Source organism: Anser anser, assembly GCF_964211835.1.
Source record: "Anser anser genome assembly, chromosome: 14".
Taxonomy (NCBI): domain Eukaryota; kingdom Metazoa; phylum Chordata; class Aves; order Anseriformes; family Anatidae; genus Anser; species Anser anser.
Window position 1 is genome coordinate 18596880 of NC_139735.1, and position 144179 is coordinate 18741058.

General features: G+C 38.1%; 2 protein-coding genes and 1 long non-coding RNA gene across 17 annotated transcripts in view; 2 read left to right on the forward strand and 1 right to left on the reverse strand.

The window, feature by feature from the left end:
• Positions 1-33561: 33561 nt before the first annotated feature.
• Positions 33562-66645, reverse strand: GABRA6 (gamma-aminobutyric acid type A receptor subunit alpha6). Of its 3 annotated transcripts, XM_083798059.1 has the most exons (10): positions 65111-66645; positions 64680-64798; positions 64402-64469; positions 62914-63134; positions 62731-62813; positions 62002-62145; positions 61455-61607; positions 56833-57092; positions 45645-45905; positions 33562-40764 (listed from the first exon to the last, which is right to left on the reverse strand). In XM_083798059.1, exons 1-10 carry the CDS (start codon positions 65146-65148, stop codon positions 40714-40716), a joined length of 1398 nt encoding a protein of 465 aa, XP_083654185.1. In that variant the 5' UTR covers positions 65149-66645; the 3' UTR covers positions 33562-40713. The 3 variants fall into 3 exon arrangements, with proteins under 3 accessions (XP_083654185.1, XP_083654184.1, XP_083654186.1); XM_083798058.1 differs by lacking the exons at positions 33562-40764; positions 61455-61607 and adding an exon at positions 61222-61374 and having other exon boundaries at positions 44994-45905; XM_083798060.1 differs by lacking the exons at positions 33562-40764; positions 61455-61607 and adding an exon at positions 61222-61374 and having other exon boundaries at positions 44994-45905; positions 65038-66645.
• Positions 66646-71881: 5236 nt separating this feature from the next.
• On the forward strand, positions 71882-106587 carry LOC310881226. Its single transcript, XR_014572240.1, has 4 exons — positions 71882-72031; positions 80251-80330; positions 104061-104113; positions 104875-106587. It is a non-coding gene; the product is annotated as an uncharacterized lncRNA (long non-coding RNA).
• Positions 106588-108810: 2223 nt separating this feature from the next.
• The window catches only part of GABRB2 (gamma-aminobutyric acid type A receptor subunit beta2), a 163571-nt gene continuing 128202 nt past the window's right edge, over positions 108811-144179 (forward strand). For 2 of the 13 annotated variants that reach the window (XM_083798081.1, XM_083798079.1), the window contains exons 1-3: positions 111598-111670; positions 112583-112650; positions 113212-130592. Coding sequence is in view for 11 of the 13 variants with exons in the window: in XM_083798079.1 (XP_083654205.1) it covers positions 130518-130592 (75 nt within the window). In the remaining 2 variants the exon portion in view is untranslated. The other 11 variants (XM_083798089.1, XM_083798084.1, XM_083798086.1 and 8 more) reach the window with 11 other exon arrangements.

A 144179-nucleotide genomic window follows, 5' to 3' on the forward strand; every position in this document is an offset into this window, starting at 1 on the left:
TTTATTTAAAGAATGCAAGTGATTCCAGTGAATTGAGAGCAGCTGACACTGAAGTATTTTGTTGAGCTGAGGCATTAGTAACGATCAACCTGGATGGTCTCTCTCAATGCTTGGGCCAACTGTACCCTGGAGTGCATCAGGCACAGCATTGCTAGTTGGTCAAGGGAAGGGATTGTCCTGCTCTATTCTGCGCTGGTGCAGCCTCATCTCAAGTCCTGTGGGCAGTTTTGGGTGCCACAATATCAGGACATAAAATTGTAAGTGATCCTCCAAAGGAGGTCAACAAAGATTGGTCAAAGTTCTGGAGGGCAAGACATATGAGGAGCAGCTGAGGTCTCTTGGTTTGTTCAATCCAGAGCAGAGCAGGCTGAGGGGAGGCCTCATGGCGGACTGCAGCTTCCTCACAAGGGGAGCGGAGGGGTAGGCGCTGAGCTCTGCTCTCTGGGGCCCGCGACAGGACCTGAGTGAATGGCATGGAGCTGGGACAGGGGAGGGTCAGGCTGGGGGTTAGGGAAAGGTTCTGCACCCAGAGGTGCTGGGCACTGGGACAGGCTTCCCAGGGGCAGTGGTCAAGGCCCTGAGCCTGCTGGAGTTGAAGAAGCATTTGGACAACCCTCTCAGATGCGTGGTCTGTTTTTTGAGTGGTCCTGTGCAGGGCCAGGAGTAGGACTCAGTGATCCTTGTGGGTCTCTTCCAACCCAAGATATTCTACAGTTGTATGAATCTCCTGTTTATGTAATGTGTGTGTGTGCATATATAATTATTTAGATCTTCCATACAATGTGAAAGAAAAATGACAAATATAAAATTAATAGGAATTGTGTAAAGGTTTTTAAATATTTCAAATAGTATTTAAGATCTAACAAAGTATATAATCCATACTGTATGACAAAGTGAGAAATGGTTATTTCTGCTGGGATGAAATTTAAGTACCTCAAATGCAATTGTATCATCAAATGAAATCGGATTCTGTTGTACCACTGCACATAAAGAAAATGATATTCAGAATAGGTCACTGTTCTGTGAAGCAAATGTGGACTAGCGTCAGGTAAGGATGTGTGTGTGTGTATATATTGCAATGCATATATGTATGTTGGTGTCCCATTTTTATATCTGATTAATTCAGAGGAAACTAATATAAATATCTGACTTGTAGCCATGAATACTAAATAAAACTTAGATCATCAGAAACTTGTATTATTCTATATTTATACATATAAGTCATTTTTTCTTCCTTTAAACGCAAGGCATGTCCTGGCTGCAGAGCCTTTGGGTCTACTTGTAAAAGTCACTTCTCAGGGCTGTAAAAGGGAACTACTACAATAATCTTTGACACGTTAGTAGAATCAGCTGTGTTCTTGTGAACTTCCTCAAACTGTAGTTTGTGAAGAGAAATCTGGAAATACCTGGCTGTTTGGTATTTTAATATTCCTAATTTGCAAGCAAAACCTGAGAAGAGCCTGCAGACTTCTTCCCACTACTTCTTCCCAGTAAAATGTAGCTTCCACAGGAGTACTGAAGCCTAATTTCCCATATCATGTGTAACCTTCAGGTCACTGATATCTTCTGTAGTGATTTTGAGATAATGTAATATATCTGCTCCCAGGCCTTACCTTTGCCTATAGTGTACAGAGCCCATTTGAAGTGGAGGGTGATGGTTCTCCAGCAATGTGCTGCTAGTGCTTCAGTCAAGTGCAGTCGCAGGGCAGTCAGCTTTTAACAAGATCTTTACTCTAAAAGGTTGGAGGGGCTGTATGCAAACTCACAGGAATTAAGGGAGAGGGTCTAAGAATGTCCTGGCTCTGGACTCTGTTTACAGGGCAGGAATGACAGGGATTCTATTTTGCTGAGAACTGTTTTATTTTAATGTTAGGAGAAGGCAAAGCCACTTAGCAGACAAACTTGCACGGGGTGCCCTTGCTGAAAATGTTTATGCTTTCTCATAAAGGGATGCTGTGCATGCTAATATACCAGTGCAGTGCTCAGATGGCGGAGCTGGGAAAGCAAAATAGTAAAGACCTTGTAGGGAGGTTTTCCTCCTTTGGGAACATCTCCTTTGAAAATACCTGCCACTTTGGGCAGCCTGATACATTCTGAAAGCAAAAGTATTTCCCTTTAGAAGTCTTTCCATAAGCCCCAGGGAAAAGTTATCTCTAGTAGAGATGATTAAGCAGTATTCAGAGAGGGGTGAACTCCATCAGAGATGGGGAAATCAATCCTACCTTCAATTCGGTGGTGGTATTTTAACAAAGGGCTTCTGAGAGCCCCAGAGAGAGCCCTCTGGCAGAGACAGTGTTCATGTGCAGCGTCTGGAAGAGCTGGACAGGAGGATACTTACATAGCAAATGCCTGCTCATGCCAGTACAGGGAATTTCTGTTCCTCCCCACTGTTAGTGAGGTGTTTAAATTCACTCGGTAGTCTGAGCACGAGTTCTTTTTCAAAGAGGTTTACTGCTGAAGGTTATGCTATGCTTTGCAGTCACTCATGGTTTTTTAAGTGTTAGAGTTCTGGATGGTGAAACTACAAGTAATTTCTACTGACCGTGATCCACGAGAAAATGTGAACTGGATTCATCTTTTTAGAGGGATAGGAAAAATGACTAAAGATTATAGCAAATCTGTTAATTGATTCTGCAGAAAAAAAATACTGCAGCTCCTTCTGCTATATACTCTATGCCAATTATTTCCTACCTTTACTACATTTCTTTAATTTTGGAATGTGAGAAAAGCCTCTGGTCTCCAATTTCAAAATATTTCTGCGTGGAAGGTGAGAGAATAGAGGAAATTATCAATGAGATTTGACACATTTTGTTATGGATTTTGTTTTAAGATGGAAGCTATTTTGACAAACAAGAATATATCATGCTTGTACAGTGTTTCAGATTCATCCATTTCTGATCAGTATTCATTCTGTACAGTATCCACTTAATCTTCCTTGAATTAAATGAAACAAGGGAAACAACACAAGTTCCACATTACCCACTGGAAAGCAAGTATTGATGTTAAATATTTGAGAGTTATGAATTTTTGGGAAGAGCTCTTCTGCTTGCTCTGGAAGGATATTACAGATAGTATCTAGATGGAGTCTTGAACTGGCAAATTAGTCACCTCTGAGAATAAAATTTCCTTTTGAAAATTGGAATGTTAATTATTAATCATCTCCAGACTGTCTCCTGGAGTTTCTGTGAGTTTTTCTTTATTTGATTATATACATTTTTGACTGATTAACCAATATTTTTATTCTTCTCAGTCATAGAGAGAGACACCTGCTGATTAAAATGGAATCTATTAAGTGTAGGACAGACTCATTTGACAAAGCAGTTTAAATAGCACAGAAATAACAGGAAATGCTACAGTTAGAGATGTTTGAAACATAATTTAGAGGAACTTTGTCCTCAGTCTGGTGCACACTTACTGAAGACAGAATTTCCAGGCCAAGACAGATTCCTTTTTTTAACCTCCTTTTCTTTTTTTGTGTCTAAAGAAATGGAAGTTAAATCGAAGGGAAAAAATTCTTATACAACATCCAGTTTTCAGGGTCTCTTGTTTTTCCGTATAACATTGTCCTCCCAAGCAAACTATCCCTTCCTTCCAACCAAAAATGACATCTCAGGTTTGCTCCATAGCTACAATAACTACCATGATGGGCTATGTGTGACCACACGAGCTCTCTCCGGGTAACTAAATCTAGTGCTGGAGGAATGCTGATGAAAACAGACTTGTTCATCTCCTTCCTTCATGTGTAAGTGTTATGGTATACACTGAAAACATTAGACCTTCTGAGTTGTGGGCTGGTGCTTGAATTGTCTTTGTGCCTTTTCAGTGGGAACGTAACAGAGTCCCTATGGAAGAAGAAACAAATGTGTAGGTCTGTCTCTTTAATTTTTCCCCATATAACATGATTTAGTCATGGTCTGAGAGGGGAGACTTCTTCAGGTCTGATGCTAATTCAGTAGCTAAGGTTGGTGTGCACGTGTACTTGTGCAAATCCAAAGGTTTGGAAGCAATTTTGCCAGAGACTGGCAAGTGATTGGTTACCTTGAAAACCTTGTGGAAGGTGAAATAATGTCTGATACTAAACTGTAATTCCTTATGAATTTCAAAACTGTAAGGAAAGGACTGTCATAGGGAGACAAACTCATAAAAAAGAATAGCTTTTAATGGCGATATGCGTTTACCTTCTTAACTGGATGTAGAATTTTAGCTTTTTATTGTGTTATGAGACTAAGGACAGATAGGATGATTTGACTTTTTTGAAAGAGCTAAGAAAGACGTTAAAATCACACTGACATATCAGCATAAGAAGCAATACTGGTCAGTACTAAACATATTAGAAAAGTGGCTACTGTTCAAATCACTTCTGCTGTAATTCTGTTAAACTGTCTGCTCTGTTTATTACATGCAGTGGCACAGCAAGAAGTAGTCTTTTTACTGCAGCATACCATCATTTGCTTTGAATGTTAAATCCTTTCAGAATAAACAGGAACTGAAATTACTGAAGTGACTGTAGTCTGTGAAAGAGTTTTGCACTAATGATTTCTACAAAGGGAATTCAGCCTTGTTAAAAACTATGTAAACAGTAAGAAGCAATTCTTAAGCCCTCTGATGTCAACTGAAGCCTTTCTATCTCAGAAATTCATATATGTTTGCTTCAGAAAAACAGCTTCTCGACAGTGGAATGCTCACAGCAATTTCAAAAACAGCAAAGCAATTAGTTTTCTTAGTCTGAGGTTGCTGAGGCTATATAAAATGGGAAAAAAAAAAAGTTCTTACCCAACGGGTTGGGAAGGGGAAGGATTAAGGGTGTCTTCCCCTTCAAAAAAAAAATCAACTTCAGCTTTCAAATCTCTCAATGAATCTCACTATCCTATAGCCTTATAACAAAGTCATAAAAAGAATACTAAATTTGTCATATCATAATGATCTATATTGTCTTTTATCTAACTCATGGTAATGTTTCACTTAAACATTTATTCATTTCTCAATTAAAATAAATATGGGTTGTCATGCTGAGCCCTTCAAACAGAAGAGGTGGTGTTTCCTCTCTCTTGCAAGGGCTCATCCTATGACTTCATGCCTAGAACTGTGGGATTTTTCTAATTTTTGTATTGCATTTCTAGCAATGAAAATGAAGACAGAATTGTCTACCCATAGCATATAAAAGATCTGAGAATGGTACTTTGAAAATTTAATGACAAGATGTTTTACCTTTTTTCTAACTGCCCTAGATGAGCACAGTACACAGCTCAGGCAAGGAACAGGCACTCTTGGAACAGGCACTCTTCAGAAAGGAACATGAGACAATTTTATCATTAATCTTCAATCAGAGAATACTATTAATCTTCCAAGTGGAAGGGCTGTATTTGGTTAAAAGAGCCATACAACAGCATATTTCTCCCCTTCCTTTTTTGTTTGGTGACTCACCCTACAGACCTATTACTGCAAAGCTTTATTTTGTGACACTCTGGAGCATGTCATACCTAGAAAGCACAGTAAGGCTTCAGAGGACTGTGCTTATTCTTGGGAGAAACAAATTACTCTAAATATGCTAATGGCTGCTACTGACATAAAAGAATTCTTGAGGCAGGAGGAAGCCTTCTTCACCAATATTAGGAATATGCAGAGGGAAGAATGAACGAAGCCATCCGGTGGTCCTCACTGGTTAAAAATGGTTATTAAAATAGTTATTCTGGATCTGTTCTGTAACTTCCTGCATATGCCGTGGCTCCTGACTTGCAGCGGACTGACTGCAGACTGAATGGTTAGGATGTGTTGTTTAAGCGTTTGCCCCAAGTGCAGTACTGCAGCTCTTCTGCCATGGGAACAAATATTCTGGTGAATCAAGTCAGATGATGGGGGAGAGGGTGGTTCTTAATGCCATGAGTTGATGGAAACAGAAAGAAATAGTTTAAAAAAGAAAACACTGTTGCCCAAGGCAAGCTTTTATTAGCATTTCATGTCTTAGTTCAGTTCAGTGAGTAAATTCATTGCTAATGGTTCACAAAGAAGTGACTGCAATACTTCCCTTCCGCCCACCTTCTTTTACAGGAGCAAGCTGCCTGCACAAAAGGTTCTGTTGTGGTTCATAGTCATGCCTTTCAAAATGCCCGCTTCCCATAGCTGACACAGAAGGTTAGGTTAGCACACAGTCCATTTGCTGAGCTATAGTGACTTAGAGCATTTGAGGATGGGAGCATGTAAGTTGTGAATTTGTTTCCATTGTACATTATTTAACATAATAATTGAAATCTAGATTATCCTCTTCACAGCAACAAATGTTTTTTGCTGATCTGCCATTTTTAGCTGGAGAGTCTAGAAGGTCCTGAATGTTCTGCTTGCCACTTCTTTAATGTAAGATATTACATAATGTATTTGTCTGTTATGTCCTTGGAAGAGGACTTCTTGTTCATTGTTTACACGAAACAGAAATGCACAATTCTCTGACAGTGAGAATCTAGCTAATCAGTATGACATTTGCAAATGCAATCACTGATTACAGAAGGGCATGTAGAGATTGAGCTCAAACTCTAGAGTCATTATACAATATCACCACAGCCAGAACTATAGAACTATAATACCTGAGGATTTTTTCCAAGTAGTCTGGCTTCTCTTCCAGTTTTTATCAAGATCTGCACAGTCTTTTGACTCTTTTTACCCCACAGTTATCTCTGACAAGTTACTTGCTTTTTTGCTTAGTGTTTCTAACCCATGGTTGTTATGTGGAGATTGAGGCTGGTGATTTGGTGACCACTGAGTCTGGATGGAAACTGAAGTTTTCCCCTAAGCTGATCAATTCTGTAGTAATATGCAAAATGTATAAACAGACCTGCCGTTCTCCCATCTGCTCATATTTGCAGAAGTTCAGGAGCTATCAACCAAATGCCTCTTGTCCACTGATTAGTAGTCGTGTCCCCCCCCCATTGGTAAAGTTATTCTTTTGCTAATTTTTCTCATGTTTGTCATACAGGGAGCTGAAAGTTTGGCTTTGAATCTTCTTTTTCCTTGGTTAAGGAAAGGATGTGCAGATTTGCAGCTCCAGAAATATACGTCTGGTTTTCAAACTATTAGTGGCCTATCTTTTCATTCCAGATGGAATAAAAAATTCTCTTTGCAGAGCAATTCATTTTTTTTTTCACTTGTATTAACCTCATTAGATTTTTTTATTAGCAGAAAGAAAATGCCTGAGTAGTACAGCTATAGTTCTGACTTAGTGAGAAGCCCAAATACTGTATTCTTGCTTACACTAAACAGGAAATATGATCAGAACTCAGCCCTTATCTAATACCTACATCTAAAAGGCAGGAATAGAGTTAGGGCTAGTTCTCCAGCTGAGATTCTTGGTAGAATAGGTGAAGTTGTTTGAGATACTTTTGCATAAATGTATAATAGCAGCAAACTCAATACCTTCAAAAGGTGACCTGGGAAAGATGAGCAGTATGAAGTATTTCATTATTACAGACTTGCAGCAAGCATTGGAAATCTCGGAGTTCAGGATTCTTCTATTCCTAGCTCTACTATGCAATTCCAACACAATTTAAGCAACCTATCATGGCTTGATTTACCTGTCTGTAGGATGGATGAAAAATTGAGCCAAACTTCAAAAATATATTAACAGATTTAATACTAGATAAGTTCTGCTTTTCTTCCCATTTTTCTCCTAAGGAGTCTGGGACTGCCACTAGAGGAACAGTGTTTCGCTGCCACAAAGGACTGAGCATTGTGTGGTAATGACAGTAGAGAGAAGGACAAGTTCATCTGCTCTGGTGCTTTTTTGTATAATACTGAGGATATTAAAAATCCATTTTTTTTCTTTGCCTAGAAAGTATTAACACTGCACTGCTGAAGAATAGTAAGGAAGGGCAAGCAATTGTATTGATTCAGCACATCAAAATGTTAAGAATGGGAGGTGCTTTACAGCAAAGAGTTTTAAGAATCTGATATTCCAGATCTCCATCCAGTATCAGTTGCAGCAAAAACTCTCTGAATAATTTGCATAGCAACTGTTGCTAAGAAAAAAACTGCAGCCTAAACCAAAATTCTGATAAATTCAAATCCTATCAGCATTTCCAGCAGCTGGAGAAGACTAAATATACATAGTTCAAATGGCTGGCTTCCTCCAGCAGTGGTATTTTTAGATGCTTCAAAGAAAAATAATGATTCAGAGCACACAAATAATTCTTGCTATATATAAGCTTGGGGGGTGGGATGATGGGGGGAATGGCCAGATCAAGTCAACAGAGCACCTAGGTTTCAGGTATGTTATCTGACCATGGGCATAATTCAAGTCTGAGATTACATGCACCTGCTCTAAGTAACCCATGCTTCTGCCTTTCCAGTAATTATCTGCCCTTCTTACCTAAAATCCAAATGGTGAAATGGGTGCTCCCAAAGGCTTCTGCATCAAAGCGTAAACTTTCCCATATTTATGAAACTTACCATGGTAAAGGTGATCCCCAAGTTGCAACAGGAGGCTGTAGAGAGTCTGTTTCCTCCGTTCACACCACTTCTAGCTGAGTTTGTTTCACAAGTACTTCAACTAGCGTATCTCCCTAGAGATTTCCTCTGGTGGAATGCTTTTGGGGAAGGGCCTCATAATACTATCTAGAATTAAATATTGAAAGGTTAAAGAAACACAGGGACTATTCCCTTAAGGAAAATAAAAAAATAGGGTGCAATGCTTTGCTAAAACCACATGTGCTGAGTCAAAGGAAAGGCTAGATTTGTGTAACCTGTGAACAACACTACTCAGTGAGTCCAGACCAAACAGATCTGAAATTGGCATGCTTCAGTAAAGACTTTCCTGAGCTCTGGTCCTTTGGTGTGACAAACCTATTCTATCATAGGCAAGGTCTTGGGTTAGCTTGTAGTCTGCACTGGGTAAGGTGATGACCAGATTGTCTAGCAGCGGGAACTAAGTATATTCACACTAAACCACTCCTGTCAAGCAGGCTATCTACTGCTAGTAGCACCGCTAAAGAAAAGACATTATTTCTTTAGGTCTGACTGTATCCGGTCCCAATTGTTTCTGCACCCCGGACTCCTTCCTGGGTAAGAAAACGAGAAGCCTTGACTCAGTCTAAGTAGTGCTCAGTGACAACTAGAACAAGTGCTTTGTCAACGCTGTTTTCATCACAAGTCCAAAGCATAGCACCATAAGAGTTGTTATGAAGAAAATTAATTATCCCAGCCCAAACCAGCGTAGTGTGTAATAAAGTATTATCACTCCATTAAAGCTGTAAATGCTGAAGATTGTGTTGTTAAATGAAGACAAACTAAGTGGATTCCTCACTTGTTTCATGATATTCATTCATTAAGGAATATAATAACAATGTTCAGTGTTTTATGAAACTGAAAATACAAGTAATTTTATTCTAAGCAAGATATTTTCTCACACACCCGCTATCATTTTCTATTACTATAAACTGTGGTGTAATATTAACAGGAAGGACTGGCAGTAACTTAATGTTTTAATACATGTTAACATGTGCTCCTGGATATTTAAGAAAAAAAAAAAAAACAACACTCCTTCTAGTATAATAGTTTCTTTTATGTTACACCCATCTGCAAAAATTGGGGGAAGCTGAAATATAACTAATAACCAATTAAGTAAAATCTTCGTGCTGCAGTTCCTGGGTATTCAGTATGCTAGTGTTTTCTAAAAGGAACATTTTAATATTCTGCAATGCAAACAAGGTCATAATGTCATGCAAATTAACTTCCAGATTGGAGAGGTCTCCCATTCACGCATTCGTTATGCTCCATTTTCATGGTTGCTGATGACTTGAAAGCATTTAGTTAGAACCAATGTCTTATTGCAATAGCAATGCAGTGAAACGATAGATGTGTAATATATTCCATAATCGTATTCCTTACTGGCACATCAGCGAGACATGTTCCTTAACATAAGTCTGACAGCTCATGCTTATCAAAATCAGTGGCAAAACTTCTGGTTTGGTAGCCCACAAGAAGTTGTGTGAGCAGATGCTACAATAAAATACTTTTTTTTTTTTTTGACATGAAACAATGCAACGTTGTTGTGATATTGAGCAATAAAGCAGAAAATGGTCTTTAGTGTTGCATAGATACTACTTTTCTAATTAAAGGTGTAGGAGAAAAAAATATCAAGCAAATTCAGGGCTTTTTTTTTTCCTCCTTATCCCTAACGTTGTATTTACCAGTGACTTTAAGAGTAGAACAATAACTGTTGCTGAGACTTCTTCAGAGGCTTTGGTAAACAGTTTTGTGATTTCTCTAAGTCACCTGTTTACCAGAAGCCATATAAATCACACTGTCACCATGAAGAATAACAGAACGGTAAATGAAATTTCATAAATATATGATGTGCTAGTGAAGTTTTGTGAATTGGTGTAGATCTGCTATAAATACAAGCAGAAAATCACCATTTTATATTTGTTTCTGTAGAAATTTCTGCTTTGTAAAGTTTCAATTTTGAATATATTTACTCCTTCACTACCTGAGCCTCATTGATGTATGTAGGGAAGTAATTTAAAAATCAGCACATTATATGAATAGGCCATATAAGTGTAGTGTGCTTCTCTGTTCCCTGATTTCCACACTGTCTCTTCCTGCCTAAACAACACATCTCAAAACAGAAGAGGTATTCTTAATTGCAGAAATAAATATCATCAGAACCCTTTTCAGTCAGAGTTTATGATAGGTCGATTCTGGTTTTAATGTTTGAAGGGTATCTGCACAAATTAATGTCTCATAATTTAGGGTTCTGTCCAGATTAATTATTTCTGTTCCGCTTTCCCAAAACGTGTAGCAACCCCATTCATTTCAAGAAAACATAATTGCTTTGGAAAAAGAATATTTTTTATCGGAAAGAATCCCACAGTGTTCCAACAGTGAATAAAAAAAAAAAAAAAACATTTATGTGCTACACAGGAGCTGCTATGTAAATCTTTCTTGAAGAGACATTTTAAACTAATCAAGAGCTTGTAATATCAGGATACAATTCCTAAATATTAGTGACCTAACACAAATAGTGAACAACTGCACAGATGAACGCTTCCTGCTTACTCTATTAAAAGTTTGGAAAATCACTTTTTTTTCACTTAGAGGTGCTTGGAAGTATTTGCATAGAACTTGGCATCAATTCTGCTTATTTCATTAAGGAAAAGGTTTCAGATTGGTGGGTTTCTGTTCCAAGTTTTAGTCTTGTGTTGAAGTTCTGATGAGGACTAGACAACAGCAGCTTTGGAAGGGGAAAAAAAAAAAAAAAAAGGTAGTATGAAGGCCATACTGTACAGAACAGGATAATCACCTAATTTCATTACAGATAGCAAGAACCGCATTGTTCTGTTTAAAGAAATGGAATTTCTCAACAAATTCTTTCCACTAACTTGATCATACAGTGTCACTCAAGACACCCAAACAGCACCAAGACAAATACATTTTCTAGCTCTCTTTCTGTTAGTATGTACAAACTCCTAGCTTTTTCCTGGCCTTTATGTTAACAAATAAAATCTTCATAGAGTTAATAATCTTTGTATTAGACAAATAATTTATTTCCTGTGTACTAGATGCGTGATGACAATAAAAGTTTAAAGCAGTTTACTTTAGAGAAGTTATAACAAATGTTTCTGTCATCAAGGGAATCATTAACTGCTGTCCGAGTGGCAGGTTATGGCTTCTTTCAAGCTTCAGTTAGAAATGTCTATTAAAATAAAAATTTGGAGGCTAGCAAAATGGGTTCCTACTTTGTATAAGACAAGGCTACAAAAGCAGCAAATTTCATAACATCAGGAGATGAAAATACTAAGAATGCTTACAATTTGCCAAAAGTGAAAAGTTTGAAAAGCAGAAAAATAAGAGAAGAGGGGAATGAACAAGTAAGACAGGTTCAATAGTATTACTTTCTTCCTTCTGTTTGGTCCTAATATGAAATTATTGTAGGGCTTCTCTTTCTCTGCCAGTCTTTTTCCAGTTGTTTTCTTGATGTGGGGACAGAGTATACAAATACACTTATTCTGACTGAAACTGGAGTGTAGTCATGGCAGTCCCACCTCAGAGTGGTCTGAGTGATGAGCTTGTGGAAAAGAGCCTATAAATTGGCTGTTGAAGAAGCTTTGAATTACTTTTTTTTTTTTTGAATACAAATGAAATAGTCTTAGAATATAAATGAAATATGGTTGAATATAGGCAAAGTCTTGAAATAGATAGAAACTGGCAGTTTTGAATGCAGAGGTGCTGCAGGGTACAGCAGGGTCCCTCAGCTCACGGGCTGCACGCCTGGGGGCCGCGTGTCTGTGCTGCATGGGGAGGCTGTGGCATCCGCAGGGGGCAAGCGCCCGCAGGAGGCTTGCCTAGGGGGCAAGTTACAGCCCTCCTGTCAGTGGTGACACTCTGGGAACCCCTCCAGAGGTGCCAAACATCCTTAATCTATTTGGAGAGTGCTCCAGCACCTCCCTCAGGTGCTTCATCTGGTCTGTGAAATAAGTGCTGGATGCTGTACTCTCCGTAGAAAAAAATGCATTTTGGTAGATGTCAGAGGTGAGAAGGTGCAAAGCAATGCATGCTCCACTCTTTCATTTCCAGCTCCAGCAGGTCACCAAAACCACTTCAGGTTTTTGCAAGGTACTGATTTCTGGATGCTTCTCCCAAGGAGGCTGAGCGATGGCTTAGGCTCCAGGAGAGTCAGCCACAGACGCTGGGAAGGGAAGGAAACTAAAACTTCTCCAGCGTGAGAAAGAGTACATTGCACTCTGTACAGTCTTTGCTTCCTGAAGTTCCTCTGCCACCCTTAGCGTGCTCTTTTAGTTTTCAAATCCTGTCTCTTTCTGCTATCCTTGTTCCTTCCAAAACTTAATTCAGGATCTAAATGAGGCAGGTGACTCATGTTATCCTTCAAGGCAAGAAGTTCCTGACATTGAACCTGAATAGTGAGTGCTGTGAATAGATCCCCAGCATGTGTGCAGTCATGGGAATTGTATTTAGTCAGCAGTTTTCAGGGAAGGTTTCTATTGTACTGAGCACCAAAAAAAAAGCCTACAAAAAAACCAACCAAACAAAAAAACAATCATCAGACCCTGAAACCTGCTGATGGTGCATTATATCAGAAAGAGCAGGGCTGGATGTGAGATGAGGTTAAATGAAGGTGGATAGGTCAGGCAGGGAATAGCACTACAACCTGGTGCTCAGACTGGAGCCAACTTAACGCAAGCCAGCATGGGTGGAGGTGTTTAATGGAGGTTTGATAATAGTGTGAATAGTGTGTTGTCTTTGGGTCTGTCTTTTTGTCCTTATGGACAATGCAGCTCAATTCCCTTTCCCCAAGTCTTTTTCATTGTCTGAATTGAATCCTAAGTGTTACATTCAGAGGCTTATTGCTTTTACTTAGAATTCCTGAGAGGGAAGCATCTCTTGCCAGGCAATTTTCAACTCCTGCCTAGAGTAGGCTGAGTTGTTTATCTGGTTTTTACTTTTCAAATGGTTAATGATAATGAACTGTAATTGAGAATTGCTTTGGGCTTATTAATATGTATGTTGTCATCCATTTATCTCACAGTTTCCTTTGAAATCACCTTCTCAAAGCTTTGGAATGATGTTTGATATTCATTTTTTTTTCTGCCTTTCTGTTAATGTTTGTGGAGATTTTTTTTCGTCCTTTTTAAGAACTATATTCTTTTAATGTTTTTTTCTCTGAATAAATTTCAGTCTCAAATATTTTCTGTAACTGTGTGCTTCTTGATTTTTAACCACCCTAAATATTCTAGGATTTTAAATTTATTTCCAGTGTACAAATAGCTAAGAAGTTTTTCTACTAAAATTTTCAGTTATAGCTTGCTTGGGCTCTTGTTAACACATCTACTCTTGCTGGCTTAAGACACTACTGAAAACAAGACATTATATTTCTAACTTTTATTTTGCCTTGACAAAAACCCTATTATGCAATAATAAATTATCTGTCAGATTTTGCTTTTTTTGGAGAGTTTTCTTATTGTTACATGCTATTTTGGGGGGTATGATCTCATGTTTCCAATTCACCTGCTTTAAAACATAAATTCACCAGTTTTAACAACCATCCGAGTGCTAAGCTTCTGAAGGTCGAGGAGCAAGTATAAGATTGGAACAAGTACAAGGAGTTGATAATCTGACTGTGTAGAAGATTTAAATGCAAGAACCATCTCTTCCTCCCTTGCCTCTTCCCCAACTCCAGGAATATTTTCATACTTATTATGTAGCATGAAAACTGTGTTTGGAGTGCGTGTGGTAACAGCAGAGGTGTCATATGTATGAACAACCTGCATGAGTTGCTGCTTGCTCACAGATGTGATAGTATTTGATTTTTTTTTACCTGTTGGGGAAAGTGAACCTCTGTACAAATGAGCTCCTGTAGCTTGTTTGTTTGTTTGTTTGTTTCAGCCATCAATAGTGAATCTCTGTTTCTTGGCCTGTCAGAAGCACTGGGTTCAGAGCTGGTTTATTTAGATGTAGCGTGGACCTGTACTGCTCATTGCCTGCCTCATTCTGTACAAACTGAGGAGTGCTGTATATGTTTTAGAAACAACTCGTTAGGTACTGCTGGAATGATGTTGGATGCAGGTAGCTCAAACTCCTTCCTCCATCACCCACCCCCGCCTGCTCCTTTCACGAGGCAGTAGTGCATCCTGAGCATCATCCCTTGGACCCGCCCTGGGTTCATTCCTAAAGCTTCTTCCTCTCCCCTGCTTCCATGAATAGCAAATCTGTGCTTTCTGAGGGGATGCTCAAAGTAGGAAGTAGGAGCTCAGCTCTGAAAGCCTCATTAGTGTGTTTCAATCTGAGTGATCCCACATGAAAGAGTAACGGGACTGTATCATTAGTAAGAGAAACAAATTTTGTTCGTGATCATTCACAGTTAAATGAAGAGATGAAAATAATAACCGATGAAAACTAATATGAAATTGTGTTTATTCTAGTTCTATTCATTCTAATTTTAGTCAGCCTTGTGAGGACACTTTTCAAACACCAGTTTTGGAAGAGATATTCTCATCTTTAAGAAAGCCAACAAAATAAACATAAAGCAACAGCAAAACAATCCTGAATATTTGTAACTATTTTTATGTAGCACTGCTTGTTTTTCCTGAAAGAAAAGTTTAGTATTTTGGTTTTAATGATAGCACTTTATTCTCAGCTCTTCTTTGGAAATACAGCTCCAAACACCAACACTGAAAGCCTGAAAATGTGTCTGAGAGCTTTTGACAAGCTTGGGTCCAAAGCTACTTTGGTCTGCAAATTTCCCCTGATTCACAGGGGGCTTATTCAGAAATATTCAGTTGTTATCTAATGATTTACACCTTACTTTTAAAAACACAAATCCTTTCACTTTCTGTAGATGATCACATTGTTGAGGCTTTTGACCTACTATTTATCACCAAGATGCTGGTAAAAGTAGCTTTGTGCTTTCCTTTTGCATTTTATTTGCCTGGGTTTCTAGTGTTCCTTTTCTGAAAACATCTTCTGTTTACAATCTTTTTGGGTTTTGTTTTTGATAATAGTAGGATAAGGAAGGTAATATATTATTAGATAGCTCTTTTTAAAGTGGAATTTTGTTTCATACGAAGGTTTTCAGGCATGACCAACAGCTTTATATACTATTCAGCCAGTGAGCCTGAATGCAATGTTACAAGCAAGAAGGCTTGCTCAAGTTACTCAGTCTTTGTTGTTTCACACCTTCCTATTTTCTATTTGGTATAGAAAGGTATTTCAGGCTCTGAAACTACAATGAAAGGGTTATTAATGCCCTGTATTTTGGTGGAGAATACCTATGCTTCAAGTATCAAAACCAACTACTGTATGTGCTACCTTAAGTGCCTATTTGCGTACCTTGCCAGCATCAACACAGAAGTCACGCTGTCAAGCGTTTAAGAGTAGGAGTGTGCAGCGCACCATAAAAATTGTGTCCAGGTTTGTTTCTGGCAACAAAGTGAACAAATGGGTGTACATCCTGGGGCTGCTCTGGCATCGTGCTAAGAGATAAAACTACTGTAGGTTCCCAATTTCATGAGCAATGTCTTCTGTGAAGTGTCTCAAAGAAAAACATCATGTTGCTTCTGACTGTTGTGATTTATAGAGAGCAAAAATCTGTATGTAGCATGGAATGTAGCCTTTGGCTTTAAATATTTCCTCATGTCATTTCTTCTGCGTAACAATTTGACTATTAAGTTCTGGACTTCAAGTTATTGGATATAGTAACTCCTGTCATTACAGTGTGTAGAGAATTGTTTTGACTACTGTTTCTCTTCTGTAATGGAGGCTGCAGTTTGATCCATGTATTTGTTAGTTAAGCCCAACTTCTAGTTGTGCCAGTTTGCTCAGTTTTCTCAAATGGAAAATAGGCAGAAGAGTGCAATTGCATAATTAGAAAATATACATTTGTATATTCCCCCACTGTTCTGACAGCAGCTTGCCACCATGACTCTTGCAGGTGGAAGAGCAGATGTTTCCCAGCTGACATCCATGCTGCCCTTCGGCCAGCTGGCAGGAGAGCTGTGTCCCTGCCTCCCACTTGAATTCACAGATGTCCCTTCTGAGACATGTCTTTACACAGAGCGTGATCAAACTGTGCCAGACTTGGCACTGCTGTTCATCACAAAAGGGGGAGTTATATGTCTGTGAGCTTATGTAGATATGTTTATTTAAAAAAAACCAACCAAACAAACAAAAAACCACAAAGCCACAGAACCATATCTGGGGAGTGATATATAATGTGGCAGACTCAAACAGGCAGTTACATGGATTGTGATTTATGGTCTAATTCCTATGGGGACTGTTCTTCTCTTATAAAATGCAGAGAAAACAGTGATTATGTCAGCTCTGATGTTCCTGCTGCCGGAGCACACCTCCTCATGCAGGCCAATCGCCCAGAGGGATCGGCTCCTTCTGCCTTGACCAACTTGGTTATGTACCTTGTCCGGCTTTGGATGGGGGTGGGAGAGAGGAGCAAACAGTTTGTGAGGAAAAGAACTGCTCATGGGGAAAAAAAAGACCAATTGTTATCACTTGTGATTCAAGGAAGCTTTGTATCCTTGTTCATATATTTTCAGAAAGAATCAGTTTTCAAAAGGGTGATCAGGAGGTGCAAAATAGCTGTTCTTGGGCACTTATTGCATCACTGTGTGTGATCTGGAGATCAGCAATTTTGTCAGCAACACCAGTTTCATTTCTCCCAGCACAAATGCTTGTAATGCTACTTTTCCTAGATGCCCAATATAATGCTTGTTTTTCTACAATTACCCAATCTTCTACTTTTACAAAAATCACATTGAATTGAGTCTGTAAATTGGTCATACATCAGCCTCCTGTGAAATGTGAAATACCTGTAAGCCAAGGATATTTTCTGTGAAAAATGTTCTATATCCTTTCATTGCCTATGGACGTATAGAACAGGAAATGCCAGATAACATTTCTCTTTTGCAGTCCTTGACTGCAAAGCAGTGTGAAATCAGGCTAATTTATCAAGTAATTATCATAGTGTGATGTCATTGCCAGAAATATTGGAAGTATTTTAAGAACAGAACTTAAGACCTTCTTTTACGAACAGAGGTTTATATATAATCCTGCACTACTCCAACCGAAAAGCAAAGCAATGCTGGGTAGACCTTGATCACCAAAGACACCCTCCTGACTGAACATCCTACTACAGCCCCTCTGTGCCTGTCAGGAAAGCCAATACCCAGACTTCCCAGCCCTCATCTTTCTGCTTTGCCTTCCTTTTTCCCCTTGTTGTACAGGCAATGAAGAAGACTCTTCTTGTTTATAGCAAACAGGTTAATTTCAAATAGCACAAAGGGATGAGTCTAAAACAATTGCAGGTCTTTTTTTTAAAGACAGCTACAGAAAATATTGTTTTATTTTAGTTACAGAAAGGGGGGAAGGATCCATAATAAAGGCAGAAATATTGAATGTAGAAAAAGAAATATTGCTGTGATCTCTTCCTTATTACTTTCTGTAAAAGGGTTTTAAAACAAGCAAATTTTTTTTATAGTTTGGACAATAGGGACATTCATTTAAAAACCTTTTGGTGTGTCAGGTTAATAATCTATTCTTTGTTAGTCCTGAGATGCTTCAGGGTGTGTGTTAGTAAGATATTGATTTATTTTTCAGGTTGTCAAAAGCATTGCCATTCTGACCTCTCATCTCACATCTTAGGTGTGCTCCAAGTGTACTAGAGCAGCCAGCTACTTAAGGGCTGAAAGTGGGCTGACTTGATGTGACTTTGCTCCATCAGGCTTAAAAGGTAATCCTTCCCTGAGCACTGTTCAAGGAAACCAGCTACCAAATGTTTAGAGGAACTGTGGGACAGTCAAAAGTTATGTCACGAAACCAGGCACATCAGGTGTTTCAACATTCGCATTTTTATTTTTAAGGTGAAAGGATCACAGAATCACAGAATTGTAGGGTTTGGAAGGGACCTCGAAAGATCATCGGTCCAACCCCCCTGCCAAAGCAGGTTCTTAAGAGCAGGCTGCCCAGGTAGGCATCCAGACAGGCCTTGAATATCTCTAGAGAAGTAGACTCCACAACCTCCCTGGGCAGCCTGTTCCAGTGCTCTGTCACCCTCACTGTGAGTGAAGAAGTTCTTTCTCGTGTTGGTACGGAACTTCCTGTGCTCCATTTTGTTGCCATTACCCCTTGTCCTGTCCCCACAAACCACTGAAAAGAGGTTGGCCAAATCCCTCTGTCTCCCACATGTCAGGTATTTATACACATTGATGAGATCCCCTCTCAGTCTTCTTTTCTCCAGGCTGAACAGACCCAGGTCTCTCAGCCTTTCCTCATAGGGAAGATGCGCCAGGCCCCGTATCATCTTTGTGGCCCTCCGCTGGACTCTTTCCAGGAGATCCCTGTCCTTTTTTGTACCGGGGAGCCCAGAACTGGACACAGTACTCCAGGTGAGGCCTGACCAGGGCGGAGTAGAGGGGGAGGATCATCTCCCTTGACCTGCTGGCCACGCTCCTTTTAATGCACGCCAGGATCCCACTGGCCCTCTTGGCCACCAGGGCACACTGCTGGCTCATGGTCAACCTGTCGTCTACCAGGACCCCCAGGTCCTTCTCCTCAGAGCTCCTCTCCAGCAGGTCGTCCCCGAGCCTGTATTGATATGTGTGGTTGTTCTTTCCCAGGTGTAGGACTCTACACTTGCTCTTGTTAAACCTCATTTAGTTTCTTCCTGCTCATCTCTCCAGCCAGTCCAGGTCTCGCTGAATGGCAGCACAGCCTTCTGGCATGTCAGCCACTCCTCCCAGCTTTGTGTCATTGGCGTACTTGCTGAGGGCAGACACTATTCCCTCGTCAAGGTTGTCAATGAAGACATTGAACAAGACCGGACCTAGCACCGACCCCTGGGGAACACCGCTAGTCACAGGTCTCCAGCCGGACACTGTGCCGCCGATAACCACCCTCTGAGCTTGGCCAGTCAGCCAGTTCTCAACCCACCTTACTATCCACTCATCTATCCCACACTTTCTCAGCTTTGCTAGCAGGATGTCGTGCAAGACAGTATCAAAAGCCTTGCTAAAGTCAAGGTAGATGACATCCCTGCTCTCCCCCCATCTACCCAGCTGGTGATGCCACCATAGAAGGCAACGAGGTTGGTCGAGCATGACTTCCCCTTGGTGAATCCGTGCTGACTACTCCTCATAACATTCTTCTCTTCCAATTGCTTGGAGATGGCATCCAGAACAAGCTGTTCCAACACCTTTCCAGGGACAGAGGTGAGATTGACTGGCCTGTAGTTTCCTGGATCCTCTTTCTTGCCCTTCTTGAAGACCCAAGTGACATTGGCTATCCTCCAGTCTTCAGGAACCTCTCCTGTTCTCCAGGACCTTTCAAAGATGATAGAGAGCGGTTCAGCGACCACCACTGCCAACTCCCTTAGCACACATGGATGCATCCCATCGGGGCCCAGGGATTTGTGTGCATTGATCCCACTCAGATGCTCCTGAACTACTCCCTCGTCAACCAGGGGGGAACCCTCCATTTCCCAGACCCTTTCTCCTCTGTCCAGGTCCAGGAGTCCCAGGGGGGAGTCCTTGAAGCAAAGGAAGGCAGGAAGGCTCTGCAGGAGGATCTGGATAGGCTGGAGCGATGGGCTGAGGTCAACTGTATGAAGTTCAACAAGGCCAAGTGCCGGGTCCTGCACCTGGGCTGCAACAACCCCAAGCAGAGCTACAGGCTGGGAGATGAGTGGCTGGAAAGCTGCCTGGCCGAGAAGGACCTGGGAGTATTGGTGGATAGTCGGCTGAATATGAGCCAGCAGTGTGCTCAGGTGGCCAAGAAGGCCAACGGCATCCTGGCCTGTATAAGAAGCAGTGTGGCCAGCAGGTCGAGGGAAGTGATTGTGCCCCTGTACTCGGCTCTGGTGAGGCCGCACCTCGAGTACTGTGTTCAGTTTTGGGCCCCTCGCTACAGGAAGGACATGGACGTGCTCGAGCGAGTCCAGAGAAGGGCGACCAAGCTGGTGAGGGGTCTGGAGAACAAGTCTTACGAGGAGCGGCTGAGGGAGCTGGGCTTGTTCAGCCTGGAGAAGAGGAGGCTCAGGGGCGACCTCATCGCTCTCTACAGTTACCTGAAAGGAGGCTGTAGAGAGGTGGGGGTTGGTCTATTCTCCCACGTGCCTAGTGACAGGACGAGGGGGAATGGGCTAAAGTTGCGACAGGGGAGTTTTAGGTTGGATGTTAGGAAGTACTTCTTTACCGAAAGGGTTATTAAGCATTGGAACAGGCTGCCCAGGGAGGTGGTGGAGTCACCATCCCTGGAGGTCTTTAAAAGACGTTTAGATGTAGAGCTTAGGGATATGGTTTAGTGGAGTACTTAGTGTTAGGTCGGAGGTTGGACTCGATGATCTTGACGTCTCTTCCAACCTAGAGAAATCTGTGAATCTGTAAAGACTGAAGCAAAGAAAGCATTCAGAATCTCCGCCTTCTCGGTGTCTCCCGTTACCAGGACACCCCCCTCATTTAGCAAGGGACCCACATTATCCCTCGTCTTCCTTTCACTGTTTACATACTTAAAAAAACCCTTCTTATTATCCTTTATCTCTTTTGCAAGCCTCATCTCTAGGTGGGCTTTAGCCTTCCTCGTTGGGTCCCTGCGGGCCCTGACAACACTTCTATACTCCTCCCAAGAGGACAGGCCCTTTTTCCACATTTCATAGACCTTCCTCTTCCTTTTGATCTTGTCAATGAGCTCCTTGCTCATCCACGCAGGTCTCCTGCCCCCCTTCCCCAATTTCCTACTCTTAGGGATGCACCAATCCTGAGCTTGGAAGAAGTGCTGTTTCAGTGTTGCCCAGCTCTCACAAGCACCCTTGCCTTCTAGCAACTTAGCCCATGAGATACCCCCAAGGAGGTCCTGGAAGAGATCGAAGTTGGCTCTCCGAAAGTCCAGGGTAGCAATCCTGCTTTTTGCCTTACTTCTTCCACCAAGTTCCATCTTGAACTCCACCATCTCATGGTCGCTGCATCCCAAGCTGCCCCCAACCTTCACGTCCCTAACATGCCCATCCCTGTTGGTAAGGACAAGGTCCAGAAGCACCCCCCGCCTCGTCGGCTCCTCCACCGCCTGCGTCAGAAAATTATCTTCAACGCCTTGTAGGAAGCGTTTGGACTGCGCATGCCTGGCTGAGTTGCTTACCCAACAGATATCTGGATAATTGAAGTCCCCCATGAGAACCAGTGCCCAGGATTGTGAGGCTACTACCAGCTGCTTGTAGAAGGCCTCATCGACCTCCTCCTCCTGATCTGGTGACCTGTAGTACACCCCCACAACAGTGTCCTCCCTACCAGCCCACCCCTTAATTCTCACCCACAAGCTCTCCACTTGTCCTTCACCCTCCCCCAGGTGGAGCTGGGTACACTCTAATTGCTCCCCCACATAAAGGGCAACCCACCCCCTTGCTTCCCCAGCCTGTCTTTCCTAAAAAGGACGTAGCCCTCCATGACAGCATTCCAGTCATGCGAGCTGTCCCACCATGTCTCTGTGATCGCAATGAGATCGTGGCCCTGCGACCAAACACAGATCTTGAGCTCATTCTGTTTATTTCCCATGCTCCGCGCATTGGTATACAGGCACTTTAGGGAAGCAGCAGGCGCAGTTACCCCTGGAGGGATGGAAGAAGATTCCAGACGGGGTATCGGGATCATTACCTTCTCTGAGGAGCCCTTGGACAATCCTATGGGACAGCTCAGAGGTTTTTTCCTGCTATCTTCAACAGTGACAGCAGTGACAACTTCCCCCAGCCCTTCTCTGTCACTTTTAGCTCCCTTCCCTTCCCCCATCAAACCTAGTTTAAAGCCCTGGTAATCAGCCCAGAGAGCTTGCTCCTCAACACACTTGTGCCCCACTTGCTGAGTTGGAGTCGGTCAGCAGCCCACATACCTGGCTTCTCAAAGGACTGCCTAAGATCAAAATACCCAAAGCCTTGGTCCAGACACCACCCCCTCAGCCAGTCGTTCGCCTGTCCCATTCTCCTCCTTCTTTCTGGGTTCCGGTCACCCAGCGGGAGGACAGAGGAGAACACTACCTGCATCCCCGATCCCTTCAACAACCTTCCCAGGGATGCAAAGTCCTTTTTAATATTCCTCATTTTTCTTCATTTTTCTTGTCACAGCTTCCCGGGACCCAGCCTGAATGACTATAAGAGGATAGTAGTCCTCCAGTTTAATGAGCTGTGGCAGAGCCTTCCTAACGTCTCTGACACGCACTCCAGGAAGACAGCACACCTCTCTGGATAGGTTATCCGGGTGACAAATGGGATATTTCTCAATTAATTTTTTTAATACTATAAGAAAGGGAAAACATCTACCATCAGGTAGAACGCCAGCCAATTGCCCAACAGAAATAGGGCTGAGACGAAGGAGGGCAGGCTTGGAGAGGTTTCTTCCTGTACAGTGCATAAAACTTAACACAGCAAGCAAATTATATCAGTTCTCTGCAAACAGAAGTCTAAAGCAACCAGTTCGTGTACACACAAACTTGCTTGTGATAACTAATTCCTACTTTCAATAGTAACCCGACAAGGAGGTTCAACCAAGGTCAGTTAGTTGAGGCAGAAAGGTGTGCAGGTGTAAGAGTGAGCCTTGCTTTGGCTGAGGAGCTATTATATCTCCTGCAACAACACCAAGTGTCTCATTGTTTTGCAGTGGCACCATCCTATAGTTTCTCATGTCTTTTCTAAAATGACATCTTCATTTATGATATACCGTGGCTAAGAACAGGCAGGATGCAAAAAAAAAAAAAGAAATTCCTTCACCAGCTACTTCAGGGTGGAGGAATCCCAAAGTAACTCCTCCTTTCTTCTATCTACTCCTGAACTGCTAAGCACTGCAATGATGTTTATCTAATAACTCCATTCCCCTTGAGGCAAATTTTCTATTAATAGTAATTATCTATGACTTATAATTTATCTTGAATTCTCTTTACTAGCACAGCACTTGAACTGATTATGTACTCCCACTATTAGAATAAAAAATGATGTGACTGCATTCTTAATAACAGCTGCATATAAGTGTGTGCATAAAAATATCATATCTTCTGAAAGTGAGAGGTGTTTCTACCCACAGTGAGGTGGAAGAATGTTCACCAATTGCAGAGTAAGTGGGATGAAGAGGCTCCTGACATTCTCTTTAACTAGAGAGAATGTCTGCTGACATTGACTTGCAAGATTTGGAAGACTCAGGTTATTCTTAGTGTGTTTATATATTGTGGAAATTCAGAGAGCGATGATAATTTTGGTACTTAATTGGGGATTTTCACTGCAATAAGAACGTAATAAGGCAGACCCTGATTTGGGGAGTTTAGTGTTTATAATCTGCGTAGAAAGGACAGAAATCATTACCATATGTAATCCCAAAATGTAAATTCCAGATAGATCACGAACTTCCCAAGGTCATCTGTAAGAGTTCTGACAACACCAGGAAATAAATGTAAATACCTGAAATTGTGGTTTAGTGCATGTTTTATAATGTCCCACATCCTACTGGTTTCCTTTGGTAAAGAAGAATAGGGTCTGGATTGATATACTTCTATCTGGTTTGTGGTTGAAAACTGTGTATTGGCCTTTAAACTGCTTTGAATGTTTGAGCAAATCCACCTAGGTAGTGAGTACTATCCTATTTCTCTTTAAAACAGGAATTTAGGTTTTGCTGAATGTGCAAAAGTAGGTTGGAAAATTCCAGCAAAGAAAAGAGCAGGTGGATTTTATCCCTTTGCAAAACGTATTATTTTGCAACTGTACAGCACTTAGAGCTCCTTGTACAGATATTGTTGCTTAGATATTGTTGCTTTATTGGTAATTATGAAACATGCCACAGAGGAGGAAAACTTATAAGTGCTGACTTTTGTTCTGTCTTGATTCATCTGACCTTGGAAAGTTGCATTGAGATCTTTAAAGCAGCCTCTAATTTTGAATGTTTGATGTACAGCTCAGCTGACGTATACAACCTTAAATAAAATAAATGAGATTTAGAATTTTTCAGTGCATCTTGTGCTGAATGTCATATTGAACAGCTAATCCTGCTGTACTTATTTTCTTACCTGATCAAAAAAGAAAAAAAAAACCACCCCTGTGTTCACCTCATAGGAATGATGTAAAATGTAGTAGTTTATCTTTGAAAAGTCTTCTGAAAAATCTTCTGCTAAAAAGAGTTACTGTTGTAACAAAGGACAAAAAGATAGAAATATAATACTTTAAAATGATTGTTCCAATTTTAAGCATTTTTTAATATATATGCTAGGAAAAAAGCGTAAGGCACTTTGGAACTAAATCTTTCAAATTTTATATATAATAAAACCTCTTGTTTCTAAACTGGATACCAATTTTCATCCCTACATATGATTTATATACATAATCAATGTCATTTTTACAAAGGGCATTGTCTGTTCTCATTCCTAGCAGTTACAGGTGTGCTAATGGCTGGAAAGAAACCTCAAACTTTCAGTATGCTGAACTGAGTGTGAACAATGAAAATCTTTTTGAACATCAGTAGTTACAGTATTCCTGTAGGGAGAGAAATCAGTGATGTTGAGCCCACCCAGCAAATTAAACAAGAAACATGAATTTCCTTACAACTGTTTTGAACAGATGTTCATCAACAGAAGGAAGGCATAGCTATCTTTCTTTTTGTCTTTAATTGATAGGTCTTGTACAAATATTAGGTTTTTGGGCTGGGAGTTGAAAGAGGGGACAGTGAGGAGGGTGGAAATCTCCATTCCAAGACTAAGAAAAGATTTAGACCAAATCAGATTTTCCCTTTTCTTTTAAAACAAGTGACCAACATAATCTGGAATGCAAAAAATGCTTGTAAACAGATTATTCACAACTGAAAATGAACTAGTAATACTACATTTAACTGCATCATCCAGTGATACCTATCAGTATAATATATGCAAATTACTATTATGTTTAATGCCTCACTAATCTTGCATAGAACATCATATTCTGTTCTGAAAACCTCATCTTAAGAAAGATGTAACAAAAGTTGTGTTGGGTGGAGGAAGACACTGAAAGATTAGAGCTGATTACAACAGATTATAGTTACTTAAAAGTAAATGAATGGCACAGAACTTACATTAGAAAACTTTCACAATTGTCTCCTGTGCCATTGAAGACATGGTGAACTGTATGGCCAGCTTGCTCAGAGTCACTAAAGAGTTCTCATGCTCTGGAAATGGGAAAATCTCCTGTTTTAAGGATGCGGTGGAAGTTGTCTATGTTACTTAAAAAATTATTGATGAATATACAAAATAAATTTGCTGCTTCTGATCCTTGAAAAATGTGGCTGTTAAATCACAGAACTGCTTAATGGAATTAACAGATGCTCACCTACCCCTCAGTCTTTGCACCTCTTCTCTAGTAAGAGCAGTACCTAAAATCATTTTAGTAAGGTCACAAAGTGAGAATTTGTCTGAAAGGTATGTTTATGTATGAGTTTCCATAATTATCTGCTCATGTTAACAAGCACCTCTGACAATTTTTAAATTTAGCAAAATGAGTGAACCCCCCTGAGCTCTGTGAACATTGTTTTCTCTTAATTAAAGGAGAACTTTAGTACCAGCTTTTAGCTTCTAGCAGTCAACTGCAAATTTTGCAGATCTGGCTAGGAAGTAATGAGAAGCCTAAAGCAGGAACACTTTTCTCTTCACAAAATTCAGTGAAAAGTTTAGTAACCTGAATTGCTTAGTTTGCTTAAGAACTTCTTGAGAATTATTTTCCATATAAGTCTTTGTTCAGGTTGGAAAATTTGAATCCAATCTGTTTTGCTTAGAAAGTGTGTTTTGTACCAAACTTTCGTTCTCTCATTCAAAATGGCAAAGCAGTTTGAGTGATACTGCCAAGGGAGTCTCCACTGTTAGTTTATGATTATCATAGCTCATTGCCTGCTCCATTCCTACAATGGAAAGGAAAGTTACTCTTCAGAAACGTTACGTGAGACAGTAAAATAAGAATCCATTCTGCAGTGCTAGTGATCCTCAGGGCTTTGACAGTTGTTTTTTGTACTTGGCCTCTTCTTTTTTTCCTCGTTGTGTATGATGACACCTGCTTCCTGTGTCCCCCTGTTCCCCATGGTTATACAGAAGTAAGATGCCAGGAAACAAGATGGAAATGCTGTATTTTCATTCCCCTTATGTCCCATTTTGAATAAAATGTGCCATGTTTAATTTCTGCTTGAAAATGTGGAAGCAGAAGATGGTGGTAGCAGAAGTTAATTTTCTAATTTGCCAGCATTGTGGGGCCATTTTAGGTGTACCCAAACAGAAGCAGGAAAAACACGTGTCCAACAAGTTTTCCAGTCCAAGAGAATTGACTACAAATATGCTTATATCGAGAAAGCATCCCATCACCAGAAAGCTTATATCAATTTAATTCAGTTTAGGAAGTAAAAACAACACCTGATATTTTTATTAAATTAGAAAGTCAGGGTTATTTGCTATAACTGTTTTTGGATAGTAATGAAGTGCAGAGTTGAGACGGAATGGTGCTAATAACTACAATAACAAGTTCAACTCAAAAAGCACTGATAAAGTGTAGATATAAGTGCTTTCTATAGAATGATTAGATCTTGAAGTATCAAGCAGTTTGGTTAAGAAATGTGCTAAATGAATGCCAAATAGACCAAAATAGGTTATTGAAGATGTGTTTAATATAAAGTTTCCTCAGATCTTCCACTAAGTGACACTTGCAAATGCTAAGTCTTCCAACTCTTTTCTGAAGTAAACAATTTTGTTTTTAGAAAGAGAAAATGCTAATTCCATCTTGAAATTCCCCTAAATATTTCTAGTAAGGAAATGTTGGTCATGAATAGACCGAGTAAACTAATGGATTTTTTTTTTGGATCCAAGTTATCTCAGTCTAATCTGATGGCTGACTGGGACCTCAGGAAAACTGAAAATGGGAGGGCAGCCCTAGTGCTGAGCTTCAGACTCATCAGTGCTTTATGGCACGCTCAAATGCACTTCTGAATCCTGCATTACATAACGTGTAATCACAGTAGTAAAACCTAGTAAGGCTTGGTGTATTTAAAATTTACAAATGTTTCTGGTTGTTCTATAACCAGTTTTTTACAGTAAACTATAATTTACATCTTTGCTCTTTGTACATAGATATTCTTTTTCTCTTGGCTCTCTTCTCCTTAATCTGTTCAGATCAGATTAGTCAACACTTTTTATATGTCATTACATGAACACTGTACAGAAAGCTTAATTACAACTGTTAATCCAGCTGTAGCACGATGAGGTGTTTTAGAGGCTTCTCAACATACTTGCTTGTGTAACTGTTTTGACTGGAAACATCTCCTTTACATACTACATTTTCTGCATAATTACTCTGTCATGAGGTTAATTAATCTGTGTATTCAGCTGGCACACGCAGTACGGAAAACAACTCTAGCGTCATTTTATTACTTAAGTGCGCCAGCTCTTACTGATCTGAAAGACTGCCTGGTCCCAGCAAGCCACTGGCATTTTAGTCAATAAACCATGCATTATGGGTGCTTAACTGGCATACGCTGAAACAACAGATTAACCCAAGTGTGTCTCTAAGGTAAATAAGAGATCTATATATTACAGGAACATCAACAGTATTTTAATCAAAACATTTAGAAATGAAAAGGTAGAAACAAGCCCTTGAAGGAAACTATTGTGGAAAAGTACCTCTGAGGATTTGTACTGTGCCATAGAACAAAGTGACAACTGCCATGTCATCTGAGGCATGTATGTGATTATGTAACAGGAAATCAATATGGATTTACTGGGAATGTCTGCATTTGGAGCCGATTACAAAATGACTTTCAGAGACGCTTCTTTTCTGTGAATGTGTTAAATTGACACTGATTTAGAATCTTGGGTTTCATGAGTGGTATCTTCCTATTTCATGGAAACTTGACATGTCTTTACCTCTTATCCTCTTGAGTTGCTTGTCTCCCTTTTAGAGCTTCCTATGAGATCATAGAATCATAGAATATCCCGAGTTGGAAGGGACCCATAAGGATAATCAAGTCCAACTCCTGGCACCGCACAGGTCTGCCCAAAAGTTTAGACCATGTGACTAAATGCACAGTCCAATTGCTTCTTAAATTCAGACAGGCTTGGTGCAGTGACTACTTCACTGGGGAGCCTGTTCCAGTGTGCAACCACCCTCTTGGTGAAGAACCTCTTCCTGATGTCTAGCCTAAACTTCCCCTGCCTCAGCTTAACACCATTCCCGTGGGTCCTGTCACTGGTGATAACAGAGAATAGGTCACCTGCCTCTCCACTCCCCCTCGTGAAATGGTTAAATTAGTAGTAAGGACTGATACAGATTGAAAACTGAGGATGTATGGTGCTAATGGAGAAAAGTTCTTCCATGGTACCTAGGTTCCATAAAATAGCTTCTAGTATCAGATCATGTGTGTTTTAACATCTGTAAGATAATGATAGAACTCAAATAAATGATGGTAATTTTTTTCCCACAGAGTATGTGCCATAAAAAGTTAAGAACTCATCCCTCCTCAAGGAAAACAGTCCTATACTTTAATACTGCAGTGGTAAATAGTCCTCTCCAAAACTGCGCATTCTAAGCTGGACATAAAACTCTATTCATATGATGAATATGTACTAGTAAACCAAATTAATAGTCTTGGATGCAAGTGGATATTATAGTAAGATAGGAGCTGTTTAAGATCTAAAAATAATTGTTGACTTAGCTTATTTTGGTACCGTTGTGCTTTTACAAAGCACATGTCTGTAAATCTTACAGCAAAATAATGGTTTGACTGTGTGCCCCAAAAGGACTGTGGATTTTAGGCATAGGGTGATCATTTGCCTGCCCTTAACTATGTGGATGGAATCGTACTCTGGAATACTTTCGACTTTTAGAATAGCCATCAGGAGATGTATGCTGGTCTTAAAGCCTCCTCATGGTAATGCATTTATGAAAGTGCTTCATAATAAGAATATGCTGGCCCTGAAATGAGCACAGTCTATTGTATGGGGGGAAAAAAAAAAAAAAAAAAGCATTCTCAAATTATTTCATTTTATAAAACTAAAAGGTATGATAAAACTACTTGGTGCACGTTATTTCACTATTTCTAGAGCTGGTTCAGCAGTAACAAAAGCCTGTTCCTGAGTAATATATTCAGCAGTTGACAAAAATGTTATAAAGTAATCATTTGTATTATACAGCCATGTGTAGAAAGATTTCTTTAATGTGGAAAAGAAAAAAGATGAAGTAATTGTATAGAGCAAGTTCAGGTTTTTGGAGTTATGAAAGAAAATAGCCTTGATATTTTGGAAGAAAATTCTGTGAGTGCAGTTTGAAATGATGAGAATGAGATTCTGGAAACCACATTTTATAGAGATGAGAAATGCTCGGAGATTGACTGCCACGGGCTTGAGTGGATGATGGCAGGCGATGGCTACAGTCTTATCATAAACCCACAGGAATACGTATGTGACATAACTCAACACATTAAAAGCTATCTGCTGCTCTTATGTTTTTAATGTAATGAACAAGAAAAAAAAAATCTGTTGTGATACTGAGCAACCAAAGAACTTTTGAAACAGTTGTTTTCACAGGACTGTGTGTCCCTGGACACCTTCTAAGCAAGAGGAAGCTTTTTGGCAAACTTGGAGCAAGATAATTTGATGACTGAAGTAGTCAGGGTTGCTTTCTGTCACAGTTGTGACAGAGCCACAGCTGCACGTCCCTCTTGTCCTCACCAGCAGCAGCTTGTCACCTGTAACAGTATTCGCCCTGCTCCAGGCAATGTCTGAATCAGATCTTTAGCTGTGTAAGTCAGGCTGTAAGCATTCTCTGGAAATCTGTCATAATTCTTACGTGAATTCATTGTATGTGAATATCCGCACCTCTTGCTTTTATCCTTAGATCGACCAGATTACATTGCTGACAGGTTCATGCTACTTTGTTCACTCAGTTTGTGCCCTTTCTCAAAAGTCTCTTGGTAAGTCTCTGGTTGTATTTTGTATCCGTATCTCGGGCAGTATCTGGGACAGCTGCCACCATGTACCTGTGTACTCTACTTCTGGAGCTATGTGCATTTTTGTATTGCAGTTGGTGCACGGTTCTGCTACACGGGGCTCTTGAGGTGGTCTAAGAGCCGATGGGCAGTGAAGCACCACCACACTGCTCTCTCTCTGCCCCTCCTCAGCAGGGGACGGGGCAGAAATTACCAGGGGGTTGTGGGGGAGAACAAAAGGTCATGGGTTGAGGTAAGCAGTTTAATCAAAGAGAAAAAAAAAAAAAGAAAGAAAAAAAAAAAGCTATGCAGAAGCAAGTTGAAAAAAAAATATTCTCTACTTCTCAGCAAGTGATGTTCAGCTGTTTCCTGTAGGTATCAACGTGCACAGCAGTTTCTCAAGAAAACCCACGCTTTCCTAATGAGAGCCTCACGCCCACTCCCCTGCCTTGTTTTTGCCAGGGCTTTTATTGCTGCGCATGATGTCCCACGGTATGGGACATCCCTTTGGTTGGCTCAGGTCAGCCATCCTGGCTGTGTCCCCTCTGCATCTCTTGCTCACCCCCAGCTTCCTGGCCACTGGGTGGGCGGGTTGGACCAGTGGACCGGCAGCCTTGATTCTAGGGCAGCCTTGGTGCCGTGCCAGCACTGGTCAGCCACAGCCAAAACACAGGCAGGGTGTCAGGGAGGTTCTGGCCGCACGTGCAGAGTATGGCACTGTGTGGGCGGCTGTGGGGACAGTGACCTCCCTCCAAGTGCTAAGGGCACACTCGGTTTTCTTCGTTTCATCTTCTTCACACTTAGAGCAGGAACGATTGCGTTCTCAAAAGTGAGAGTGAAAATGTCTGCTCTCAAAGTAAGAGTTCCTACCCTCTAAAATTCTTAATACTAAATGCTGTCCCCTCCCAGGGATAGTGTTCTGGACAGGTGTACATCTTAACTAAATGATCTGTGTGTGATTTTTATGAAAGAAGCAACTTCCTTGAGCGTCATGTCTTTTACTTCCCACCTCTCTTCCATCTGGACTACGTTATAGTTAAAATTCTGATTAATTTCTGTTGATACTGTTTTTCAGTGGAAAATTGGTGTCTTCACCAAACAAAACGTTTGTCCACTGGAGATTTTTTTATGGAAGACCATCTGCTTTCTTTAGGGAAGGTGTGGTGGGAGTGGGGGTGCATTTAGACCCAAACCTAAACCACTTTAGTCAAAAGGATTAAAATTAAGGAGATTTCAAAGACTAATTTTTTGGTTTTAATAAAATCACCAAATAACTTACATGAATGTTGTGGTTTAATCTATATTGATCAAAATCTCCCAGGAAAGGAAGGCAGGATGATTTTTGCTGCCCAGTTCTAGGTTTAAACTTTCTAGTGCAAGAACCACTTTTGCTCTGAGTCTAATCAGAGCAAAATTTCCTGCCTCCTCACCCTTCTACTGGAGAATGTATCCAGGAGCCTTTGTGGGGTCCCTTCATCCAGGTGTCAACTGAGCCTCGCTTGGCATGGGACATGCTGCACTTTGCAGAAATAACAACCATACTTGGCATTCCTCTGAGATAGAAGAATTCACGTTTCATGCATAGAAAGCCTTTGTATTAATAAATTTGTAATAATTTGTATTATTATATTTTATATTATGTATATATACATAAATATATATGTAATATTTGTATTATTAAGCAGGGATGATGAAGTTTGGTTTCACTACTGATTACTATGTGTTGACCTTAACCTATCAGATTTTTATTTAAGTATCTAGAAACATAAGCAGAAAAATATGAAAACTGAGGAAAACAGTTCCCTAACAATTTCTGAAGCTTCACAAGTGTATGTGTTTATTTATTAAACTATGTAAAGCAGAGTTGTGCTGACTTGAATACTCTCTGTTTAACTGGTTTTGTGGGTCTTGTCAATATATGACATCAAGTTGGAAAGGACCAGAGAGACTCCTAAATCTCAGGGACTCTCCATATTAAAATGTAATCAACGCTATTTTCATGTGATGTTTTTGTTGTCATGAAACATTCTATGCCAACTAAAGTACGTTTAGTAGCAAGTATTCATATTGTACTCAAGTCCAATTTTTTGCAGTTCAAGTGATGCGGAGGACCTAGAACACCCACCGTCCTTCAGTGCCACAGCAAAATCACTAGGTCCAGACTTTCCCTGTTACCACGCCATCACCTTTACCATCTCTTCAGCTTTCAAAGCAACGTGAGTAGTATGGCCAAAAAGGAGATGGGCTCAGTTATTTAATTTGTCTTAATTTGTCTGTTACTAGCAGATTGCTTTCTCAGAGACCATTACAAACTACATGATTTTGAATAATCTTGATGGCCAAACTCTCTCCTGTAGAAATATGTAAGTAACAAAATCCTGTTTTGCCTTCTCCTCTTAGTACTAAAATCAGAACAGCTTTCCATTACAATTTGATGTGTCAGTTGTTGGTTTTTTTTTTTCATGTTAGGGTGTCATGGGAGATGTTTTGAGATTGCTGCATCTTTAAATGGAACTCCTAGAGAGAAAAAGTGTTACATTTGCACATCACTGACCTGAATATTTTCTTGGTGATTTCAGAACATTGAGGTGCTCATCTATAAAAGTCATGACTCCTTGATCGGCCCCTAATGTAGTGATACCTTGTAAGCAAACAAATTACTTTCCAGTCTTATGATAGACATAGAATGTTGGTGTCTTGTGAATCTTAACTTCTAGTACAACTGGAATTAAGAGTTTTAAACTGACTTAGCTTTTAAACTCACTTTGGTGCTTACTGGTCCTGAATAGAGGACAATTATCCAGTGGTTTTAATTTATTTCAAGCACACAGTAATACTCCTGTGACTGCTCCATAAAGAGCTGTTAATGAAGAGATCTCAGACGTAGAAAGTCATTTTTTGCTACAGAATACTTGTATGCTTGCAGAATAGAAGTATATTAATAGTATATTAATAGGTACATTGTATACAGAGCTTCCTAAACACATCTGTGCTCTTTCTGGTTTCTAAGTTCTCCTACCAGGAAGGGTTTTGTCCTTTATTCACTGTTAAAATTTTGTTGTGTTGCTTTCATAGGGTACATGGAGGGAGGGAGGTTTGTTTGTTTTTTTCTTTCAATTCTTAAAAAAATATGTACTATAATAGCAGGCATTTCTGAATATAGCTTTTAAGAATGCATTTGCCTTAATTCATGTAATTACTGGAAGTTGTGGACGCTGCTTTTCTTTAGCTGGTCTTTTTAGGCATCTCTATCTATGGTAAATGGATTTAGGTAATTTTTTGTAATAGGTTGTTCCATATTAGAGTTAAGCAGTATAGTGCTATTACAACTGAGCTATTACATAGGCTTAAAAAAATGGCATTTAAAGCAGCTTCTTAAATATGGCACCTCTTAGTCTCAGTTAATTCCTTTCTCTCTGGTCTTGTTCGGTTTGCTTCAGCAGAGTTACTTCGCTTTCATGGTGCTAGAAGATCAGAATAAAGTCCTTAGAGTAGCAAGGGCAAAACTTCCTACATTTTCATACTGATGTAAATAATATGAAAATAATGATGAAAATAATCTAGTTAGTACTAAAAGCATCAAGCCTGACTCCAGCTGTCAGACACATGCACGCTGACTATCAGCAAGGCTCTGTCCACCTAATTGGACACAGATTTTTTTGAGAGAGAGATACAGTAACTATACTTGAAATATAAACGTCAAGTGATTTCAAATACAAGGCTAGACAGATGATGTGCTTCTAGATTTCTTATACTGGGAAGTAATCATTTGAAAAGAGGAATTCTGTGCTTTCTGCACTATTAAATGTTTTGAACTATTTTATGGAGATCATATTTAGTGTTGTTATGGTCTTGCTCCACCTGTGAATTTTATTCAGTACTTTACTCCTTAAAGCAAAGCCTGCATAAAAATATAAGAAAATGAAGAAAGGTTCAGAAATCATTCAGGTAAATGTTCAGATAATGTTAAATTCTCCATGCTAGATTTGCAGTTTAAAGATAAAAAAAGATAACGTCATTTCTTGCCATCAGTCCACGTTTTAAGCTTTGGCTTCCATTAGTAGAATTTTTCATTCGTGGAAGGAACCATGTGCCCATCACAGACAACTCTGCTCACAAGCTTCCACTTGTATTGAGAGAGATTTAACGGTTAGATTGATTGTTTGTTTTAATATTTAGTGTGTGTTTTTCTTTCTTTAATGTTGTAATAATGCTTTATTTTAAATGTTTTGAATTAAATTATTTGACAAAAGAAAAATCCTGCACCTGGTTCCCCTACTACATGCTGCCATCACAGTACATCTGTAGGTTATTCAGAGTCTGCACTCTGGGTTTCGCGTGTGTTCACAATACTAAAACTACTCCTTATTAATACTTATCCAGCTACTCCTTTAGCGCTGTGAAGCTGATTTGGAGTAACTTAGTAACACCTTAGAAACTTTTGTTTTTCCAATAATTGTTTAAAAGGCCTCTGTTCAAGTAGATTAATTTAGTTCATGTAGGAAAACATGCTAAAAGGGTAAAGAGTGTTTCAAAGTAAAATGTATTTGGATAAAATTTAAAACTGATAAAGCTTACAAATAAAATTTAATTTTCCCTTTGAATAGAGTTCCATGCAGATTTCCATAGCAAACAATTAATGATGTTTTTTATGTGAAGACTGGATAAGAAAGGAAATGGAAGTTTTTACTCATATAAAACATGGTTAGGGGGGAGGGGAATATGTCAACTTTTAACCCATAAAGAATGTACGAATTCTTAGAAGTTGAGAATATACAATATTTACATTTACTGACCACAAAGGATCTTTTCCTTCATACATATTTCTGCCTATTAAAAAAAAAAAAAAAAAAGTTTGCAGTAAAATTCACCTCTTTGGATAAAGGACTATTCTATTTCTGGTTATTTCCAGTCTGTCACATCATCACAATCAAATCCTTCCTACAGACTAGTATAAGGAACTTAAAGACTCTAATATAATTTCCCCAATGAGATCATAAATGTTCTCCATTGACTTAAATAGTAGTCAAGTCAGATCACTTCATAGTCAGGAAGAGCAGAAAGTAAATAGCATAGTATTAGTTTTAGCATTGTCTCTTATTATATTTTGTTTTACATGGAGGTATGTAGTGGGTTTACGTGGCAAGGTTTTGGTAGCAGGGGGCTTCTGTGAGAAGGATCTAGAAGCTGCCCCATGTTTGGTAAGGGCCCCACTGCTGACCAGAGCTGAGCCAATAAGTGATGTTGTTTTGCGCCTCTGTGAGAGCATATTTAAGACAAGGAAAAAAAAACGCTGCACCACACAGCAGCTGGGAGAGTGAGAGGAGTGAGAAACAGCCTTGCAGGCGCCAAGGTCAGTGAAGAAGGAGGGGGAGAGGTGCTCCAGGCGCCGGAGCAGAAGTCCCCTGCGGCCTGTGGTGAGGACCATGGTGAAGCAGGCTGTCCCCCTGCAGCCCATGGAGTACCGCGGTGGAGCAGGGTTCCACACTGCAGCCCGTGGAGGAGACCACGGTGGAGCAGGTGGACCTGCACTGATGGAGACTGCGGCCTTTGGAAGACCCCTGAAGAAGCGCTATAGACTGACCATAACCCCCATTCCCCCGTTCCCCTGCGCCGCTCAGGGGGAGGAGGTGGAAGAGAGTGGTTGGGGGGAAGGTGCTTTTGGTTTCTTTCCTTTGTTTCTCACTTCTCTAGCTTGTTAGTAATAGGCAATAAATCTTACTATCTCCCTACGCCGAGTCTGTTTTGCCCGTCACGATAATTACTGTGCGATCTCCTCGTCCTTATCTCAACCCTTGAGCCCTTTTCATCGTATTTTCTCCCTGTTCCTCTTTGAGGAGGGGGAGTGAGAGAGCGGTTGTGGTGGAGCTCGGCCTCCCAACCGAGTAAAACCACCACAAGGTAGAACTTCTGACTTCTTAGCAGAGAACCAAATTTTTAATCTTCTAATCATCCCCCACATCTCTATTGGGAACACCTTGTTTCCAGGTAGGTTAAATAAACACACAGAGTTCACAGCCCTTAGAAAGGTCAACTTCTAACAGTAGCTATTTCCTTATTTTCACCAAAGCAAAGCTGTCATTCAGTTATAGTAATGCAGCTTTTTTAAATGTACATGAAGAGTAGACATAAATATTCCAGTAAAGAGTTTCAGATTGCTAATTTTATTTAATTTTAAATTAGAAAATATTACATTTCTATCTGCTATATGAAAAAAATATTTTAAATGAAGCAGGTATTATTGGGAGAAAAAAAAAAGAAACACAAAACAACCTTTGCAATAATGCTTGAACAGGTAATTACATATGGCCCAAAGAAGACTTATTTGCTCCTTAAGGCATGTAAAGGATTTAGTACCTTAAAACCATTAAAGATCACTTTTATAAAGTTAAAAATAGTCCAGTCATAACTGATGTCAGACCATGTTTTCATGAGCTATTGACATCTTTGACCTGATAAAAATCCAAGTGCATTGCAAAGGGATTTAGCTGAAATGCCCATTTCTATGTTTTAAGAAGTTCTGCAATGTTGGCCTACTTTCATAAAACTACAGTAAATACATGGGATTCATTTATTTTTTTTCCTCATCTGTGTTTGATTTTGTTTGTTCCCTTAAAATTGTATGGGTGGTTTTGGTTTCTTTGGATTCCTTCATTTGTCTTGGTCAAACTGTTTTAAGACTTGTATACCAGAAAGCATGTCTGAGTCTCATTCATGGTTTGTCAGTAACTTTTACTTCCAACAAACTTGGCTGATATGCAATTGATTTGTGTCAAACTGCTATCTGGAAAAAAAACTGCGGATCTATAATCTTTGTACGCAAGCACCACTCCAGGCATGGGTGAGTCCTGATTTTTGTTGACGAAGTGATGAAGAATGGAATAGTTTCTGCCCAAGTCTCTACTCATTCTCCTTCTGGATAAAGGACCTTTTCCTTTTCAGGGTTCTCCGTAAAGCCAGGTGATGGACAGCATTTACCTGGAGATTTGAAATACTTTGATTGCTTTCTGATTAAAGGTGAATCCTGTAAGAATAACTTATAAAGAAAAGTGGATAAGTAGATGAGGAGTGCTCTTCCTGTCATGAACAGGAAGAGAAACAAGAATGTAATAATCTAAGCAATGACAAAGTCACTTCTGAATTTTGTTTGCGTAGGTACAAGAGAGACACTGAGTTGGTAATGTGATACATCAAAATATCAAAACACTGGACAGTACTTGATACCAAACCATAGCGAGGACTTTCATCTTTATATGTACATTTCATGGATTTATTCAATTCTTGCTGTCACAATAGTGGATGATCTAGTGTCCCATTGCATAGATTATGTATCTGAAAACTCTGATGCCACATTCTGTCCATTTGAGGGTTTGTGGGGTAAACTCAATCCATTCTGTTTACTTGGATACGTAGAAAGTTAGGTCAATTTTGAATAATGTATTACAAGTGTGTGACAGCTCAAGGTAACTGCCTACCTAACCCTCCCCCCCCCCGTCCATTTTTGCACATAAAAAAAAAATTCATTTTACAGAAACTTTAAAACTTAGCTCCTGATCTTCTAATTGCAATGCAGTCAAAAATACTGGGGGAAAAAAAAATTAAAAAATCCCGCCATCTCCCTTAATCTCCTTTAAATTAATATATATTTCTCTATTTAATACTATTTTTATTATCTACAGAAATACATATCCATATGCTTATATATATATGAATCTTTTTTTTTTGTATTTATCTTTTCTTTTTGCTCCATATCTTGTTTGGTTACTGTTGGACCATAACTAGTATTTTTATGAACTGACATTAATTGTAAGTAATTACATTTATTCTAAGATATAACTTAGCATTATGATTATTGATGTTGAATATGATTGAATATGAACTGTTTCTCTACAAAGCATTTAATTGGGTAAATACATAGTCCCTTCCTACTATTCAAACAAATGTGGAGGACAAACCTTTCCCTATCTTGTCCACATGGAAATCTCCTTTGAAGCAAAATCAGCAGTCTTTGCAATGATGTTGAAATGTGGTATCAAACACCAAGAGCTGTTAGTATATTTTTAATGTGCTGATAGAACCTTACAGTTAGGAATTTACCATTATTTTATACATTGAAATACTACATTCCAAGGAAATAATGACTATTTAGTAACTCTCTGGATTTTCTGTAAATTCATATTCAAATATTTTTTAAACAAAGAAGACTGGGTACAAAATTTAGCTTCATTGTAACTTTTTTTCCTATAACTTCTAAAGATTATCGTTTTGTGCATAAACCAGTTCTAAAGTCTTTAGAAAACTCTTACAGACATTAGTGTATTCAAAATAGAAAATTAGTCTGTGGAGCAACAACGAGTAAAGTTAGACTAAAAGATAACCTCTGGGTCTCTACAACACTTTTTTTTTTTTCCAAAATAAAATGTATTTACAAAATGTAAAATGCTAACTTGCATAGTGTCCATATTTTAACTTTTAAAAATGTAAAAGATCAATTTCACAATTTTCATTTCACAATTTTGATTTCAAAGCAAAGTGAAGAAAAAATTCAGTGCACTTGCAAATATATCCAAGTGTGCCGGCCTGCTGCCAGTCAGGAAAAAAAAAAAAAAACTGCAAACACGACATCTCTGTGCAGCAATAGTTAATATTGACTCAAGTCTACTTAAATTGTCTGCAATTATGTTCTACAGAATTAAGAACAAGAAGTTTGAAAAGTGATCTCACATTTTCAGTCCAGGAACCACACCAGTAAAAGCTATATGCTTCTCTTGAAATAGGAGAAAAAACAGTGAAGCTGTAAAAAAAACAGCTGGAGCTGAAAAAACAACTGGAGCTAGCTCAACAGATAGTTAAGTTAGTTATAGTGCCAATGAAGCCAATAGAGCACTTGCTAACTTACTGGAATTAGCCAGCCCCTATTTATTTTTTCACAGTGACTAAGATGTTTGTTTAGACAAAACAAAAGACCCTGAATTTTCCATCTCACTTTAAAATGAATATAATTTTGTTGCACTACAGTTAAATTCAGGATAGGGGTCCTCAATTTATATTTGGCTGCATGTAAGACTTGTGTGCTTTTGACTCCCACCAGTGTCCACTACACCTGCAATAGACGTGGCTTGATTTGATTATCTTTCCTAATTACATACTTGAGAAGGTCTACAGAGATAAAGGGTGTGAATGTACAATAAAATAATAGATGACTATGAACTATGAAAAATAAATCCTGTGACTGTTTTTGTTGAGAGTGAGAAATAAAATACTAGCATCTTTAAACTCTGAATTTGCTGACAGTAACTTCCCTGTGGAAAAAGTTCTAAGGAGTTTGCTATGTGCAGTTCAGTAGAAACAGCTGATAAGTTTGTTTCCTAACTAGCTGTCAAGACTCGCTTCTGGGAAATTTCCTAGAGCTGGAGACTTGAATTTCACTTGACGGGTAGCTGCATCTTTCTAGCCAGTCAACTTGGAAATCTCCCTGGCATCAGTCCCTGAAATCTCCCTGGCATCAGTCCTGTGTTTCTAGATACTGCCCATAAATTGCTTGTAATTAAACTGGTTTCACTTTCACGGTCGCTGTCAACAAAAAAGCATTATAATGTAACCAGCTAAAGTACATAACCAATCCTTTCTGTTTTGTTCCTTAATACGAATTTTTTCTTTACAAATATTACCTCAGATTAAAGGATATGAAGTTGAAATTACAGAAAATCAGTATTCATCATTCATCTTATCTATGAAAAGGTTATGAAAAGGTGATGAGAGTGCAGCTCCCTCTCATAGCTTTTATTCTTAACGTTATTTTGGGCCAATTTCACCTGATGCAAATCAGTGCAGCTCCTAGCACTTCAGTGAAACAGTGCTAATTTATACCAGTTCAGAATCTGGCTTCCTTTAGTAATGCCCATTGCATCTAAGAGAAATAATCCCATTACTGATGTTTTATACCAATGTAAACATTCAATTATTTGTTACAGAACTAGAACAAATACACATTCTTTTCTTTGACTGTTGGACAAAATAATTTAACAAGAACTTTTATAGCAGAATTACAGTAAGAAATTGTAAGAAAGTATTTTTAGAACTCTGTGCAGTTTCTGTTTTTTTTGATTTGTCCAGAGTTTGTTTCCAGATGATGTCCAATGGAAATATTCTGTGTTTGAACATTGAGAGCACCTGTGGATAGACAATTCCTTTGAAGTCACTTCAACCCTACGAGACCTTCCGTGATTTTTTTGAAACCTTGTTCTGTTCTTTAGTTGGACTGATGGTCATTTCGAAGATGCATTGCAGTAGGTTCAAAAAACTGGAAGAAAAGTTAGGAGAGAAGTTTAAGCTATGGATTGTCAACAGTGTAGTTAACCAACACAATCACCTGATTTCTAGCTGTCTCAACAGGCTTGGAATAGAACTGCAGTCCAAAGGAGAACCTTCTCAGAATTTGATATTCGTTACCTGACCTCCAAAGCTCAACTGTAAGTACATGCAGCAATGACTATTTTCTCCTGAACATCATTTTTCCAGTGTTAAACTGAAGCACAATGCACAATACGCACTGTAAGCTTTATGAATATCAACAATCTTAATAATAACAATCTTAACAATCTTAACAATAAATACTTTTCCAGTTTTTGTTTCTCTGTTCTTAGTTGACCCCATGCATCACTGGCTTCTCATTTTCTCCTTCAGCCTGCTATGTAACTCCTTTTCTGCCATCGTGCTATGTGTTCCAATAATATCTAGGAGTCAGCACATTTAGCACATTCAATTACATTTTACCTTCCGCCCCCAAACGTAAAATCTGCCCCCTCTGCTTGTTTTTCTGCAGTTCATCATCACAAATTTACCATAGTCTTCATGAGCTTAAGTCACTCCACAGACCTCATTCTGTGTTTTATTATGTTAAAAACTGTAATATAGTATGATACATATAAAATATTGGGACAGGTTACTTTAGAAAGGATATGTGTAAGAAGATGTGAGAACAGCATATGCATTATGAATGACATGGCAAACATAGACTAAGTTCTTATACCCTTCTTGTTAAAAGGGCATTTCTTACATTCTAAATCAAGCAAATTTTAAATTTATTAAAATAAACCAAGCATGCAATTCACTTATCAAAGTCACTATTATAAATTAGTGTTCAGCTTGAGGACTTAGCAAGATTTAAGAAATTAGGAAAAAAAAAAAAAAGCATGTATGACAAAAAAAGATAAACTTTTTTTTTTTTTCCTCAATTGTCAGATTGCTTTTTTCTCCCTTCAAGAACTTCTATGTTTAGCTAATCTGGACATGTGTGTATAGTTTTTCTGTGCAGAGCTTTCTGTGGATAGCAGATATTACTGTGCTTTACAGAAGAACATACAACATTGAAACATGCCTATTCTGTTCTCCATGTATAAATCATGGGGATGTCACATCCTCACACATTCCATCTAAATTAATTACAAACAGACCTTACATAGGTAGATTGTAAGTCCTCTTAGAGTAATTTAAATGCTTTAATTTTTCATATTATAAATGGCACAGTCGTGCTGCCATAGCTAAACATCTGTTAACATTTCAGTTATAAAACCCTTTGAGAGAGGGGGGTTTATCATATTTGGTCTAAAACATGGCATCTGTTATTTCAGCTAGGGATTCTTTCATATAAATACTTGCAAGTACTTTCCTTCCTCCACTTTTATGTTGTCTTTTGGTTATATGAGGTTCTAACAACATGCTGTCTAGCAAAATGCAGACAGAGAACTGTTGGCTTCATTCCAATAGTTTTACCAATATAACTGTTTTGCTGCAATGTTACTGCTTCTCCACAGTGCAAAACAGTTTTTGTGTTGAAACATCATTTATGGATCAAGTTGCACAGTGGATGACTTACAAAGTAAGAATGCTTACCCACTCATTCCATTGGACAACAGAACTGTTTAATTAGATATCAAGGCCAGAAGAGGACTTCATCTCCTTCCATGTCAAAAAGCATTCAGTTAAAGCACTTAGATTCAATATAGATTTTTTTTCCATCCATTCTAGAGAATGCTGCTATTTTGTTTAAAAAATATAATAAAGGATTAATTGTATAATGGAAATTTGGTGCTAAGCTTCCTGGCTGAGCTACATTTGGTTCAGTGTATGTGTGGAAAAACAAACAGAGTTCAGCGTAAGTTATCTTGCTATCTGCCCAATCCTGTCTGCTTTTATTAGAAACACCTTCTTTAGTATACAAACTTCCAAATCCTAAATGTGCTGTGTAATTAATATACTTTTAGCTTACATGTACAGTATGAGAAAGGGTAACTGATCTGAAGTCATCCAGTGAGGAAAGGACTAAGAGGGAGGGTGGGTGGGAGGTACTGCAGGGAGTACTTTAAAAAATACTCAAACCCCACAGTGTCTTAGAAATATTAGGTAAACACACAAGAATGACTTCATTTCTGTAACGTGGACTATTACTTGAGCCATAAGAAAATTCATTAGCAGTGCACAGAAATATTACCAAAAAGCTTAGAGGAGAGCTCTTCGTCTCATGCAACTGTCTTTACATTAGTAAAGCTGATGATCTGAATTCTGAACAAGTAGTTAAAAAAAAAATTAAAAAAAAAAAGAGATTTTTGAACTTCTTTGAAGTCTAAGAAAGAGTCTGGCCAGAAGATAGTGATAGGAGTTAGAAATGAACATACACTCCAGTACTAACAGCCTGCTTTCACAGACAGCACAAAGCAGATTAATGTAAAGCTCCTTGATTTGTTCTATATGCATTGCCCAAAGACAGTAGAGAGTTATTCAGCTTAGGAATCTCCACAGTGACAGGCTGGAAGGAAGTGACATTCTGCAAGGAACTCAGTATTCCACATAACATTAATCAAAATCTTAGCTGCACTACAAAAATTTCTGCACAGGAAATTTGGTTATTTCAGTGAGCTGATTATATATTTTTTCCACTTTTTTAAACATAAACCAAATAAACTTGAAAACAGCTAATATATTTGAAATACCACACAAAATGTACTCTTTTCAAAGAGTCAGATTCCATAACTGGATAATACTGAATCAATATATAATCTATTGGGCTTGAGGCTGACTTGAATTGAAGTGGCCTTTAAGAATGCCATGCTTTGCTCACCTAACTTTTGTATCACTTCTGCTCAAATGGAAAAGCTTACATATTTTTAATACATTTTATTAAAGCAAAAACAATCCTGATTTTCCTTGAAAGTAACAACTTTCAAGGATAAAACATTGAATTAGAAATCTACCAATGTATATCACAATCATTAGTTACAACTGAGCACATGAACAGGAGAATGTAATTTATGAAGAAAAGGTTGAGCAACACTTTACATAACTGTTTATATTCTTTGTCATTTGAAACATCCCAGCTGTTAAAACTGTTCTGTTCCATAAATCTTGATAGTGGATTTTTTGCATTCTATAATAATTGCTGCATTTGTGAACAGGTTTGTGAACTTGCAAAAAGGGAATTTTAAAAGTATTTACAGTCAGCACTATGTCCTAGTTCTTAGAAATATTTTAAAAATCTAGTTCTAATATAACTATTAATATACAAGGTTTAGTGTAAATATTTCATCACTATGAAGGTAAAATGTTCCAAATATTTCTCTATCCAAAATGTGAATGGTTGAAGGAAATAACTGGAATTATGGCAAGCTACGCAGGCTGAGAAACTGGCCTCTAAACAGAAACTGTAATGATAATACATGAGTTTTTTTGATACTTCCCTTCTCTGATTGAGATAAGTAATGTGCACACATAGTCAATATTTTAATAGAGGGATCAGTATCTCTGGCACAAATGCTAAATTTAGCATTGGGCAGATTTTGAGTGGCCAGGAGTTAGCAGCTGTGACCTCTTGAGAGAGGCATCTGCAGAACATTTACAAGAGGTAGTGCCTCCTATCTTCCTGCCCTTCTGATTTCATATAAGCTGCTTGGCAGCACACTCTCTCTTTGAAAGACAGTATTTTCCAGATAATACTAGTAGCAAAAAATCAGCAAAATTAGAGGCTACTAGCCTCTGCTTCAAGTAGAGGCAAGATGCCACCAGTCAGCTGATCAGCACTGTCTTGTTAGTTTGAACTGCAATATCTCCTGACTCTCCAAGAGATTTCCCTTGGCCTTCTTTACCTCTAACCTGGGAAATAAAGGCGGAATTAGCACACCACTCATATCAGATTTCCAGCCTCTATTGTTATTGATAGAGGGACTTCGTGCATTCAGTACAGTCTAAATAACATCATTATATCTGTAGCTGTCCTAAATAAAGCTAAATTTACCAATCATATTGACTGCAATGTCCAGTGAGATTCAAAAACTCTATGGCAACAAGGCAAATGAATATATTTTTTTACCAAGGAGAAAGGACACCATTAACTGTATTTAGACAAAAAGGAAAATCAGAGAATTAAAGCATTAAAGACTAAATTTTAATAACTGTTTGAAAGTGATAAGCTAATCACTGACTGATTGTTCTAGGCACACTCAATTTGCAGGGTACACATCTCTTCTGCACTTCATGGACATCTAAAGGCACAGTAACTCTTAGCCTGATTCAAACAAGCAAAGAATTTAGCAACTTTATCAGCATAAAACGGTTCCATTTTATGAAGAAACATGGAAAATCAGCATTAAAATGTAAAAAAACAAGGACTCTCAATTCACGGTGTATGCTGTAATATTCAATAGTTCTTCACACTGTAGATAAATGTTTAGAATAAATAAAAGACTTATTTTAGGAGACTGTTATTGTGTCACTGAAAAAATCTTAGCAGATATTCATGTTCTTATCTCCTTTATTGTATTGCTGCAACAGATAACTTTACCATTCCTTGCTGCAGACAGGAAGATGAAGAATTGGAAGATTTAAGATCGGTATGTTTGCTGAGAATGGTGTCATATGTTGTCTTACACAATTTCCTATGTTCTGCTCAGTGTAACATAGTAAAGAAGTGTTTACATTTCTCACCTTCAAATAGTCTTTCTACAGTTTACCGAGTGCCACTGTTATTGGAAGTGACAGCTGATTTTTAGAGAAAGGTAGTATCAGTAAACTTTCCTCAGACATAACTGATTAACTGCAGTTGCCAAAGCAAATGAACAGTTCAAATAGTATTGGCTAACTAAACATGGTACATATTATAAGCAAGTATTCTGAAATTCTACTACTCACTTCCATAGTGTCTTTTGAGAGGTAAACAACCCAGTATACCAGGTTGAATCCTGCAAATGCCACCGGAAAGAGGATCCTAGAATACTGGTCTATTTTACTTGTGCCTCCAATAGGTGGTGGTGCTGGGGTGGCTGGTGGAAGAACAGACACTGGTTGATATTGGGATGCACTATTTGATATTATGCTGGCTTCAGGAGATTGATCTGCCTGAGACGTTACAGAGTTTACTCTCTTCTTCAGGTTACAGTTGGAGTCAGAACGCTGTGGAGGAAAAAAAAAAATTGATTTATGGCTACAAGATTCTTAGGTCTTGTGATCATTACATTTCTCTCCATCATTTTACTCAACTTTCTGATTTGTTTATTTGCTTATTGCTGTGCTCTAGGACAACCTAAGGAAACCACAAAACAAAACTAATCTACAGAGGTACATTTGTGGTCTAAAGCTTTACTGTAAAAAGATAAAAGACCATATGCTCTCTGTATCATTAACACGTTAATTAACAGGAACGACAAGAGAAGGAAATAAAAGAGAAGGAGCTGTAAGGAAAAGATGATAATGGTGTACCTAAATTTCAGTATATTTGTGTGACTGAAGCTTTTGTAGATATGAATCAGCTTCAGACAAAACATGTATGGGCTGGCTTCAGTACAGTCTTTATTGTGTAAGCCCATTGACAAGTTTTGCTAAACACTCACTTGAGCTGACTGTCACACTGCTATTGGTCCCCAAACTAGTTGCTGATAAACTCACTTTTCACATCAAATGGGAGGAAATAGAAGTTCAGAGACCTTGCTAGCAATTCCTGCTGCTGCTGCCACCACCCAGCATAACTATTAGTAATGTGAATGTGTGACAGCAGCCGTAAGACTTTACTGATAGCTAAGAAAATAGAGAAGAATGCCTAGAGTGTCATGGTGCTGTTTATTGTTTTGATATGAAGTACTCAAGTTTTCTAACAATAGGGAGCAGTATAAATACCTTTAGATGCCACCAGGCAATGGAACATCCAACATTTTGGCTGAGTTTGTGTCTAAAGCTTCATCAATAAAAAATTACAAGGATTATTCCCAGGTTACTGATGTAACCATTGTACAACATAAACAGCTATTCCTGGATTTGAATAAGTGGGTTTTTTGGTCAGCAGAAGTAGATGACTGAATGAATGAAGTTGATGAGGGAAATGATAGGTGAGGTAAACAATTTACAATACACAGTATATTTATATACATTTTTTAAAGTGGAATAGTAACATTCAAATGGTTTTAAGGCAGCAAAATTCTGCTAGACTTGTGATTTCTAAAGTCATTCTTTGGGAGTGATTTAGTGGCAATCATTCACCTATATGGAGCCCTCTGTCAGCATTTTTGGGATTTATCCTGCAGGATTTCTATGCATGGAAACAGACTTTAGTCAGATAAATGATTGGGTCATTACACGGAAAAGAAACATTTCGTGCAGTACATTGCCTATACGTGTATGTGGGCCAAAATTTCTAAATAAAAGACCAGCCTAGCACAGCTGGTATCTTATGTATGATTTCAAATATAATTCTAACAGGAATTATCCTTTTAGCAGTATTACTGCCAAAGTATGAAAAGAGGTTACATTGCTACGCTAAAACGCTAAGTTCTGCTCATGGATGAAAGGACTGGTATCCAGAAGAAATTAGGGAGAATGGATTCCTCACAGCTGAATTTAGTCTACATAAAAAGGTTCTTTTTGTATATCTGTTTTTCAACTATTATCCTTTTTTTTTTTCTCTTCCATATCCTATCATACCTACCACTTGCTATAACCCCCCATCTTCCACTCTGATAGCAATTAAATGATCACTGTCATGTTTTGAATGGGTATCAAAGGGCATTCATGTTCTGGGGCTGTACCTATCTAGAATGCAGTTATTTGTTTTTGTATTTTCCAGTTACACAGCAAGCAACAGACAGATTTAAATGGGGGATGATCTACAGATGTGTCAGAAACAGAAAGAGGGTTATCCATGTCCACTTGCACTAATCATAATAGTAATCCCACTTTATGAACAGACTTACTGTCAGAGCCTGGGCCACTGTTTTTCTGTCAAGTCGCTATTCTATTTTGCTTGTATGCCCTGCTTTGAACTCAATTGTCAGAGTTGTAAGGTAGCTTGTTTTTTGCTTTACTGCAAGATAGCTTGACCTTTTATGGAGAATGAGTGGTTTCTAAAAACATAGTTGCTGAGGGACGACTTAGACCTTCTTATCTGCAATATTGTGATATAAGGAGAGTCAAATTCTGCTCTGGATCACTCAAGCATGAATTAGAAGTTATTGTTCTGAGGTAGAGTTAAAAAAATAGTAGGCATAGCAGATGTAGCATAGGGTCAGTGGATTATGTTGAATACTGAACATATTTTAGAATGCAGAGGTACTAAAATCATTGTGATCATCCAGATAGGCACCTGGAAAAGGGTAATCCTGGTTTAAATTTTATTCATAGCACTTATTAAATCTTATGTGTTGCTATAGGAGGAGGATGATCTTGATGTGACTTCAGGAAATGAGATAGAGTTTTCAGGAAAAGAGTCAGAGACAGGAAAATCTGGAGTCAGTGTGTATCCTCAGATTTGGGGAAGACACTGACTAAGTTGATTACATGCATGCTTTGGGGCCAGTTTGGATCCGTTTCTGTCAATGGAGTGATATTAATGATTTCTCATTACCTAAAATAGCCTGTTTCAATATTTGGGAAGGATCGGTGCATTTTGCTCTTTCAGGAATGCCACAGTTTTTGTGCTATGCTATTCAGATGCTTATATAAATCATTAAGGAAGTCCCTAAATAACATCTTACACTAAAACACTCGAGGGCCAATCCAGAAAGTCAGGGTCAAGAATATATTTTTGTCTACCACTATATTACCCAAGATACAGAAGCCTAAAATTTATTTCAGATGTGTAATGAAGTTGTTTCTCAATTTGGCAGCTGACAGTAAACCAGACTTGCTGCTGCAGGACAACAACCCGTACTTTTCATTAGAATTTACTGTTAAACCAAGAGGAAGAAACAGCAGGAAGAGATCATTCTTTTGAAACTATTCTTAAAACATCTGAGTTCTGAACAGCAGCTACAGCAATTTTTTTTATCATATTTAGATTTAACTCCTCCTTTTGACAAAGATTTCTACCTACAATGACATGAAATTTTGGCAAAACACAAAACTGATAAAACAGGAATGGGTGGCCTATTCCAGTTCCGATTTTGCACCGTTCACATAGCCAAGCAGTCAAATAGTGAAGACTCTTTTACAAATAGCAAGAGCAACAGAAAGAATCATGAGACATAGCACACTGGGTCATAATGAAATAATGCATTATGATAAGTTACTGAATCCTGATTCAAAAGAGTATTTTTGCACTGCCAGAGACTGCTGGTCCCATTAGGCCATTTAACTTGTCACAATGTATGGCTGCCTAGTGACACAGAACAGCTTGCAAGATCACTGCTTAATGTGAGGTACCATAAAACTGGACTAGACAAGAGATTGGTATGTATATGGGCTAGGAAGGTATAGTCTGGATTCTGTTAAGGTTTTGCAGCTCAGCTATCTGATCCCCTAGGAAGCTCACAAAGTAGTCTTGTCTGTAAAGGTGCTGATGATCTCTCAAAAGTCTCATCAATATCACTAGAATTTGCTTATGCTCGGAACATCTCAGGAGGCTCTCAGCAAATCACTCTGCTTCCAGATATACAAAATATAGCATATATAATCTTGGAGTAAATGGAATTCTTTGTCTGCTTTCTCTGTTTTCTATAGATGCTAATTGTGATGAATGCACTCAAGAGATTTCTGAAATATATATTAAATTCTCTACAGTTCTGCTTTCCTTTATACTGCAGATGTGTATTCTTGCTATCAGTTTAGCTTATGACCTAGCAGTAAAATGAGTATCTTATGTATGCTTTCAGATACTGGCTAATTTTAAACAAATGCATGCCCTTACTTCTCTCTCTTAGTCATTTATGTCCCTTATTGCTGTGAGGGCCATGCAGTACAGAGAGGTTTTTGAGAATAAATTTTAAAAGTTTAGACAAAAAAATATTATCCCTCCTTTAAAAAAAAATAAAATTGGATTGAGACTATTAAATTTTGATGATATCACAAAAGAAAACAAAAGCAAACAAAAAACTAGGACCAAAACTCCATCTCTGTACAAAGCAGAATACTAAATTGAATATATAACATTCTTTTTCCCTGCCCATCTAATTTGTAGATACAGTAGTAGATTATTCGATAAAACCATTCATATTATCTACATGAAATCACACACTGGTAACCTAGCTCCCAAAAAGGGAGCTAAGCTTAGTTTAGCTACTTAAATCCTTCTCAGACTTTGCTCTGCATATATCAGTGTGATTCGTAAGACCTCTGCTTAGCTATTGAATGATCTATATACAGCACCTTGCAGCAGGGAAGTTCACCACATTGTGTAAGATCTTGGGCATGTACTAAGATACCTCAATCTTTACTGTCTTGTGCAGTTTAAATCTCCATCTAATGCCAGAAATTCATTATAACCTGAGATTCCTTTGCATATCTCACCTGTGGGGTCTGATTTAAAAAAAAAAAAAAAAAAAGTGCATTATAAACATTTGTAAACAGTGTTCTGCATAACTAACAGCTGAATTTAGTTTAGATGTCATTAATAGTTCCTAGCTTTGGGCATTTCTTTAGGCATTCTAAATTTCCTTTCCTAGGCATATTATTAGTAATTGCTACAAAATTATTTTCTTTCTGCTTTACCCTAGTAGAAGGGTTAAATCAATCAACTGGAGCATAGGAAAGCCATATTCAAAATTTTTCTTAACCTTCACAGACTGAAACTCATCTCTCTGAAATTATAGCCTAACCTTCAGGTGAACATGGGTAGGGAAGACTGATAATTTGTTATTATTTTCAATATGAATATACCGTACCAGAGTTTCTCCCCTCCCCTCCCCTCCCCTCCCCTCCCCTCCCCTCCCCTCCCCTCCCCTCCCCTCCCCCCTCTCTCTTTTCTTTTCTTTCTAAACCTTCCTTGCTTCCCTGCATTTGCTTTGTCAAACAGATAAATATTTAACTCTGGCAGAGCCTAATAATGAGCACCTACTTTCCTTGTTGCAATGACAAAAAGTCAATATAATTGAAAGTTGTTGTTTGTTTTTAATAGTCTACTTGATATCATGCAATTGTGGAGGAGCAGGAAGGTCTCTCTAATTTGATGGAAAGTGCTGCGTTCTCAGTCAAGGCTTTATTGCACATAGCTTTTCTAGCATGACCTCATAAAGGGTTGTTGATAATCCAAATAGAAGTGCTCTCCTTTCAGCTATACTATGATACTCATTAAACATCCTCAATATATTCTGACGTAATTATAGAAAACTAAATCCACTATTCAGAAGTGACATATGGCTGCTCTGCAGTTGGGCAGAGTTGTTAAAGAGAATGAGAATCCTCTTCTGCTCAAGCCATGTTATTTTGAATACAGGTACTGAGCACTTTGTGGGACAGGGAAGCTCCCCCAGCAGTACTTCACTGTTCTGTGTTGTTTTCTGTTAAAATAACAGGTCTTTTAGAAAACAAATGTAATCAACCAACCACACTATAATGATCTTTTGTCTGTTACATGTAGTCTCCCACATGTAAAGGGTTTCTTTTCTTTCATAGTGTGTACTCCCTGTCCTCTGCTGGGTACTCCCTGACCATCTTGCAAAGCATTATTTAAAATGATGCACTCCAAACAGTATCACCAATGCCTCTTCCCCCACAACTTCCAGAAATGGGGTAAAGAAAGCCATAATGATGAAACAATATGATTGATATAAGAACAATATATTTGAAAGAGATTAAAAAGCTAACTGCCACAATGCACTATATATTTACATATATATATACATATACAAACATACACAAAATGTTTGTTTCTGACATGCTATAACAAGCTTGGTCACCATATGAATAAAAACAGGCTTCTGTCAGGGTCCAGATGACTGCCCAGCTTGTTGCCATCGTGTTTTGGAGTGGAACACCCATAGTTTTGTATTTCACACAGGGATTGCCTACAGCTGACAGAGACAGCAAGCCAAATTCTGCCCTCAGTTAACTGAGGTAAATAGAGTAGCTTGCCTGGAACCAAAACAGGCATGCTGGGCTGTCATCAGTAGACCGAGCACATACTTAGACCATTGCATCTCTTACTGAAACTAGCGTATTCCAGTAACTTCAACAGAGTTTCTCGTACTTTCATTAATATAATAGAGAAGAATGTGGTCTTATGGCATCTTTCTTTTCCGAATGTACTGTTTTGGGGGGGATATAATAAAAACCTGAGAGAAAAAGTGTTGTTCATTTGAATAAAGCACGATTTTGAACAAAGTTAACTAGACTCAATTGGGAAGGAGTCTTTTTAAAAGTATTTTGAAATACTATTTTGCAGGAAACATAGTTAATTTAGAATGGAGAGGAGAGGAGAGGAGAGGAGAACATATTCCATAAATACTTTTGTCTTCCTGAGTTCAGGTCCTCAGTGAAAGCAGCAAAAGCTTCTATCTGACTTTTATAGCTCCTTATTTTCATTTGTATTGAAGCTATCTCCTGGGGCTTGTCTTACCTAACGCAGCAGAATGGGTCTCCTGTCATACAAAAAGTACTAGTTCAGACAGGGTAAGGATATTCTCACAACAATGTTCTTTCAGGCAAAATTCATCAGACAATTTAAGATAATACAATGTAAAAAATATACAGTCTATTTGTTAATTCTACTGCTGCTATGGGTTAAAGAGCTGCATAGGCAGTTGTACAGCTATGACAGTTTTGCAGTAAGAACATCTCACTTTTTCACTTTTATGTTTACATTTGGACTCCCCAAAGCTAATTAAATCTTTAAATTCTCTGAAAATTTCTCAGTTTAAAAATACCGACTTCTATAAACACAGAAGACAGTAAACATTTTCACACATTGTTCATTATTCTTCATCCTGTATCTACCCCTCCATGTAACTAAAATTCTGACAACTTCCACACCTTTAAAAATTACAGGCAAATAAAAATACTAGCATTACAAGGGGATGAAAAACTTTACTACCCTATCTAACAGGGCAAATAAATAAGTACACCACAGATTAGAAAAAATAAAGAACCAAAGTCCAGGGCAGGAGAGAATTAAAATATTTTAACACATACATGTATATCACATGGAACAGACAATTAGTTAAAATCATTTTAAATATATATGACAGATTCTAATAGATTTTTTTTTCTAGTGAATTAGAAGAAGAGAGAAAGATAAGAGACAAAAAGAGGAGCAGGAGAGGTAAGACAAATTATCTAAAGAGTAAAGAATAAGAATTAGACCTTGTAGAAGGAAAAGTGGTAAAAGAATTTAGAGGTGAACATTTGGGGGAGTAGTCGGAAGGGAACAATAAGGACCTCAGAAACAGCTCCTAAACCTACAGTAAGAAAAAAACCTGAAAATTATGTTGTGTGCCATACTTAAACAAACTTCTCTAAGACCAGTAATGTAACTATAGAAGCACAGAGTTCAGTAGAAGATGGTAATCCTGAGACAATAGTCATATACTCATGCAAGCAGCCTGTACTAACTACATTGTTAGCACTCAAATGATGTAGTTCAAATTTGTTTCAGCTGAAATTATATCACTGACTGCATCATATATCCATCTATATGACAACATGAAGTTCTTTCCCCCCATGCTTCTGCCACAAGAAAAAAATAAAAAGAAGGAAAGAAAATGCTCGAGGGAAGGAAGGCTCTGCAGGAGGATCTGGATAGGCTGGACCGATGGGCTGAGGTCAACTGCATGAAGTTCAACAAGGCCAAGTGCCAGGTCCTGCATCTGGGGCGTAACAACCCCAAGCAGCACTACAGGCTGGGAGATGAGTGGCTGGAAAGCTGCCTGGCCGAGAAGGACCTGGGAGTACTGGTTGATAGTTGGCTGAATATGAGCCAGCAGTGTGCTCAGGTGGCCAAGAAGGCCAACAGCATCCTGGCTTGCATAAGGCGCAGTGTGGCCAGCAGGTCTAAGGAGGTGATTGTCCCCCTGTACTCTGCTCTGGTGAGGCCGCACCTTGAGTACTGTGTTCAGTTTTGGGCCCCTCGCTACAAGAAGGACATGGAGGTGCTCAAGAGAGTCCAGAGAAGGGCAACAAAGCTGGTGAGGGGTCTGGAGAACAAGTCTTACGAGGAGCGGCTGAGGGAGCTGGGGTTGTTTAGCCTGGAGAAGAGGAGGCTCAGGGGAGACCTCATCGCTCTCTATAGGCACCTTAAAGGAGGCTGTAGAGAGGTGGGGGTTGGTCTATTCTCCCACGTGCCTGGTGACAGGACGAGGGGGAATGGGCTAAAGTTGCGCCAGGGGAGGTTTAGGTTGGATGTTAGGAAGAACTTCTTTACTGAAAGGGTTGTTAGGCATTGGAATGGGCTGCCCAGGGAGGTGGCTGAGTCGCCATCCCTGGAGGTCTTTAAAGGACGTTTAGATGTAGCCCTTAGTGATATGGTTTAGTGGAGGACTTGTTAGTGTTAGGGCAGAGGTTGGACTAGATGATCTTGGAGGTCCCTTCCAACCTAGACGATTCTGTGATTCTGTGATTCTGTGAAAAGGAAACAAACAAACAAAAAAGCCTTTTGAAGCTTGTTACCGCATAATTAGTCCTTTTTCCCAGGATGCCTTTGTGGAATAGGACCTTTGAGATCCAGTAGGGTTAGCTAACTACATTCCTCCAGAAGCCATTTTGACTGCATCTTCTTTCCTTCAGTGGTAGGTACCCACCATTTTTGTGATCTCACTGATTTTTCTTTTACTGAAGTGGGGGGTTCTCAGAGAGAACTGTTCCATTGAGGAAAACGTGGTGGACTTACAGGCTTGAAAATTACTATTTTAGATAACATGAGCTCTGAGGAAGAGTAGGATTATAGCATTTTGTGGATGCTATAGACTGCTTTAGAGACTGAGTTTAGCTTAGGACTTTGATGTGTCTTTACTTCTTTCCTAAATTTCTACGTAATTAACTAGTTGTATATTATATATATATATATATTGAGGAAATGGTTACAGCGTGCTTACCAGATGTTTTTAATACTTGATTTTTGCTTGGAAAAACTAAACTGTGTCTTGAGTTTGGTTCTGTGCTTGTTTGTGGATGAGGCCCTTGATAAGGAAACTTGAGGTCTTAATGTTGTGTGTTTTTCTTGTTTGTTTTGTTTTTTTCCTTTTATTATCTGGTTCAATAGCAATTTTTAAATTTCTGATTAGCTTGGTCTTCAATGATATAGAGAACACCCAAATCTCACTCACAAGTAGTGAAGCAGCTACAGTCATCAGGAGTATTCTGGTATATCTGGGCATATGTAGAGGGCCATATGTATTTTGAAATAGTTGTCCTATAGAGATTCTGGGGATTTGGGGAAGGATTTCTAGTGTCTGATCTGAATTCACCAGCAGTAGCATGTGCAGATTAGCCCAAACCAAGTTTTCATATCGCTCATCACGGACATCAATATATGACTTTTTTTTTCCCCTTCTTGGAAACCTCACTGTGATTAACTCAAACTTGAATAAGAAAGTGCGTAGAGCAAAGATTGTTCCAGCAGTATTTTCCTCATGCTACAAAAGGCTAAGTGATCTCTTTAGTCACTTTTCTGATAGCTTGTCCTCAAAAAAAGTCAAACAGAGTAAAACTGCAGCTTTAGTACATTTTAAACTTCCTTCAGTCTTAACGTTATTCTTCTCATTTTGCATTATTATGCTGTTACAGAATTCTGCTCACTCAGTCCAGAGTATTTCTCAAATATGATATTTGGGGGGAGGGAAAGCATGTTCTAAATACCAGCAAATACATATTCTCTTTCTCTCATTGTTTTTTGTAAGGTCTAAATATAATCATAAAACTTTTTTGGATCTCTCTTTTGTGTTTTCTTTATATAACTGGGATTTAAAAAAATAATAATCTGTGGTCTTGAGTTAAAATGTATAAAGATTTGATTCTTCTATCATTAATATGTTTAGTGAAATAAAATGCATGTATTTGCTTTCTTATTATGTCTTACAGTGTTTTTGAATACTTTTTTCAATATAAATTTAAAAAAAAAGTAAAATGCAATATGGTTTACAAGCCCAATGCTTCCCAGTCAAATTGAGAAAGATTAGCTGATGAGTTCCAATAAGGACCAGTAGCAAGAATCTTTGTATTTGCTTTGGATGCGGTATTATATGTAAATTATAAATTATAAATATAGCAGTTGGCATGTATCAAAATGTTACAAGTTTAGCTGTTATTTACAAACAAAAATGAAAAAAATGACCATATGATGGGTAAGGTGTTGCCCTGTTGTTCAGTAGCTTTTAAGCTGACTTCCCTATTCAACTACAGACTCAATGGTTTTGCAGGTCATTCAAATGCTGTTACTCCTCTCAAAATGGGAAATGTGGTGATAGTAAAACTGATCCTGAAAACATGAGGGCAATGCTGATAAATATATTAACATATGTTGTGAAACAGCATTAATTACTTAGCCCAAGATGTAAGGAATAATATTTACAAGCAATTCCAACATAAGGTTTTTGGTATTAGAAAGCCTTCTTGTTTGTCACATGTAGTGAAATCTATCCCTACATAAATCTTTACATTTATGCTTTTTATTTTCCCCAAGCTTCCACCAACACATTTTATGAAAGTAACAGATGCCAAGTTTATGTAAAGGCTAATTCCTCTTGTTCCAGATGACCCACTTATGGTATGTGCCAGTATACTACAGTGATCCCATAATCATCTGGCCAATGCACATGTTCATTGCACTGTACACGGTCTTACAAATTCTACAGACTCACTCAGAGAACAACACAGCTGCCTAACCACAATGCCTCCAGCATACAGCGTTGCACAAGGAAAGTATTATGGGTAACAGTCTAATGTCTTTCCTTAAATATCTTACCAAATAAACATCTCTGTAGTAACTCATGTAACAAATCAAAATAAACAGGATGAATAAACGAAGTCTTTCATTTTCTGCAATAAGAACAATCTCTTGATAAATAGATATGATCCAAATGCATACATCTGTTTCAGGTTAAGATCACTTTAATATTGTTTCGCATTCACTACTTCAGCTGCCTCTTCCTATATGATACTTATTATCAGAAAAGCAAGCAATTACCGAGACAATCTCGTCCTCTGCCGGTACAGTTGCTGCTGATAGTGCTGCTGCCAGTGCTGCTGCCCTTGCTGCCTTCCTCATTGCTCTCTGAGTCTGAAGATTGGTAAAGTAGTTGACAGCTGCAAACTCAATAAGTGCAGAGAAGACGAATGCAAAGCACACAGCTATGAACCAATCCATGGCAGTAGCATAGGACACCTTGGGCAAAGAATGGCGTGCACTGATGCTTAAAGTGGTCATTGTTAGAACTGTAGTAATTCCTTGAAAACAAGAGAAAGAAAAAGGGGGCATTAGAATTTTGCTAAATTCTAGATGTAGATGTAAATGCCTCTACATATATATATATATGTTTGTGTGTGTGTATATATATATATATGCATGTGTGTATTTGTATAAATACAAAATACATAAAATATAAAACCAAAGAGGTTTTAGCTGTCAACTAACTAACAGGAATTCTAAGTATTTTGTAATCACAAGTAATTCACGTATAGTGGCTTGAGTATCTAAAAGCTCTGAATAAACTTCCTTAATAGACTAAGCAGATTGAAAGTTAAGATAACCTCATGCTACAGGGTGCAGCTTCTTAGAATTGTGGCAAGACACGGGTATAACGAAAATCAAGATCAGACTCTGAAAGACACTTTATTTAAGAGGTTGCTAAGTGGAATGCTTGGCAAAAAATCTACATTAATTTACCATGATTTCCTAAGTGTTATGATCCTCTATTTCTCCTATTGTTGGACAAGACGGGTCATGGCTTCCACAACCCTCACTGGATTCATCAGAATTTTGCATTAAAATCGGTGGTAGGCTATGATCCAAATATTTCTAGTAATAAGAGTTTGGTCGTCTATACAGTGATCTTTAATCTCTGAATACATTTTTAAAGATTCACTGACAGTATATTGATTTGAAAGCTCCCATAGTAACAAATATGGAAGGATGGAAAAGGTGCTTCTCTAGAGCTCCTTTTGTGTTTTCACACACAAAAATATCTGGTCACATAGCCTATGGGCCGCAAAATATTCTCAAGGTCTATTGTAACCTTATGATTTCTCTTTTGGAATGTAAATCATTCATAATGTGGGAAATGCACATCCCACTGCTGCCTGATACAAGCAAAAAGTACAAGAGCAAACTTATCCATTAACATATAAGGCTCTGTGACTCATGTTTGCTTATAATTATGCCTGCAGGAATCTGAAAATTGCAGGTATTTAAAGAGAGTAAGCTGGAGAATACCCTCTTCTGCTCTTTTCTGCAGTTGGAAAAGGGTAGGTGGGGAAAATAAAGGATGTTATAATGTCATGTTGTGATGATGAATCAATATGCTATGAATGATGCTCAGTAGAAAGGATGCAGTGTCATTGCATACTGCAGCATCAAGACAGGGTGACTTGATTATTTTCAGGATTTTTTTGCAGCTCTCTCACATGATGTAGCTTGCCAGCTGTCTGAGGCTAAATAAGTCCCAATGTCATTACTTAACATGTTTTAATGAAATGCAAATAGAAGATAGTATAAAAATATGTAGGATCTCTACTTCTCCCAAATCTGTCAGACACATTTAATAATATAAGTACAAGAATACTGATATAAATTTCAATTTCAAATGTCCAGAATGAACTTTTCAATATGATATGTGATTAGATTAGAATCTGCCCATGTGCTACTTAGTAATAAAGAAAAATGCATTCTGTGTCTGTATAAAAACTTACTGCAGAAGGAATTTAAACTTAGGAATAGGACTCCTATTCTATTACAGATATAGATAAGAACACTCTCAATGTGGAGTGAATATTGATGAAATGCTCTGTGGAAAACTACTTTATCAAACAGAATGCCAAATTACAGTTGGTAAAGTGTGTAACTGATGATTGTCTTTCCCCTTTGAAGACTTCTTGGTAATTTTTGAAAAATTTGTTACATAATGCAAATACTGAAATATGTTATCTTTTTTTTTTTAATACAAAATCCATCTCTGACACTTCATAAATAAAGTTTAATGACTAGATATTAAGTTAAAATTTCCAGAGTAATCTGCAAGAACGGTAGAAGCCAGCTGTCTCTCTCTGCAAAACAGCAGATAACTCTTTGCCAGGACTAAAAAAGATTAGATAAAGGCACACAAAAATGTGAAATAGTAGCCATTGTTATATGGGTTCAAAGCATTTGATGCTTAATAGGGCACACTTAAAACTTGGCTTTAAATAACCGTGTTTCTTATTCCAAGTAACTTCTGATAATGAAATGCTTTAAAAAAATTTTTTTAAATGTATAAGCATACATATGTACACGTCTACATACAGAAGCTCCATGTAAGATAAGGAATTTCTTATTGCCAATCTGCTGTTCTTTCCAATGGCATAGTTACAAAGAGCACAAGAGTGTCTTGTCTCTTCGAGTATTTCTGTCTCCTGTATTTCGCCTGTAGGTCTGTAAAGAGCAGATCTTTATTAACATTAATTTATTTTATTGTAATGTTACCTGCAAAAGATAACTGGCTTCCACTTTGCAGGTACACAGAGTTAGGTGAATTTCTTCTGAAAATTTGGTTTGTGCACACTGCTACTTTTCTACCATCAATTTCTCTTCTCTCAAACTTTTGAGAATGCCGTGCTTTATAAAAATATAAAGCTATATTATTCTCACACTTAAAGGCTTAAAACATAGGAGCGAAACTGAAACAGCTTTATAATTCAACTATTTGCAATATGAAGCAGAAAAGATGCTTACTTCTCCATTTTAAACCTTTTCTTTTTTACTGGTGCCTAACAGTCAAGAAAACACCCCTTTTTTCCTTAGATGATGGTATTTAGAATCCATGGGATTTTGAATTAGAAAGGATTATAAATTCATATTGTTCCTGGGTGAAATAACAATGGATTGAAATATTCTTTTAAAATGCCAACATGACTAATTTTCCAAAATACTGAGAAAGGTGTCTATTTTACTATTTTCTTCAAATATTTTCTATTCCTTATTCTATATTTACTCTTCAATATGACTAAGTCATTATTTCAGGGTTTGGGATCTTTATGTAATTGTTACTGAATCATCTTCAGACTTATATGCACATTACTTCAAGTGTATAGAATTGACTTCTGCTGCCCGCTAGGTAGCAAGTACGTTTTACTCACATGTAAAGGATGTGAGTGTAGAATCCAGAGATGCAATATAAAGTTGAATCAGGTAGTATTGATCAGATACATTTGGCATTGCATGCCAAACAAACCAGAATGTATGGTATACAAACTTCCTATGCATATTTTATGCCTCAATTGCAATAAACATCTTTGAGAAATTATTGCCTGGTATTTTAAGCACTTAAATCCGAATAGCTGGAAATCATTACATACAAGTGCCTAATGATACCTAGCTGCATCCCAACTCCTGATGGGTATTTCAAGAAAAAAAAAGTATGTTCATATTCCTTCAGAGACACCTGAGGAAGCTGTGCTCACTTAACATTCCTAAAAGTTTGCAATGCTTTTTTGAATACCATTCCATGCTTGAAATCAAAGCCTACAAATTCTGTACCTTGCTAACTACAACTATAGGCTTATTTTGAATTATATGACTTGCATCATTCATGCTTAGGCAATTTATACCTGCCTATATGCTGTTGAAGACAAGTCTGGCAAAGGGAATTTGTTGTGCAAAAATATTGATTTAAGAGAAAATAGTAAGATAGGGTTGCAAAATATGTATGTATGGGTAGTGGATTCATGAGAAGTTTCTGATAAGCTTTATTATTTTTGCTTGGTGTTTTTATGATTATTTTTTCCCTAGAAACAACAATTCAGTCAGTTTAAGTCTACCCCTTGACAATAAGTGTGGTTTCAGAGATTATTGATATTGAAGGGGGTGGGGTGGCAGAGTAGAGTGGGAGTCAGATTTGATAATAGCAGAGCACACAGTTAAGGAGATGAAGCTCCCATTTGGGGGAGCATTAATTCAAACCACTAGAAAGAAAAAAGGGCCCATGCAATACGGACATGCATTCTGCATTACTACTGTAACTTGTGCTAGGGACATGATGCATCTCACCTAACTTCATTCATCTAAAATCCTTGCTGGTTGTTTAGAAACCTTTGTAGGGAATAGAAAGAGAACACTCCAGAATGAGTGCTAGAAGAGTTAGGTACCCAGCTGAGTTCCAACCCATGTGATTTTTTTTTTGTTTTCTAGAAAATGCTTTAACACAGGTTGGTTTCACAACAGAATAAATTGGTTTAATTTTTAGTATTTGCTTTTGTTTACTGAAACCTACTGTCTGTCTTTCCCAACTTAGAAGGTAATCCCCACTGGTTTACTCTAGCTGTTCAATACAGTGTATTCAATACAGTGAATGAAGTGAATGATAAAAGAACAAAACATGAATACCAGCCACGGTTCTTGCTGGAACAGATTCTTTGTTGATCCAAAACACAACTTGAGACAGGACTACAGTCATGATGCATGGAATGTATGTCTGAATGAGATAGTAGCCTATTTTCCTTTGGAGATGGAAATAGAGCAGCTGAAGTGAATATTCACCTAAAACAAACAAGCAATGAAAATGATGAACGAATGGTATGTGTGATGCAGAACTGGTCAAAGACCTTAATGCAGCATACCAAAAACTGTTCTGGCTGGAACAGACTCCTTGTTAATCCAGAAAGACACCTGAGAAAGAATGACTGTCATAATGCAAGGAGTATATATCTGTATCATGAAGTAGCCCATCTTCCTTTGCAAGTGGAAATAAACTGTCATGATTACATATTCACCTGTTAGAAGACAAGTACTTTAGCATTATTTTGGCACTGTATTATTGGCTTAAACCCAACATACTATGCTCTTAGGAAAGCACTAATAAGCCTCCTAGTGTATAACAAAAAATAAACTAACAAAAGGTGAAGTGACCTATTGGAAACAGAGAAAAGGAATATTAATTTTTATGTATTGTTTTTACTGGGATAGGGAGGCAGGGGGATTCTTAAAGGAAGTGTATTGAACGGGAGTCTTTTAGGAGACTAGAGATAATTTTTTTACAAGGATTTTAGTTTTAAAAATGACAAAAGGCAGTAACACTAATGCAGTTACATAGGGAAAAAAAGAAATCTGTAATTTGTTTTCAAGATGTTTTACAATGTCAGTAGTTCCCACATGGCTACATCTTACCTGTGTTAGATTTAATGGTTTCACTAGATACGGTTTGTCCTATGAGGTCATACTGGAGGAGACTGGAAGACTCCTGTGGTACTTCTACTGAGTGCAGGGGTCCTTTTTTCCATGTATAAATTATTTCACTTTTTGGATAAGCATCTGAGTTAGGGAAAAATTACTCATATAAATTACATGATTTATAAGCAATTGAAAAAACAAGTAGCATGATCCGTTTTGGGTCTAAAATTCCAAAGAAACTTGCATCCTGCTCCAGTAAGTCTCTAATCACATTAATGATGAAATGCAAAAAATAAATAACTAAAAAAAAAAAAATAGGAGTAATAAGGGAATGGTTGTGGTCGGAATTGATAGGTGCTAGCTTTTGCTTCTTGATTTTTTATAAAACACATACATTGATTACCACAGATTGTCTAAATATCTTCATTTTGTAAAACTAGACTTTAAGGAATGTACCACAGCTTTTATGACTCCTTAAAGGGCCAAATTTGACTACTAGATCTGTTAGAATATACAACAGAATACCCTTTAACAGCCACCCTTCAGTGAACTAATCCACGTGACTAAGAATGGTCTGAGCCTCAGAGGAAAAAGTAAGATTCTAGTCTAAAAAATAAAAATAAATAAAATGTTTCAGCAATGTGTCCTAGGATCTCGCTTCTGATCTCATATACATGGAGATTAAATGTATTACTATATAAAACTGAAAAATATAGAAGAACTTACAGCTTCCAAACTTCAGCGGACAAGCATGTCCATCCATTGGGAAGTTCACCAACCGCATAGGACAATCAGCATTAATGGTTAGTCTAGAAAACATTAAAGTAGATGACAGTAAAAAATAAATGGTATGCAGCAACACTGAATGAATGACAAAGGTCAATCAAAATCAGGAGAATAGGCTCTCACCTCATTGTGTAAAGAATAGTTCCATTCTGCATAATTCTGAAAAGTTTGTTAGGAGTTGTCATATTATGAGCAATTGATTTTTTTCCATTTCTAAAAAATGTGTCTGGTGTCCAGATTTTACTGACCATTAGATTGTTCAATCTTAAGATTTCAGTTGGCCCACCAAACTTCAACCTCTCATCAGTCCACGTCTGACGAAAGAAGACATCCATTGTGTATTCCTATGGAAAATGAATAGGTGAATTATGCATGAGGGTCTGCAGTCCCGAGCTGCTGTATTTAAAGTAACTCCATGAAAGACCCTAACACATATGTTAATGTATTTTAATTTACTGCTTAAACAGCTAATCGTATTACTATTAAATAGTTAAAAAAAAAAAAAAGTCTATGAGAAATCTATCATATTTTCTTATTAATTAAATTGCAAATTATCAAGTAAACAGGTAACTTTGATGTAAGGAAAAAAGACTCATTGTCCTATCAGAGAAAATAATTTAATTCAAAGTGACTGAGGTCCAATGAAAATTCAAATGTCTACTTTAACATCCTTTCAAAGTGCAAAACCAAACTATTAATATTTAGCTGCCAGGAACAAAAAGATGTACTCAGTGCCTCTTCTGCAGCTTACTTTGCATATTTGTAAAGAAAGGACTGATGTGAAAAACATTCATCACAGTAAGATTATGTTGTCAAGTTAATATGAGTTATTTTTCTTAAGGATTCTTAATATTGTTGTAAGCCTTCAAAAGGGAATTCTCTACAGAAGTTGCTTAGGAAATGGGAGCTAAACCTTGTCAGGAGGCAGACGTGCAAGAAAGCATACTTTCTCGATGCCTTCTTGTAGACTGACTGATGAAGAGAGGTAGAAAAACTTTTTGGTGTATCTTGGGGCGCACTGTTCCTTGCCAGCATGCAGGAATATAGTCTCAGGTGAGCAGGTATTGGAGGAAGGGTAAAAAGGCGAAAATAGCGATAAAAGTCCATTTCCAGGATGAGAACAGTGATGGCTTAACCTTTCCCTGAGGGCTGCAGCTGCTGTAATTGATGGAGCTCACCCAAGCCTGCACCTACCTGAATTTGGGGGCCCCCAGCATGACAAGCTGCTGCCTCAAAAACGGCACCACTTCCCTGCAGCTGCATGGTAGGTTGTCTCCTACCACACAGCCTTCTTGCAAATCCTTGTCAGGCCACAGATGCTTACACCATTCTTAATGAGGTTAAAGAGACATCTTTAACCCTCTGTCCGTGTCCTCGATGGAGGCCGGTGGTGTCCTCTGTGCCCAGCCTCGGGCCTGGGGCCATGGGGCTGCACCGGCTGACTCTGCTGGGGAAATAGCTATATGCAGCTCCAGCCAAACCGCTCTGCCGGGCCGCGGAGATTGTCAGGAAGATTAAACCTCGTAATCTGCTCTAATGACGGACAGCTCAGATGCCACCGTAATGAATCCTGGGAAAAGGAGAGCAGGGACAGTGGTCGGGGGCCCTTACCATCTCCACGTCGGACACCGGCCCGAAGCTGGTCACGTAGATGTCTGTTTTGACTTCTGTCACAGCGCCTGTGGGACACGGAGAGGAGCGGGCTCGGGGCTGGCCCGGCCCGTCCCTGTGGGGGGGCCGGCGGGCTGGGGGCTGGCAGCGCGGGGATTCTGGTCGCCAACCCCGGGGTTTTCAGCGCCCCACTGCCCCCTCTCGCTCCGGACCCCCATTGCCCGCATCACCCCAGGGCTTTGCAGCTTCCCTTAGGTGACAGGAGCTTCCCCCCGTACCTCCAAATCCCGGCCGGAGCCTGTTGTCGTAGCCGTCCAACAGCTTGTCGAGGATCCGAGTGATGTTTTCCGAGTAGAGGTCCCCCGCGTCGCCCTGGCCCCCCAGAGCCTTCTCCATGCTGCAAGGAGAGGCGAGTCCCGCCGTCAGCCCCCGCTCCTCATTCCGGCAGCCTTGCCTCAGCCCGGCCGGTCGCTCCTCGCCCCCTCACCTCAGCCCCGCCGGTCGCAGCTCGCCCCCCTCACCTCAGCCCCGCCGGTCCCTCCTCGCACCCTCACCTCAGCCCTCCCGCCAAGCCCGCGGCCGTAGAGGAAGCGGCCCCCAGGGGTGAGCAGACGGGGAGAAGGGGCCCAGTCCCACCTCGCCACAATCCTTGCGGGCTGTGGAGGGGCTGAGGGAAGGCTCTGGGGGCCGGCGGAGTGGGCTCGCTCACCTCACGGCCATACAGAGCCAAGCGATGAGCAAAGCCATGCCTCGGGGCTGCGCGGGGACGCTCGGGTGCCGTCAGAGCCGTCAGCTGGAGCAAGTTTCGGCGCTCATCCTCTCGGCCAGCCGCTCTGCCGGGTGAGGACGTCGGGGAGCCCGCCTGTCTTGGCCCCGTCCCCTCGGCCCTCAGGCACTCGTAGCCCGGGATGGGAGGGCGAGGGGCGGCGGGGGCTGCCCCTACCCGTCGGTTTTGCCGCCGCCCTTCAGCTTCAGCCGGGTGTCCAGCGGGGAATTAGGGTCTGAGGGGACGGCCAGCGGTCGGAGAGCAGTGACAATAATCGAATAAGGCATTAGGGGAGATTAAAAGGAAGAAATCCACTGCTAGTTTTGGCATGGAATTAGCAGGGAGTCGTTAGGAAATCTGGAAAAGCGCTGGCATCTTGCTGATAGAGATTATGTTAGAAATGGCCTCAGCTTTTATTATGTTTATGGTTCACAGGGAGATTATTATGCAGCCTCTGCATCATTAGAACTTTGGAAAAAAAAAAAACTAGTTTCCAATTTGTTGTTTTTTGACCTTTTTCAACAGATTTTCTCATGATCAATCCTTCAAAACCATACCGAGAGCTTGAATATTTCAATATATGAACACTGAACATTCAAAGCTGGTTCTGGTTCAGGTTTTGGGATTTCTTTTTTAATACTAAGCCGTTTTGGAGGGTTACAGCCACAGATTTCACTCAGACGTTAAACCTGAGCATTACTAGGACTTCTGTTCGAAGTGGAGCTCCTTACTCTAAAAATGCTGGGATTGTATATCATTACTAATTTTGTCCTGATAAGTATTGACTGGATCACTACTAACCCCTCCTTCAGTAAGTGTGTTAATGTAGTCAGGCCTAAAGGAAAATGAGATCAGGCTGCTCCAGCTTTTTCTGTGACCTTATTACTTCCTATAAAGCCAATGAATGATGTAGCACATATGTCATTTAGCTATGCTGTAAACAAATCAATTGGGTCGGTTTTCTTTCCTTATGGTAATACAGAGGAGCAGGTAAGGAGGCCAAAGCAAAATAAGCAGTCATAAAATGTTGATACATAAAACACATTTGCATTACCAGCTTCTAAGGAAATGTATTTAATTATCAAGTTATGTATAATAAGAATTTGAACAGAACTAGGAGACTCCTTTATTTTTTTTTTGGCAGTAAGATGAGCTTTTCATGCCTAGATGAAGTCCAACACTGGGGCTCTGTGCTCATGTTTTGTGTTTAAGAAAAGAGACTGGGATTCTGAAAAAAAAAAAAAAAGGCTAAGAAAAGAATGTGATTAGAAATATGAGATGCTCTGCCAATGAGTCCCTTTCCCTATTTTTGTGGGCAATAGTGTCATATATACCGCACAGGTGGGCTGGCTGTAACACAGTCTTTGAACAGTTGTGAACCCAAATTCTTGAGCAGCATTGGTGCTCTGTGAACACAACAAAAAGGCAATCTATGTGAATTCATTATATGCTAGTATAGCTCAGGTTTGTGTTGATACTCATAACCATCTATCTGCATGAGTTTATTCATATATGGTCTCTTTAGCTCCATGAAAAAAGTTTATATGAAATACTAGTAGAAAAGGGAACTGTCATTCTTGGGGTTATATTCTTCTATCTGGTCTGTATTCAAAAACTACCAATTTGAAACCTCACCCCATTCATCAAATATTTTTTATCTTCCTAACATGTTTGAAGTATTTGTGTGCATCACTATTCTCACAACTTTAAAACTGTATTTAGAATATAAACACCATTAATACCCATTTTTGCAAATGTCTTTCCAGTAGTATTACATATTATTATATATGTTATGTAACACTTTAAGTGCTTGTTGTTGTTCTTCTCGTTGTTTTTTCTCTGTTAGAATGCTTTATTCCTTGCAAAGAGTTTGATGTGCTATGGCTTACTGTAAGGACATTTGGAATAATGTCCTTTTCCTTTTTGAATGAAAGAAAAAAGAGGTCTTGCCAAACTATTAGTAGGACTATCCTAATTTCAGTGATAAAATATGTAAGAGGAGCAAACTTTTTAAAATGACCGCATGCTTTCTGCAACCAGTATCCCCCAGCTAAATCACACACATCCATTTATCTTCTTTTAAATGATTTATTTTAATAAACTTCTCATGTGCATTAAAAGCCCAGTGCTGTGCTGGGCCAGCCGGCACACCTTATTTCCTTTACTTTACTTCGCATTGTTGTAAATTAGACAAAATATTTTCTATTAATCACATCATTTACAACTGCCTTTTGTTCACTACCACCCTGTTCCAAATTGGGCTCCTAGAGTGTAAAAAGAAAATCCGTCTGTCTCATTTGCTAAGAGTAGGCCAGGATGTGAATCGGTGGAATCAAACGTTTGTCTGTTTGTTTATTTTTCCCCTGGAAATTGGGGTGATTAATAAGTTTACTTTGGGGCCAGGTTGGACCGGGATGTGGTTGAACGTACAGTGCAGCAGATGTTCCTGGATATCTGTGATTGCCTTCTCCAAAATAAGGCATCTATATAAATGCAGGCTTTAGGAAATTTAGATTTACATATGCATTCTTGGAAGCCCACTTCATCACTTATTTAGATTGAAAAATTAGTACTTTGTGAAGAAAAAGAAAGGAAACAGAAAGCAGAAACACTGTGAATTGAAATGTTCTAGTTCACTGTGCTCTGTATATCCTTTTCACTTGAGATAAGACAAGCAAAAGGGATGATTTCAACAGACACAATTCAGTATGCGCCTTCAAAATAATAATACAGACCATGACACTTCCCCTCAAACAGGATAGTTCTGTTGAATCCCCGCCAGCTCTTCAGCAGGGTCTAGCTGTGGCATGTTCACTTATCCAAGTTTAGTACTGCTCAAGTGCTCATTGTACTGTGAAGAATGTAGTGTGCACACTATGTATACATTGCTACTGTAGGAATATAGTGCACAAGCCTCTTTGTGCCAGCTTGCCCTGTTGAAAAGGATGATTTATGGGAGTAACTATGTTAGCATGGGTAGATTCTGTGGTACACAACTGTTCATTTTCCAGGCCCTGCGCTAGCTTTTATACTGATGTGCAGCACAGGGCTTTGCTCTGTTGTTATGCTGGTGTTGAAATGAATTAATGAATGCTGTAAATATAGAAGTGTAAGCTGCAAGTTGGGAGTTCAATGTAAGTCCAACTACAGTGAATCAATGACTGTTTAGAGGGCACCCAACTTAGTGTAATTGGTGTATCGAGGAAGCTAGAGGAAAACACACGTGCATCAATTTGAACGCTCTCTTGGACTCCCTTAGTTGCCTGCTGTAAGCTCGCTTCTGACTCTTGTCTAGCAATTCTTGCATGGCAGCATCGGGCTCCGATGGCAAGGCAGATAGCTTGGGCAAGTGGACTGCAGTGTGTGAATGAGTCATATACTTTCAGTCTGGGATTTTCCTGCAGGGAAAGGACATGATAATATTCTTCACAAGGAATTTGCAGAGAAGAGTCAGAGACAGGCAAAAAATTTCTAAGCAGTTAAAAATATACCAGCCTGCCTTCTAAAATGCTGAAGACAGCCCTTGCATAGGGAAGGCAGTAGAAGGGACTTTGCTGTCTGTTGCAGAGTTAGAGCATGTCATGAGCTTAAATAGTTTTGGAATAGATTTTCATCTGATTTTTCTAGAACTTTCAGTAGAAGTTTTCTTTATTGAGGATTTGGAATTTTCAAGAGTGAAACAAGTATGTTCCCTTTCCCAGCAGTTTTGAAATACTTTGAAACAAGAAGTTGTGTGCTTCTTTATTTGTGTTCTAATTATGAAGAGAAACACTCACTCTGTCAAAAGCACAACTTCCTTTATTGGAGAAGATCAAACCAGCAGCAAATTTTAATGAGACTGTGGTTATCGTGCCAGTATGAGTGTAGACATAGCTGAGAAAATTCTTTGGAAAGCATTATCTTAAAGTGATCTGAACAAGCTAAAAAATGGATGGTGATCATGGAGACAAAAGAAAGAGTTTACTGGGAGATAAAGCTCTCATGAGAATAATGAAAATGTTTATCTTATAAAAGCCTTGTCAGCAACATATGCTTTGAGCATATAAGCAAGCAAACAGTTTGGAAACTTGTTGAGAAAGTGGCATGAACTGGACAACAGCTTGGAGGATGTGAATTGCAAATTGAGGAGTGTGGTTGCAGGATTACACTTTCCAGTTGCTAATTTTATCACCTTGTAGGATGTCATTAACACTGAAAGGAAAGATGGTATTTCTGATTCATTTGGGAATACTACTCCTGAAAATTAGATGAGTTCTGCAACAGCTGAAAACTGCTTGAGAAACTTGTTTGTTTACATCGCCAAACTGAGCAATTCAGAACTGAAAACAACTTTTCTGACTGATGTCTCTCTGGCAACTAGCAAGTTAAAATACGACAAATTTTGCACAAAGGTTACAGGACTGCAGCTAAGTCTCTAGTATTTGCAGTTAGTCTTGTAATGCAGTTAATCTTGTAAATGCTAATTGTTCAACCCCTGACAGAAAAGTGTCCTCCTATTTCTTTCTCTTCAGCATCTACATGCTAGATAAGAAATAAGTTTTTATGATGAGGGTACGATTGCTAAATTATTTGAAGGGACACAGGAAAAGGATTCTTTAAAAAATCCCTTATTTGTGATAAATATATATATATGTATATATATATATAGTTTTTTTGCTTGTTTTGTTTATTTTTATGAGCTCTATTTTTTTTCCCAGTGAAGAAATTCATTTTCTAGATGATATACAGCAGAGATCCAGGTAAAAACAGTTTTATCCTTGTACAGTTCTGAGTAAATGAGACACATGCCAGATTGATATTCTTTCTTAGTCATCTTTCTGTCACAGGACGGTGTTAGCTCTACTCTGTTTATCCTTTCAATATATTTCTTCTGCTGTCATCAAAAGTCCTCCAGGAGAGCGTGGCTCACGTGTGCGGCTCTCCCGCCCTGCCACTGGCAGCGCTGCGTGGGGCTGAGCCGTCTGCTCCCAGCTGGTCAGGCTGGTATCTTGCACCACGGGGCACTGGCACATGGGACTGAGGGAGCACACGGCCATACATGTACTGGCCAAGCCGTGTTTGTCCTGTACGAAGCTCAGCCATGGTGAAATGCTGTTTTCTAATATGGAAGTACAAGTTTGTTATGGACCTGCAAATATTTCTACAGTTACATTCTTATTGTTATATATTAAATGCTTAAAGATTTAAGCCTGTATTCATGAGAGCTTGAATATGAATTTGGTTTGTGTCCAGGAAAATCAAAGGTCCAAGTGAACAGAAGCCATCGCATATTGTTCCAAATCTTGGGTTGTTTCTTTGACATTATTCAATGTAGAGTCTAGCATAAAGGCTTCAGTAAATAAGGAAGCTTACCTGTGGCAGATTTACTGGGCAGCAAATTAAAGAAATTCATCATTAAATTATTCTGAAAGGTGTGAGACAGCCCTCTGCTCAGCTGCTAGTATTTGTCCCACCTACCATGTAGGTATGTAGTGGACGCCCCAAAGTACAAGGGGAACTGGCTGCGTAGCATAGAAATTGATACAAGTATTGTGCAATTTCTTGTGTTCCTTAGAAACTTCTGTTGGACATTTCTGTTGGACATAATACCAGTTGAAGCATTTCTGGGAAATATGAATCTATGAATCATTTTGTGGAAGCTGGTGGATATCTCTAGATGCCTCATATCTATACCATCTTCAAATAACCTAAAGCAAACTCAAGTGCCATAGGCTCCTTCACTGTTCTATAGAGCTGAAGCACTGCAAAACAGACGTGGTAGGAAACAGGCAGGATTAAGCTGCATAACTATCCTTTGCCTCAGTTCTTGAAAGACCTTTTTCTTTTGTTGGCATTGTTGCCATCTGTGACACCAGCCTTCTTTCAGTACCAGTGGACAACAGGGCTCTTAGTAAAACGCCAGTAACTGTTTCCTGTTCTCAAGTGAAGAGGGAGAGGAATCAGGAGTGTGACAGCAGTATAGTTTACCAGGCTGTGTCATCCTGTGGTTCTGTTGTATTTCTGTCACGTTTTTAAGCACTGTCATCAAAAGCAGAGTTGATGGCTGAGTGGTCACTGTAAGTGCATAAGGGAAGGAATATTTTACTTTTCAGAACCTTGCTGGTTCTCCTGGTGATCTCATCTATGCAGTCATAACTTTCTTAGGTGATTTCACTGTATGTTTGAAAGACAGTCCGGTTTTAAAAGGAAACATTCTTTCATACCTCAGAAATACTATAAGAAAAACAAGTCTAATTTATGAGGTTATGTTAACTGTATCTGATGATAATCATTGATTATTATTTCAATATAGGTAATTGTTACACAGTCTTTCATAACTAAAGAATGAGACTTAGCGTTAATTTGCCAGGAATACTAATCTTTGTCTGAGGACAAAATGGTTATGGTAGGGGAGTAACAGGTTCCACTGTACATGTTCTCTTTTTCTGGATCTTGCATGAATTCTGCCATCTTGACTGCATTTGCAAATATCTCAGTCCTAATGCAGGAGAAGCAAGTTCTCTGTATGTGACTGTCAACCCAGCTCCTGGTGGTCCTATGATTGTTTGGGTATGCTTCCAGCACAGGTGTAAAATGCAACAAGGTGGGAAGGAAACCCTTCTCCTGCAGCAGCACCTGGGGTAGAAGGCTTAGACAACACAAGTTCACTGCACCTGAATTGGGTGAAGTTTTGCAAATTCAATGGTGTTAATTATTAGTAATCCCTGTGATTATATAACAGTACTCATGGTGGTGATTCTTTTTGCTGAACAGAAACTATGCAGCAAGAGAGAGGTGGTTTCTACAAAGAAAACAGTTCTTCCTCACATTTCAAGAATCAGTGAACATCGATATTTAAGTCTTAAGATTCCTGCTTTTTTGGAGGTCAGTCCTTTTATATATTTTATAAGGAGAATGCTAAGCCTAAATTCACAGTGAAAGAAGCCCAGTAAATCCATACTTGTCTTTTATTGTTTGTGTGGCAGTAGGTACATACCATTATATTCAGTTTATAGGTGGTAGTCTATAAGGACTTACAGGTGGAGCCAAGTCATGTTTGATTTCAGTGTCTTAGATATGAAGGTAAAGCTGTCTGGGTAGAAATGTCTGAGACTGCACAAGATACAGAACTTAGAGAAGTGATTCAAGGGGTTATATAACTGTTTAATATGTTGATTACAAATCTCTGCTTGAATTACAGAGTGGTTTGGGTTGGAGGGGACTTTAAAGACTATCCAGTTCCACTCCCCTGCCACGGGCAGGGACACTGCCCACTAGACCATATTGCCCAAAGCCTCATCTAACCTGACCTTGAGCACTGCCAGGGATGAGGCATCCACAGCTTCTCTGGGCAGCCTGGGCCAGGGACTCTTCATGCTCTGAGTGAAGCAAGTGCACTTCTTTAGGAACACACATTTAGGAATCAGCTTAAAGAAACAAAAATACATTTCAGATGTGTGTTTAGTAAGTCTTTACCAACTTTTACATAATGAAACTTATTTTATTACACAGACTTTGGGTTAAATTAATTTTTTTTCATTTTTTTATGCTTGTAATTTTCTTATGAATTTATTTTTCAGATATGTATATTGCTGTACTTGATTTTTTTCTAAAAGTATGATTTAATACCTTCTCTTAATTTTAGACCTAAAAGAAGGTGAAATAGTGTGGTTTTAATTTATTTTTTGAGTTAGTTTGATATATCTGCTTTTACACAAGAGTGAAATATAACAGAAGGGGGTAGGAGTAGAGCTTGTTTACCTTTCACTCAGAGTCAGTTAAACCATTATGTTGCGGGATGGCTTCTTATGTGTCTAGAGAATCCTACAGTTTGCTGCCAATTTTGGGGTTGTATGTCAGAAAAAAAATAATAATGTAAAATGTTAATTTATTGCAATAGCTCTGAATAAGATGAATGCATGTTAGATCTTAAATGTCACATATATTTTATTATACTAAATACATTAATATTTCACTGGAGTAACTGTGAAGCACATTGATAACCAGTATTATCCCCTCTAGCTAACACTCCTTGACTGTGATCAGAGATTGGATTTATGTCACTTCCCTGTAGATATTCAACTAAGCACTTTAGTAAAATTAATTAATCTATATTTGTCTCTATTTTATATATTATCTCAGAAACAGTTATGTAATTAAAATACATAATTTAAATGCTTGATTTCCAAAGTCACATGCTTGTATTTTTGTACATTTAATTATGCGCTATTAGCTGCATACTCAGTTCAACAGTAAGTTGTTTGGCAGTAACAAGTTAAACCATTTTTAAAATATTGCTTGCTATGGGGCACTAATTATATTTTTAAAAGAAATCCATTAAGATAAATATATGAAATAAGAATTTGTATTTGTTTTGGTTTTGAAAGAAATTTTGATGGAGTTATTATTGGCTGAGTGTCTTTCTTCCCAGCTCTGCAGGGGAAATTTTTTTAAAAAAAAAAAAAAAAAGAGAAGTAAAATTTCTCAGATCTTTAGATGTGGATTATTTGGTCATCCTTAAACATTTCTCCATATATCTTCTCTTTAACTATATTAAAATTGCTGAAGCTTCCAATGTTGGAGATGATTTAGTATTAAATCATTAGACGATTGGCCCAAATACCCCGTCTGACACGTGACCCTTTCCATGTTGACTGCCTAGGTAGAGATAAGCTGGTTAAGTGTTTCTTAATTAGGCTCATTCTCAACAGTTACTTGATGTTATTAGGGGAGATTACATGGTTGCATTGTAGAAAACATTAAAATGCATGTTTAATGCTCTGTATTTGTAAAAAGAGTAAGAAAACTGTTTTGTTCTTAGCTTCCCAGGCATATTAAGAACAGTCCAAATAACAGTTATCACAGACCTTACCTGTGGAACTAGCAGCATTTCTCTCTCAACTTTTGTATGCACTGAATCTGGATATTAATTATACTATTACTGAAATGTACCTGATATCATAATTACTCATATTGGAGCATCACCAAGGTTACAGTACTGTAAAATATTAACCTTCCAAATGTCTTGGAAAACTTAGCCTGTCTGTATAGCTCCTTCTGAGGCACCTTATACTCAACTCAAGTTTTACTTACCAGTTTGCAAAGATCTCAGGTTATTAAATGAATGAACTAAACAAGAAAGCATCTAGGTTTTTGCAATATGACCAATTAACTATGGATTAAACCTTTGTATATTTACATCCAAGGTGCCACATTTATTTCTTTTCTAAAAATGTTGTTAGGCCTTTCAGAGAACACAAAGCTAGTTACTTGGATGTATGCTTCCATAATGATTATCCCTAAATGCCTTTCTATAAACAGGAGTGAGCTATTTTAGTCAATTGTATTTGAAAGCTGAAATATTGACAAATGAAGCCCAGTATAATGCAGTTTCAGAATGCACATTTATGTCTACTTGCTACTATCTCCTAACGTGAAAAGTAAGCATTATTTAAGTGTAAATATATTTAAAAAATAAAAATAAGCAAATGGAAAAACATTAAGGTTGGAAAAAGAAACCCACAACAGAAATACATGTTGTTTTCAATAAATATAAAACTACTCTCTTCCGATGAAATCCTGAGTAAGAATGTAATTTAGTTGTAGTTTTTCTTCAAAAGTTTAATGCAGAATTTTTATATAGAAAATTGTGAATAAAGATATATTATTAGATTGCTCATGTATTTGCTACATATTTAACCTAAAATCATTCATGGTGCATTTCACACAAAAGCTTTATAAGCTATTAATATTTTAATCATTTGCTTTTTAACACCCTCAATTCTTAAGTTTCGAATAATCTGCCTCTCTTATACAAAAGTATTCAAATCTGTTTGTCATTTATTGCAGATTTTTTCTTTCCTCGATGATTTACAGTACTGTATATGCTATTTACTAATATTTTTATAGTGGATAAATTCATATTTTTCAGATGAGCATCTTGGAATCATTAATTTCTCACTGGTTATAAAATAGAGAAACACTAATTAGAATAAGTGCTTTTAGATATTTATAGCCTTTACTAGAAAGGGGATCAGGCAGGGAGAGAATGCAAGAGAGAAAGAGAGGAAAAAAAAAAGAGCAACTGTTTGCTTCAAATACCTTTCAGAAGTTCTTTGACATGATATCTGCTGAAAGTGAAAGAAAGTATAGATCAATGTTGTTATAGATAAAATAATCAGAGGTTTTTCAATTTTCTAATACTTCCATTTTAATGAAAAAATATTCCTTTCTGTCTTGGAATAGAAAGATACATATATGAACATGACGTCAACAGCTGGATTCAAGTGAGTTTTTCATAGTTCTTCATGTCTAGATGATATTCAAGGCAGATATTGCCCTCACTTAATGAACTCTCCTATCTTCTAATATAATAATCATTCTTCCAAAGAGAGAAATAACACTGAATAGGATTATGAAGTCTGATCCTGAATAGCAATTTTTATGTACAGTTTTGTGGAGGGAAACATGTAAGAGATCTTTGTTTTCCTGAACAACATGAAGAGAGGGCGGTAGAACTCTTCTGTGCAGTATACCCCTAGATCTGAAGTACACAATGGCTGAAAGAATTCAGTTGCTACTTTGAATTTTGCAGGAAGTAAGTCAGCAGTTGCACTGTGTCACAAAGAGCAAGACAAATATATTGGGTATATCTACTTGTAACAACAACAAAAAAAATCATGTGCTTTTATCCACAGTCTGCATGGTGTTTATTTACAGCGGGAGTAGCATAAGCTATATGTCAAGGACTTTAGGAATATCTGCAGCTTCATTTGTGCAATGACTACTGAGCAATTTGTTTCAGAAAAATCCCTCTTCGTTATATTTAGTTTTTTCTTCAGGTTTCACTGTATGTCTGGTTGCTCCACCTTCCCCCACAACATTTTAAACATGTACAATGTATTTGTATTTTCCAATCAAGTGAAGCTATAGCTTAGTAGATTTATGAGAAGGCTTGCTATCAAACTGGCATGGGATGGTGCCTATCTGTTCTGAGTTTATTCACCTCCTTCCACCTCACTACTGGTAATTTTATTTTCCTTAGCTTCCTGCCAACTTGATAGTAGTGAAATCTCTGCAATTTGCAAGTAAGTCAATCCGAAAACATATTTGGCTCACCTGAAAGCTTTCCATTTAATGGAATAACACAATAAACACAATTATTTTAACAGTTGTGTTAACTAGGTTTTATATGTATTGTGGATATAAAAAAATATTTTATATACAAGTATATAATCTTGATCAGCTCTGTCATGTTTTCATATGTGCATTAAATACATGTAAAATATGAGATTAAGCAGCTTAGACAGTGGACAAAAACATTGTTTTAGGACAACTGGAGGAAAAGTAACAGTTTAATGGCAGCTATTTTTATTCTCTATATCCTATTTCCCAGTATAATTATTTCTGGATCAGTGTGCTCCTTTCTGCATGCAGGCTTCTGTGAATATACTAAACTTTTTCTTAGCAGTAATTTATCCTTTTAATTTGTTTTTCCCAATTTTTCTAGCTACCCTTTCTCTGCATTTCACAAAAGTATTCATAGCATTTTGAAAACTATTGCTTAATGCTTACACGATTTTGTAAGCATATTATTTCTGCTTAGAAGTGTCAGCTTTTCTTTCTATTTAGTACAAATGATGGCTTTCGTATTTCTAATTGAATCTTAAACAGTATTTCTCTTTCCTTCAATGCCGCGGTAGACCTATACAAATGTTGTAGTTCTAGATAATGAGATAGAGATGCTATGACTCTCACTTTAATTAGTGTGTTGGGTCATAGTAGGCTTATGGTCCCAAACTAAATTTAATTTTCTGAAGTCTGAGTCCCTGGGTAAATGGGGGTGGGGAAGGTTACTGATTCCCTTTAAGATATCCCTAGATCAGTAGATGAAACTGATCGGTGCATGAATACTTTTGCATATGACAGCTTTTTCCCAGTAAATTTGTAACAGAGAAGTCAATCACACTATCTTTGTGAAGTACACTTCTGTGGTTATTTTTAAGCTTTTTACTAGGTAGCCCTTGCTGTAAAATTGATATTCTGAAAATGCTAGCAGTTACTTGACGTTACCTGACTGTTGACTTTGATGGCTTCCATTGTATCCAAAATGTGCAAGTTCTGTATGTTCTTATGCCATCAAAATGTAGTTTACCTCTGAAGCCTTGTTTTAGGTCTTCGAAGCCTTAGCTACTTCTGTTTTATCTTCACTACCCTGAATTTATTAATTGTCACCTTATTTGTGTTTATCTAATCTAGTTATAACATTTGAGTGATCCTGCAAGCACATGTAAGCTCACACAAATGCAGGAATACTAGGTATATGAGAAAGAACTAGTGTGTATAAATTTTGCCTCATGAAAAGTCTAAAGCTGATAAAATCATAGGAGTTTCTCATAATGGCTCTGGTCTTACTAAAACTTGTTTGTGTGTGTGACTTTGAGTCCATGCATGTGGTTAAAGATAAGTTATAGTAATAGGCGGATGAAAAATTCTGACCATAACAAAATTTCTTATTGAAAACCGTTCCCTCAAACTCTGTTTTGAGGAACGGATAAGTTTTACCTCATCTGCAAAGAACTTCAGGCTTCTCCTTATGAGGAACGTCTGAAGTTTTCTGAAGCTTTTCTGTCCTAGGTCGTCAGCAGTCCCACTGACTGCTAAATAGAGGAGCATGATCATGCTCCTGATCAGCATTTAAAACCTTTGGACTTTTATCCTTTCAAGAGTAGTTCTGAAGAAAGTGGCTGCTTGCCATGTGTTATTATCTGGGCTCCCATTAGCTACAGATCAAGAGGAAACCCTGTTGGAAGGCTGAAAAAAAGCAAAAATTATGCAGAGAATATCAGCGTTTGTGTTTTGCTGTCCAACATAAATGTCAAAATCCATTGCAAAGAACTTTTTTGCTTTTTCCTAGTCAGTGGTAATGATGGTACTGCCTTCCTCCTCCTTTTCCCTCATTTGTCTGCCTCACTGATTTATATTATTTAGCTTGCAGAGTTCTGTTGATTAATCTTAGTTGCTACAGTGCCTAGCACAGTTGGATCTTGTGGTGCTACTGTATGACAGCCTTTATTGGTGGGTTAACATTTGTCTACTGAAGCTTTTAAAATTACTAATCAAATACCTCATGGGAATTGGCAGCTTTCCCCAATATATTTTTAAAATCAATGGCAGATTTAACAGATAAATTTCAGTTAAAAATGCTTTCTGTGTGGGAGTATTGTTGAATGTCTGTCAGTTTCAGCAATCGCCAAATAATTCCAGTTATCATGGTCTGACAAGCAACATTTTATCAACAGACAAAAATTTTAGTTTTACTACCATTTCTTCACAAGTAAAAGATCTTCAGACCTTGGTCCTCTTTGTTCCAATTATTTACTATTGTGTTCTGAAAACTTAAAAATGAAAAGTTGTTTGACTTTTTCCTTTTGCTAGTTTCAAAAAGGAAAGCTTTAACTTTTTCTTTTTTTTTTCTTTTTCTGAGGTAAGAAAACAGTTTCACAGAATCATGGAATAATTAGTGTTGGAAGGAACCTTTGCAAGTCATCTGGTCTAGCCCTCTGATCCAAGATTAGAGGCAACTCTGAAGTAAAGTCAATTTTCTTAGGATGTAATCCACCTCATTTTTGAGTGTATAAACACCAAGGAAGGTGTTAGCACAAATTTTCTGGGTAGTCTGTTCCAATGTTTGACTGAAATTCTTGTGAAATTTTATTCCTATTTATCTTTCTGAAATTTGTCTATTTGTGTCCATTCACTTCCATTGTTATACTACTGCATTAATACCTTCTAAGAGTGAGTAAAGAAACTATCCAAATCTTTTCAATGTGTGACATAAAACCTATCTAGAAGTGTGAGGGAAGGTGTGACTGAGGCTCAGTCTTCCTGTTCTGGATCAAAAGTTAGTCATGGCATCAGAAAAATTTTTGCTGTGTTTGAAACTTTTAATCATCCTCGCCAGCCCCTTCAATCCCCCACTCATATATTGCTGCTAAGAGTCTGCACAAGTTAGTTAAATGCTTTCTGGCATTTCAGCTACATAATCAGCATTTGACCCTGTTTATGAACAATAGGCAATAATAATAATAATCTATGTCACAGGGTATAATAGACAAAGAGAAATTGCAGAAGAAAATGGGAAGGGAAGGAAAACGGTTGTAATGATTGAGTAGTAACATGCATTCTTTAGCCTATACTTGCCCTATCGTATTTCAGTTTCAGAAGTATTCCTATTGGATGTGTTCTGAGTACCTGAGGGGAACAGAGTTTTCTTAAAAACAGCATTTAAAAAAAAAAAAGAGGGAGAGAACACTGATCTAGCTAGTTGAACAGAAGTTGATTGCTATACCTCAATTTCGGTTGTTTTCCTATCTCCATCTGCTGGGAGGAGGCTACATTACACAATTGTCTGCAGTGGCATGTATGGTTACCTTGCCTTTAAGGTTACTTCAGAACTCAACCAAAACTTATGTTATGCGTCGTATTAAATGACTGGAATAACCAAATAAGTTAATATAGATGATAATCAGATATTTTTCTTGAAAATTTTGTTACCAGCCTATATGTTCAGCTTCCTCTACCATACAGAAGGTACAAGGTTTTGGAGAACAGCAATGGGAATATTTTTTTCCTAAACACAGTATATTTAGGCACCATTGATTATTATTAATGTATTTTTGGTCCATGACACTAATTAAATGTTTTAGAGTAATATGCACTTAAAGTATTTACAAATGCTTTATATATATATATTTTTTTTTGCAATAGCAGTCTGTGAAGTTTAACACTTCATTTCTTACTATAGAAGCATGTCTTATGGAATTTCACTGGTAAACTCTCTAACCGATGATGGCCTGAATGTTTGAGAAGTGACAAAAAAATATTTACTATTTTCCATTACCTCACCAAAATTACTTTTATGGCCTTCATATATTTCCATAGCTGTGAAAATTTGGGTCAACTTTTCTATTTTGTTATTCATTGTGTGCCAAATTCCTGTCACATAAGTAAAGAATAAAGTAGGGTTTGACATCTTTAGCTCACTGGACCAATTGAAATTTACATGACTGTTCTGCTTGATTGTTGTTGATGATGTGTTTCAGAAGTACTGGAACTTCCTAGCAAGGCAGCCACTGGTTTTGAAACTTACTTTTGTTGTTGTTACACCAGAAGCCCAATTTGGGTAAGTGTGGACTTCTTATCACAAGTGATGTCTTTGTGCCCACTCTTTATTAGGTACCATATTATACCAAAATATTTGTCTGAGCAAATACCATCTATACAGATATTTGTTCAACCATAAGTGAATCTCACTAGCTACCTGAGAGTTCTTGTTAGACCTTCCCAACTTATTTTCCCTTTTATCTCAACATGGTTGCATGAGTAACTTCTGCTCATTAGGAGGTCTGATCCTAATTTTATTGGAATATAGTCTGGTAGTTACTACTTATTTCAAGAATATGATCAGGCTACTATTTTTCTGTTTTCTTCTATTTGAACTACAATCAAACTGAAGTTTTGATGTGTATTCATTATATATGAATTTATTATTTTTTTTCCAAAGTCAATTACAATGATAAAATGATGATTTTGATCTAAAGAAAATTACATTGGTCTTGGATTGTATTTTGCTGAATTTTACAATTTAATCTTATTTCAACAATCAAGTAACATGGATGTTATATAACCAACTTAAATGTAGGTTATCTTAACGTGTATTTGTTTCTTGACAACTTCAGATATAAAGCATTGGTTTCAAGGCAAAAAAAAAACTTTGCATGTACATCAAAATTTAGCTTAGAATTTAGGCCAGCCTTGATGTTATATTCTGTTGTATTTCAGGAGTTTGTATCAAATACTGTGACTCAGCTTAGCTGGCTCTAGCCAGATAAAAGTATGGCTGTGCATGAAACTGCTATGAAGTTCATAGATTTTGCTGTTCTAAGGATGAAATACTTTTCCTGAAGGAAATATCCATGCCTTTAATTTTAGAGAATTACTTATCTAGTGATTCAGCAGGAGCCTTAAAATTAGGCTTTCCTTTGAAAGGATACTTACGCTGTTTTTCCTATGTGTATGTTACAGAGTCTTCCAATTCTCACTCGTGCAAATATAGAAGAAAACAAAAGATTTAAAATGGCCGTTCAGCATTTAAAAAGCAACTATTCATGATATAATGCCATAGTAAATGATATTCAACAGCTGAGAAATATAATGGAATAACAGATTTCGGGGAGCTGTTCTTTTCAGAAATTCATTAATGAAGGACGGCTCACCCCTTCTCTAATACATAGCAAAAACTGTGTTTTGAAGTCCAGTTATATTACATACATTCACAAAATTTGTGATACTTCACTTGATCTGACCCCTGTGCAAATCAGCAATAGATGAAAAGATAACACCTTTAGGACTCTCCTCTTCTCTTAGGTAATTTTATAGATTCATTTTTGTTTTTGCAGGGTGTTGTTTGTGCACTTTGTCGTTTGAACTTCTGACTTGGTCAGTCAACAGCAGCATCCATGAAAATAGCTTAGTCAGGAAAAGAATTTTATTTTTATTGGATACACGTCTTTATGCAGAAGTCTTAAAACAAAATCGTAATACAAATCTGTTATAATCCCCATTTCTAGGAGCTATTCTGTATATGCTACAGGTGTGAGGAGTTTTCTCAATCTCTGCAAGATCCACCTCATCTAAACCTGAAACTGTTTGTGTAATTTCTAAAATCCAGTTATGTCATGCATGAGGTGGAGTCTCAATTGTGATTACCTTGCTAGCAAATATTAAATAATCTAATAAAAATAGCACTTTTCGTAAGCTCTCCTCTTTTTCCACTTTTTCTAAATATTACTACCATCACTAACTTTTCCACTAAGAAGTTGGTCTTTAAATTTTTTTCAAGATCATGGCATGAATAAGCAATTCCAATTTAATGAAACAAATTTACAGTTTAAATGTGATTCAATCAAATCAGTAGTTGATCTACACTAGAAGTATGATGATGATTTAACTGAGAATCTGTTGAGTCCCTTTAGGAAATACCTTGTGTTCTTCAATGAAAATCTAACAAAACAGTTGTGAGGATTTTAATTTATTGTTTTTTCCCTAATCTTTCCAGTTATGATGATGTCTTTCCTGATGATGATCAGGGCACGAAACCCCTAATTTCCTGAATGATGCCAGTAATAACTGATGAAATATTTTGGAATAGACCTGATAATGCATAATCTGTCATTAATACTAAAGGAAAGTTGCAGGTGGTCTGGAAGAAAAATATTTGACCTTTTAGGTATAACTTCAATAGTTGTTGCCCAGGTGTAACTGTAGACATCATATGATTCAGTCCCCATAAGGACAGTTGTTTCTTTCAGCACACTTATAGTTTTATGTTTAACACATACAAATGCATTGACCTGCATTGAAGTTATGTGATGTTCTCAGGCTTAGGGTCTTGTCTCTTGTAAGTGATATTTTTTTGTTTTGTCAGAAAATACAGTTTAGGTACTGATTTTTTTATTATTATTAAGGGAAAGGTGAAAGATTTTAATCTGTAGAACTGTATTAATAGGACAAAAGTATACTTGAGGTTTTGTATTTTGTAATTTACAGAAGTTAGTTAACACACTGAAATCCACATAAGAACCTATCCTTCTTCTTAGTAAGGAAGGAATTACAGAATATTTGAGATGTGATCTGATTCTGACCTGTCTTGTCTCTGAGTTAATTCAGAAGGAGGCAAAGTAAATTCTTATTGTATACAGTTATGTATTTGGTTTAATCTCAAATTCTTTATGGGAGGGAGAGAAGAGGGTGGAGAGAGAGAGAGAGAGGAAGAAATACAGGAAGGTAGTGGAAGATTTTTTTCCTTTAAAACCGTCATGTAGTTTCAGACTAACAATATAGCTTCTTAAAAAAAAAAAAGGCATTTCCATAGTGCATCATAAAGAAATTAATTATTGGAACAACATTAATTGTTTGATCTGTATGAAAATACCTCCTTTTTTCAATGTTCTCATCTCCAATAGAGTGTAGTAGAGGAACATATTAGCACAGTATTACAAATAATTTTCCAGGAAATGAGGTCATTAGAAGTTCAGTAGTTTGTGGCCTGATTTGAAGCTCATTGAAGTGTTTCCCTTTGGACAGTATGGACCAACTCTTAAGTATGGAAGTAAATTCCAAAAAATCCTATTTCCATTTACTGCGAGCAAGATTAAAGCCTTCTGCTTCACTCCCAAACAAAACAGCTTTGTTGAACTTAAACACCCTGAGTTATGACCTAAACAAATAGCAATTTAAATATTGTACATAACCTTACTTATCAGTGTGATAAGTATTTATTTTTTTTTTAATTCATGGATCTGCTCTCCAAATAGTGTACATAATGCTACTACATTAAAGGAACTGAAAATGATGAGGATAAAGGAGTCTTCACCTTAAATCTGGAACACCATTGTGCATTCAGGTATCCTGAAGAGTAATGGCAATATTTTGAGCGCCTGCAAGTTTCAAAAATATTTTAATGCATTTTTCTAAACGATTAAAGGTGGAAATTCAAGTTCATTATCACTCATCTTTTAGATTCCAGTTGACTCTTTATTCACATTCAGGACTACAAAATACTTGGACCTGACAGAAGAAAATATTTTTTCTTTACAACAATTAAAGTGGCTATGCATCTGCTAACATGGCATAAGTTCCATAAATCACAGCTTATGGGAAAACCTATCTTACAGTAATTAAGTTCTAATTCTTAAATTTATCATCGTACTAAGGTTTTGTTCAAGATTCTAGTTTGATTCTCCTGATTACAAAATATCTAAAATTGAGGCTTAGAAAAAGTGAGGTAACTCTTCCCCTACTGCTCTGTCTTCTTACTTCAGTAGTGTAAAAAGGCTTTAACTATGTACACAAAGCATCTGTGGCTTTTTATGACGTTTGAACTTAATGATAAAATTAAAAAGTGAAATTCCAGAACTGCAATTTAAATTCTTATAGCTTGAGCTAAATATTGATATATCAGGCTTTTCTATTAATCTACAGTCATCACTACAGGGGTGTATGGATTGCCTAAAAAAAAAAACAAATCACCACCCAGATGCTGAAATGCTGCTACCTAGCTTTTTAAAAGCAGATAACCTGCAACAATACTACCTAAAGATTCAATCCAAAGAAGGTAATTTTGTGTAAATTACATTTGTTCTAAGATTTTAGAGATAAATATCTGATTTTAAAAAATAAAATAACGATTTACATAATCTGTGTTGCCAAACTACTGCAAAGCCTATCTATTTTTCCTAGAATCTTCAACAGTCACTTATGTGGAAACAAATTCCATGCTGTTCTGCCAGAAGTATCTGTGGTTGAGAAAGATGAGTGGAAAGAGTCAAGCTTTTCCATATGACTGTGTAGGTTCAGAACCGAAATTTGAATGTTTAGCACTTTTTTTTTATTTCTTGGAGTTTCAGAGAATATTAGAATTTGCTTCTCTCCCTTTATCCAATGAAGAATAAGAAAACCCTTGGAAGGGAAAACCATTTATTATAAGTAGAGTGTCCAAAGATTATCCATTTTGGAATTTGCTTTTATAAAATTAGTTATCTTCTAAAATAAAGAAATCCACCTTACTGAGTTCCAAACAGTTTTTGCTGCCTTTTTCTCTTAACTTCAGCTCCTTATAGCAAAACTAATGTCTTACCAAAACTTTATGGGCAGGTGAATTTGAAAATTAGCAAGTTTGTTAATAGCAGCTTCTTGCTAAGTGTCTGTTTCACCTACTTTGTACGTAGCCCTTCTGGGTAACACATCTGATTGTTTTTTACACCATTTTAGTATGCAGTGTTGATGCTCAGTGGCCCAGTACAGGGTGATGCTGTTTTAGCAGTATTTGTCCTAGCCCCAGATCTCAAGTGCTCAAACCTGAGTGGCCAGAAACTAAGTCCCAATGTAGTTGGCCACAGCTAAGTCTTGAGCACGAGACAGAGGGTACTATTAATAAAGTCCATTCTGGTGCATCTAACCTGTCTGGTAGCAGCACGTCCTTACCTATTTCCTATTGTACAGTATCATTTTCTGATCTGAGAGAGAATTTTATGTGGGAAGTAAATTGGGTGAGTGATGGGTCTCTAGTCAGTTACCACCTCACAGCAGGGAGGAAGAGAAGTTACTTCCTGGCACATCCATCAGCCAGTCAGAACTCTTAGGGCAGCATCTGATGAGAGAGATCACTTAAATAGAAAAATGCTATACTTAAAAAAAGGAAAATGAAACAAAACAAAAAAAACACACTACCACACTTTCTTACTAAATTGCAACGTGTAATGTGTCAACTAAGAAATCTAAAAGTAAATTGCTCATTCAGTTTTGTCTGTTTTGGTAGTCTCACCTTTGTTCTTCTGGGGATGTTTGATAACATCATCACAGGGAAGTGATGAAAGACTATCATTACATTTATTCCAACTGCAGTTCATTTAGTAAAAATGAAAATAATTAGGAATTAGAAAATAATGAAGAGCTCATTTAGTAACATGTGGCCTATATATATTCAATATTTAACAATATTCTGGTCCTGAAATTGAGAGATTTCAAAGGAATGTAACTTCCAGTTTGCAAGATGCTCTGTACTTCTTAGGTACTTCAGATAGTGTTACCAAATGACCAAATTGCTGCTTAACATCTCAAAGCTGGTATGATTGCTAGGCAAAAAGAAAAGATTGTAACTAGACGTGCTCTCCAGCAATGCTGATGACTGAGAGATGGATTTACTGGGGGAAGAGCTATTTAGGTGCTTTGATATTGTCAGATGTTTTAACAGAGTATTCTATGATTCTGTGATCTTGTTTTGTTTCTTTCTCTGCTATATCTTTCCTAACACAAGCGGAATGAGCACCTACTGGTTTACCACGATTTTATGGTGATATGAAACATTCTGGAGTTCATAATTAAGATGCCACTCTATAGTGACTTTTTATTTAATCCAGATCTTACTGTTTTGCTGCTCCTATGCTGGCTAATTATAGAAAGACTGTGGATAAAAGTAAAATAACTTACTGTGACTGAACTAGTCCTTTTTCCCCCATGTGCCCTTATAGAGATGCTGTTAACTGGCACTGAAGTGACAAATTGTTACGGGGGGGGGGCACAGAACAAGGTGCGCCGTCTTTGTTAGAGCAGATTGTACTGTGTTTGAGGTTTGGCTTCACAGACTTCAACATTTTGGCACTTTTGATGTCAAGTGGTTCCTTCTTATATCCAAGAAGAAATGCAAGTATGGAACTGTTTTTTAGCATGAAGATTTTTCCCTATAATTGCAATTTAAAGCATAATTGTATATTATCCTAAATTTAGAAGAATGAGCTGCTGTATTCTTTTGCTCAGTGGTGATTCGACCAAACACAGGGAGCTCTGGACTGGTCTATCAGAGGCCACTATTGATCATACTTACTGTCTATCTGCCTAATCTTAATGATTAAGAACCTGAGAGGACTGTCTGAGACTGTCTGAAACTGGTTGGTTTATTTTGGTTGTCTACCAAGAGTGATAAATAAAGGTCAGTGTTGAAAGAAACTGATTGCAAAGAATACTATTTTGTGAGCTATGTGAGCTATCGTCTGTGTTCATAGTACAAAGCATGGTGTTTCTAATGTGTTTATTTTACAGACTTGAAAAAGAATTTGACTTACCCTGCATCAGTATGTATATATATGAGTTGACATTTTCATGTCTATTGCTGATTGCATGGAAGCAACACACTCCATTCTAGCTAATATAATCTATTTTGGTAACAGACATTTGGGTCAATCTGTTCTCATACAAATTCTTAATAAGCACATTCTTTTTCCCTCCTCTATGCAGTCTGAATAGATGGAGATGTAAAGCAAACGGGTGAGCTAGAAGAATTGCATCTTCATATTTCCAAGAAATGTTGTTATTGTTTACTACTATACAGTATGAGGGCTATAAAAATGAAACTTTTTATTGTATTCTATGAAGTTTCAGGGTACAATTTCAAAACTGTATTTTTCTGAGTCAAAGAATAAAAGCTGGTATTTCTGCAGACAGATGGCTAAGTATGTAGTTTTCCTGTCTGCAAGTGCAAACAAAGGTTATTGCAGTCTCATTGCCTGCACCTTGTTTTCAAAACTTGCACTTCATCTTATTTACAGAGCTGTTTTATTAAATAATGTAGGAAGTTGATTCCAGTGTGCCACATTTCACAAGGGTTTTGGAATATAAATGAATTAGGGTTGTTCTGAAACCATTTTATCTTACAGCAAGATTTAATATGAAGTACATGTAATTAAAATTAGACCTTGATTGCCAACTTCTGATCTTCTCTAATGCTTATATATTTGGTTATCTTAGAGTGCTAGCGTTAAATTTTTCAATAATTGAAAAGTATTATTGCATTTGAAAATATTTAGTGACTACTGCATAGTTGTTAAATTTAATAACCTAACCAGATTGACTGAAATCATTAAAGATCATTTGAGTTGGTAGTATATTTCAAACCCCTCAGTAATCAGCTCACCAATCTGTGAGCTTGAAGAGTCTGTCTCACAAGCTTCACCAAACAGCTTTTGTGTCATTCAGGACTTCATAAAAGCTAATTAATGCTTTCATGAAAAGATTTGTCTTCATGAACAGGGAATATTCCTCTCTAACCACCAAAGTTTTGCCCTGTAAGATGATAAACAGAGAGCATAGTGAAATAGCTCCAGTGACTGGGAGTCTGGGTGTGGGGTTTCCTGTTTGTTTTTTGTTGTTTGTTTGAAGGCAGACTTGTAGACAAAACAGCTTTTTCCTGGTGCAGAAAGTATTCCTCTGTTCTGGAGATCAAAGACTCTGTTCTTCATGAATTCATGAGGAAAAGAAATAAAAAGCAAGCCTCTGGACTGTGTTAGATTCTGGGGAATGTGATGTATACCCACTATCTGGCTCTGTACTAAGAAACATAATTCACAATCTTTGTTCAGGAAAACCTCAAAATCAGAGAAGTGGTGTAAAGATGTCTTTCAGGAAAACCTTTCTGTACCAGAATCTGTAGCCCGTTATTAGGGTCAAGGCCTTTATTCTTTATAACAACCATTGAAGATGGACCTGATGTATGTGTAGATGATGCTTGGTGATATTGTCACAGAACCTGTGTTTTGCTAAATCCCAATTCTAAGTCTTTGACTAATAGCAGTCCAGCTTGGCTCTTTGAGAAATTCCACCAAGACCACTTATTTTGAGATATTTTAATTTAAAAGGAACTAGGACCTGAAATGCTGGTGTTAGCATGAAGGCATGTCAGGGGGATCAAACAAATCAAACATTTCATCAAATACATCAAACATCAAACATCCCTACACATCCTGCTCTGAATGACATGATGGAATGGGGAAAGGGGAGAGGGCTTTTCTAATGAGTATTTTTGACTCCTCTTTTACACTGAAGCAGTATTGATTTATATATATATATATATTTTTTTGTAGCTGGCAAATTAAACTTCTAATGTAAATCTTTGTAAAAAAAAAAAAAAATCTGTCTCATACTGCATGATGACAAATGCGATTCACTCCTGCTTTAATCACTGATGAACAAATATCCATTTAATCAACTATTTACAGGGACAAAACAGAAGGTGTCTTACTTCTTATGAGATGCTGCCCTTATTTTCAGGGGTTCTCCAGAAAGGAGGGGTCCCTGTTTGTGGTTCATAAGTGGCAAAGCTTCAAGAAGGCATTGTAGCCCTTCTGAGTCACTGAAGACAGAAGTGCTTTATCATTGCTTTTTAATTCTGCTTTGGATTTTTTGCTACTGTTTATTGACAATACTGATGCATTTGGATAGTGCTTTATAATATATGATCCACAGTATTGGAAAAAGTGGAAATGCAGCAGCTTTTTTTCAAGCATTTCTTTCCACTGCATGCAGCCCATGTCAGTATCTTTGTTGGTTACCTTGGAAACTATCGTGGGGTGAAATTTGATTGGCTGCTTTCTCCAATTGATTATCAAAGTCGTGGGCAGTTTCAAGTGGCAGGCATCTCATAGGTTGCACGAAGTAAGTAGCACTAAATGATTCACGATTTAAGATTACTTTTATTTATTATTATTTTGAAGTAAACCGCATGAAGCGGTATGTCTGTGATACCTTTCTAAAGTTTGATTGGAATGAGTAATGGATTGAAAAATCCATTTTCCGTTGAAAAACCCTTCCCCCCCCCCCCCCCCCATACTTTTAACTCTTCATTTAATGCCTAGAGCCATTCCTGAGATCTTTTGTGGAGCATGCTTCTGGTACTTGGGGGGGGGGGGGGGGTGGCGGCTGGGATTCTCCCAAACAGTCCTAAAACAAAAATATAATCTCCTGTTGTCAGAGAAATAGGAGTAGGTCACAACCTTTTGAGCTGCCTGTTTTTTCCTTTTTTTTAAGTCTTAAGAATTTACATCAAAATTATTTAATAGTCTGTCCTGCTCACGCTGCCATCTTCATGAATATTGATGGGCTACAAAGTGATGCATTCAATAACCTTGATTGTGCTTCGCTGACTTTTTTCTCCAATCTGTCTGCTAGAAGACTTCCCTTCTTTGCCATTTTACTGTTGGAGTTCTAATCAGTTTACGGTTTGGCCTTGAAGCCTAATAAACTCCAGATGCTTTGGCAAGCAGAGCTGCTTTTTGTTGTTGTCATTCCTCTTTTTTAAGAAAGGGGCTGACATGACAAGACAGGGACTGTGAAGGACCTGCAGAAGTGGATGGGAGAAGTGACTGCAGAAGAAAAAAGGCATGTGGTACAAAGAAGAATAAGAAAGCACAGAAGGCATTGAAAGAAGTCCTCAGGAGAGGAGAAGGGAATTAAGAGTTACAAAGGGATTGAATCGTAAAAACATAATGGTCTAGAAAGCAGAACTGTGTATGTTCTTTTTTAATGTAACAATATATAGCATTTTCTACAGATGGAAAGCACGATGGTTAAAATAACTTTTATTATTTATAATCATGGCTGGTGGATACTTGTCTAAATCATGGCTTAAGAATTTTCCTTGCAAGAGCATCCTGTTGCTATGTTCTTTTTTGTCTTTAGAGATGAATAGGATGCAGTTCTTGAACGACTGTCAGAATGCCTGGTCCCTGACTCTTCACTCAGATCTGTCTCTGAAATTTGATTGTATTCAAGATGGCTGAGAACTAAATGCGGATAGAATGACTCATGTTGCCCCGAATTTGGATGACAGTCACTGAAGACTCCTGATAGTGTATCATGAGAACTTTATACCAATGGTGTTTGAAACAAGCTTACTTACCCACTTGTGATGATTTTATTTAACCTGTTTTTTTACGGATTCAAAATGTTGCAATTCTTTCAGTATGTTAGTGAGTGCTTGGCTTACCATGTGTCTGAACTTACCAAAGAAGGCTTTATGCTTCAGTTCATCCAGGAGCATTTCAGAGGTGAAAGTAACGTCAAAGTCCCAGGTGCATCTAATGGAGCTCTTACAATTCCGGCTTGTTTCTAGCAATTGTTTGGAATGGAATTCTTGTGCCTGCAGATGTACATAAGACTATTTCCCTGTTCTGCCCTCCTCCCCTTTCCTTCCTTTGGGAAGTGAGTTAGATATTCAGGAACAAAAATCCATATTACAAGTGTCCCTTTTGGAATGAGACTACTTCAAGGAGACAGGTTTGACAGGATTTATCATTTCATTGAGACTCTGGTGTTGGGAGAGACATGTAGACACTACTACAGTTTGAATAAATACTTCAGGCTCAATATCGGTGTAAAAAAATCACTACTTGCATTATGAGGTTCACCTTGCAGTACACAGTGATCCTGAAGATAGCATTATTCTTACATCAACCATTCAATGGTACAGGAAGACTTTTTTTATCCCAGCCAAAAAATACACTGGTGACTAAGACTTTGTCAAGTTCTCTCATATACTTTTAAAAGGCAAACTATATGGCATAAAGAAAAAAAAATCATTATATAGTTTCCCTATACTTTGCATTTGTACAGTGGTTGTCTTTAATATCTTAGGTTAATTGACCATTATTGTGCCTAAAGTCCAATATCTAAGAGTTTATATCATCTTGCAAAGAGCTAATGTCCCAGATTACTCTAGGATGCTTAAGCAGTTATATTAGGAGACAAGAATATGAATGTACAGGGAGTTAAATTATGATACCACTTAACAATATACTTAGCATCTTTATTTTTTAGTTACCACTTTCTGAGGGGTAGCTTTTTCATCTTCATTTGTATGTCTGAACAACCCCAATACTTATTTTCTAGTTGTGGACATTATTTCAATTCAGAAAATGTATAGCTGAAGTATATCTTCACCTCTGTGCTCAGCCCTGATGGAAGTAATAGAAATGGAACAGGTTTTTCAGGCTCCACCTTCGTAAATTTCAAAATCTGACTGGATAAAACTCTGAGTAAGAGTCTCTGACATCAGAGCTGACCTTACTTTTAGAAGGAGATTGGGCCGTAAATGACCACTGAGGTCTCTCCCGGACTGAATTACCCTATCCTATGAAGCATCTCTACTTATTTCCAGATCTTGTTTCTCTAGCTGGAGCATTTAGCTATTGGTTTCCATTGCTCTATGTCCTGTTAAAGAACTCCATAGTACTTCATGCCTCTCTCATTGCGTAAGAATACTTAAATACATCTGGGAAGCTACCTCTCGATCTCTTGCCAGACAAGCAGCTAGACAGACATTTGTCTACCCTGTGACTCATGTGCTCTATTTTACCCTGGACTGGGTAGAGTGAGAATGTTTAAATTTGTTTCGTTCTGAGGATGGATGCAGAGTTCTTTTTATTTTCATTTATTTGTTTATTGAAAATGGGATCTGAAGCAAACTCTTGTATTTCCAACAAGTTTGTTTACCATTTGGTCAGCCAGATGTTAAGTGAAGACAGCCAGACACAGGTTTCTGCAGGGCTGTTCCGCTCAGGTCCACCGTAGCCATATCACTCATTCTTTCGAAGCAGGAAACCCCAGGAATTCATGGACTAACTCCACAGCAGTCAGCTACCCTTTTTACTATGGATGGAGTATAATACTGAATTTGCACAATTTTTTTGATGCCCTGCAAAAATTGTTTATTACATGTAGGCAATTACCTTCATCAAACAAATTTCTAATCATCCAAAAGAATAAAATCAAGCTTTTTGTCCAGACCAACTGTCTCTAAAATCAGGTAGCTGGACATTAAATATTTTTCTATACTTTAATTTGTCAGGCTGTTACAGCAGCTTTCTGTTATTTTGCCAAGAACTGAATTTGGGCAGCTGGCCTGTTGTTACCTGATTCATCCCTTTTGGCATTTTCAGTATGGGCACAACATTGGCTCTCTTATAATCTTCTGGATTTTCTCCAGTTTTCCATAATTTATTAGAAAATTAACGCTAGCAGACGAGATTTTTCTTTGCCTATGCTCTTTCAGTATTCTTTAATAGATTCTGCTCCCCAGGTTTCCTGATTTTAAGATGTTTATCCCTGGTAAGTCTTTTTTAGCATCCTTACTAATAATTAATTGTCAACAAATCATTTTGCCTTCTTCCTCTGCAATAACTTCTCCTGTCTCTCTCCCACCTCCTTGCACAATAAAAGACTGTTCATATATGCATTCATTGTAACTGTAATTATTAATATATGAATTACACTATTTGGTATTGTATACATATTGTTACTAGAGTTGTTTTTCTCCTTTGTAGGGGAATACTTTTCATGGAATTGCATTAAATTATTTAAAATAGCATACGAAGGTTGACTGTACCTACAAGGAAAAAAAGCTTTAAAACTTATTCGAAATTAGAAATGACAGAATTGACTTAATCCTAACAGTCCAACTGTTTAGGAGAGGATTCCGAATTCCAAACTGAGATGGAATGGATTGGAGTGGCTATCATTTGTATATTTCCTGTTAAAACATGAAGAATAGAAGTTAATAAAAGCTTTCTGTACCACTAATCCTAAAATCAAACTAGAAAAAATACATATATGCTTAAATATCTTAAGACTTGCTGTGATAAAGACACTAACTCTACTTTATCTGATCAATTTTTATGCTTCATAACTTCTACTTTGTTAGTTAATATTTCCTTACCTTTTTTCTTTTATTAACCTAATATTCTTCTATTAACCTTTATTTTATCCCTGAATTGAACTTAGCTCTTTCTAGTGCAATCATAAATTTGGGAAGTTTAATATGCTGGTCTTTAGATTTTTTTTGATTTTTTTCACTCTATTTTTTCTAAGTTTTGGGAGACACTCAAACATCTACCGCAGGTAGAAAGCTGCAGTGCCATGCAGTTCCCAGGCTGCATGTTGGTTTACCAAATGATTCCATCAGTTATTAAGTGCTGTTTTTAGCATCAGGTCCCTGTGGCTATGTTTGAAGCAGTGAGGATATAATAGTACTTAATGGATGGTGTTTTGAATATAGCATTAGACTCAGAAATTGTCTCCTGTAACATCTCAACTGTTTACATAATTGAGCTGATTTTAGGAATAATGCTGACTTGACTTCAGTCTGGTATCTCCCTGTTAAATCAGCTGTAGAATTGTAACCCTGATCAGACTTGCATCAGACAGTATTTGGATCCTAGAAAACTCACTGTGATGAACTGGTAGATACAGAGCAGCTGTCACAGCTGGTGGTGGGGAAAGAAAAAAAAACAGTACCAAAGTACCAATGTTTTGATTGCCTAAAGACTGCTTACAGGCCCAATTCAAAGAAACTAAATTTTTGTTTGGCTGGATTTACGTAAGAAAAGGCAGGGATGTTTTTTGTAGTCCAAATTTAAGTATTGGCATTGCTAGAAGACAAATATATGGTGACTATTCCACTGGCTTCATTATAGCAATAATTTTTCAAGAGTAAATAGATTAATCAAATTGGAAATACTGTTTCTTGTCTATGGGGATTCTCAGATGAGGCACAGTTTTATCTCCCATTTACCTGAAACTAGGCAGTTTCATTTACTGCATCATATTAACTAAAATATATATGAACTATGAGATACTGAAAGAGAAATGAGTGTCAAACAGCTACAGGATTTACCTTTCTGGTAAGTAGGCCACTCCGAAGCCTGCTTTCAGTTTATTCTATCTGTACTTCATATTTTCTTTTCTGGAAAGAGTATTTTTAATACAAGAAAAATCCAGCCTTCTAAAGGTAGCTTTCTGTTTAGTATTGTTTTGTTTAATTACTATTATCTATGCTCCCAGGCAAGCAATTTTGGTCAGACTTTATCATGTATGTATTTTCTTTTTGTTTTGTTTTTTTACCTGAACATGCACATATGTGCGCACACATCTTCTAGACTGATGTTTGGAAGAATACTTGATTCCAGAAGTACTTACACAACTTGAATATATTATTAAAATAAATTCAGAAACCTGACAATAGAATGAGCAGAGGATACCTACATTTTTCCCTCTTCTCTCTTCTTTCCGGAGTTGCATCTAGACAAGTAGTAATCTACAGTGGCTTAAAATTCATAAAAACTACTTATTTAAGAAATGTCATTACCTGTTTTCATTTGAAAAGCGTATTATAATATGATTTATCAATAATAACAAGGCATTGTGTTGTAGGAAGTAGAATAGCTACACAATACAAACTTCTCTCACTTGTTACAGCTGCTTGGACTGAAAGTTACCTGGTGCTGGGTACTGTGGGGTGGTTTAAGGTTGCCTCCCCTGACCCAGGCAAGGTCAAGCAGCAGGAAGTCAGGGAATTCAGCAACTTCTTTCAGGCCATTGACACCTATTCCAGCAGCCCACTGAAGTATCCCATTTGCAAGTACTGTATCATACTGTGTTCCCTTTCTGTCCTTTAGGAAAGAGGCAGCAGAACAGCGAGGGCAGGCAACCACCAGTCATTCAGGTTTGAGTTCATTGCCCCCTTAAAGTCTATCAAGAACTTCCTGCCAAAAGCTCTCTCATCTGCCTGCCAAATGTGTGTGGTCTGGCTGATACATGTTTTTCCAAACCAAAAGTTAACTTGGCATTCCAGATATGACTAAGTGACTTTTTGCTGGGGTCAACCTATAGACAAAATTAAGATCGAATACTTCACAGTTTAAGTTTTTTTGTCTTTGTGATTTACATATTGTTTTAGTGTGGAAATGATCATAATTTTGCTTTTACATTGAAGAATAATTAACGTCCTCTCTATGATGAATCCAACATTAAACCTATTTCTTGCTTAATCCTAAGCAAGAGATAGTCTGTCATAAATATATATATTAGATTGCAGAGTTCCAATGGAAAGTGGATTTATTTATATTAATATGCTTAATAAGAAGCTATTAGAATATTTAGCCTTGGATACTAGATATTAAATTAATGTACTGCATTGAATATTCACAAGTAATTGTGAAATACATCTTGTGAAAGGAGCAAAGCCAATAATTAAGTATATGAACTTGGAAAAGATGCTTAACATATATCACTTATCAGTTCATGTACTTGCTGTTAATGCAAGACTTCTATACATCTTGATTTATTCAAAATAGTTGAATATACACAATGAACTTAACTAAACAAATACTAATTTAAATTCAGGTGTGATTTAATACAGCTATAGTTCTCATTCTAAGATGCACAATATAGTAAAAAGATAATAACAGGTAGAAGAGCCACTGCTTCTCTAGACTGGCTTACTCAGCAATCATAGAAAACTTTCCACTTTGGATTGCTGTTCCAATGCTACAGCAAGGCAGATAACCTAATATTATAGTTCTACTTTAAGGGCAGGAGATGAAACAGCAATAAAAATAGGTATACAGATGGAAACTGTTTCATTTTTCCATATGCTAATATCAAACTAGTAGGTCTCATAATCATCGGTCTCATTAGTGGCTACATTTTCAAAAAGGTCTCAAAAGGATCTTTAAATGTGAATAGCCAGAGAGATCTGCACAGACAAAATTGATGCAAAAATTTGAAGAAGCAAAAATTAGATGCAAAGTGTTAATGTCATGGAACAGCTGGAATGCAATTTTGTGTGTAAATAGTTTGCACATAGGACAGCATTTTTATCTCAAAAATGTCTTTGTCAAGCTTTGAATGGTGTAATGGGAAGTTTTTACATTATTCTCTATTGTTCAAGATGACCATTTTTATAAAATGTTTAAAATTTTTTTAACTTATGAAATTTTGAGTAGTGAAGAAGGGGCCAGCCTGAGAGCCAGGGACCCATTGATGCCAAAGACAGCAAGTTATAACAGTGTTGGTAACATACAAATGTGGTCCTAACATGAGTCTTTGAAGCAATCAGTATCTATGGCAAAAAGGCCATGTGATGTATCTTCATGGCTTTCTAAGAATTATGATATTATGGCAGAAATCAGTGTCAAGTTTTAGTTGAAATTTTCCTTATTCTCTTCACCATAACATGCAATGATTTAGCTTTTGATTTACTTTGCTAAAAGATTTATACTGAGCCTCCTAAACACTGAAATCTTCTTAACATCGATCCCATCATTTCTACATTGTATGTGATGGATTTTGATGGTTTCTTTGAGCACAGTGAAAATAAATTGTATCTACCTACCCAGCGAATATTCACCAGTTCCCTGATCTATCCATCTTATTTGAAGATGGACTTTTCTGCTCGTATTTTGAAACAACCATCTGTAAAAATGTTCTGTATTAAAAATGAATTGTTTCATATTGTAAAAACCTTTATTATACCACATAATATGAAGTAATGTGAGAGCATTGATTTCCAAATCCTTCTTGATTAATACAGAACGCTTGTACACGCTATATATACATTAAAAATCATGCTCAGTCTTGAGACACTTAACCAGCTGATACATGAATCTTTATTTATGTAATGCACTCCATTTGAAGTATGTGATGTCTTTAAGATACCTGGTAACTTTTATTATTAATCATTTATATTCCTTTTTTTTCCCTTTATTATTTCTGCCTGTTGGACTCAAAATGAACCTTGCCAAACCATAAAACTGGTTTTAAGAGTACTTTCCAGAACAATTGCTAATTGGGACTGACAGCACAAGTTGAGAAAAAACATGACAAAGTATTGTGGAATTCATGCCTGGGCAGAACACTGTTAAGTACTAGTACATGTTGTTATCCCCAGACCTGCGCGGTTCTTAGGAGATCTACAGGCTGTGTGGTTAGAAATTTAGGTTTCCTATCTTGTTGGAAAAAATACTTTTGTACTAATTTTAAGTTTAGGCAGCAAATAGACAAACGCAAACTGAAACTTGTGTTTCTAAAGCCCACAGTAAAGGTATGCAGAACTTGCAGATGTGTACCTATTTTAAACAATTTTAAGACAGCTGTTCTAAGTACTGAAACAAGTCATTGGTTTCCAATCAACTGATACCTCTTCAGTTATCAAAAAGTTTCTAATGGTAATTGCTAATGTCAACTCTTGAATTTCTAATCTTGCATATCACCTGTGGGTACTAATTTATTACATAAGATTTTTACCTTTATCCAACCTTACTTCACCTCAGTTCATCTTTTGTTCTTTCTTTAAACACACAAATATCCCTTTAAAGTGTTTTAATGTTCTTTGCATTTTATATAAATCATATTTCTTCTTCCTGTGTTCTCCTTCCCCATCTGCTCTTAGTTAATAATTCCCTAATTCTGTGGGTATAGGGAGGGCTTTTTAAAAGTCTTTTTAGGAACAAAACTTTCTACCCCAACATGTCACACAACCTATAGAACAATGTTTAAGATGTATGCTGCAGAAGTCAATTTTAGTATATTGTTTAGAATTTGTGAGTTGGTAGCAGTTGATTCATTATTCCAACCCTTTAGGATTTATCTAGCCTTGTATTAAAAACAAACAGGCAACATATGTTTTTCTTCCTGAAAATTGAATTTTTTAATGTGCATTTAGGCTCACCTCAAAGCAGTTAATAGCTGAATTTTTCATGAATTTATGTCATGCTCTCTTTAATTTTATAATAACTTTTGCCTGTAGGACCTCATCCAAATACTGCTACTGTGTTTCATGCATCATGAACTATCTTAAGGTTTTTAAGCTTTGGTAGGTCATTTCAGCACCTTCTTAAATCCAATACCTTGGAAAGGAATGGGGCATATAATGGAATTATTCCAGAAAGTAAAAGACGGCATCACAATGTTGAAAGTATGTATTTGTTCCTGGAATTGACTGGTCATTTCTGTAACAATGTTTTGGATGGGTTCTGTTCTTGTTGTTTTAATGTATTTTTTTAAAAAATAAGTAAAGACTGTTCTTTAGGAATAAATTTTTCATGTATCTGAAGCAATTTGCCAAGAATCAGCAAGTTGCTTTGTGATACAGTGACACAGAGGAACATATTTAGAAGGCATATGGTAGAGAAAGCAGGGTGTGCTGCACCCTGGGAGATCTCTTCCTATTTTCCTGCAGTACTTCACTGACTAGAGCACATGCATATGGGGCTCTCTTGAATGTGCATTAATTGAATAAGAGACCATTTCCTAATGATGAATTCTATGCTCATTTAGTTTTTCTTGTTTACAAAAATAACACCCTTGAACAGTCAGTATATAATAATTACTGGTGTCCACTAAAAGAATTAAATAATGTGTCTTTGTTATTCATGATTCAGTTGTTTTGTGCATAATATAAAATTTCAGATGAAGTAAAGGAGAGAAGATGACAGAAGTGTTAAAAATATATGCACATAATATAGGTACCTATTCTCTATACATGACTATATAGAGAAGATAAATAAGATATGACAATGTGCATGTGTCTAGCCTGTGTTAATCTTCAGCTGCCTGATGTCTTGTTTTCAAGCACACTGACATTTGCAATAAAGGGCAAAATGCCCTTTTTTCTTTTTAAAGGGTCCCCTATATTGCAATCACAACAGTCACAAATGTGGTTACTTTTAGGCTAGCATGTGTTTCGAATATCAGTAGTATCACTGAGCTCAGTGTGGCCTGCAAGTGCTTTCTGAGAAGCCTGAGTAATTAGTGCACGCTGAGTTTCATGCTGCTATAGCTCTGCTTCTAATACCTAGGCTAAATATAGTTCCACAGGAAGCCCTGTCAAAGATACTGTAATGTAGATGAGTTTTTGTGAAAGGTACAAGTTCAGAGTTAACGTACTACTACCATCTTTCTTGAAGGATCAAAACAGGGCTTCAGTGGGATAGGAGTAATGCAGAATCTTTTGTAGCCTACTCTAAATGTTTTGATTCCCTACTATACATTGGAATCTGTCCTGAATTATATGTCATGAGGAGGAGTATGGACTGACTCCAAAATTAGCAGCAATTAAAAACAGCGTAAGTTCTCTGCATACTGCATCTAGACATGAATGATCCAAGCAAAGACTTTATTGTATTTATTCTATTCAGAACTTAGGATAGGATAGTGGTCTATCTGCTTCAGTGGACAATAATAGGACTTAAGAGAGAGGTATGAAGCCATGTGATGTACTTGATTTGGCATCTTGTTGCAGTCTAATCCTACGATTATATGTGAATTACAATCCAGCATTCATAGCAGAGAACACGTTCCCCTTTCTACTTTTGCCTTCCTATTTGTTCATAGAATCATGGAATGGTGTGAGTTCAAAGGGACCTTAGATATTGCCTAGTTCCAACCTGCCTGCCCTGCACAGGGACATCTCCGGTGTTCTTGGGAAAGTCGCAGCCTTTTGCATATGCTTCATTTGACTAACAGAGCTACTTTGAAGTGGCGTGTTATTTTATATTTATCTTAGTAAAATTTTATGCTAAGAATACTATAATATTAGCATACTTATGAGTCCTTAATTAGAATCCACATAGCATACTATGTATGTTCAGCTGTAACCCAAAAGAATTTTCTTATTCTTAAAAGGCCTAAAAATACTATCTACCAGTTCTTCACTTTATCTTTAATTTGTCAAGCGTTGCAAAGAGTGCTCATCAGGTAGAGAAACAGAGTTCATTCAAAACTTAGTCTGGTGTATGCACATAAAAATTTTCAACTCTGAGTTTCATAGGTTGTCTTGATAGTGCTTGCTACTGCAGTCTTCAGTTCTTTCAAAACTACTGAAGTCATGTTATTCACATAACAATCTGATCGCTCCTCATATTTCATTCACTGCTCTTACACTTCTTAATATTTCTTTCTTTGGGAGTGCTTTTCTTTCTCTCCTTTTTCTTTCTCTCCTATATGGAATCATAGAATCACTCAGGTTGGTAAAGACCTCTAAGATTATCTAGTCCAACCTCTATCCTAGTACTGAAGTCCACTGCTAAACCATGTTACTAAGTTCTACATCTACCCATTTCTTCAAGACCTCCAGGGATAATGACTCAACCACTTCCCTGAGCAAACTATTCCAAACCCTTTCTGTAAAGAAACTTCTCCTAATATCCAACCTAAACCTCCACTGGTGTAACTTGAAGCTATTTCCCCTCATTTTATCACTTGATGTTTGAGAGAAGAGCCCGATCCCCACCATACCAAAAACCTCCTTTAAGGTAGTTGTAAAGTACAATTTTGAGCCTTCTTTTCTCCAAGCTAAACAATACATGTAATATATATATATGAATATGCATATTTCTTATTCACTGTATCTAAAGAACTAAACCAAAAAAAAAAAAAAACAAAACAAAAAATGTCTCACTTAAAGATCTATACAGGTACTTACTTCCCACATGCATTCTGCAAAATTCCAAAGGTTTTTTTAACCTTAATTTGTTCTTCCTATTTTTGGCAATCATATTTGAATTGCAACCTTCTAGCCAGCCACTGCTTAGAATCTTCCTGCCTTAATTTTGACAGTTCCATTCAGAAAAAGTGTTACTCTGCTATACAAACACTTTCAGATATCCTCACTAAATGTTTAACAGGAGAGTGTCCAGGCTGATTCCTACAGATTTTAGCTTCCATTGAGTTTTCTTCATCGTCTTCATAACTGCTGTAGCTTACTCATTTGAAAAGTAACTGGGTCCTGAGTTTCAATGTCACAATATTATCTTTTAGTTTGATCTCACAAAACATGTCAAATTTAATTAAATTGTGTTTACTCTGTACTACTTCAGCCATACTTATTTACATGAATTATTTCAGGAAGTTACTTAGGGCAAAGTCAAGAATAGCCTACTCTCCTGTATGCTTCAGAAAGAGCTTTTCGAAGATGCAATTGTTTATTACTTTCAAAATTGTCTTTCCAATTTATGTTGTGATGTGACATCCAACTTATTTATATTTTGTATATTTTCCTAGCAGACTTTGTTATAGATCATCCTACTTGTTCTGAAGACCACCAGATGCTTTCAGCTGTAAGGGTGCTCTTATAACCTGGCTAATGTAGTAGCATGTGCATGATCCTAGGTTCTGACATCTGAACTAGAACAGAACAAAGCTTACTTAGAAATATTGCTAAATTGGCTCAGGATACAACACTTTAGTATAAGAGTTATCCATCAGGTACACAGAACCAGAAGCTTTGGGTAGTGCCCCAGTGCCTATCTATTGGAGAAAAAAAAAGTCAGGGGTTTTTGGGTGGAGGGGGCAGGCAGGATGCCTGTTGTCACATTGATACTGAACCACACATTCAGTGCAGTGAAAAACGACAACATAACATCGGTGTGGACTTCAAAATATTTTAATGCTGTATTAGATGTGTAGAGTCATCGTCATTAGTTTTAAGCAAATAAGAGCCAAAGGTAATATTAATAAACAATATTCGACTTGTATTTTGCATTTTTCCTTTCAGGATTCAGGTTATGTGCATATCTAATTTACATATATAATGGAAACACACTATATATTCTCCAATTGTTACCAACACAATTTTCTTCATAGATATGTTTATATACATGTCTTTGGCACTGACTGAAAAATTTATCTTGTCTTGTTTCAAAAGTGCAAACCTTCTCTCAAAAAACTCTGAAGCCTACCTTAAGGTTTCTCATTGCAAATTGTTATTTATGTATTTATTGTTCTAATGTATTTTTAAAAGGATCTGTCATCCTGTTCACCATTTTCCTCTTCTGGTATAGGCCGTAGGAAAGAGAACTTTAAAATCCTTTTCCTGAAAAGAAAGGCAGGATTACTAATGAGAATATTCAAAACATAATGATGCCTGGAGTGTTTGCATTCTTCCAAGAGATAAGTTCATTCCTGCAAATACATAAAAGTATTTGAAGGTGATGAAATAGAAGGAAATAGAAAGTTGTTCTGTTTTTTCCTCAAAAAAAGTCAAAGACTGAATGGTGAAATAATCACTTTTATTTTAGAGGCATTATAAATTAAAATAAAAATATATTATGTAGAAATACAAAATTATATTGTAATAACCTTAAACACTATTCATGCAGAATTATATGTGGAATAATGGTCAGATCTTCTGTGTATATGGCAAGTTCCCCTGTGGGGCTATGGACAACATCATCTGAAAATTGATAGGTTCAGAAAAAAATGCCAAGTGCATATGACAGCAACATCCATCAGTCTTGCCCTGTAAAGAGAACTCTCATCTGTAACCTCAACAACAGGCTGTGACCATGTTAACTCTATCTTTTATTTAGTGTAAAAGGTCACAACAGGGACTAATGCAGGGAAACAGAAGCTGTTCAAACTCAAAACAGGAAAATAATTAAATGGGACTCTTCCTTTTATAGCTTTTTGTAGTTGGTCTTTAGCCCTTCATTTCTTGATATGCTCAAATGAGTCTTGATTCCTTATGGTGATACAAATGACCAGTATTTACAGACTGTAACTACAGAAATGAAAATATATTTGAAAGATAGGTTCACCTCTTTCTGGACCTATCTGAACTCTGGGACTTGCTGAACATGCAAGTTTTTCATGCATACAGAGCGAGATTATCAGGCTTTGTTGTGGAAGTTACGAAAAGCATGCTTGGCTTTTCATAGTGAGCTAAACAGCTAGCTGTAACCAAAGTTAAGCTGAATACATAAAGATGAAAAATTATTGCACCATACAGAGGAGGTCTTATTCTGCATTCAACTTCACTTTTTTTATAATGTGAAATTTGTGGAGTTATTCCTGATTTACATTGATGTAGGATGTCAAAAATTGCCATTTTAAGACATGAACATTATTTAAATGTAGAGCAGTACTTGTAACATCAAATATGGGTATTACTCAGCTGCCTTTTTTCACCTGAGAGTAAATTAACAAAGTTAATACTGTGATTAGTATTACTTAATCAAGCCTCAAAAAGCATAAGAATCTGAGGATGACTTCATTTCCATCTAGTACTTTTTTAGATAAAATTTGCTACTTATTTCCTTTTAATTTCCCTGGAAATGTGGTATAGACCATATAGGTAGGAAGATATTGGATAATCAGGGCTCTTGGGCACTCTTCCAGTTTTCTGCCACTTGGTGCTTTGTAAGATGGGTCTTGATGTTGCTACTCCCAAGCTGAATGTGGATTTTACCATTAATTTCAGTAGGAAGTGGCCTGGGCACTTAGCCAGCATGAGCTTCATCTATCTCATCTGTAGATTTGGCATAATACGATAGAAAGTAACTCATTTGCATTAATGAGACCTCCTTCAGGTCATAGTTGTTTGTAAATTACCAAGTATGAGCACAAAATTGGGTGGGAGAAGAGAATGAATGGTAACTACCCACAGAAACATTGAGATATTTTAGAGAGATCCTTGGATGCAAAGTGATAAATACGGATGGTATCGCTACGTTTTGTTCAGTGTATGGCTTCTTGAGAGGAGGGATTGTTCTACGGTTGTTTTGTTGTGGTTTTGTTTGGTTGTTTGTGTTTTGTTTGCTTGTGGTTTGTTGTTTTTTTTGGTTTTGCTTTGTTTTGTCTTGGTCTTTTGAATTGTTTTCCCATGTTATTTTTCTAGGACATGTTTGCAGCACCTGTGTAATCCACACTAAATTAATTTTATTTTCTGTTTTCACCTTCTACTTTTCAGGTTCATTCACTCATCTGGTTTTAAGTAATTTGCACTGCTTTAGATATGCCCACGTAAGTTGCATCTTAAAATGTTCTTTCTGACAAGTCAAAATAGTGTATTTGCATTTGCTGGCCAGGCACATTGCCATCTTGACTGGCCTTAAGTCCATTTCCATGGTATACCATTTAAGTAATAATTCCCTTTCTGTAGAAAAGCGATACAGTTCTATAAAATACTCTCAAATCAATTCAACAAACTATTCCATTCATTTTCTGCTGAACAGAAACATCTTTGTGTGAAATTTCTGTCTTCCAGCATCTGCAAATAGGGGCAAGATCACTTGTACACCAAGTATTGATTCCGTAATACATTTGTCCTGTATGCACAAAGTTAGAAACCACCAGTAGGGCATAATGTGCTGCAAACCATGTATTTTATGATTATTACAGCACTTTAGGACATATGCTCTACTCTAGGACTAACCAAGGTTTTAAGGTAGAGGGGAAGGAAGAATATTGGCTTGAGCCATTTGGGGTGGGAATGCAAGAAGGTGCAAGACAATAAGGAGCACTGTGTGTTCTCCATTTGTTCTCAGAGAAGGCTGGAAGTAATAGCTCTGTGTGTTTGCAGACAGCAAATTCATCTCCCTTTCTAGCACACCAGTAAAAGGACAGCTATAATCCATTGTACAGTCAGATACAAACTTGTACTCTCCTAGTTTTCTTAAAGAAAAAAACTGCTTGAAGAGCAGTTAAAGTATTGCTTACGTTCATTCATAGTAGTTCTCTTTGAACTCTATCACTAAGTTTCTGTTTTTTTTGTTTTTAACCAGAATGATTGTTCACCAGATGATATAAGGATCTTGTTCGAGTTGGAAAATGTATTGAATAATACTGTTATCTTTTTAATTAAACGTGTAAAATATTTTGCATTTTTAAAATTGATCCACTGATTATGCTTTGGCTGTCATATGCTGGTCACAGTTGGTTTCTTTGGGTTTTGTTTACATTTATTAAGACATTTTTAATGTGAAATCTCTTACAACTACAAATGGCAAAATAGATTAAAAATCTCCTGTGAAGTTTAGTTATTTACAGGAAAATAAAATACATTTTTAAGTCTCACTCTGGATCAAAACATATTTGGTAGTTGGTATCACAGAGCTCAGGAGTCTCAATGATCACTTCAGTAGTCTCCCTTTGTCCAGAGAATAAAGAACTCATGTAAGAGCTGTGTTTGATTCCTGAGACAGAAGCACTGTTTCACATTTTAAATGTTACTTTAAATGAGCAGGTGGTTTTTTCTTCCCCTGGCCTCCCTTTTAAATAAATGGCTCTCCTTTCTTCATATTTCACTGTGTTGGAGCATAACCCTTGCCTCTGCTATTCTTTTTTCTCTTCCACTTCACTACTTTTCCTGTCTCAGTTCTTGCCTTTTTTTTTCCAGTGTTATCCCCTTAACTGGTTAAGGTGATGGCCATAATGGGGAGGAATTTTCTGAACTAGCGAGGTAGTCCTTGCTAAGAAAATCCATCTGGAACTATGTAGATCTCTATTTAGTCTTAAAACCTGCATACTTCTTTTTTAACCAGACCCAAAATTGGTTTTAGAAGCTTAAATGGCTTTGAAAAGAAAATAGTTCTCATTTTTCAGCAAAAGCTTCTAACCTAAAAGCTCTAGAACCCTCAGATGTTGTTTTTAACAATATTCTGGAACGTATTATTCAACAACAACAAATTCTGAAGTCAACTCTGACCAGGAGGGCTTAGAAATGAAGACCAAATCCTGCAATCAATTGATGCAGACAAATGCCACTCCATTAATTTAATATCAGGTTTCTGCAATCTGCTTTCAGGGCTGAATCTTATGAGAACAGAGTGGAGGAGATTTAGACTCACAGAGTGACATAATCTTGGTCTGCATTTTGTGCGGCCTTTTAAATGTTTTACTATCCTTAACCTAGGCAGTCATTCCTCATGCCCTGCTCTGCTTTCTTGTCAAAGGATGTGTATACTGTAGATATTTCCTAGCTATATAAATGCCAATGTAACCAAAATTGAGGAATTCAAAAATTGTCGTCTGTGTAACTGTTAAACTAATTTATTCCTCCACTTTGAAGGAAATGGGACTTTTTGTGGTGCCTCATATGAGGACTGTAGATTTCATTCCATCATAATTCCAGGTGCTGCACATTTTGTATTTCACTCCAGTCCCCACTGAGTTGCTGACAATTGCCTTCAATCAAAGCACTTGTGGATGTCTCATACAACCTTTTACTTCCATTTTTGAATCTGTACTTTGATTTCACATTAAAAGACTTTCTTCAATATACATGTAAGGTATATTGATCCCAGGCTACACAAAAAATAAGCGGCTATATTTTTATTAAAAGATATAACAGTTATTTGATTCAGAAAATGCTATCTGGGTCATGAGCTGGGTTAAGTTCTTATCTGTAGTGTCTTTAACCCTGTGGGGACACCATGCAGTGAGTCAGAGAATGAACAAATCTGAACCCCAGTAAATGAAGTCCTACATAGAGATGTAAACCAAATAGAGACAGTTACTTGCCCCTCTCGTTTGCTCTCCTCTCACAATTAAATGAAATTCTCACTGTATCAAGTGATACTTATTTCCTAAGCAATTTATCACACACAGTTTCTGTACAGTACTGATGATTTCACCTTTTTTTTTGAAGGGCCAAAATTGGCAGGTCATATACTATTGCCTTCGTTGGTTGCTTTACCACTTTGGAGATTTCTAGATATACAGTATTCAAAGCTAATACGAATCTGGAAATCCCAGATGATTTTCACTACACAAAACCAAATTCCATTGGCTGTGAAAAGTAGAATCAAGGTGCATCTCCATGAATCATTTGTTTCTGTGCATGTGTTGAAATGTCAATGTCTATACTGATGGGCTGATTGCAAACAGGATGGTGTATGGTGCATGGATGCTGACATAGATCTGACCACCTAAAAGGACAAGTGAAACCAAGATGGGAGTACATTCAAACTTTGTTCGGGAGAATTTTACTAGGCTTGGCTGTTTGGTTTTACTTGGATCTACAACTTCACAGAAGTTGGAAATAGAAAATGTATCAAAGTAAATTATTACAAGGATTCTGCTGAAAATTATAGAATAAAATTATCTTATAGATGGAAAAAACTCTCAACAGAGTATTTCCAGTATTACTGCATCTTACCAAATGCTCAAGAACCCAGTAAACATTACTTCCAAAGAACAGTATGCATACCTACCTGTTGAGATGCAGTGAAAGGATTTCTTTTAAAGTGGGGTTTTACCCCTTTTTAAAGAGGGGTTGTTCACATTACTCGTGGTACAGAGATGCAGTTCCTGGGCTAGCATAAATCAGCAGCATTTTTTATGTCTAGGGACTGGAGTGACTGGCTCACTTGAGAACCTGTCTGGAAATTCTTATCCCATCTGAAAGTATATTTTGCAAAATCTATACATTTACAGCAAAGTATTTTAAAATCACTTCAGAGCAGTTCTTGGTACATGGCCTGGGATATTGCTCATGGTGACAGGAATATATTGCTACAGTCAAGGGTTGACAAGACAAACAAAGTATGACATCACCTATAACCCATTTCTTACCCAGTGTCACACAATGGCCAGCAAGGACAGCGGACTATTACTTTAGCGTGTTTTAATGTTATTTAGGTATTCTTTTGCACTCTGCAAAGCTGAAAGCTAAGAATCACAATGATCTGCAATTGGCATCCAAATTTTTGGTTTCTCTGTTATCTCTGTAGTACTTGTAATCTCATAATAATATTAGAGCTAAAAGTAATTATCATATCCAACCAGGAACCAGGTTGTTTCTTCATTGTAAGACACCCCAAATCTTAGCAATCCTTAAATATGTTACGCAAATGGTTCTGTATCTCGCCAATACTGTTGTTCATACTAGTCACTTCCTACCCTTTTCAAGCAAACACACAGACACAAGTGAGAAAGAGGAAACCATTTATTTAACAAGTTGCTTAAAATAAGATGGAGATTCTGAGGGTGATGAAAAATTTTAATAATGAAGGTGCTAAGAAATTTTAATTTTGAAATTTTGAATTTGAGATAGACCAGAACTCATGGTCAGACAAAAAGTGGTACTCTCAAAAGCGTATAGGAAATCATTAAACAGTTTTCAAAAGGTAGAGTATTGTATGACTTTGTACTCCATGTCAATACTTAATGATAATATCTCTATCACATAGGCTTGTCTAGGCCCACAAGGACTGGCATGGTGGTAGGATGTTTTACTGGTATAGACCCATGTAGACAGGGGGGTGTTCACATCAAGCCAAAATCATAAGTTATGGAGAGCATCCCAAGCGTGGCTCAACAGAAGCTTTAAACTTTAAAAAAAAAAAAAGATGCACACTCTCTCTTCCACATGGAGTGCACCATTATATCCATATGCACTGCATTTGGCTGAGGGATGCTCCGTGCCTCTTTATTGGAGCAGCCAGCCTGAGAGCAGGTTTCCCTGCACAGGGGTGTCCTAGGGCAGAACAAACGTTCCCTCAGTATCCGTGCATACACGGGGACCAAATGCTGGATACATTGAATTCTCGAATTCATTGTGTGCGCTAGGCTAGCACTCCTAGGGACAGACGGTTCTCTTCTAGCCCCGATGTTACGTTAAGATCTACGTAAGTCCTGTCGCTGAACACTGACTTGCCAGCTCTCGGGCTCTGGTTTGAAGCTGGTTCACGTTCAGACACGGTGAACGCACCAGTTCTGTGGCGTAAAGGCAATTAGTAGCTGAGGTTTGGAACCAGTTGAGAGGTGGGCAGCGCTAGATGTGGTCCCATGTTAGCACCCGCGGGTGAGTTTCACAGTGCGGGACCAACGTGCTTTACCTTGAGTCCTCCGTCCTGCCGTATGATTGCAGAAGGGGAAAAAAAATGCCTGTTATGCACATAAAGCAACCTGATTCACCGCACGGGGTATCCACCATCTTCCTTCGGGGCTGTATTTCAGAAGGACTGAGCGAAGTAGCCCAGCACCGTGAGAGCCGAAACCTCCAGCCGCGGCCGGGGGCGGCTCCTGCCTCGGGCAGCTGCGCACCCGTTCGTGCTTCGTCCCTTGCAGTTGGGCTCTATTTAAATACACTCAGGGGAATTTTTATATTTAGCCCGCGCGCGCACACACACACACACACACACCAAGTCTTGTCTGTTTCATTTGGAAAAGTATTTTCTCCCTCTGTAATTGTCATGGTTTTCAAATGGGAGAGGAAAGTGAGAATGCCCCAGTGAATCCCTCCCCCCGCCCCCCCAGCAGCCCTAAGGAAGCTCCCTTTTTCCCGGCAAGCAGAAAACCGACCCGACACTTGCTCTCGGCGGCGCAAGGTGGGGCTTTTAAGGCAGTGTCGGGGAGGGGGGGGGACACGGCTCCTTCGTGCCTGTGGCACCTGCGCCCCTGCCTTTGGCCGGGCCAGGGGAGCGGCTCCGCCGGCGGGACGCGCCGCTAGACCCCCCAGGGCGCCGGTGGATCCCGGTGGGCTCCCCAGGGTCCCGGCGGGCTGCCCGAGGGTCCCGGCTAGGCGGCAGGGGGGTGCTGCGGGGCCCAGCACGCCAGGCGCCGGGCTGCGCGAAATGGCCGCCTGCTGCCAGGGACCGACTCTTCGCCGCGCCGGCTTCGGTTCCCTGTGGTTCCCCCAGGGGAGACGGCGTCCCACCGCCCCCGCAACCAGTCCGTCCTTCGAGGGACACCTCCTCCTCATCCTCCTTCCTCCTCTTCTTCCTCTCCGGGCAGCCCCCCCAGCCTCACGCCTGCCGCCGAGCCCACGCGTGGCCGTGGGGCCGGGCACGGGGCGTGCGGGACCGCGTTGGGCTGGGGGCGCAGTGGCTCTCCGGAGCTCCCTCACCTCACCTCACCCTCGTCCCTCCCCCCGCTGCATTTTTTCCCCCTTCTCCTCCCCCTTCCTGCAGCTAGTTAAGTATTTCTTTTGGTAATTGACGCCCCCGGTGGTCCCGGGCCCGGCCCGGCCGTGTGCACGCCCAGCGCCGATCGCTCCGGCAGCGCCGGGCGGCAGCAGCAGCAGGAGGAGAAGGAGGTGTAAAAGGTGCTGTGAGCACAAGGCAGATTGGCGAGGAATCCTTGAAACCCGCTGTTTGTGGTTGTTTTTTTGTTTTGGTTCGTTTTGGGTGGTGCTTTTTTTCTTTTTCCCTTTTCTTCTTTTTTTATTTCTCTTTCTTCTCTCTGTCTCTCCTTTTCTGCTCAGGATTTAAATGTCACTCAAAGCATCCCCAAATCAGCTTTCTACTCGTCTCTGGTTTCTTCTGAGGCATTAACTGGATCACACGCTGCATTTGGAGAGCTCGGGTGGCTCACCCACGAAGGTAAGGGGGCTGTCTTGCGAACCTGCACCGGGTCTCTGTGCCCACCGAACGCTTGATTCCCTTTCGGGGCGTTGTTTTTTTCCCTTTCCCCGGTCAGGCTTCTCTCTACCTGAGGACCTCGCAACCCGGGGTTAACCACGGCCTGAGGCACGGAGACTGCGCTGGCCGAGCCGGCCGGGGGGAGCGGGGCCGGGCGGGCGGCACTGAGAGACCGGGGGGAGCTGGCGGCGGCAGCCGGAGCCCCTCTCCCGCCCCAGTGCCTCTACCCCAGGACCAGAGCCTGGCAGCACAGTAAGGCAGGAAGCAGCCTAATCCCCTTTTACAATAAACTATTCGTCATCGCTTGTTTTTTTTTTTTCTTTTTTTTCTTTTTTTTTTCCCCCTCCCTTTTTTCGTGAGAAATCCTGTAGGCGCCCATCTCCCCTCCTCCCCCTCCGCCCGCCCCCGTTGCAAGCTCCGGCTCCTTTGTCCGCACCTCGTAGCTCCTCAGGCGGGTTTTTCCAGGGAGGAAAAGTTAGGCTGCCCACCTGCCCCTGGCGCCGTACGTACCCGGTGCATTCCCTTTTCTAACCTTTCCCCCCTCCGTGTCAAATCCCAGCCCGTCCAGCCCCCACCCCCCTTTTAAACTGGGTTACAAAGCCGCTGTGCCCTGCACAACTCCCAAAACTTCGCTGCTTGCTGGGATTTATATTCTCTGCTAACAAAAAGGACAACAAAAATATACTCGAGCCTCCTGTGCATGACTTTTTTTTTTTTTTAAATAATGCATTTCCTTCTTCCCCTTTAATTTTTTTTTTTTTTTGCAAGGAAATTTGCTCCATCTCCAGCAGCAACCACTGCTCCTTTTGATGTTGTGGTACGCCGTGCGCATGCGCCTCACATTAGAATTACTGCACTGGCCAGAATAAGTTGGATCTCTTCTTCTCTTCACTGAAACCCTAAATCATATCAAAAGCTAAAGGGATGCTGAGAGTCCGGAAGAAGGGTTACTTTGGGATTTGGTCCTTCCCTTTAATAATCGCTGTGGTGTGCGCCCAGAGGTAAGTGATGAACGTATCTCTTTCGCTTTAGTTTGAATTGCTCTGCATGTTACTGCTAAGGGGAATGTACGGCTGGGGTCTGAGAAATAAGGAATGATGCATAATTATTCTCTTTTTCTTTAGTGTCAATGACCCTAGTAATATGTCACTGGTAAAAGAGACCGTGGATAGACTGCTGAAGGGCTATGACATTCGCTTGAGGCCAGATTTTGGAGGTAATTTGACAGCTTTTGACTAGGAGACGTTACATATCTGGGGTGCTGTACCTTAGTGTGCATGGTTTTGAAGCATGCTGTGGATGCTGTTGCTCCGGAGCATGTGTGATTCCGTTTTCTCAAGCTGATCCAAAGTTAAGCCAATTGGCACTCGATTTTCTTAGCATAGGGCGCTGTTAATGCGATCATTTACACGTCTTGCACATTTAGAACTGGTCCCTCATTGTGTGTGTGCGCTGACAATTAATTAACCTGTAATTCAGCCCGCCTTTAACTGGCTTTCTCGAGGTGCAAACCCCTCAAGTTTACCCAGCGTTGTCTCCTCAGAGCCTAACGTGCCTGTGACCGCGGTTACTATTTTTGAGTACAAGCTGCGCTGCTCGCTGCTACCTAAACGGCATTTAACCCCCTGCGCGCTCCCCCTTCCCACTATTTGCTCTCTCCGGCCATTTAGTCCTTTCGGAGGGGGCCTCTGGGGGCTGTCTTCCCCGCCCGCCCTCCCCCCCGGGCCGGGCACTCGCAGCCCCCGGGGCCGCCCCGTCCCGGGCTGAGCGCGGCGGCCGGTGGCGGAGCGACGCTTGCCGGGGCGCGGCGGGGGGGAGCCTCCGCGTCCCCTCGGGTCCCCCCACGTCCCCCCCGTGCCCCCACGCAGCCCAGCTGCCCGCACGTGTGCGCGTTATATAAAAGCTGAACCCGGCGCTCCCCGCGGATGGGGGTAGGCTGCTTTCTTTTGGGGGCAGGGGAGGGGGGGGGCACACACACACCGCACCTCGCTGTCATCCTCCTAGCTTTTTCTTCTTCGTGTTCGTAATCCTCGTTTCGTTTTTTGCCATGCGTTAGTCCCTTGTAACTCTGGTAAGAATGAGTTAAGTTCTTCGCGATCACATTGCGGACCATCTTGTCGGTTTGCAGGTCCCCCAGTGGCCGTTGGCATGAACATAGACATTGCCAGTATAGATATGGTGTCAGAAGTCAATATGGTGAGTACTTAGGGGCTGGGGGCTGCTTGCTTTCCGCGGGGGGGGCTCTCGCATCCCCCCACCTCCTCCGAGGCGGAGCGCTGCCCGCGGCCTCCGGGGGACCCAGCGCGGCCTCCGGAGTTCCAGAAGGGGGGTGTCGTGTGTGTACCCCCCCCCCCCCTTAACTCCCCAAAGCCGCCCCTACCACCTATGGGGCAGGGGGAGGCGGACGCCCCGGTGCCGCCCGGCTGCGGCAGCTCCCGGGGCTGTGCCCGCGCCTTGCTGCGACCAAGAGCGCCCCCTGCCGGCCGCGCGCCCCCGCCGCCAGCCCCGCGCCTCGGCGCGCTCCCGTGCAGCCCTCCGCGGCCTCCGCTCCTCGCCTCCGGGCGAGGAAAAAAAAGCTGACCTCTGCATTTGTTTCTCGCCACCCCCCCGCTGTCATCTGTAGGCATAACACCCCCCTTTTATTTAAGCATTACAAATAGTTTGCTGTTTTGTCTGACGAGGACGCTTTCAAATAATAATAAAAATAATAGGCAGATTTTACTTCTGTGTGTAACCAAAGCACCATTTTTTTTGTAGCTTGTTGCTGTATTCATGGTCATGGCTGAGTGAAAGAAGTTTATGTGTTTAGTTTTCAAGATGTTTATCTCTTATCTGAATAGTTTCAACCATCTGTGCTCAGATGCTGAAGTTGCTCATAGAACAATTGCTTTGTGTGTTTTACTTTAATTACGTGGGAAACTAAAGAAGAGCAGGTGAAATAAGACAAGTCTCATCTTCTCACTGAAGAGGCTGTTCATGCTTTAGACTAAAATTGTCCAGCATTTAATTTGATTACTTGGAAATGTTTGAGGTCAAGTTTTGAAGTTATCTCAACATTTTAAGGACAAAACTTGGCCTTAGACTCTTGAGGGTTTACACCCGAAAGACAAGAAGATGCTGAAGCATGGTAGCAGTAACTGGTACAAAATAAATGTGTTTGTATGTAACGTGTGTTAGTACTTCTAGAAGTTTGTTTGAAAGAACCTTTCAGTTATTTTGAACTAATTGTAAAGAAACATCTTACCAAACAGAAATGGGATTTTTGGGATACTGCTGCAATTGTAATGATGCGTTCGGAAATAATATTTTGAAACTTATCAGTTGTGTTAATGTGATTGTTCTACTGAAATACTTTGTTTAATGCCTTAGTGGCATGTTTATGTTCTCAGCAGTGTTGACAACATTTGTTCTCAAACTGGGGGCATTCTGTGATGTACAGGAGTTTTTCCATAACGTAAGCTGTAGCCCTGGGCCTAATCTGTGGATGACCTTAATGGTAGCTGTGTTGTGAGGTCTCAGTGACAGAGAACTTGATCCTGTTCTTTCAAGATGCCAGGAAAATGCTGAATAATCTCACACTGAGCAACACCACTTATGAAGTAAGGGACTAAAATGGGCTTCTAAACTTTGTTTACGCTAAACTGTTAATTTAGGACCTATTTTAGTATTTAGGACCTATTTTAGTATTTAGGACCTATTTTAGTATTTAGGACCTATTTTAGTATTTAGGACCTATTTTAGTATTTAGGACCTATTTTAGTATTTAGGACCTATTTTAGTATTTAGGACCTATTTTAGTATTTAGGACCTATTTTAGTATTTAGGACCTATTTTAGTATTTAGGACCTATTTTAGTATTTAGGACCTATTTTAGTATTTAGGACCTATTTTAGTATTTAGGACCTATTTTAGTATTTAGGACCTATTTTAGTATTTAGGACCTATTTTAGTATTTAGGACCTATTTTAGTATTTAGGACCTATTTTAGTATTTAGGACCTATTTTAGTATTTAGTATTCTCCCTTCCAGAGCTTTAAGAGCAAAGAAAGAAAATTGCCTTGTATTTTAAAAGAGTTTTCATTAAAACTAATCTGGAAAGGAGAGAGATGAACATAGTTAGTTCTTAGGCTGCTAGGAGTAGTGTGGGAATGCTGAGGGTTTTCTTGATGGAACTGCAGTCTGCTAGGTCTGTATTACATCTCACGCCTTCCAAAGTGGAAGGTAGTGCAAAATATTTTCTTCTTTAGATAAAGAGAGAATGTTTCAGGGATTTCCAGAAATTTGGTCTCCAGTTAAAGGTGATAGCATATTGCAGTACTGTGATTGCTGCTCGTAGACTGACTATAAAACTACATATTATTTTTAGTATTCTGAAGTCAGTTTGTTATGTCTCTATAATGAAACGTTTGAACTTTGTGAGAAGTTTTTTCAGACTGTCTGTAAAACTGCTGGGGGGTCATGTGTAGTTCATTTTGTCACAGGTTTGTCTAAAGTCTTAAATTACTTGAAGATGATACCTGCTTCTTAAAACCAGCCATTCATTTTCCAGCTTTTTTCTTTCATTTTACAGCTTCAGAAGAGATTCCAAACCACGATTATTTTCTTAATCTGCTTAAATGTAACATGTAACAGTTCATTTAGCAATGAACTGTACACAAATATTAATATATCCTGATAGGCCTGAAGTAAATGGGAAGAGAGGCATTCAAGCAGAGAACAAAACACTTGGCTTACAAGGCCTTAACTTGTTCATTGCAAAGTCACCAGAATTTGGCCTTGATTTTGGTAGAAACCAAAAGGAATACCATTGAATACTAGCTGTAATTTTTAGGTACAAAACCTTTTGAAATAATGACAGAGAGACACACATGGAAATAATCTTTTGGATTTATGGGCCTGTTTTCTGAGCAATGGGCTTGCTGTTGCTCACTGTGTAGTCATGGTAAACACCATTGACTTAAGATAAATGAAAATCATTGTTTGGGGTCATGTATTAACATTAACAATATCAAATTTTTGCTTTGAGGTGAGACTAAACAATGACTGTTATTTGGCTTGAGCTCATTTCTGTTAATTCTGATGTTAACTTACTTTAAAATTACCAGCCTTCCGTTTCTCTTCCAGTCCTGTCACATTCTGTGTGAGCAGAAGGCTTTTACTTTGTTGAACAGGAGAACTTAGAACAACCGTTACAGAAATTAAATGTATGCTAGAGATGCCTTTAGACTTTGAGTTCTTATAGAGCTGATGAATATTTCTCATTATGACCAGCTCACAGTGTAACAGGTTTTACAGTTGCATTCCAAAACCTTTTTGTATGCAATAGAGTTAAACCTGTAAGCTGTTTGCTTGTTTAACCTTTTGTAGACAGAAAGTTGAACTGGCATTTATCTTACTTTTCAAAAATAGTTTTTAAATACTGGTACTTCTGAACATAATTCAGAACACAATGAATGTGAGAAAAGTGAGAGCTTCAGGCATATTTGGCTGTCAACAGGTGTCATGGCTATTCATACTCAGTCTGCATTTTGTGAGGAAATAATATACATCAAGTAATGATTCTATGTAGTACAGTATAGACTATGGCTAACTCCACTCACCTCTTTGGACCAGGCCTTGCACTTGTTGAGTATATGCATTAGGCTGGTTACACTGTAGATTTTCTTTAAGTTTATCTTACTCAGGTGACTATAGAAAACCAACATGGAGAGGTGTGAAAGCTATTTAAACTGAAAGTATTTTCCTATGTTAATTATTTTGATTTTATGTGAGATTAGATATATTGCAGTGAGTCTAATGCAATAGAATCATAGAATATCCTGAGTTGGAAGGGACCCATAAGGATCATCAAGTCCAACTCCTGGAACCGCACAGGTCTACCCAAAAGTTTAGACCATGTGACTAAATGCACAGTCCAATTGCTTCTTAAATTCAGGCAGGCTTGGTGCAGTGACTGCTTCCCTGGGGAGCCTGTTCCAGTGTGCAACCACCCTCTTGGTGAAGAACCTCTTCCTGATGTCCAGCCTAAACTTCCCCTGCCTCAGCTTAATACCATTCCCGCGGGTCCTATCACTGATGATAACAATATTCTCAATAGACTTTCCAGGTGTTTGTTACTTTACTTGATTGTTTCTTCTTAGCTTCCTTTTCCTTCATAATAAACTTTCATTGTAAAAACAATGCCTCTAGGGAGCTTGTCTTCTTCTTTTTTTTTTTAAATAACTAATGCCAGCTGGGTTGCCACATTTCCCCATCTTCATCTCCATAGTTAGCTGTTGAGCAGTCCAGTTGACAACACAGTGACCAAGACAGTCCTTCATCTTCGTTTTCTCCCACTCCCTCCGAACAGTTCACTCATAAATTGCTGGAAGAAAATGGTGCAGGTTCATTAGGTAGTACTAAAATAACTTTTTTCAGAAGCAGCTGAAGATTGCAAATATGTTGTACATTTGATCCATCCAGATAAGACATGAATATTTCTGTGGATAATGTTGGTTATGTGGTGGTTTTCAATGTCTTGGCTTATTCTGTGTTATATAGGTCAAAATCAACCCTTCCCCTCCCATCGTCCTCTTCTCTTGGTCTACAGCTATTTTGGGAATCTAGTACAGGATGTCTTGAAAAGAGGCAGAGACGTTCCATGGTTTTTTATGTATATATATATATATATATATATATATAATTTATTTTTTTACCCAGTAAATATACATGTTTTTAGGTAATGATTTGTATATTTAATTAAATACAACTCTTCACATTGGGGGTTTGTGGAGAAGAATCTGAACAGTTTTTATTTAATTTAAAGTATTTGCTTGCCTACCATTGTACAGATTTTGGCACAGAGATTTAGGATGTGTACATGGAGTTAAATAGACACAATAGGCTGTTTTGTCTTAGTGGGAGCCATTTGGATTGATTGAGTACATAATCCATCGAGTGGGAGCTGCAGAAACAAAGGAGTGATCGTCATCTTAACAGGGTGAGATTTACTTATTAGTATATGCCAAGTTTTACAGAGCACAGCCTAATAACTTCAGAGCTCAAAAAAAAATGCTTTTTGTATCAAGTTTTGAATTCTGTATTCAGGATATACCAATAGTAAGCACAACACTCAGAGATCTGAATAATCTCAGTCCAGCAAAAAACAGGCACAGCTGTATTGTGCCGATAGACGTTTGGCTTTTGGTTGCTTTTGATAATAGAGGCCCACTACTGGTTTTCTTAAAATCTTCCATGCTTCCTTGAGGTGTTTTCATTAACAGAACCCAACAGACATAGGTTTATATTGTGAAAACAACAGGAGCTGTCTTGCTACCTCTCAAGTAGCAGCATTTATCCTTATGTGTGAAAAAGGAAGAGACAGCTTGTGATGTAAAAAGAAATAGGGGTTAACTGGTAAGGAAGTAGAATGGAGCTGTTCCAAACCAGAAAACTCAGTGTAAAACATAGATAAAGGTCAGGTAAATAAAATTGGAGGGAGTGACAAAGAAAATAGCAAAATAGAGAAGAGTGCCCTATGTACGCTGGTACAGAAGGAAGTGAGAAAAATTTTCTGTCAGCAGTATCCTCTTTCGTTGATCCATTGTAGTTGTGCACATTGCTGTACGTGATCCATAGAGAGTACAGAATTGGAAATACATAGAAAGGAAAATACTAGAAATATTTGTTAGGTGTTTCTTTTCTAATCTTAAACGCTTCCCAGTGCTAGAGACGGTTGTTTTTATTATATCTTCTGTATTGTAGATGTATATGCTTCTTCACATAAAATAGTGTTTCTCAGCAGACAGTTTGAGTTTGGCTCTTGCCAAATTATTTTGTCAAATTGTTGTGCTTGTACACAGCTGGCCTATATTGAATTATCTACAAAGACTTCTGTGAACGCAAAGTAGGTGATGTCTATCTTAGGAACTGAATCTTTTTTTTTTTTTTTTTTAAACTGAAAGGCCTGCTTTATCTCTTTCTTCGATTATTGTCTGGGATGGCATCAGAAGACCTTTCCTCTCCAACTGTAGTAAAATACATTAATATGGATTTCCATTTAGCATCTCTTGTACTATGTCTCTAATTCATGCAGTTTTCTTTTTTAGCTTTAAGATATGCAAAAATGTATTTGAACATGGGAGTTATTTTTTAATGTTTATCCTTGGGGACCAAAGCATATATTCCTATGGTACACTACATATGGGTTGAAGTTTTCATACTGGTTTTGCTAGAATACACATAGTCACAGTCTGAAATTACTTCTTTAGAACATATACACTAGCGTAGCATGTTGGGAACTGCTTTCATAAGCCAGCTCAGAAGCAATTATATATATTTATATACATGATATGTTATATACTAGTATCATAAATACTATCATTAGGTGTATTCTTTGAACAGTGTCTGGAAATATATTTTTATAAGAATTTCAACAAGGGAGTGAAAGGCATTTTAATTCCACCATGTACTTACTTTATGTGTCCTAGCTTCTGCTTAGAGATTTCAGAGGTAAATGTTGACTCCTTGGTTTATCTTGTGCTTGGCAAAGTCTTGTTATGATGGTATTAATTCCTGCCTAGCTGAACTTCATGTGGCTTTTTTTTTTTTTTGAGGTCTTCCCAGCCTTGGAGACTGAGAGTTTGTATATTTGCTCTTTTTTTCTTTGTTTCACAGGTGGAAACTTTTCTTTAGCACTGTCAGAGCTCATGATAGTTGTGGGTTCAGGCTCATGCAACTTTTACCTGAGAAGTGGAAAAAATGGCTATATAGATATCCCGTTTGGAGTCATCTGTCCAGTCAAACACATGTTTTTGTATCCTCGTCTAGTTTGTTTTAAAAAAGTAGCTCCTGGTAAGCACCCTAGGTTGTTACGGCAGTATACTTTCCTGTTGTTTTTTTGGTGAGTTCCACTGTGGATTCTCAGTAGACCCAAGCATGAATTTTTGTTATGCAGAGATGAGAAGCAAATTACTTATAGCTGTTGATCCTGTAGGCATTATCCTTTTGCAGTAATAACTTTTTTTTTTTTATTTTCTGAAAGTATGTTATTTACCTTCATATTCGAAGGCAGTGAGAGGCCAGTGACACTACTGGCAGCAAAAAGAGGCTGGTGCTGGTGTTTTTTTGGCATTTATTTTTTTTTCTTAGTGTGCGTTTTCTTTTTTCCTCCTTTTCATCTTCTTTAATAGAAGAAATTAATCACATGTCCTAGTCTTGATGGCGTGTATAGGGGACAGTTACTGCTCTTTGATTTTGTACAAAGCAGTTTGACTTAGATATAAGCAGTTACAGCACCTAAGCTAAGACAAGATTTTATTTTTTTTTTTTGAAAACTGTAATGGGGAGTCTTTTTTTTTTTTTTTTTCCTAGAAGCATGACATAATTCTTGTACTGTTTCTTTTTAAGGTCAATATAAGTAGTTAGTTAATTGGATTGTTCTTTGTGTGCTGCAGTGATGGAAAACTTTAATCAGCACCAATGAACCAAGAAGATTTCCTACTGTTGATTTTTCAAAGTGATTGCTCTGGATGTATTCTGCAGGCCAGGGCATGGCTGTCAGTAATTTAAAGAGATTGCCTTGGAGATAATTTCTACAATTAAAAAAATAATTAATGCCGCTTTGTTTTTAGTAAACTTTGACCTATAAATATTTAAGTAATTTGACACCTGCCATATAATAAAATATATGTTTTTAATATGTTTTCTGATCAGTGTCTTGGTGCTAAAGAGTGGGAATGAACATAAAGTGTACTTTGTTAGTTCCTAGTACAGGGCTGGTTTATTTCATAACTTCTCTATTGAAAATCACATAAAACCTTTATAGACGAGCTGTGTAGTAGAATGAAAAAAATTATTTTGTGCTCTATAAACTTGTTACAAGTTTAAGCTGTTCCCATAGTTTTATTTGTGCTTCTCGGTGACTCTAAAGTCTGTCAGTATACCACAACTAAATCCTTATTTTTCATCTCTCCCTTTTTTCTCCTCATACCCCATGCAGCTCTCTTCAAGGTTTATATTACAGCTTTTAGTATTCAACCATGAAGAAGTACCGTCTTATATGGTAATAATAACTCTTTTATTTTTTTCTAAAAGTAAGCCAAATCCCTCATAGACTCCTAGTGGTTAATACCATAGGTCTTTGCAAGAGCTTGTATGGGTTTGGTAAGCAGGATTTGGTCCTTGCATTTAGAAAGGGGATGATCTTCCATGAGTTGTTTTTTTTAAAATGTCTTTTTGAAAGAAATGGAAAAATAACATCTTTCCTGTCTTTAGTGTTAAGAGCTTCAGGAACAGTCATGTCTTGAGTTCTTAGTACTGAAAAATTGTCTACTATGGATGGATAAAATCTGTAATTTAAAAATAAAGCAATATGCATAATTACATTAAATGTATAGGCATACTATGGGTTTACAAAAAGACAAACGTGACAGAAGCAGCCTTTGTGCTTTATTGTAATTATTTTTGCTGTGCTTCTACAAGGATGCCTACCCTGCTCACATTTCTTGACAGCAGTGGTATTTACAATAGACTTGTAATGGCTAGTATAATGCAAGTCTTGTAGAAATAGTGCTATAATGGGTATATATAGTTAGTCTTGCTTCATATCCTGGCCTTCAGACAGGTAAGTGCTCTCACTTCATAGGTTTTTGTCTAGAAAGATCTTTGCATATTAATTATCTGGCTAGGTATTTTCAAATTAGCTAATCAGCACAAAGATTGAGACTTGCATCACATCTACTGCATGTGTCCTTTTGAATGAGTTTTGCAAGCAGTTATGTACATACTTGCCAATCAAAATTAAAATTTATGTGCTAAATATGAAAAGACAACATTCAGGAAGTTGGCATCTGGGCAACTGAATGTAGTATTTTTAGATCATATTTAATGTAGGCTGTTACAGTCTAGATGAAGCATTTTGAGTCAGTGGTCGTCCCATTCCCCCAGACTTAAAGAACGCGGGGACTACTGTCTTGAGCAGCTTTTTGCGTATCTCTATCAAGTTTAAATCCTATTAATTTTTTATTCTGTAAATACTAACAAATGGATTCACTTATTAGGCCCAGAGGAAAAAGAATTTAGCTATGTAGGGGAAAGAAAATCAACCCTTCTGAGAGATGTGTTTTGCACCTCAAGTGAGCACTGTTGTGGAGGATATGGCACTTTGGTGGTTTATCTGTAGCAAAACCAGTGGAAATTGTAAAAAGTTTGGGCTTGGATGGGGTAGTATATTAAATTACCCTAATGTATGTGTTTTGAGAACCAGCTGCTTGGAGTGAAAAGTCCTCATTTCAGTCTTTGCTCTCTGGGTGCTGTTACTTCTTTCTTTTCTACTTTAATGAATAGTCATCTCCATTAACTAAGTGACTCTGAAAATGGATTAAAAAACAGAATTTACCTTCACATTTGAGTATCCTGATTTTTGCTTTTGAATGCTTTGTTTCTGTTGCCATTAATTTTGAATTATTTGCTGTATAGTAGCCTGGGTGCAGTGAACCCCTATACTAGATAGTTTATTAGCTTTTGATGATTGTGAGTGGAAGTATTTAGATTGCAGAGGGCCAAGAACAGAGGTCTTTGTCACAAGTTAACCTATGAAAGGCTATCAGCACATCCTTTGCCTTCTACTCCATCACTGGAAATGTTTTTTTTTGTTTTGTTTTGTTTGTTTTTCTGAATGACAGTAGCCTTGACTTGCTATTGTATTAGGCATGACTTGAACATATTAGCTTTATCTAGTTTTTTCATTATATTTATATATTATAAACCTGTCTGTATTTACTGAAGTAGGAGCTCTGTCCTGAGTAGAAGCACAGTACAGCTCTTCAGCAATTAGGAAACTAAGCAGTCAAATTGGCAGAAACTTGTTAATGTAAACTTTTCCAGAGATGAGTCATCACAGAGAATTTTCTTTAAAAGTCGTTTTGGATTAACACAGTGCAAAGGTCCCTTTATATGCCCTAAATGTAGTGTGGTGTGTGTTTGTGTGGTGTTTAGTTTAGATATGACCTTTGGAGAAAAATTGGGCTGAAGGCATAGAGTTAGGTAAAGGTTGTGCTAAACCCGTTTCAGATGAGAAGGGGTTCCAGCAACACTTGTGGATTTTCATATATAATTTGAAATATATATTTCATAATTTTTGGGATGTCTGAGAACTGAAGTCACCTGGCTTACAATGTTTAGAAGTATTTATTATCCAACTTCTTCCATTGTGTACCTAAAAGAAGTAGCCAGAAGTTCCTATTGCTTTTAAGTAACTGAAGGCATTTTTTCTCAGTGAGAATTACATACTAAAAAAAATTTAATACTTAAGTACGTGAACAAGGTACTGAAGCCTCTTGAAAAACTACTCACTTCTATGAGTGCAGAGCCATTTTGAAAATCTGGTCCTAATTTCCACTGTAAATGATTTTTTTAACTGAATTCTAAATTGTTTTTTAATAGTTGGAACAGAGATCCATTATGCTCATCTGAGTAAAACTGGTGCACAGATTTGTTTTCTCTATAGGTCTTTAAAAACTTCTTATATGCATGCTTTTATTGCATCCATTTAACAAAAGTCGTGAGGTAAGTTCAATTCATTGTGGTTCTGAAAGGGTCAATATGTGTTGTCATTTGCATAACAATTATTACCCAAAAGTCCAGAGGTCATTATGATCCATTTTTTGAGTCCATATTTATGTTTCCTTTATAAAATGTATTTTGAGTTAACAGACCCTGCAGCTCCAAAGGAATTTGTTGGGCATGGTGGAATTTTTCTCCTCTTTCAAGAACCGATGACCTATGTGGGATCCCTTCAGGGCACTAGAGTAACAGTGTTAATCCATGTTTGACGAGATGTGCACTGAAGGAGTCATACAACTTAAGTAAAATAAAATTGGTTTGAAGGTTCATTAGATTGAGTTTCTAAATTAAATAATTTAGGAACATAACTCTTTTATTATTCCTTATTATGAAGTGATTTATTCTTTCAGATAACATACAGAGAAGAGGGAAGTGTGATTAAGCAAATATGCACGTCATATTTACAAATGAGAAGCTGTATTTTGCAACTAATTGCATCATTTCACTACATATATAAGTCCAGAAATGACCAAGGATGCCTTTTATTCAGTTTGAAATTTTCCTTAAATTTATGTGAACATTCAATCAATTCTGCTGTCCTGTTGCTCTTTTTCACTGACACTTTGCAAGATTGCAAGGTGAGATGCTTTTAGTAATTCCATCCCTAATAAAATTACATATGTAATATTTATATCTAATAGCATACGCCTCCTTATGTTGCTCAGGATAAAGTACTTAATGACATAAGTAGATGGAAAAAATTACTTGCTTTATTTCCAGTTTTGAAAGAAGCCTTTTCAAAGGTGTAGGAATGTTTATTGAGGTAAGCATATGTTCAGATCAAGTTTCAGTCAGAAGTATATTATTATAGCTGATATACAAGTCCCTGAAAGCAGATTTGTAATGGAAATGCCAGGAGACCCTTAACTATAATTGTTCTCGTTAGCCTAGGAATGAGTACAGTTTTCATTGATCTACTATTATGTGACACAAGTGACCACTTACAGACAAATCCATAATTCTAGTGAACTGGCTGTATTCGAAACATTAGAAGTATCCAGATTTATACATACGCTTTGCAGCGTGCTTGTGTGAGCTCAAGTCCCACACGAGACTTGTTTTGAGTTTTAAAATGTTCAAATCTGATGCTGATTTTTCCATTGACGCTATTTCTGACTGTTTTCACAGATTTGTTGATACCTAGAAGACTTGAAATGCAATGAAATGTGGCTCCTGTATTTTCTCAGACATTGCGTGAATGTGGACAGGGTACTAGTTTTCAAAATTATTACTGTGTGATAGGTGTTCTTTTGAAATGAATGATAGTACTTGGTAGTTATTGTTGGCCAGAAAGTCATAACACTTTGCACATGGATGTGGTTTAAGGATTTTTAAAAGCTGGAGACTCTAGGTGTATGAAGGAAGTTCTTTGCTCTAAGGCTTGAGTCTGTAATGTGCCGTAACTAAATGCTTTGGTGAGGCAGCATTAGGAGGCTCCCGTGGTTCCTGCCAGGGCCAAACTTCCACCATTGGTAAGTGGAAGACATCAGTTTACACCTATATCTTTCTGGCATCCAGTTTGACTTCTGAGTTAAAAAACAAAACAAACAAAAACAAAACAAAAAACCTTTGTTCCAAATCATAAAATCATCATAATTAAGGTTGCAGGTAATGAAAAGACTTAAGTGTATATTTTAATTTTGATCAACTTCATAATTGGATTGACTTTTTGAGAACAGACTGATGTATGAACATTTTGTATGTCATTTGACATTTTAGAGAGAGGCATTTATGCTACAGTAATATGCTGACTAGGTAACAGTTTTGTAATAGCATAAAGGCAGCAGTCATTCAGGAAAGATCAAAATGAGAGATTTCATTCAAAATTCTTTCTTGTATAGCAAAGAGTTTTGGTATAATTGTTTCACATGGAAAAATTGTTTTTGTAAGGTAGTGTTTCATATTGCATGTGGCTTTAATTACATCTTTTGAGTTAAATTAACTCAAAAAAAGTAACTGGATATTGTGTTGTTATAGTTAAAGAATATGTTGACTGCAATATACACAGCCTTTTTAACTGTAGGCATTAGGAGATTAATATTTGAAATTTTCTCAGTTGATATTTAAGAAGATAGCACAATTTTTTTGCCTTTTTTCTTTTTTCTGACTATACTGTACTGTGTCTTTCCCATTTTAGAAATGAATCCCTGTATGCTTGCGGCTGTTTGTGACTCAGTGGTAAAACTGCTGTTTGACTCTTGAAAATCATTTTGGAGGCTTCTGTACTTGAGGAATGTTTACTCTTCAAGTACAAAAAGTGTCAAAAGCAAACATGTCACTGAGTTGTTTGGCTGGTGTGGGGCTTGTGTCTACTTCTGCCACTTTGAAACTTACTATTGGGAACTGCAGGATGCAACATGAGAAGTAACATGTAGAATGGTTGCCAGACACTTAGAAAAGATCTGGACATTCTTGTGAAATATGAGGGGGGTTATTCACAGAAATTAGGGAGAAATTCATTTTTGTTTATGTGTTTTGGTTGTCAGGGAGAAAAAGAAAAAAAAAAGAAAAAAAAGAATGTCAAACATGGGCATGTTTTGAAAATTGGATAACTAAACTCAGTGGGGAGAGGATGTTAGTGAGTCCTTCAGGCTGTGGATAATAGAAACTAGCATGTGGAAAAGTAGGTGAGAGTTTGGACTCAGAAATGTGCAGCAGGAGTTGTACATCCTAAATACATGCATTTGTTGCAGTTAGGACAAAGATTTTAATTTTTCTGCCTTCTTTTCTGCCTTTTTTTTTTTTTTTTAAATGAGAACTTGAATGGGAAGGATCTGTCTTCTGGTAGCCTGAATTCTGGAATAAAGGGATGATCCAATATCTGCATTTCATTGTAGTAGGTAATTGGGAGCTGAATATTAAATCAAAGATTTATAGATTAATACTATTAATGCATTGTCAATATATAAATTATTGTACATAAATATTGTTTCATAGGTCAGATGGTAAATGACAGACTGCTTTCCCAAGCTTGAAGTCAGACTGTTTTCCACAAATTGAAAAATAACTCTCTGTATCTGATGGGGATAAATCAGGAAAATACTGCTTTGGTTTTGTGTGAGCTAGTTATATCATACGGGTTTTTCTGGGAGAAAGAGACTTCCTACCTTGAAATGCATGTTTTTAAAATCTTGATTAGCATTTGTAGCTGGAGGTTCTGGAACCATTCATTATATCTTTCATAGACATGCCAACATGGATTTCTTATTTTTTTATATATTTTTTGCTTGGTTTTATGCAAGTGTCAGTGCAAGCAATTATCTAAGGTATGTTGTATGGCTAGAGTTGAATGTGTTGAGATTGACATTCCAGTGTGTGTGTGTGTGTGTATATAAAATTGTTTATTTTGTTATCAGTTTAAGGAGGGGCAGACTGTAAGGCAAGCTTATGGCTGTGGAATTGGGGATTTGGTTTCCATAAGTGACGTGAGTTTTTGTCAGCTGCTGGGGCAGAAGGGCTTCTTTGCAATGGCTGCAGCTAATATCAGCCTGTAAGCAGTGGCTCACACGGGTGTGTTGAAGGAAGTCTTGCTTCTGGAGTCTTATTATATGTTTCACGAGAATATTCAATTAGACATATATTGATGCATCTTGCAAACTCGAAACAGAGAAGAGACAATAAACGTAGTGTGTGTATATATATATATGTTTAGGTTAGAGACAGTGCTGGTGTAAATGGCTGTGTGGGTAGCTTCTTTGATAAAGACAGATAAAGAATATCTCATCTGTAACAGGTGAAACTGCATGCCACTACTTCTGGGTTTCGGCTACAGAAGTAGAATATGTACTTGAATTTTCTCTCACCTTTTTAAGTAAGATATAAGTGAGAGCTTTAATGAGAAAGGTGAATGTAGGTTATGGATGGGGCTTTGTAAATCAGCATTTCTGTATTTTAACATGGTCTTAATTGATACAGATCTCATGGATCTTTAAAGAGCAAATATATAGTTCCATTTTAACTGTGCCACTTCTGACTCAAGGCTTCCATCTTATGTTAAAGCAACCTTAACAGAATCATCAATATGCCCTTGAATTGTCAGTAATAGTGAATCTATGAAGCATGTAGTTGGTTTTGAGTTTTAAACATTCATTTAATTTTATTATGCCTGCTGTATAAGACAATGCTTATTTAAATTTGGCTCAAAAGTTAGATCTGAGATTTTCTTTTAATTGGTATATGCCAGTCTTCCAGTGTGCCCCTGTTTTGCATGAAGAGACATGACATTTCTTGAGAATCTTGGCCTTTTAACAGTTTTTTTTCTTGTGCTTTAGTCCTCCTTTAGTTTGGCCACAACAACTTTGGGTAATACAGACAGACAGACAAGGGGTATATAAATGCTGATTGCATGACTGAACTTCGTGTATTGAACATGAAGTACACATATTGATGAGGTACAAAACTGTCCTCATCATAGCTATCTGTTTCACCAGTGTTTCATCTTGTTCTTCAGGCTTGTTGCCTGTGAATATTCATTGATGTCTGTCATCTTATGCCTGGCTCTGAAGAGTATTCTCCTCCTCCTCCTCCTTGTACACACTTCTGTAACACTTGGCACTCTCTGCTTCCCTGGGTCAGTTATGTTTACTCTGGCTGGTGCAGAAAAATGGTTGAGCATTAATGGTTCAGCAAACGTAAACACATTTACAAACAAAAAAAAAAAAGTGAAATTGAATTTGTAGCCTGTGAATGTTTGACAGTCAGCCTTAACCCAGCTGGCACTGCTGTAGTTATATCATTGTACAGAGTGCAGCAATAATGGCAGCCTGAGTGCTTACCAGCACAGAGAAAGAAATTCTGTATGTTCTGTCCTCACATCTTCATTTGCTGAAGACAGGTATCCTTGAAGACACAAGCGTGTGCTGGAAGTTAAGCTTGTAAGTGTTTTGCTGAACAGAGCCTTTTTTGATCATCCTGCTTTCAGCCTGGATAATTGCATTTAGCTAGGAGGTGGGGGAATTTTACATTGTAACCAGTGGTAATGTCATAAACAGGATTATGCCTTGAGTTGTGTGTGGCAGATTAGACAACCATCAATAAAGAAAATATGTTTTCCAGCAAGTATTCTCATTGGAGGAAAAAAAAGTAGGAGAGAAAGATTAAGATGCAGTATATATCTAGAATTGTTTCTGTGCAGAATATTTTTTCCAAATTTCCCTTGAGGCTTCATCTGTTCTCTGAACATCCAAGAAGCACGTTGTGCTTCTGATCAGCTTCCCACTCATTCTCACCCCCACCACTTTGCTGTGTCATCTTAATGTCATTTTTAAATGCTAACAAAAGAATCATTTTGTTTATCATGCAGAAATAAAAATCTTGAGAGGGAAAAAAACATGTCTTTTTTATGTTATTTTAGCAGATCAAAGCTGACTCATAAGAGTAGCAAATATGAAATAAAGTAATTGATGTATTTAAAATTCACAATTCCCGAGTTAAGGATTTAAGAAGTACTTTGATTATAGTCATCAGATTTCATAGACTCTTTTTATAGATGATTAGTATTATTTTTAGAAAGCTTACCTTGCTGGAAAGTATTGCATTTAGAATACATAACAGTATAGCAATTTGTGATGCTGGATGTGGAATTGATACTTTAAATAACTCAGTCCCTTAAAATGAACAGTGACCGAGTAAACTGGAGGCCAAGGGGGAAGAGTAAAAGCAAATTCTGTCTGGAATAAGAGCTCTGGCATCACTTGGCATGGGAAGTTTTAGGTAATTCTTCATTTATTGCCTTTCTGATAGCCTGGTATAGGAAGATCCTAGAAAAAATTTCAAGTATATAACGGGTACCATTGCAGACAAGCACTCATACGAGTTATCATTTTGACCAAACCAAAACAAAAAGCCGTGGTTACTGAGTTCATGCTATATGGTCTATTGAAACTGTAAGGTGAAAAAAATATTCCTTTAGAGGTCAGTGAGGCTTGAGCCTTTTGCTTCTAGAGAAAAGGGAGAAAGGTGTTAATTTTGGGGTGGGAGCTTAATCTTGGTGATGGCAATGCATAACAAATGTGTTAAAGAAGGGAATAAAATATATACAAACGTTACTGGCAGTATATGAATAACAATGGGAGAAAAAGCGTTTGTATTAACTATATCACATCAGTAGGACAAATACTTTGTCACGTTTTTCCTGCGCACTCATAGACTTCATGCACTTTTAAATGTGATATTTGTTATTATATCCTGGGAAAAAAAATATCCTTTTTTTTAATGGCTATTAGGAAAAGTAATTGGAATTTTGGTTCATCTCTGGTGGTCTTGAGATGTTTGAAGTCAAGTCCCCTGTGACTATCTAGACAAAAAGTCTTCATAAATTTGAATTAAGGTTTAATTCGATTTATGTAAAAATTGACTTCAGTTTATAATTTTTGCTTGACAATCTTGTGAGTTTCTTCACACATGGAATAATAACATCTTCCAGATTGTGGGGTTTGTAGTGCTACAGTTGCTGTTTCTTTTGCAGTATCAGATAAAAGCCCTTGTAATAACTTTGTTGTGATCAGGACAAAGATTTTTTTGATTGGAGGAGATGAACTACAATTTTTTGTCTCAAAGTGGCAACCAACGCTAGCTCCCCTGCTGTTTAGAAGAATATCCAAAAGATCCATTTAGCAATGTATGTAAAAGCATCCACAAAAAGCAACAGAAACGTTGTGTGGCTGTCACTGTGTAGTGTTTTCCAACAAACCTTACTTCTGAAGCTCACTAGTAAGAAAAGTGTTTCCAAATCCAGTGGTAGTGTAGAATAAACTTGCAAACTGTCCAGTGCAAAACATCTTCCTCTAGAGCAGCCAATTTTTGTCCTGCTTGGATTATGTTTCTGTATTTAAAAACAAAATAAAAACAACAAGAATGAGTCTAGGAGGAACACTTCTTTTCCAGTGATCTTAAAACACAACTAAGTTTATGACTTAAAAAAGCAAAACATCTGGAGTTGCTTAGTTTTATGGGCAGAGTTTTATTAGGGCTAGTTAGATTTTTCTTTCTCTGTGTAGTTATACTTCTGATATTAAGAGAATGTGGGACTTAAATGAACTGATGTGGGAATTAATGGTGATAGTGAATTAAGGTTTTGATTGAGATCTTCAAACAGAAGGAATTAAAGATCATTCTTATAAATTTGAGTAAGTTGCTGGGGAAACTTGGAACTCTCCCTTGAGATAGATCAATGTTATAGTCATTTCTGGCTTCCCAGCTTCTAATGCATTTGTTTCAAATCTGTGATGCTAACTGCTGGTTGACCTCCTACACCTGGCTAATATAGGAGACGATAGAAGCTTCTTGCTTCATTTCATTTTACCTTTACATCTACTTACAAGCAAGTTTAATTCTGTCTCCAATTCTAAGTAATTACACCAACTGTGAATGAGTATTAATGATAACACCTTTTTTTAAAGGATGGCAACCCTTGTATATCATTAACTTGTTATATCATCAAATCGTTATCTTAACATCTGATGAAAGCCATCAAAATAGTTGAGAGAGGTGGGTTGCAGGAAGGGATGAAAGGGACACTCTGTCCCACCAACCAGGTAACAATTCTATTTTACAGAAGGTTGAAGTAGTTTCTTGGGCTTTTAGCAATATGACTATAAAAATCATTGGACTGTAAGCTTGTAAGCAAGAGCAGACTTTCCTCTGGTGGTGGAAATCCCTGGTGCCTTGCCTTCCAATATGCTGTCCATGTATTTTAAGTGAGGTGGAGTAGTGGTGCTGTTTGCCATGTCACCTCTGTATGCCTCTGACAGATTTTTAAACAAATGGCTGTGTTATAAATATGACTTCTCTTTCATGGTCATGTGCCATTATTACTGATTCTGGAAAATTTTCCCCTCCTTCAGCATTTATGTTACAGGGTTTAACAATAACCTTTTTTTTTTTCCTTTGTGAAGATATTTTTTGCTAATTCACATCTGGAATTTGCATAGATATTTATTCATGAAGGTAAGAACAGTTGCCATGTTGCTTCTGTCTCGGAAGTCTTCAGCAGCAGAAAAGAATTGCTATGTTGGGCTGTTTTCCCTCATGTTTTCTAAATATAACTCAACAGCAGTCTGGTTTCTGAAGCCATCTGCATTAATATGTCTAGATAAAATATCACATTAGTCATTTATAAGTGAGCAGAACTTGGCAGAAATGAAAATAGTTCTTCATAAAGAAGGACCCTTTTAAGCAGAGTTCTTAATGTGCTAAAGAGTAGAGTTTTGTGAGACTAGTGATTTTTAGTTGTCTCCTCTTTATAGGCACCCAACTGTGGTGAAGTTTTCAGAGTGTTTAAGACTTGGTTTTCAAAGAGTGCTGATTATTCACCTTCCTCTGAGATTTTCACTTCCTCTGTTCTCAGCCCAAAGCATTTTTTTTGTAGGGTAAGGGCAATGATTCCTTTAAAGTCTTATTATGCACAGGGATGATGTGAACCAGAATAGCAGAAGGGGAGGAAGTTTTAAGAGAATAAATAAATGGAATACAGGTATACCAATGTTTCCCACGCACCAGCAATATCTATTTTCCATAATTATTGTTCTTATGAAGATAGTGTTTTGAGGTGACATGGATTAAATAAAATAACCGGTATTTCGTCTCAATAACATTGCTAGATTTCTGATCTTTTTCTTAATACTCGCTTTTTTTTGTCCTTTTTTTTTGGGAGGGTGGAGGGCTACTTTCATGCATTTGCTTGGAAAGAGATGTGATTATGATTTATCATTCTCACCATTCGGGCCTGCAAAGATATTCACAGAAGTGCAATTACTTAAACGTCGCATTCCTTCAGCTACCATCACTAAGATTTTATAGGTATTTTATTCAATATTCCTCTCTTTTAGTAGAAAAGGATTTGCAGTGTAATGACAGCATAGCAAAACTGAGGGGCTTCAGTTCTCCCAGGAATCCATCTGCCTGACATTGACACACTGTAAATCTTCTCTGTGATCTTTGCCCTGTCCTCCACCATTGCAATTACTACTCTGACTTTCTTCAAATTTTTGCATGGTGTTTGTTGTTGTTGTTGTTCACTTTTTTTTTGTCTGTCTTACCTATCTGTTCTGAGACAAGGTGTGACAAAGGCAGCAGGTGATTTTTGGACGAGCATTTTGTTGTTGTTACTTATGCGGTGGTGGTGGTGGTGGTGTCTTTTTTTTTTTTTTAATCCAATATATATATATATTTTTTTCTGGAAATAATTAATTTTAGTGTTTATAATAATTGGAAACAATTCCTTATGAACTTATGTTCTTTATAGTAAATAGTGTTGCTTACAAAAGCTGAAGGCTATGAATACCTTCCAACTTAGGTGTCTGTTGGCACTCAAGATATTTATCTGAAGGCTGTGCAGTCTGGATGCACGCAATCCTTTTGTTGTTGCTGTTGTTTTGTTTAAAAGTTATATTATCATTCAAGTGTCAAAGTGACAGCCATAACAGTCTCCAGACAGTATCTAAGATTTTTAGCTGTGTGTTTATCCCTGATATTGAATGTGGATTTGATTATTTTAAAAGATTTGAATTAACTTCTGCAGTGACTGCCATTAAGAAGTTATCACTTACCAGTGACATCCACACAGTGGTGGTAATGGAGCTAAAACTTCTGTATATTTGATAATAACCTCTTTAAAATGTCAGCGAATACCAGCTCCAGACAAATGCTGCCTTTTCAGTCTGACACTTCCAATGCACTCCTACAATGCATTGTTATCTATTCTGGGAAGGTCTGATAGCATTTTTATAACATACATGTAGTTTATATATTCCTCTGTTTTCTTCGTGCATCCCTATAAACTAGGAAATGGTGTGAAGTCCTGCTGTGTGGATTCCTGTTTGTATGAGTATGGACTCACAACTTGAAGACCTCAGCAACCATCTTTTTTTTTTTTTTTGAAGTGCAAAATAAGGAATTGTAAAAATAGCTTTAATATCAGGTATAAAGAAGTGAGGGTTTATTTCTGAGGTTGCTTTTGCGTCCCTTAACCTAGGCCCACAGGTGGGCTATGTGTAGAAGGCGTTCACTTTTAATGTTTTGGGATTGTTTTGTGCCTGCATGAAATCCATTGTTTCTCCTTCCCTCTTTCAACTTTGCCTTCTCTGATACACACTTCATGCCTTTCCTCTCGAAGGCTGTGGCCTAGAGAAAAAGGAAATAGGGCTAGAATACAGCACACAGACTTATGTACAGTTAAAATAATCTGTGGAGAGTGATCTTAGTGCATCATGTGTTGGAGTATTTGAACGCTGTACTGGGGTTCCTCTTAAAATACAACACTATAATAGTTTGAATAATTTGAATCCAAGAGCTGAACCCCGGTTTCCTTTAGCCATATTCTCGCTGTAAATCCTGTGTAGTATGAATGGCAAATTAAATGAGCGGTCTAGTTAAATTTAAATGTCTGGCTCTAGGCTGTCTGTATCACAGAGAGAATCAATAACATAATGCTTGTTTTGTTGCCTAGAAAAGTAGTGACAGTAGCACTCAGGTCAGAGACTACTGTGAGTTTTCTCTAGTCAGCGTCCACAGAAGAAGGGATGATGTACTAAGTACTACTAATACTTAATTATTTGTTAACTGTTTCTCCAGATACTGTTAAAACATTTTTCTTAACAGCTTTTTTAATTTTCTTTTTCCTTAATGCTTCCCAAACCTTTCATTACTGAACAAAAATAGTGAAACAACAGTGTAGGGTAAGAGCATTGAGAAAGGCTGAATAACACTTCTGTATTCCTCAGCTTATCTGGTGCTTTGAGAATTTTAACGGAGTACCTATTGATACCGCCTGTAACAAATGAAATGCAGCAGCGAAGACTCTGAACATCTGGAGTGCAAGCTAAGTATCTAGGTCAATAACTGAAAGTTAAGTTGTTGCTTCAAGATGGTACAGGATAGTACAAGTTAAGGATAGTGGTTGAGCCTTACTTCTGCAGGATTATCTCAGTCTCTGTTCAGTGATTTGATTTTTCTTTCAAGTTGCTGGGAGAACATAATTTTCAGCTTCAGCAGCTTTGCATGTGCATTTGCATCTTGTGACTAAAGTAATTTTATTGATGTTGTTATTAGTGCGCATCGGAAAGTATGGTAGCAACAGACTTTGTCACATGAGGGCAACCTGCCTTGAGAGACACATGCAATGAAGGATTATGTGCCTCTGTCTGAATACTACAGAGAAGAGTTTTTCCTTAAAATTTTCATAACGACATGAATGAGATGTTTAAATTCTTTACAGACATTTTCTTCAGTGCAATCTGATGTTATTCTCATGCCAATAGAGTACAAGAGAGTGGCATAGAAGACATGTATGTATCTTCAATGGAGTGCTTTATTATATAGGACTATCTTTTGATACCGATATTCTACGTTTGTACAGTTTTGGCAAATGCTGCCATCTTTTTAGAAGGCTGTTTGAGAGTTCGAACAATTTTTTTTTTTAATCAAGTAAATACAGGCAAAAGTCCAAGTGAATGTACCTGCCTGCAGTAGAATTTTTTCAGCTTTTCTACAAGTATGTCCAGAGGTGCATTGCTGTTATCTTAGTTTTATCCCCCCAACAGAAAATACAGCTGTGTTTGTAAAGTAATTCCACCTTGGATATTAAGGCACTTTCATTATCTTATATACGTATACAGACGTGCACACAAAGACGTGCACACACTCCATAAGTAGTCCCTTAGAGTCATCCCATTCTGATGGGAAATATATGGGTAAAAATAGACTTTTTTTGTTTTGTTTCAGAGGTAAATTATATCAAATTCTAATTTGAAAGACATACATGCTATACTTTGCTGTTTTGTGTATTAATATTCCATAGCATTTCCACTGAAATAAGGAATAGCAATAGCTGGAGTATATCCATATGCCATATGAGAACATACCTGAATATGTAGGAAGTAGTGCAGGAAATATGTCTGCAGTGGAGCTGTGTTCCACCTAACAACAAAATGATAGCTTATCTTTAAGCATTCATGAATCATTACAAAGAAGCCTCTCGGAAATGTGTGGTTTTGTTTTTTTTGTTTGTTTGTTTTTTGTTTTTTGGTCACGGTAAACGAGAAAAAAAAAAAAAGAATAACGCAAGCTAAAATTAGTAACCAGCTACTGGCCTGCTGAATTTTTTAGGGTGATATGCAGCTAACAAGTGATGTGATGACAGACAGCAGAAAAATTCTATTATTAGTCCACAGAAAGTCAAATCTCAAGGAAAATATTATTTGACCTGTGTATTGTGGAAACCTCACTATGACATACATAGCGTTTTCTCCAGAAGTGTTCTCACATTCAAACTCTTCTGGCACTTCAGAGTCATTAGCTAATTCCAAATCAATACTCCTGATATGTGGGTGTTTTTTTTTGTTTGTTTGTTTTTAAATCAATCTGTGTTGTAAGCCCCATGTTTTTAGGGACCAGTGTTTTCGTGACATCCCAGTGGCATGAGGTGGAGATGATTGGAATTGAGCTTCCCAGAAATTACTTCTCTCCTCTCAGGACTGAACTGCAGACTGAGAGTAGAGAGGAAAGACAGAAGCACTAGTGCCTTAAAATACATCATCTGAGAAGCTCATTTCTGGGGGGGGGGACACGATTCAAGCTTAACATCTGTAATGTGATTAATAATGACTGAAATTTCCAAGGACCTTAATTGTATGAAAAAGGAAGGTTAAAGAAAGCTTCAGCATTACAATAATGGCTTTTTGGATTTAGGGCATTTATAATTTTTCTGCACAATTTGTGTGGCTCATATAAGAACAGCAGACTGTAGTAATGAACAGTTATTCTAGACCACAGCTGTATGCCATAATCTACTTCTCAGCATTGGTGTCGACTAGTTCCATTGCATAAATAGTGTTTAGGCTAGAAAATTGTGTATCTTATTTCCGCAGTTTACTTTCATAATATCTCAACTGCAGTATCTTCCAAAAAATCAGAATGAAAAAAATGAGTCCAGGAACTAATAAATATTCATTTTAGAGCAGCAGCTCATCAGTCTTAAATGTTACTTAACTGGTGTTTAGTAGTCAGGAAAGTGATTTGTTTCTTTTTTTAATTCTAGTCTTACTTCTTATGCCAGTAAGTCAAATGAACAAGAACTAAAGAAGTGAATGAGGTTGAACATAATAGACTAAAATTAGTAACAGTACTTTCTTGCTGTGAGCAATATATAGTTGATTTATGGTGAGAGGCAGGAGACAGATCTCAGTTTTCAGTTTGCAATCGCTTTGCTGTAAATATTAATAATTATAGAACTGGTTTTATTGACCATATCATCTGTGGTATCTCAGTTCTCATGTTTTGTTTTACTTGCAAATGTTGGGATTGAGAGTTGTTGATTGTTGTTGTTGTTTGTTTTTATTTTTGTTTTTCTCCAACATGTTGAACGTGGAGGTCTTGTCAATTTGGGAAATCCTGCTTTTTTCCTCTCTGGCTGTATAGTTTGTTTATAAATTGGAGAGTATAGAGGAGGAATGAAAGTTCGTTTGTATTCTTTCCCTCCAGCAGGGTGTGAAGAATGCACAATTTGTGTGCACCCTAAGGCAAGTATCTGGTTCATCACTTGTTGCTACCCCTTAGCCAGCCTTTCTGACTTTTCTTCAAGGTTCTGTCTCCAGTGGATTTCTTCAGCTCTTCTACCTTTCTTGCATGGTCCTTGTGTAGGTGCCTGCTATCTGCCTACTCCTAAGGCCTTATATTTGCTTTCCTGCATCTTCACCATGTTTTACTCAGGGCTTCTCTCAGATGTCTACACAGGTAGATTGCTAAGGGTTTTCTGATAGGAAATGAGAGTTGCAATTTCACAAGCATGTGCAATTTCAAATTTCTTCTTACAAGCAGATTAGTTAGAAGCACCTTTGATGGGTAGGTATCTGTGTGTCAGAACTGCATCCCCTGAGGTCTTCTTTTATTTGCATGTATACCTGCCATGTTCTGAACTTTGTTACATAAACTGCATGTTGAGACAAAAGACAAAACTTAGTTTTGTATAATGTAAAATGTCTCTACTTTCTGTCGAGGGAAACAGTTATTTCTGGAGCATTCTATTTTACGTACAACTGCACACACTTCTGACCTGTGAGTTTGCATTTTAATTCAAATATACCACAGTTGGAATTTATCTGGCCAATGCTAAAAAGTGCAAAACAGCACTGAGGAATTAAGTCTGAAGAAGGAATTTGAGTGAGGAAGTGGGTACTTATTTTAGAAGATACAGACAGATATTTAACTGAGGGCTGTGACCTGAGAGAAAGAGGACAAACAGCTGGCATATGAGAAGTCAGCCAAAACTGAGGGTTTCGTGCAGTGGAGAAATTCAGCTGTAATTGAGAAGAGCAGCATTTGTGGTGTTTGAGTTGAAAGTCTTTGTGAAGATGCAGTTCTGTCAGCTTTGATTTGTAAGCACAATTAAATATGTTGGATTGATTTTTTTCAACCGAGTTTTTGAGGTGGAGACCATTCTTCAGCTATGTGTTTGACCAGTGCTAAACTTTAATCTATTGTCAGAGCTTTGGGGCAATAATCATAGGCAGTAACGTTTGTGCAATTATTACTGTCAGACTAAGAATCTGAGACAAATGGTCTTCAGAAGGAGGCTTAACTGTTTATCTGTGTTGATAGAACAGTTAATTACAGGCAGATTTGTTTTTCAGAGCTATCATTATACATTGCAATTTAGTTTGTAAGTTTAAGATGTTTAAATCCGCACAGAAACATTTAAATGCAGAAGGGTCAGTAATAGCAGCAGGAACACAGAGCTATTAGATGATTAGAAGCTAGGAGGTAATGAATGCAAGTCACCTTGCTGTTTGTTTCCCCGTGACTATGTGGAAGTGAGTGGATCTGTACAGGAAGACATTTCAGGAGATAGGAAACAAAAGAAGGGAAACTGAATCATAGAATCATTTAGGTTGGAAAAGACCTGTAAGATCATCAGGTTCATTCATCAACCTAATGCTACCAAGTCCATCACTAAAATGTCCCAAAGTGCCACATCCATGTGTCTCCTAAATACCTCCAGGGGTGGCAATGCCACCACCTCCCTGAGCAGCCTGTTCCAATGCCTAACCGCCCTTTTATGAAGAAATTCTTCTTGGTATCCAATCTAAATCTGCCTTGTGCAATTTGAGGCTGTTTCCTCAAGTTCTATCACTTCTTGTCTGAGAAGAGATCAACACACCTCACTGTGGCCTCCTATCAGGCAGTTGTAGAGAGCAATGAAGTCTCCCCTCAGTCTCCTTTTGTCCAGACTGAACAGCCCCACCTCCCTCAGCTGCTCCTCATAGGTCTTGTTTTCTAGTCCCTGTGCCAGCCTTGTTGCTCTTCTCTGAAGGCATTCCAGCACGTCAGTGTCCTTCTTGTGATGAGGAGCCTAAAACAGAACACAGTATTTGAGGTGTGGACTCAACAGTGCCACATACAGAAGTACAGTCGCTTCCCTAGGTCCTGCTGGCCACACTTCTGATAGAAGCTAGTGTGGTGGTTTTACTCGGGTGGGTGGCCGAGCTCCACCACAACTGCTCTCTCACTCCCCCTCCTCAAAGAGGAACAGGGAGAAAATACGATGAAAAGGGCTCAAGGGTTGAGATAAGGACGAGGAGATCGCACAGTAATTATCGTGACGGGCAAAACAGACTCAGAGTAGGTAGATAGTAAGATATTACCTATTACTAACGAGCTAGAGAAGTGAGAAACAAAGGAAAGAAACCAAAAGCACCTTCCCCCTCATCCACCCTCTTCCACCTCCTCCCCCCCGAGCGGCACAGGGGAATGGGGGTTATGGTCAGTCTATAGCACTTCGCTGCCGCTGCTTCTTCTCGGTCACTCTCGTCCCCTGTGCTGTGGGGTCCCTCCCACGGGATGCAGTCCTTACTGAACTGATCTGGCGTGGGCTGCCCACAGGCAGCAGCTCTTCAAGAACTGCTCCAGATATGGGTCCGTATCACAGGGTCCATCCCTCAGGAGCAAACTGCTCCAACCTGGATCCCCCACGGGCAGCAGCTCCTGCCAGGTCACCTGCTCCTGCATGGTCTCCTCTCCAGAGGCTACAGGTCTGGCCCGGAATCTGCTCTGGCAGGGGTCTTCCACAGGTTGCAGTCTCCGTCAGTGCAGGTCCACCTGCTCCACCGTGGTCTCCTCCACGGGCTGCAGTGTGGAACCCTGCTCCACCGCGGTACTCCATGGGCTGCAGGGGGACAGCCTGCTTCACCATGGTCCTCACCACAGGCCGCAGGGGACTTCTGCTCTGGTGCCTGGAGCACCTCTTCCCCCTCCTTCTTCACCGACCTTGGCGCCTGCAAGGCTGTTCCTCACTCCTCTCACTCTCCCAGCTGCTGTGTGGCGCAGCGTTTTTTTTTCCTTGTCTTAAATATGCTCTCACAGAGGCGCAAAACAACATCACTTATTGGCTCAGCTCTGGTCAGCAGTGGGGCCCTTACCAAACATGGGGCAGCTTCTAGATCCTTCTCACAGAAGCCACCCCTATGGCCCCATGCTACCAAAACCTTGCCACGTAAACCCACTACAGCTAGGATGACATCGACCTCCTTGGCCACCTGGGCACACTATTCAGCTGGCTGTTGACCAGCACCCTCAGATCCTCTTCTGCTGGGCAGCTTTCCAGCCACTCTTCCCCCATCCTTCTGCATGAGATTGTCATGGCCCAAGCATAGCATGCAGCATTTAACCTTGTTGAACGTCTTGTGAATGGATGCGGCCTATGAATCTAGCCTGTTCAGATCCTTCTGCAGAGCCTTCCTCCCCTGAAGTAAATCCAGGTTGCTGCCCAACCTGGTGTCATCTGCAAGTTTAGTGAGGGTGCACTTGATCTCCTTATCAGAATTGTTGATAAAAAAAATATTAATCAAAAACTGGCCCTAATACTGAGCCCTGGGGATCGCTTATGACTGGCTGCCAGCCAGATTTAGCTCCACTCACAATGATGGTTTGGGCCTGGCCATCCAGTCAGCTTTTTATCCACTGAACAATACATCCATCCAATCCATGAGCAGCCAGTTTCTCCAGGAGGATACTGTGGGAGATAGTATCAAATACTTGGCTAAAGCCCAAGTAAACAACATCCACAGTATTTCCCCTGTCACAGAATCACAGAATGTTTGAGGTTGGAAGGGACCTCTGAAGATCATCTAGTCCAACCCACTGCCAAGCAATATCACCTAAAGCACATTGTGCAGGGTGCTAAGCATGTCATCTCGTCATAGAAGATCAGGTTAGCCAAGCAGGACGTGCCTTTTGTAAACCTATGCTGACTGAACAAGAAAAAGAAAGATGGAGTCCTTTGGAAAAGGGATAAAAAATAATTATGAAAAAAGAGGATAATATTTTTTCACAGTTCCTGAGGTAGGGAAAGAATGCAACTTACTGTTAACTTTGTGTTGCAACATTTGATACTGTCGTGGCACCAACCAAAAGAAATCTATGAACTAAATGAAATCTATGATTTGTGATATATCCATGTCTGTCTACCATTTTTAAGTTTTAATAATATGATAGGTTTACATTTCATAATTTTTTTCTTATGCGGTGTAATAATATTTCCTTGCATATTCCACAGCTGAGTAGTTTGGCAGTGTTACCTTTGGTCTTTCTGTACTTGCTGAGAAAGTAATGCATTTTTGTGCAGTGTGTTGTATTCCTCTCACTGTGTAACCTTCTCCCATGTCAAATATTCACAGAATCACCTAGGTTGGAAGAGACCTCCAAGATCACCGAGTCCAACCTCTGACCTAACACTAACAAGTCCTCCACTAAACCATATCACTAAGCTCTACATCTAAATGTCTTTTAAAGACCTCTGGGGATGGTGACTCAACCACTTCCCTGGGCAGCCCATTCCAGTGCCTAACAACCCTTTCAGTAAAGAAGTTCTTCCTAATATCCAACCTAAACCTCCCCTGGCGTAACTTCAGCCCATTCCTCCTCGTCCTGTCACCAGGCACGTGGGAGAATAGACCAACCCCTACCTCGCTACAGCTTCCTTTAAGAAACATGTAGAGTGTGATAAGGTCACCCTGAGCCTCCTCTTCTCCAGGCTGAACAGACCCAGCTCCCTCAGCCGCTCCTCGTAAGACTTGTTCTCCAGACCCCTCACCAGCTTCGCTGCCCTTCTCTGGACTCTCTCGAGCACCTCCATGTCCTTCTTGTAGCGAGGGGCCCAAAACTGAACACAGTACTCGAGGTGCGGCCTCACCAGAGCCAAGTACAGGGAGACAGTCACCTCCCTAGCCCTGCTGGCCACATTGTTATGCAAGCCAGGATGCTGTTGGCCTTCTTGGCCACCTGAGCACACTGCTGGCTCATATTCAGCTGACTATCAACCAATACTCCCAGGTCCTTCTCTGCCAGGCAGCTTTCCAGCCACTCATCTCCCAGCCTGTAGCGCTGCTTGGGGTTGTTGTGCCCCAAGTGCAGAACCCAGCACTTGGCCTTGTCAGGCAGAGAAAGTCAGTGCTTGTCTGGTGGAACATTTGTTACAAAATTTAGAGAAATCAGTATGCTTCTTCCATGCTTTTGGAGGTATTAAGATTCATTGAATAGCAATATTTGCAATCCAAAGCCCCAGATAAAAGTAATAAACAATTTTTCACCTTAGTAGTAATAAAGATGCATTTTGCTTTTACTTGCCTTTCTGCATTACCCTCCCTTCCTCACACAGTTAAGAGGGTGACAAAATCAAGATACTTCACCTACATCACAGAGAAGGTTCTATGGTAAAAATAATTACAGTTGGAAAAATACGGTTTATTCCAATTTTAAAGAAGAGTAGTTTCTGTAGTAAATGCTGTAAAATGGCTTGTAAGAGGTCTTGTGGGCAGAAATAGATTCAGGAAGACAAATGTCCTGTCAAGCCAAAGCAATACCCATTAGCCACACAGGAATGATCAGGATGGACAAGTCTGGGACCTCAAGAGTAACTTCTGCACCATTTTGAAAGGTTTTTGTTTTCTTTGAGGTGCATATGCTGGGTGCTTTGATTAATTTCCCAGCACATTTGCAGTTGTGCTGTGGTAAAATTTATGCAAATGGTGAGTCTTTCTGTTTCAAGGCAGTATCTCTGTTAGCATCTGGTTCTGTAAAGAACAGTAACATACCATTCTGAGAGACTTGCATCTTCCTGCAAGACCCCTATTATAAGGAAGCTTTAATTGAAAGATTGCTACTTCAACAGTAAGAGAATTTTTTATCACTGGTTTTCTACAAATACTTGGTTGTAGATTTGCGTCCAGAAATTTTGTTTGTGCATTACTCTAGAAAGAACTGATTTTTGAAGATTTTAAGGATATTGCTGGAAGTAATTTTCCATTTTATGAATTACTGGTGACACAGAAGGGCACTTATTAAATCTACCTGCACATGTTCTCAGTGGCCAAATTATCATTTAATAGCTGTGTGCTTAATTTGACACCTGAACTAAAGCAGAAAGAATCTGAACAGTACTTTTGCCCTCTGAAAAATGTATCTAGATTGTGATGGGAGTTTGGGAAAGTGATCAGAAATGATCAAAGAAAAGAGGGGAAATACCTACGGTTTCAGAGCAATGTTAGTAGAAGGCAGATGCTTGAATTGATGGTACTGCAACTTGGTATTAAGGCATGATAATGAGTCAGAATAGACCCTTGCCGTATGCTTGCAAGTTAATTGGCATAGAGTTTAAGATTAAATCGGACTACTTATGACTACGTAAACATGGTCACCAATTTCATTTTAAGTGTCCTTATCTGGTTTTTATCTCTTGTTTTCTTTAACATTTGGCAATGTGCAAGTTCATACCTGTGAAGCATATGACAATACCTTATTAATAGGTAATACCATGCTTCAAAATGAACACAGTTGTCATCGTTGCTTCTCTTCCTTTCTTGACCATCACATAGTGTAATATCGTGAGATTTTTCTGTAATGTATCAGTAATGTCACTTGAACATTTGCAGCAGGAACGGGCTTTAAGTTCTTACTAAGTGCTTTGGATTTTTAAAAATGCAAGAGAAAGAAGAAAGGGGGGGGGGGGAAGGTTCTTTTTTTTTCGGGGGGGGGGGAAATGAGCAAGTAAAAAATATTGTCATTAATGTTCTCTTCTTGTTAGAAGAAATATGTGAAAGAAAATAATTCCACTAAGCTTTGCCTTAGCTGCAGTCACATGCAACTAGTAGCATTTTATAGGTTTCTGAACAAAAGAATTTTCTAAAAAGTATTCTCTTTTTCTCTCCAGTAGTATTAATGCATTGAATATCAGCAAAGGTTAGCATTTGTTTGGGTATAATATGCACAATGAATTGAATTTAAAGAAAAAAAAAAAAACCTGCAAGAACAAGTGCACTTGATATATAGATTATGATCTGAAACATCTGAAATGGTTTTGTAATAACTCTACAACAGTGCTTTATTCTTTAACAACCCTTTCAGTTCGTGCTGGCCAGCTGGGATGATCTGATGGGGAGAACGGAAAAATAGAGAACAGTGGAATCATCAGGGCAAAGGGGTACAATGAATGATACCCCAATCATTCCCATATTCTCACAGGTTTTTTTCGTTGTACTGAACTGTAATACAGTTGTTTAGTTGATTTAATTTCTTCTGTTTTATTCCATTATTCTCCAAAATACCAAGGTCCCAGAACCTACCAAGATACTAGGCAGATTGAAAAAAAACAAAACCAAAAACCAAAACAAACCAGCACATGTGGACTGTGGATACCTCTGTATTGTACCACGTATGTTTTTGGTTTGTAGGATCACCTTTAATGAGGTGAGGCTACATTTTGTCTTGCTTAAAGCAATGTGAGATTTTAGGCAGTGTATCAAAGGATGATAAAATATGTTGTCTGCTTGTTTTTATCTTTGTATATAAATGCCTTAGATGTGGAAAGCCTAGTGATGTGTTGGGGTTCTTGCTACTGCATGCTTTGTAATGGGAAATGGAAAGAAATATGTATTCTTCGGTGTATTTCAGGCTTTCAAATCCAGTATTTGAAATAATAGTTATGGCTTAAGATGAAAGTGTTGCTGTTCATGGTAACATAGAACATGGCTTTGCTAAATATTGAGTAACTAAACTGATATCCCTAAAAGCTTTTATTTTTGCTTTTATTTATAGTTGTCTTGCCCTGTGATTCTTAGCAGTATATGCAAGTT

Excerpts from the sequence above, each read along its gene's own strand:
- GABRA6 (XM_083798058.1), bottom strand. The coding sequence starts at position 65,148 with ATGGCTTTGCTCATCGCTTGGCTCTGTATGGCCGTGAG. Across the intron at positions 64,799-65,110 it reads TGGCTCTGTATGGCCGTGAG|CATGGAGAAGGCTCTGGGGG; the intron begins GTGAGCGAGCCC and ends CTCTCCTTGCAG. Across the intron at positions 63,135-64,401 it reads CGGTGTCCGACGTGGAGATG|GAATACACAATGGATGTCTT; the intron begins GTAAGGGCCCCC and ends CATTTTCCATAG.